Below are 144,179 nucleotides of genomic sequence, written 5' to 3' on the forward strand. Positions count from 1 at the left end.
CGCGTCCTGCAACAATAATCATATTAATTTGAAACAGCAACCCAGAAATTTGTCACAAGCATTGATTAAAACAATGATGACAATAATCACATTAAAAAAACGACTTACATTCTGGACCTTTGGCAGTGAGGGGGGGGGGGGGGGGGGTCGTTCGAACCACCCGAACCCCCCCTGCCTACGGGCTTGGCATGTAATTCAGAGATGGAAAACATTTCCAGCCTTTAGCTTTCTCTAGTGTGCACTAAATCCACAAATGTAGGGACACCAAGAACTGATAACATATTGTAGGCCTACTTGTTCTTATTTCCAAAGACAAATGAAAACGAGACAGAAGCCTACATCCTTAATCGCGATATTATTATGACACGCACAAAACATGGCCATTCTAAATGAGGTATTTTATAAGATTTTGAATCGTCTCTCATCTACGAACAGTAATGTTCACTTCAGCATGCTCGTACACACGCGCTCCGTGCGGTCAGACTGTGGCGCAGTCGGGCGGGCGCAGCCGCGCGTCTGAAGGGAAGCCGGGGGTGCCAAAACAGGCGGAGTCGGAAGCGCGAAAGCCAAGCGCTCATCACACTCCTCCCCCGCCGACCGGAGGAGCAAACGACCGTGCTGGAGCAACTCAGGGGGCCGCCGTGATCGAGTGCCCCAGAAAAGCGCATCGTTATCCGGACGTAGAATCAAGCGCGAGTCGCTCGTTTGATCCCGAGGAGACGTGACATCACCATACTGTCTTCTAGCATATAGGACCACGAGGCGCATCACCCAGGAATATCTCTCTGGATATTTACCTCAGAAATGGACGGTTTCGCCGGTAGTTTAGGTGAGTGCGTCCGTGATATGAGATGTTTACTATTAATAGCGTGCGTCTTCCATACACGTGTCAACGATGTATATTCACGGTGCAAATTCAATTGGTTTTGGGAAGAAGAAAGCCACGGTGCAAACTTCGAAGAGGCCTCATACCACCGTTCACGACAGCCGTATATCTTTACGCCTGTGTTTATTTCCGTTGTTAATGCTCTGCTATGACAGTCCTTTGGAAAATACCGTCAACACATAGTCAACTCGATTAGCTTTTCCTTAAGTGAATGCTAGTGCACGCGCAATAGCACATAAATAGTGTTTAATGTGTGTTAAGCTGGTTGCTAAAGGATTTGGTTCAGGCGAAATGAGAAGGCGCATCAGATCCGCTTTGCCGTTGTCATGGCACTCCGTGTCAGTCAGCCTCCGTTAGCAGCTTCTTGACCTTTAATACAATATATGATTCGGTCTGTTACTAAACGATAAGCCTAAGGAAATGACAAGAGAAAAGACAAGTGCATGTGAACGTGATGCCATCACTGCTGAAACACAACCGAACCCACCTGAAAGAATTGGAAAGGACTGAAATGGAAATTGTGTTTGTTTTATGGGGGGGGAAAGAAATGGAAACTATGACTGTTTACATGTTTACAATGGGAATTGTATTGGTTTTAACGAAAACTAATGATCTGGTCATGTATGTCCCACGAACACCGTTTAATCCTATTAGAACAAGGCTTAAACACACTACACAATGGAATTTTGTACTGGTTTAAATGGTAAACAGCTGATGGTTCATGATGGCTTATACATTTTTTAGCAGGGATTGGTGTGGACTGTGTTGTTTTTTAGTGGTACGAGTTAAATTTGTTGCAGAACAGTGTTCGAAACATACTGCCATGCAAGCATTGTAATGAATATTCTAATCGAATTATTTTGTGGCAGCTTGGGCCGATATACTGCTTTTCATTGGTTTCTAACTTCAGTAAAGCTGATTCGGTAACAGTCTGTGCCAAAGGCATTTCATTTATTTAGCTTTTTATTACTTTGGGTCGTCCTCTCAGTGTGGACCATGCAGATCTATACATGCATATACAGGCTTTACTGGAGGGTTGGGGGTCTCAAGTGTCTCTAGTGACAAGTTGAATTGCTTAATGTATTGAGTGTGTTCAGTCACAGAATCTCATGTATGCGTGTAATGCTTAAATAAGGCTGTGTGGGACTTTGCTCTGTACCTGTTGACTTGAAATATCAAGTCCATTACCGTGGCCGTCTGATCATACATCCGCTGATCATTGAAACTGATTATATAACTCAGTTCTGTTGCTTGGTTACAGAAGAGGTTGACTGCTCAATTTGTCCTGCTCCGAGTTGCCGTGGTGATGTTACGGTGTCTGGCAGGGATGCGATGCAAAGTATGAGAACAGAGGGAGGCAAAAGTGTTGTTTTTCGGGTATTTAGAGTTAAACACGCTATTTGTACTTTCTTTAGAGAAGGCGGAACTGTTTTGTGTAGAAAGCATGCGGTCTAAATTATTGGATATGACTGCTGCTGAAATATAGTGTATGCGTGCATGTGTGTGCATGCCAGTGCTTGCGGTCTCTGTACTGTCCACACCCCCTCACTAATGATTTATTTTGCTTTGCAAGAATTCATCTAAAGCGTGACGTCCAACAACATATTTTAAATCAGATATCAAACCATATAACATTATTCTTATTTAGCACAAATCACTTGTTATTTGGCTGAAAATGAAATCTAATAATTTGTGTGTGCCATCTAGTAAAATAAAACCATATGGTGAGCATTTTGAGACCTGTTAATGAGAAAATTTGATCTTTTAACTGTAAGACGGGACTATAATAGTCACTATATTAACTTCACAATTTATTCCTTTTATGTGGTACATGTCATCACTTCTTCATAGTGATGCACCAAAATGAAAATTGTGGGCCGAAACCGATACTGAAAATTTAGGATGCATTCGGCTGAAAAAAATAACTTGAAAAACATTTTGAAAGTTTTTATTTAATTGTATTAATTACACACTCTAAAACCACAAAACTTCATATTTTAGATCATATTTTAAAACAATACAAAACAAATTATTTTAGTGTGTTGCGTTTAAAGTTTGTCTTTAAAACATGCATGAGACAATGCCGGTATACACTCACCTTAAGGATTATTAGGAACATCTGTTCAATTTCTCATTGATGCAATTATCTAATCAACCAATCACATGGCAGTTGCTTCAATGCAGTTAGGGGTGTGGTCCTGGTCAAGACAATCTCCTGAACTCCAAACTTAATGTCAGAATGGGAAAGAAAGGTGATTTAAGCAATTTTGAGAGTGGCATGGTTGTTGGTGCCAGACGGGCCGTTCTGAGAATTTCACAATCTGCTCAATTACTGGGATTTTCACATACACCCGTTTCTAGGGTTTACAAAGAATGGTGTGAAAAGGGAAAAACATCCAGTATGCGGCAGTCCTGTGGGCGAAAATGCCTTGTTGATGATAGAGGTCAGAGGAGAATGGGCCGACTGATTCAAGCTGATAGAAGAGCAACTTTGACTTAAATATCCACTCGTTACAACCGAGGTATGCAGCAAAGCATTTGTGAAGCCACAACATGCTCAACCTTGAGGAGAATGGCCTACAACAGCCGAAGACCCCACCGGGTACCACTCATCTCCACAACAAATAGGAAAAAGAGGCTACAATTTGCACAAGCTCACCAAAATTGGACAGTTGAAGACTGGAAAAATGTTGCCTGGTCTGATGAGTCTCAATTTCTGTTGAGACATTCAGATGGTAGAGTCAGAATTTGGCGTAAACAGAATGAGAATATGGATCCATCATGCCTTGTTACCACTATGCAGGCTGGTGGTGGTGGTGTAATGGTGTGGGGGATGTTTTCTTGGCACACTTTAGGCCCCTTAGTGCCAATTGGGCATCGTTTAAATGCCACGGCTTACCTGAGCATTGTTTCTGACCATGTACATCCCTTTATGACCACCATATACTCATCCATGTACTCATCCTCTGATGATTACTTCCAGCAGGATAATGCACCATGTCACAAAGCTCAAATCATTTAAAATTGGTTTCTTGAACTTGACAATGAGTTCACTGTACTAAAATGGCCCCCACAGTCACCAGATCTCAACCCAATAGAGCATCTTTGGGATGTGGTGGAATGGGAGCTTCGTGCCCTGGATGTGCATCCCACAAATCTCCATCAACTGCAAGATGCTATCCTATCAATATGGGCCAACATTTCTAAAGAATGCTTTCAGCACCTTGTTGAATCAATGCCATGTAGAATTAAGGCAGTTCTGAAGGCGAAAGGGGGTCAAACACAGTATTAGTATGGTGTTCCTAATAATCCTTTAGGTGAGTGTATAACTAAACTTAAATAAACAACCCTAAAGCCGGTCAGAGTTTGCGTGTCACGTTCTGTCCGCTGGTTGTGAGCTGTTCTTGTTTTATTTAATAGTTTTATTTATTTATTACAACTCTAAAATAAATGGTGCTATATAGCACTAAAAGTGGTTCATTGCTTGTAATCATAGGGAAACCACTTTCAGTGCTATATAGCAACATATCTTGGTGCTTCAGTGTTTTTTCAGCGGTGACCAACACCATTTCTGTATAAAGAACCTGTTAAGCCACTGTATGGTTCTTTGGTTGTTCTATAGCATTTCAGTCATCCCAAAGAACCGCTAAAGAGAACCGCAGAAGAACCACTGAAGCACCAAAATATGGTTCTATATAACACTAAAAGTTCCCCTATGATTACGAGCCCCCTGGCGACCATGCAAATTCGAGTTTTATCCAATGGAAGCACCACACAAAAAACGGCAGATAGAGCTGTCAAGGTCTCAGGGAAGGTGCACTTCCCGACCTCAAGAGGTGCTCTAGCGGCAGACGTGCCTGACAACTCTGTCAAATTCTGTGGATTTTTGCGCTTGTTATTGACATCTAGACAAACACAATGTGGGCGTGTTAATAGTATTGCGGAATGTGCAGTTTGCTGTGACAGATTTTAATGAGCCTGAGTACTAACAATGTGATATTTGAGATGTATAAAACGAAACTAATCGCCGAAAAGACACCGCTGTATCATTTTAAATCTGCAAGAATGAACAAATTCTCTTATTTTATTTGAAGTTATCTTTATGTTGGATTGTGAACATGCAGAAAAGTGTCATTATTAGAAACTAAATTCAACATAATAATGTAACGAGGCCTTTCGTAATAATAATAAAATAAAATACATAGTATTGCCTACTTTTTCTTACAGTATAAAGACTATTTTAACACATTTTCACATATTTATATTTATGTACAAATGTTTAAAACTATCCTGTGGAATTCGGCCGAATTTCCCAAATTTTAAGGTGGAATTAAAAAATGAAGTCTGCATATTCTGTTTGACCCTGCTTATGAGGAAAACTAGTTTAAAAAAAATGAATGTGAGCAAAACCTATGAGAGGGAATATTTAAGCACATTAGGATAACTAAAATGAAGACATCGCTCTTTCTACAGTCTTTCTAATGCCCGCATGATCTCTTTCCTGTGAGAACCGTTGTCGCAGCTGATGACATATTTTTGTACTGTGGTGGAAACCGTCGTGTTTGGACAGAGATATTTGTTGAAAATCTATAATACAACGGTAGTGGCCGCTATAAATCAAAAACTGCGCCTTTAAAATAAAAGTTATAAAGTACAAAACCTTTAAGAATGCCTACATTTTAAGCATTTTGTGTTTTTAAGAGGAATAAAATACATTTTACCCTATATATTTCACCATTTAGGATTTCTTAAAAAAAGTTAAAAAATCTCGTCTCGTTCTCGTGAACAAAGTGTTTTTTTTTAACTGCTTTCAATTTCCCAAAGCAGCTTTTCTAATGCCAAAGGTGAAGGTTTCAGTGTGGTGAAAGAGCTTCAAGCATGCATCAACCCAGATCTCGTATCAGTTTTGCACAAAGAAACAACACAGGTACATCCTGCAGAGACAGACCGCAGCGTAAACATTTGAGGTGTGTTCTGCATCGGTTGTGGAAACTTTAGAACTTTCAGCCTTCTCTTTCAGGGTTTTTTGTATGACGCGAGGACCTATTTCACCCTGTAATTGTTCTTGGAAGTTTGACGGTGTGGTTTTCGTCAATGTAAAATGCGGTTTTGGTCGTGACGCATTACACTAAAAAGAAAATTTTGCACAACCAAAGCTGAAAGATCTTTAGAAAAACGACAGGCCCGTTTCTCTCCAGTTCTGAAGGGCCGATGTCCAACAGATTTTAATTTGAACCCTCAATGAAGCAGCTTTTCTATTTACAACGTTTCATTTTGACTTCAATTAAAAATATGTTTTGCTCTTTATGCAATATGATTGCACTACTATTTGCGTTTAGCATTTCGTCACTCCTTCAACCCCTGAAAAAAAACCTGCAACGTGTTTTTGGGTTGTGAACTACTATTAAACGCCCCGCTGTTTTGGAACATGCTTGTTAGAGTTATGTACCCTTACAAGTGTAGGTCAGTAGGTTGGCCTGTGTGCGGCGTGCTGCCTTTTAAGGCATGTGCATGTGTTAGATGTGTTAAAGCGAGTAGGTGTAGGGTCTAGCTCATGGATCCAGCACTGTAAAAGGTCTTCATGTATAGCTCATGTGTGCACAGCGCTCAGATGGCGTCAGTTTTCCCTCTGTGTCCGATCAACCGCCCAACTGTCAAACTCAACATATAAATAGCATCTCGGCATGCCAAAAAAGCACATCACGATCTTCATAACAAACAATCTCGATCCACGATCTGAATTGAAATACAGGTACATTTAGCTTTTTTGCACATAGCACTTGTCCACATAAATATACTTTAGTACCCTATTCTATAGAATTTACTATGCCTCTGGTAAAGGGCAGTACAATTCCTATATAATAGTGTTTTTCAACCTTACTAAAGTAAATATTAAAGTATAATCAATTTACAACAAGAATACCACAACATGCTATATCAAATACTAGAGTAGGCTACACTTCAGTATTTTTTCATTTGAGCGTTTAGGTTAACGCACGCGTGAGACCTCGCAGCACGGTGAGAGTGATTAGAAAGCATACATATAGAAGGATTTTGCGGACTAAATTTATAAGGAATTGGAAACTGCATTTGCAAATGCATTTTCTATATGTTCGTGTCAAAATTGTGACATAATTCAAATGCAAACCGTTTGCATTTGCATTTACGCGAAAGCAAAGTCACTGCACGGTCCTGAGCCTCTAAGGGGCCTAGTGTGAATTTTCAGCTCTCTGTGTGGTTGTTCAAGTCTAATAGGTAACATAAAGCATAGTGACCTGAGCTATTTAGGAGTTGCGACATACTTGAGGAACTTGAGGCAACAACCAATAGGACTGGATGTTTTGGATTTCATGTGGTCCACTGCTATGGCCAAAAGCATAAGCTGTGGTCAGTTATGCCTGTATTATGTCCATAAATGTTGGGATTGAGCACTAGGAATGCCCACTATGGTCCAACAGTATCGGCAGTCGGCTTTTATGTGCCCTCTTAGGATTAAAATGGTTTTGATCGTTTAGTTTTGGCCGGACTTACATCCCAACATTTTTATATTGTAAGTTGCCCTGGGCTGGTTTTTATGACCAACATTTGCCTGGTTTTGACATTAGCTTTCGTTAATTAAAAGACAACCCCCAAACTCCAAAAGTTAAAGTTGTCTTGTTCTATAACTGAGGGCAGATGATCAGACCCGAATGCATTTGGGTGGCAGCTTTTATTGACTTGGTAATGTGATGTGAAGGCTGTATCATTGTTGAAAAATCTGACTCATGGTTCATTTGCTATGTGTCATACTTTGTTTCATGCAAGAGTTTGCTTTGGAATGAAATAATTGTTTTGACTCTAAATGATCTGTGTTGTGGTCTATTCCAGCATCATGTTTTTTTGCGTTTGTTTGGGATTGCATGTGTCAGCAATTATTCTTGAAGTTTGTGTGCGAGCCGAGTTGAATTTGGAAAGACAGGACGAGGTTCAGATTACTAAATTCCTTAGAAAGACAAGGAGAGGGAAAACAAAAAAGAAAGCTAGAGAGAGAGGGACGCAGAGGGAGAGAGAGATCCGGAAAGGGACACACGTGTGCCCGAGCGCTTCCAGATGCTGGAATGTTTCCTCCCAGCTTTCTGCATTCCTTATTTCCTTCTTTCCTCATAACAATGGATGAGATTACAGCTGGAGCGAGAGGAAAAATTGTGTGAACGTTGGTAGATTCTCAGTTTGATGAAATGCGGAGATGCTGACCGGCTGGTTTCTTTATATGGAAAAGCTGATGTGCACTACCAAAGTCACCAAAACTGTCTGTCTATGATACTTAATTTTCTGTTTGGACCAGCCCATTAATATAAATAATTTTCTTTCTGTCATATTCAATCATGTCTATAAAAATTAATTTTGAGTTTTAAGTCAGTCAAGTGTACTTAAGCTTTTGATCTGGTTAATGTATGCATGTTTATTGGACTGCACGGAATGCATATCTGGCTGAGAGAAGTACGTGTGTTTGTCTGTAAGGGAGACCCTTGGGCCAGTGTCTACTGTACGTAAACATGACCTCAGACAAGGGTCAGAGCTAGGGGTGTGACGAGACAGAGTTCAAATGAACGAGACAAGACAAGATTTTTAGACTTATTTAAAGAAATCCTCAATGATAAAATATATAGGAATTTTTTTGTCTTATATGCCTTAAAAATACAAAATGCAAAAGATTTAGGCATTATAAAACCAACCCTCAAATTAAACTTCTATTTTAATAAATTATATTATGTAGTAAACAATATGTAAACACTGAAAGGTGTGTATTATTTAGGGGCCCTTAACATCTAAAACTTGTGGAAAACGCAGGATGCGCCGCTCTCTCACCATCTCCCGTTGTTCACACTATTTGCGGAAGACAGAGAGACACGACTTCAGAAACGCGGCCAGTATAAAAATGTGTGCATCATCCGCCCTCGCGACGCTTGCTTGTGCATCCAGTGTGCAAGCACATAAACGCGTTAACGACTGAACAAGTAACATTTTTAGTCATAGGAATAATGAACTGCAACATATTATGAGAACAGGAGTCGAAAAGAGGAGTAGCCAGTGGACCACCCACGAGTTATTACAGAAACAAAGGTACGTGTAGTGTTTTTGTCATCTCTGTCCCCACCACTTTTCAAAACAAAGTTACAAAATGTGCACTCACACAAATTTTCCTAAATATACAGTGCTTTGCAAAAGTTCGGGTACCCCTCTGAGATTTTTAATGATAATTTGCTCTTCCTTTATAAAAGAAGATCACAGCAAGAAGATTTGTTTTCCTACAGAGATGTAGACATTTGAGTGTTTTCCAGACCGAAATTCTGAGAGTAGCATTACATAGTTTTATTATAATAAAATAAAATAGATGTGCAAAAGTATGGGCACCATTTTAATCGCATTCATTTCAAGACCTGTAGGGATTTATAGTTGACAGGTTGCAGCACAAAATTGCTTTGATTAGCTCGTGAGACCTTCAATTACAAAGACAGGTGGAACCAATCATGAAAAAGGCTGTTTAACATAGATTATTGCTGGCTGTGCTTGTCCTCTGTTCTTTCTTAGAGTGTGGCAACATGAGGGTCTCTAAACAACTCTCCACTGACCTATTAACTAAGATCCTTCATTATTATGAATTAGGAGAAGGGTACAAGAAATTATCTGGAAGGTTTGGACTGTCCGTCTCCACAGTCAGAAATGTAGTGCCACAAGAACAGTCCTTGTGAAGGAAAGATGTGGTAGGCCGAAAATATACAGGAAAGGCACAGGTGAAGGATGGTTAGAATGGTCACAGATAAGCCACAGACCACCTCCAGAGAACTACAAGAACATCTGGCTGCTGATGGTGTAGTTATTCATCGTTCCACAAATCCAGCGTACTTTGCACCAGGAAAAGCTCATTGGAAGGGTGATGCGCAAAAAGCCTGTCCTGAGTGTTCGTCCCAAGAAGAGTGGTATGAGGTATGCAAAAGCACATCTGGACAAGCCAGAAGCATTTTGGAAAAAATACTGTGGTCAGATGAGACTAAGATGGAGTTATTTGGTCAGAACAAGAGGAGGTATGCATGGCAGATAAAAAACACTGAATTCCATGAGAATAACTTATTGCCTACTGTGAAATGTGGTGAAGGGTCCATCATGTTATGGGGCTGCATGGCTAGCATAGGTACTGGAAACCTTGTTAAAGTTGAGGGCCACATGAATTCCTCTCTTTATCAGCAGATTCTTGACAAGAATGTTCAAGAGTCAGTCAAAAAGTTGAAGCTATGCCGGGGTTGGATTTTTCAGCGGGACAATGATCCTAAGCACTGTTCAAAATCCACCAAGAATTCATGCAGAAGCACAAGTACAATGTTCTGGAATGGCCATCCCAGTCCCCAAACCTTTACATCATTGAAAAGGTAAAGATTGATTTGAAGCAGGCTGTCTATGCACGGAAGCCAAGAAACCTGACTGAACTGGAGGCGTTTTGTATGGAGGAATGGGCCAAAATACCACTTCAGGGACTGGTCTGTCGCTATAGGCGGCGTCTACAGGCTGTTATTGCAGCAAAAGGAGGCTCTACTAAATATTAATGGCATAATTTATTTGGGGTGCCCAAATTTATGCACATTCCTATTTTTGTTTAAATGCACAAAAAACTGATTTCACTACCGATATGTTTCTGTTTCCATAAGGTATAACATATGTTAAAATGAAGTGGTGGCTTCAAAAGCTCAGCAAGTGACAAACTGATGCAGTGATTTTCCTAAGGGGTGCCCAAACTTTTGCATACCACTGTATTTTGAGGTTGCACAGGTTAAATATAGGGAGCATATGCGACTGAAATTGTCGCAATTTAGAGCCCAGCAGCACTCCATCATGTCAATTGCATGAGGATTTTGTGTTCTCGCGAGACCAATCGGCAACGAGATCTCGTCACACCCCTAGTGGGAGCATTTGATTTCTCAGCATGAGACCCCTCATATACTCACCAGATGATGGAGAGAGAGGGAGAGAGTGTCTGGATCTTTTACCAGAAGCCTACTTTGCTTTTCTTTCCCTCTGTCACTCTCTTCATTCATGTTTGTTTAATTTCTCTTGTAATTCCCTCTAAACTTTGTCAAACGCTTGGCCGCCACAAGCCAGTTATCCCTGTGGAAACAAATGACGGAGACAAAAGCTCCCGCACAGAGGAGACGTTATCCTACTGGAACAAAACAGGGCTCCAGACAAAAAAATCAGTTAAGGAGCCATTGGCTTTTGTTTTTTAAGAGACACAAAACATGAATTTACATTTTTAAATCGCATACTTTGTTTTCCTGGTGTATGTACATCTTCCCTCTCATAGGTTTTACTCACATAAAATGCTACCTGTCTTTAAATGCAAATGATAGCAGATTTGGTTCTGCTTATTTTAAAAGAGGCATATAACGTTTTGTTATTGATTGATGCTAAGACTGTTTAAACTCAGACCAAATTATTCTTAATGCATTTGAACTAACAGAAAATGTGCGTTATATATCGGCCTATTGTATGAAAAACCTACATTTTACTGTTTATAGAGTTTAAAGCAAAACGAAAGGGGTAATGACGTTATTATGGTGATTTTAGAGATTGACGCATGTTCACAACACAATGTAACGATAACTTCAAATAAAACTCACAATGCATATTGCGATAAATTGCAATAAAAAAAGACAAAAATAGAGCTGACCGTGTAAACCAATAAATAAGTATTAATTATTTAAATTAATTATTGTTAGTCAATGGTTAGTCAAATATAAACTTTTTGTGTAATGCACCCTAACATAGTAATAAACTGTAAAACCCTATTACATTGTATATGTGAAAATGGTGGTGCGGTGGGAAATATATACTGTATTTTATATATAAATAATATATAAATATTTTACATATAAATAATATTTAGATTATTATATTTGCATGTAGCAACCACACCACGAGTGGAAGAGAAATATAGACCTTATTTAAATAATTACGAAATATGATATCTCAAATAAATGATGAAACATCCGACCATGTTTAATGCGCGATTTGTGAAAACATCATCAGTGAAACTGCACACTACAGCATATACAACATATAAATGCATTTGCACGTATCGCACCGCAAGTAGGTCTATGGCGTCTTTGCATTAACGTAACAAGTAAATCACTCGCGCTTAACGCTTCATTCGCGTCTGGTATGAATGCACTATTACAGTCAGGGGTGTCGCGAGTGGTGGGAAAAGGGTCATTGAGTACATAAGGCCTACAGTTCCTGAAATAATATTTTACAATTGTGCATCCAACTTCTCTGTTCTCGGCTAAATTTGAGAAGCTTCGGCAAACGCCTGTCATGCCTCACAGTGAACTGCACGATAGGCTTTATGAGGAAAGTGGAATGGACTCGCATCCATGCTGAAGGCATTCTGTTATCACTGCGCTAGAGATCTGTGTATTCTGGGTTTTCCATTTCCCGCTCGCAGTTTGTGTTCACTGACTCCACTCCACTCGCTCTGAAATGCGAGGTGTGCTCTGATTGGCCAGTTCACTAGTGCGTGGTGATTGGTCGAATACTGCACGGAAATGTAGCGCCTCTTACCATATTCGGAACATCAGGTTCCAAAACTACTGACAGGTGATAAAATGACATCGATCCTACCTTATCAATTCGAGCCCGAATCTGATCCGGAAAATGAAGATCAAGGCGATACAACTTTGCCAGCACGACTCGAGCAGGATGTAAAGGATTGGTTAAGAGTAATTGACTATAAACAAACAACCATATATATCATAAAGCGTGTGTGTGAGATAGAAACAAGCTTGCATTAAAGCAGGTGATGGTAACATAATAAAGACCGCGATTGCTTCGGCCCATCTTGACCAGTATTACGTCATTTCTCGTTGCGACTTAACAGACAATAAACCCCATTATAAACACAAATTGTTTTGCCTCTAGTTGGAACATAATTACTGATTATTAGGACTTATGTTGTCTTTTTTTCCACGTTGCGCGCATGTTTGCATTTGCAGATCACACAAAGAAACAACAACATCAAACTCAACTCGCGTTAGTACGTAACTGTTTTACAATGAAAATATACTTAAAGGCGCCAGACAGTCCTTGCGGAGTTTTAACTGTTGGAATTGCCCCACTTTTTAACAAAAGCTTCCGTGCATAGCCAGTCTTGATCTCTCCCAGATTTATGAAGCAATCATCTGTGAAATGCGCTACACACACTTGAATATTCGGATTGTACTTTTCTGGAACAGTATTGTACATAAAATGTAACCATTTGTTTTTTGTTGCCTCGTCCTTTGGAAGGGCAAATAAAGAGGATTTCGTCTCGCAATGAAACACACAGCGTCTCAGCGACATGGCTGCGCCGGACATGTACAATGAAATTTACAAGACCGCCCACCTTACTTGCGTTTACATTTGGGCGGTCTTAGTCAAATCATACCACGAGCTGACGTCAATTTGCCAGGTTGTGGTTACACAAGGGGTTTCAGGCAGGTCTGGGTGAGCATTCGCTTCTAGATAAAATACATATTGTGCTCCGACACTAAAATGTTTGCTATTTTACGTGTCTAATACATGCATGGGCAACTTATAACACACCAAAGACAAAGAAAAACACGTATTTCTGGCGAATCACCCCTTTAAATGACGATGTCATTTAAATATCAATTCATGTTAATGGGTATACTGAGGTGATCTATTCATTCATACAGAAATGCTGATTCAGCGCTGTATTATACATAAATAAAACAATTTACTTAAAAATAAGTAAGTAAAGACTGTGGAAAACATGTTGACATTGTCCAGATTAAGATGTGTACGGATTCAGTAGATGTGCACAGGAGGAAGAAGGAGTCTAGTTTTACTCTTCAGGAAGTATAATGCTCATAAAAGACTTTATTAGATTTATGATACTACTAGAAAAGTAATCCCAAATATGAATATTCAATATATCGGCTACCCCGATTAATTCTAGAACGTACAGAAAACAGCATGGCTACTGAAAACATGAGACTTCACTGATTTATGAGTTCAGGCCCAGAGGCCAATGGCCCAGAGTGAACCTGAGAATTAAATCAAGTGACATCAGCTAATTTGAGACCTGTTTTGCTCTCCTCTTGAGTAAGAGGAGGGGGGGTGTACAAGAGGACAGCCATGGAGAACATAAGCGTGTGGATTTTGTTTTGGCTGTACTGTAGCCTTAGGCCATGTTCAAACTTGATTTCATTTTTGAAGCTGCTAGCATCGGATTTACATTATAATCCTATGTACTAAACCTCAAGTCCTGAGTGCTTTTTTTTTCTTTTTTTTCTCACTTTATTTGTAATTTTCCACTTATTGTATACAACAGTTATGCAAATAACAATAGAAAAAAAGCGTAAATAGAAAACCCAACAAGAGAAAGACAAAGACAGACGAGACCCAAAATCGACCTGACAAACTTGTAATAGACAACGGGAAAAAATAAAAAAACACACAAAAAATAAATAATAATAACTAAATAAAAATAAAAATAAAAAAGTTGCACCTAACATTCCTTATCACAGGATTGACCAGGGGTTAATGTAAACATTCAGAGTTCCAGTTCCAGCCCAGGTACATCGTTCACATAAGTTATCAGAGGGTTCCAGGTTTTGTAGAATCTGTTGGTGGACCCGTTGAGGGTACATTTGAATTTTTCCAGTTTGACATTCTGCATAATGTCCCTAATCCAGTGGTGGTGTGATGGAGGAGAAGCAGCCTTCCATTTAAATGAAATTAAACGTCTAGCTAGTAAGGAGGAAAAGGCAATGACCTTCTGTAAATGAACAGGGGGATGGCCCCGTTGTATCTGAAAAACAACCAAAAACGGCAATCAAGGGGCAAGGTGGGATGTTATAGGCATAAGACTTAGAGATTACTTCAAAAAAGGACGACCAGAAAGGAACAAGTTTCGGACAAGACCAAAGCATATGATAGGAAGTAGCTGCCGTCTGTTTACATCTATCACATATTGGGTCTACATTAGGAAATATTCGTGCTAATTTAGCTTTTGAGAAGTGCAACCTGTGTAGCACTTTGAACTGTATTAAAGAATGTCTGGAACATATGGAGGAAGAGTGGACTCTAATAAGAGCCATATCCCATTCCTCATCAGACAGCTGGACCCCCAAGTCGCTTTCCCACTGATCTCGAATATGTGAAATAGAGAGGTTGCAGCTATTCATTATATGAGAATAAATGAACGATATTCTACTTTTATTCAGCATATTGACCCTTAATAGGGAATCCAAACAGGGGGGGGGGGAGTGTAGGAAAGTTAGAAAACTTTTTACGAGTAAAATCTCGAATTTGCGAGTCAGACCAAATTTTCTGGACAGTTGTTCAAAGCTAGCAAAAGTATCATTAACATACAAATACTCAATACTATATGCCCTTGTCATACCAGATTTTGAAGCCATTGTCCATTAAGGATGGTTGAAAAAGATGTGTTATTGGTGAATGAGAGGACATACTCTGAATACCCAGACATCTTTTGAACTGAGTTATGATTCGTAGTGATTGAGTTACTATTATATTGTCCTTAATATTATGAACTAATGATGGCAGGGGTGCAGAGAGCAAATCAGGGAGTGAGTGTGGGCTGCTAGTAGCCGTTTCAATCTGGAGCCATGCAGGGGTCTTGCCATTCCAATCTTTTAGCCACAAAGAGATGGCATTTAAGTTTGCGACCCAATAGTACGTGCGTAAATTTGGAAGTGAAAGTCCACCTACATCCTTTGGCCTTTCCATAAATTATTTTCTTATGCGAGCTGATTTGTTATTCCATATAAAGGAAGAAGTCATTTGATTAAATGCCTTAAAAAATGATTGTGGTATATATACGGGCAGTGCCTGAAATAAATATAGAAGCTTTGGTACAACATTCATCTTTACAGAGTTCGCTCTCCCGATAAGAGAAAGGGGCAAAATTGACCATCTTTTAATATCTTGTTTGCACTATTCCAACAAAGGGGTGATGCTACTTTTAAATAGACTGTAATAGGATTTGGTGACTTTCACACCCAAATATGTAAAGGACTCGGCAGACATCTTAAATGGCAGATCGGGATATACTCTGGCATTATTACTGATGGGGAAGTATTCGCTCTTATTAGGATTTAATTTATACCCAGATATGTTTCCAAATTCCTGCAAGATTTTAAGGATTATAGGGGTGGTTGTGCTGGGTTTGGTGACATATAGTAGCAAGTCGTCTGCATAGAGAGAGACAGTGTGAGTAAGGCCCCCGCGTGAGATACCTTGTATACTATTGTTGCATCTGAGAGCTATGGCAAGTGGCTCTATAGCTAAAATGAAAAGCAACGGACTCACTGGATCCCCTTGCTTTGTCCCTCTGTGAAGAGGAAAATACTTAGAAGAGATACCGTTGGTATAAACTGAGGCAGTAGGATCAGTGTAAATGAGCTTGATAAGGTGAATGAAGTAAGGGCCAAACCCAAACCTTCCAAGTGTATAAAAAAGATAATCCCACTCAACCCGATCAAACGCCTTTTCGGCATCAAGTGATATTACTGCCTCTGGGGTTGGGGTACTAGGTTTAGTGCAGATGATATTAAATAATCGTCTTAGGTTGAAATAGGATTGTCTGCCCTGGATAAACCCAGTCTGGTCCTCCGAAATGACATAAGGAAGAATCGTCTCAAGCCTGAGTGCAATGGCCTTTGAGAACACTTTACCATCACAGTTGGTCAAGCTGATTGGCCTATACGATGAGCAATCTCGAGGGTCCTTATTCTTTTTTAACAACAGTGTAATAGATGCCTGACGGAGCGTAGGCGGAAGGATATTATTCTCCAATGCTTCTGCATAGACTGAGAGAAGAAGAGGGGCAAGTTATTCTTTAAATTGTTTATAAAAATCAGTTGGAAATCCATCTGGGACAGGGGCCTTTCCACTCTGAAGGGACATTATTGCATTGTTGATTTTCTACAGTGTCAGATTTTGTTCCAATCGTTGTTTAGAGTCAGGATCAAATCTAGGAACGTTCAAATTAGAAAAAAAGCGTCGAATTGGTTGTGATCTAGTATTGAATCTGAAGATAGCTCATCAATTTTCTTATATTTCGTACTCCTGATGTAAGCAGAGCGAGAAATTATCTGTCCCCTGAGATACGCTTTAAGTGTCTCCCAGAGGGTTGATGCTGAGATGCCCTCCGTCCTATTTACCTCCAGAAAGAAATCTATTTGTTCCGCAATAATCTTCACAAAATCAGAATCAGCCAGCAGGAGTGTGTCAAGCTGCCATGTCCGTTTGGTCCTCTGAGTTGGAAGAGTTACCTTAATGCTAACCGGGGCGTGATCGGAAATAATTATTGGATCATGTTTACAATCTGTAATAACATTAAGCAAATAGGGGTCAACCAAAAAAAATATATCCTGGAGAAAGATTTATGTACACTGGAGAAATATGAATACTACCTTTTGGTGGGACGTTTAAGTCTCCATGGGTCTATAAGATTATGCATATCTATGAACGACTGGATTGTTTGTGTAGATTTAGACTCTTGGTACAGATTGAGAAGAGCGATCCAAGACCGAATCCATCACCAGGTTGTAACCCCCCGACATAATCAAGTGACAACTATCCAGATTAGGGATAGAGTTTAGCATTTTCTTAAAAAAAGTTTCATCATCAAATATTGACCAATACTAAGCGAAGTTGAAACAGCTCTGCCACAACCATCATGTATCTGCCATTTGGATCCAAGATAGTGTGTGATACAATGAGAGGAATCTTTTTATGAGTGAGTATAGCTACTCCTCTGCCTTTATAGTTGAATTGCGAATGAAACTTTTGCCCAACCCATTCTTTGTGAATTTTAAACTGGTCTCGAAGGGGTGGAGTTTCCTGTAGGAAAGCAATGCCAACCCCAAGGTGTTGTAAGTGAGAAAGAACCTTTTTCCTCTTAATTGCCTGATTCAGACCCTTCACATTAGAGGTCTTCTCGGGTCCAAAGATCTTTACCCGACCCGAAATGACCCGAATCACTTTTTAACCGAACCCGAGACAGACCCGATAACGTTTTTATTTTAAAGCCCCGACCCGAGACAGACCCGATAACGTTAGACCCGAGTCCGACCCATCGTATATATTTTTTAAACCCGACTAGACCTGAATGTAAACCGACGTTTATTAATGAAATTGATATGGCAAATTGCGCAAACTGAGACTAAATGGGTTGTGAATCAAATCTAAATAAGTGACGACATGGCAACCACACGCGCAAACATTCTGTCTCAACAACGTGTCCCAAACCGCGTAGTACTGAAATGTGCGCGTCTTTTAATATCTACTTCTGGTCGCCTGGTGGAAGTATGTTTTTCCTGAATACGATGGTAACTACATCGAGTGCAAACCCCTGCAGCGTTGGAAACTTGGGATTTCCATTCTAAGGTGATTTCAGATCACCGCGACTTTCGGAAGATTTGCGTGGCTTTCAACCGATCGGCTGAGGGTTGGAGGAGAGTTGTTAACTACACGCACACACACAAGTGACGCGCTGTTATTGTACAGGATAGTTCGGGTCTTCCTCGGGTCAATTAAGCAAAACAATTTTTACTTTATATTACCCGAGACCCGAAGACACTAATAATATACCCGACCCGTGTCCGAAGCTCCCGTTCATCTTTTAGACCCGAACCCCCTCGGGTCTCGGGCCGGACCTCGGGTTTTCGGATCTAAGTGGACCCGTGAAGACCTCTACTTCACATTCCAATTTATAATTTTCATGTCATCTTTACCTGGGACAAGATGTGACTTATTCTGTGTCATTAGAACCACTTAGTTCAGAAATTCCTGTGTTTATCCCATTTAGATGATAAGAAAGCCGGAGAGGTGCACAAACTGTATAAAGAACAAAAAACACTTCAAAACTACAACATATAACACATAAACAGGCGTTGAAAAGGCTTTCCCCCCCAGAAAACTTAAAACTACTGCAAACCTGCATTTGTGTACTACCCGCAACGATGCAACCATTAATGAACCTCTCCAAGTGTCTTAAATGACCTGGACATCATTTCACGTTATTGGAACTTTGATATTCATGAACCTTAGATTGTCACTGTAGGGAGATCGGTGGTGATCAAGACAATAACTAATAATGCTAATAAAATTAAAATAAGATAAATAAAAGTAAGCATTTAGGATGGCATGCATCTATAGCGTTATGTGTGAGGTATATACACATCGTAACAAACAAAATATTCACTGTCGCTATGAACAATGCTAGTATATATATATATATACACACACACATAGTGCAATAAAAATAGAAAGTACTGTCAGAAAGTATGACAGAGTTCCTTATCTAATGATACCACCGTCTCTTTTAAATTATTATTGGCGTCATGGACCCGATAAATAACAGTACCTCAGTCACCATTCTCCGCAGCGTGTGAGGCGTTATCGTTGATAACCTTGTTATCAATGTAGAGTCCGCAGAGTCGGTAAACTTCATACGTTTCCCGTTGTGTGTGAACTGCAGAGTGGCTGGATAGTGGAGGCCGAACTGGATCTTCGCGGCGTGGAGCTTCTTTTTGGATTCGGAGAAGGCTGAGCGTTGTTTGTTGACATCAGGGCTGTAATCAGGAAAGATGTGAAATCTTGATCCGTTGAAAGAGAGCGGCCCCTTCTGTCTGGCGAGGCGCAGGATCAACTCTTTGGTTTGAAAGTGATGGAGCTTGACAATGAATGGCTGTGGTTTATTGTCGCCATCCGCTGGTTTTGGGGCCAAACTCTTCTCCCTCAACGCATCGTTCTCTTTAATCAGCGAAGTTTGTGACGTTTCCACGCTGCTCAGCCTCTTGTCAAACTCATTTAGCCCATCCTCCACGTCGGTAATTAGTTGGCCATATGTACTCAAGATCGAATGTAGAGAGGCAATAGATGCCCGGTTCTCCTCCCGAAACGAGTTGATAGATGGCAACTCGTAAGCAGTAACTGCGTTTTCCAGCGCGTCCATATTATTAGCATTAGCACCTGTTTCTGCGCTAACGCTATCCGAGGTGTTCGTATCATCCAGCGTTGTGGTTTTCCCACTTTGTTGTTTGGCCGATTTAGGAGGCATTCATCCAGTCAAGCCGTAGTTAAGTCAATTACTATGTGTTTCCAGCGGAATTTGAACAGTTACGAGGTCCAAAATGTATATATTTGATAAATCTTTGCGGGAGCTATCGAAGACACGTCTACTCGCTACTCATGCTCAAGCGCCCCCGAGTGCTTTTTTAAACACCAGCGTCTTATTCTGCAGCTCAGAGCGGCTGTTGAGGTTGAAAATAGTTCAACTTTTCTGAAAAAAACGCCCTACGTCAAACACCTTCTTCACAGCTAACCAATGACGGAGACCTGTCGTTTCCATGACAACATGCGAGGAACTTGATTGGTCGAGAAGGCTCAAGATCGGATAAATATTTTAAATAAATTTTTTAACTAAAAAAACGCCATTGTCAACTTGTTCTTGTCTAAAAAGAAGCCAAGTGTGAACACGGCCTTAATCAGGATTTCTCGAGATGTGCTAAAAACCCTGACGTGTGTGTGACTAATCTCATTCGTAGTTTCTCATCTGGTTTATGTGTGATGTGTTTAATTAAAGTTACTTCTTCTCATTATTAATACTTTGGTCAGTTAATAATACTACTTTGTGTAGTTTTATATGATTTATTTGAATAAATTAAAAGAGCTGTTTCATGTCTATCCTTGAATCACTTAACTGATCAAGATTGATAAAGGAAAAGGGGAGTAATTCATCATTATTACACTATTGAATATATAACTAGTAACAAGTAATAGCTTTTTCAGAGTAACTTGCCCAACACTGGTTATGACTCCATAAATGATACACACTAGGGCTACCTACTACAAGGTGTACTAGCACACGGTAAACAGAAAACAGTGCATGAAGTTACGCTTGTTTACAGTGTTGTTGATCTCTGTCCACACACCCACATGCATGCAATCACACATTCCAGTCTTGACATTGCTGGAGGCAGGTGTGCGCTCGGCGTAAGCAGGAACACGATCAGATGTACTGCTGTAGACATGCCAGCTTAACTGGTCACAGCACTTCTTCCATTGAACTTTTCTTCACAACTCTTTTTATTTGTGTGTATTGTGGATGTGGTTCATTTAAACATATATAGACCATTCCAAAAAGTTAATAACTATGTGTTTTATGGCAGTTTATTTTGTTACAAAGTATATTTTGTTAACTTGTAACTTGTTTGCTAGCATGTCTTGAATCGGCATATGGTAAAAGCCATTAAAATTCACTCTAGATTTTATGGGTTCTTAATGTTTTCTGCTTGTCCCGGCTGGTGTACAGTGTCTCTTTCGCTGTGTTCTCTGTCGCTTGTTTAAGCCAATTTGTCTCCTGAATGTCATTACCACGCAGCGTCTGTCATTTTCTGTATGTGATGGGCCTCCCATTCTTCTGAAATATTAACCTTTACCACACGCTGGCCACAATCAAACTCCTACGCATGCCAACGGATGCACACACAAAAATACTGATGATGCACAGTGAATATTGTGCCTGAACTATTATAGGTCAGTGGTGGTTCGCATTGTTGTTGACATAGTCAAAATATATTGGAGATGGATCACTATAAGTTTTGCTGCTGGCTCAACTTACCCCAGAAGCCTCTGACAGTTTACCCCACAGCTGTTGTTTTTGGCAAAATACCAAATAACTTTGATTGCTCTGTACAATAACAGTTAACTGTCATGTATGATACATATTTTTAGACCTGAGAATGTTGTCTTTGACTTAAATGTTCGCTTAATGTTCGTAAGTTGAGCCAACGTAAATGTACTTTGTAGAAAATGTACTGTGGCTTCCGATGAATTGAAAGAGGTTTTCAATAAAAATGCATTTTATCTATCACCATTTGCATCTCTCAGTCACAGTCACCTAAATAAATAAATCATAGTTTGCTAGGTTAACGTGATGCATTTGACCTCAATCCCCCCTACAGGGTACCTCACAATAAGACTTGTTTTTCTTTATGGATCACACACATTGCTAATGTCTCTGCATACAGTAGTTACATTTGCTCTACAGTATGAGGTCAGCCAGCGCAGTGACACTGCAGATTTTCTGCTCCGCATAAACGCGCGTCTGTCTGACAGCCAGGTGGCATGGAGAGACGGCCTCATCCCATACCCGCAGTGCAGCAGACGCTACTGATGATTCTGCAGTTGAAGCAGGCCACTGGAGTCCATCCAACTTTCTCTGGTAGTTTTCCATGGCATTCTGCACAATCATGCATAAAAAAATAATTTCCACAGTGACAAGAGTAGCAGTAGATGCTCGGATTTTGTCAGATCAGAGTGAGATTTGTTTATAAATTGTGTGTGTAAACTGCAGACAGGGGGCACTGTAGCCATTTTGGAAAATTTCAACCGTATGAGAGGAGTTTCTTTTGTTGACAGACGTAACACTTTTATACTGTATTTTTTTAAGCAAGCAGTTGAAGTACACTACTTTTAATTAGTATGAAGTTGGACCACTGCCAAATCAGCCAACCATTTCTACGCCGCTTATCCTTTGGAGAGTCGTGTGAAGGGCTGCAGTCTATCCCAGCATCTCAAGCTGAAAGTTGTAGCAGACAACTCTGCCCCAAACGGCGTCATAAGCCCTTGAGGTACTCCTTCATGTGCAAACTATAGTGATGTAATGTAGCAGACTCGTCAAAGTATGCATCATGCAACACAATATAAATGAGTAATGAATAAATTCATGTTGTGGAAAAATGATATTTAACCAATTTTGGGTAAGGTTGAAATGAAACATAAACACCTGCTTGTTGTATAATCGCTTAACAATAATTTAATATTTACAGGAAGTTGTGTTGGCGGTTAAACTTCAGACTGTAATGTTTAACATGAATTTGCGGTTAAGGTGAGTGACACCAGCACATGCGCATATTGGTCAGAGCAGCATCAATGCGATTGAGGTGTTTACATGCCTTCATATCGCGATCCAAACCGGTGTACACCACACATGTTACTTCGATTATGCTTACTGCGATTATGAGCGTATTCACATTATTAAACTCTTTGCCCGCCAGCCTTTTTAAAAGAAGTTGCCAGCCAGAGCAAGCTTTTTGAAACATTTTTCTTTTGTTCTTTTTTTATCACCCCTTAGATATGGGTAGGTTTCTTCAAAAATGCATCACTTTGATTAAACAGCTGAGATAATAAAAATATTTTGGTCAAAGACTCCACCCAGATTAGACTCCGAACAATCATTAAAAACAGAAAAAATATAAAGTTCAGAGATTCTGTACTTTTTCCAAAGGTGTGTAACAGCGCCACCTCCTGTACAACAGTACAAACACCGATTGCCGTAATAACTCGTCTTTGGCTGAGAACGGTTGGTTACATGAGGTTAAGCGTGATCGCAGTGTTGCCAAAATCCTATTATAATCGCATTATGAGTGTGCATGTAAATGTAGTCCATGTTTATTTGAATCGATAGAAAACAGATATGGACTGATATTCATGCAAACTTCGTGAGTAAGGCACTTGGGTGCGATTGATATTCGTCCAATGTTTCAGTAGCAGAAGCTGTAGTTTACAGATTATATTGAATAATTTTTGTAAGAGGGGAATGGATAAAAGGAACAGGCACTATCTCCGAAGGGTTTGAACAAAGAAAATACAGGCAGTCATGATCGGTAATATAACTTTTGATTACTTTATTAGTCGAGATCTCTCTCCTCGTGGCGACTCCGCCACAACGGCCTTGCACATGCACGCCACACGAGTTCAACCCATAATCCCCAAATTCAAAATAAATCTCACATTATTTTAGAGACCAATCAATTCGCTTCATAATACATTAATATGTTGTCAGGGGCCGCGCGGATAACCCCCCCACCCCGTCACCTTTTTCACCTCTTCTGAGTTTGCAGCCTGGATATGGTAATATAATGAATGTTCATCATACCCACCAGTGTTCAAAACTATCACAGATACATCCAAGCATCAAGTCTCTATACCATACTGCAATGTAAATGTATTATTGTTTTTTGTGACAATTATGAGTTTATATATCTCCGATTTGTTGTTTAAATTATTGTTACATCCATTTGGATTTTTTACCCTGATTTACAGGCATTAAGCCATGTTGCTGTCGTAAAAAATCATCCACGTTAAATATATATTTTCAGAGGTGTTGTTGAGACATGACATTAGATGAGCAAATATGTAGCAAACTGGGTGCCAAACTGTACCTTTCTTTTTTATTGGAACGGTTTCATTCTACTACACCCTTATTCCAGTAAATACCACACTGGAATTTAAGTGAATGTTCCTCCCCTTACATTTCATTTTGATCTTTGTTGAATGAATCTGAGTAAATTGAGCTGAGTAACACTTTCAGCTTAATGGCAACAAAGGCCATTTAAAATAAAATAACTAATATTTATCAATCTATATAAAATAACTAATATTTATAAAAATGGTACTTAACATTTTCATTGTTGATTAGGTTAAGCAGTAACATTTATGATGTTATTTGAGTGTACTTACCATCATCACAAGCATCTGCTAGACTACAGTTTTGATTCAGAGCTTTGAATCGATTTCCTGACTCTGATTCACTCTAATAAATTGAATTTACCAAATCGTCATGCATCTGTGCATTTGACGTTTAAACAAGATGCTAAAATGTTTGCTTATACTTTTTACATCAGTAACGCTCCTGAGAAAATAAAGGATTTGAAAACTAGTTTTATGCTGATTTCTTTAAGAAACCTAATGGCCAAATAAACAAACGTTCAAATATAACTGTAATAACAAAGGGAATTTTTTAATGCTATTTTTTTAAAGAACTATTGTTCAATTATATCACCATCTAGTGGTGAGGTTGTGAATTGCAACCAATGGCTCACTCCACCCCTCCCCCTTCCTTTCGAAGCACTACGATGGCTCTCACAGAACTAAGATGTTGTCACGTTTTCGCTTCTTTGCCGAAGGAAATATCATATTAACGAAACACGTCTGTAGAGCCGTTTGTCCGTTTAGGGCTACTTGAAACAACATGATGAATTCCGTGCAAGGGGACCCGCGGTGAATGTAGTTCATAATAAAATAAGAATAAAAACAAAACGCTTCATTATGTAAGGTATTTATACACCTCTGAAGACATAGTTAGGTATATTATATCGCATTTCTGTCAATAGATCCTCCAAAAAAATGACACACGAAATCATCTCACATACATTAAGAATGCATCTCCCCACACTTCCTCTTATGGTAAAGACCGAACCTCAGATAGCATCAGTAAAGAGAAGGTACTGACAGCTGAACAGTGAGACGAGTGTGAGCTTGTCAGTATGTGTCAGGTCGGCTGTACATGTACTTCAGGAGCCCCCCTGCTCTCAGCCTAAGTGCCGCTGTTGACTTCAGAGAACATTAAACACAGAGACTAACAATCATCACGATTTTGGTGGTGCAGAACTGTTGTTGCAGGGGCGCTCCGATAATGCCATTTTGTTTCCTATGATGGTACAGGTAGTTGCCACGGCGTCAGCTACTACAGCCCTCCGCCCGGTTGAGTTCACATATACCCCCATCCATCTACTGTTATTTCACTGATGATATGGCTTTTATCACAGCAGGATATGTGCACCGTGTGCTGTTATACATGGGTGTGCACTAGTCGAACGCAAGTAATGTGCATTTATTTAACTGTGTTAATGTGCATCATGCATGAAGGCAGATGGAGGATCTTATGATTGACAGCTGTTGGCTTGTTTGGCTGAAAGGAAAGAATGGTTCATTTATCAGTGCCCAACCTATTAGTTATAACACAAGATTTGTTTTTATTACCCCCAGTTATAGTAGATGATTAACTCTCTCAGGCACTAGAATAAAGGTTCATTCATAAAGACAGTATGCCATTCCTCAAATAATGTACGTTCATATAGCCTTGCTTTCATTTAATTCACATTTCTTCTGTGGAACACAAAAGATGATATTTAAAAAAAAAAGTCAATGCGGTCCAATTTTGTTTTGATGCCAATGTTGTCCAAAATATCTTCTTTTTTGTTCTGCAAAAGAAAAAAAGTCAAACAGGTTTAAAATGACATGAATTGATGCGATCGTTTTCATTTTTGAGTGTACTGTTCCTTTAAGAAATGATAATAATATTGTGTTGTGACCCAGTTATCTACAGTATAAAGTATCAAATCCATGTCTCTGCAGATTTCCACTCCTTCTCCTGAGGTGGTTTGAGTTATCGAATTACTGACCGTTTATATGCTACTTGGAGAGAATTTATCCGATAAGTAAATGTGTAACTACCCCAAACTAAACGGCAACATTAAAACATCCGTTTGAGACTTTTTTTCTGGCAGCACACCTGTGATTTTGCCCATGTAGGGGTCGGCGAACGTTTAGCTCACCAATCTGTGCGTGCTTAGAAGATGAAGCGTTTGCTGTAGAATCAGCAGAAACCTGTTTAAACACAACTCTGTCAGGTTTATCAGGCTTTTTGCACAAACAAAGTAGGGCTAGAATTACCGAAATTATGATTTCACAGCATGTTCAGTAACGTATTTGTGGGATTTCAAATGTTGTATGGTTTTTACAGTCTGTAAGCAGAGATTGCACCATACAAGCCCACAGGCGGACCACAGAGCTCAATTTATGATGCATGCAGCATGAATTGTTGGATGGCGACACTAAACCCATTGATGTCCTCCTGGCATACACACACAAACGTCTCGGGATATTGTGGATTGAAGTTTATCCTTTCCGGGATTTTTTCGCAACATCGATCCATCAAAGGCTCATGCGCTCTATATGGATGTTTGTCACCGCAGGCATCTATTCTCTGGTGCATTTGATTGAAGGGATCACCTAGTAGCCTTTATAAACGCATCTAGATGCAGGGCTGATGGAAAAATATAAAAATACGAGGAAAAAAATTTCCGCCAAGTTTTTCCGGTCCACAACACATCCAGGTGAAAAGTGAATATTGCGCAGAACACGCTGCATAGTATTTTAGTTTCAACTCGGCTCTTATGGCTCAGTACTGCAGAACTCTTCCAGGCTAATTGAAAACAGGGATGCGAGGAATGCTGCTGAAGGGTGCATGGGGTGGCCGGCCAATTCTGCACCCACACACACATACAAACACATATTCATGGGGCACCACAGGAGGCAGGAATTGTAGCTCTCTGAAGCATTGATTTTTTTTATTAGACAGGTCTACTGTGGCTTTGAGGTACAATTTGTGTGGCTTAAACAAGGCAAAGAGGCATACATAGGTGCGGATTTAGAGTTTCTGCTACCGAGGGGTACTGACATGTCTTGTTTTGTCAGACTCAATTCATTTGTGGTTTCTGTTTTTCTAAGTATCTCTCTGTCATTTAAGGAATGTCTTAATGTCTTTCCCTCAGCTAATGATCGGTCATAGATCCCTCTTTCTCTCTCTCGAGCAATTTGACCCCGTGTGTCCTTTTCACTCCAGGCCAGCTGTGCGTATGCATGTATGTATGCTGGTGTATTGTGGCGGTCTTTCTTGTTCTTAGTTAGCAAGGCTAAACAAACCACTTTCATGGCAAGATCTGAGAAGTCTGAACATTATTGCACAGCCTCTGGTCTTATTTAGGATATTTAATATTCACCTCGGGTCTTTTCTTCGTTATGCCTTTTTGTGGTGCCACATAGAGTATACAAACAAACCACAACTGTTCTTGTATTTGCTTATGTAAATAAAATACGGTATAATCGCATTTACTGCCATGCGTTATTTTGATGCAAGTCAAGAGCTCTTTCCTGTTCTCACTGTATCTAACTGAGGCCATAAAGCTTGGTCCAAAGGTCACCGCAATCTGTTTAGTTGGGATAGGAGTGAGAAAACCCATGATGGACTCAATTAAAGAATAACATTTTATTGCTTGTATGGATTGCATCGAAGAATTTGTGGGAAACAGACACTTCTGTTTGTGAATGTCTGGTCTATTTGTTACTACTTTAAGGTTCTTTAAGCTGCAATCTGTAACTTTTTTTCTCTCTACAGTCATCTCTGTTAAAAATATAAAATGGCAGGTAACTCTTAAATGACGTCAAACTGACATTTTCAGTAAAAGACAATTTATATTACTTTTGGTTACTATTGCGAATGAGTGGCAAGGAGACAGCTTTTCAAGTTTTATGTTCTTAGCTTAATAACTAATTTTATATCTAACACCCCAAAAAAGAGTTGTTTCACTTGGGCCATTTCAGTGAATCCTCAAAGCTATAATTGAAGGTGCTTGTAAGATGTTTCCCAATATCTTCTGGTTTTGTATGGATCAGACCGTAGCTTTTTCTGGCAGATCAGCGTTCATTTACTGGAAGGTTATCAGTCACGGTTCAGTGGTCACTTTGTTTTAAGATGAGGTTTACGGCATTTAGATTCCTCTAATTCAACCTCTTAAAGTCTAATGAACCAGCACAAAGAATCCAACACCTCTTCTTTCCAACAGAAAGCAAAACTGTCACTGGGTAATTCATCACACTGGCACAACAGTGCGTTACTCTTAAATATTGTGAAAGAAACTCTCAGTTCAGACATGCCCTATATGTGTCATGTCAAAAACCATTATCCTCACTGTGAGTTATGCAGGGGAGACATGGCGAGAATTACGAAAGAAATACGAGTTAAGATAAGGAATGATACTATTAATTCATGCATCAATTAATCAAATGTGGAATGGAAGTTTTGGACGTTTAAGAAGAAAAGCTATTTTGTTGTGGGGTTGTGATTTAAACATGCAAATTAGAGTGCTTCATGCATGACAGCATGTCAAAATAAAGATGAGATATGACTGTTCATGTGTATGCATGCTTGAACTGTTCCTTCTCATATAGTATATATACAGTATATATACAGTATATATATATATATATATATATAATTGTGTGTTTGTTTGTTCTCTCTGTTTATGGAAGTTTAGAAGTTGTGTTGTTCATCATGTATTGTTGGATTTGTACAGCACTTTGGTCAGTGTAATGCTGAATTTAAATATGCTTTCATTTACATTTAGTCATTTAGCAGACGCTTTTATCCAAAGCGATGTACAAAGAGTTCGGGGAGCAATAAGCGATATGTCATAAAAGAGCAATGGTATGTTAGGTGCTAATACAACTTACTAGTTTCAACAAAAGATAGACCACTACCTGTTGAGAGAAGAGGGTTAGTGTACTTTTTTTTTCATTTGTCTGTCAAGTGTTCACAAAAGAGGTGTGTTAAGAAGTTTTTTGAAGGTTGTGAGAGATTGGGTTGACCGGACCGTGTTAGGAAGAATGTTCCACCAGGAAGAAGTTGTGAAGGAGAAGATTATTGTACTTATATATATATATATATATATATTCATCATCATTATCATCATTATCATCATCATCATAAACTTATCCGGACTGCACTCTTCATTTTTTCTTTTGTCTGTTCAGTGGCTGTTATGAGTCACCAGTAGTTTTACATGAAACTTAAAATTTGATCACCTTCACACCACATTTTCTCACATCAGATTGGATCAGTTCAAATTATATCTCTCACTTCGCCTATAAATACTATATATAAAGTCCCTCTGAGGCTAATCTTGATTTTGTACTAAAGGTTGTTGCTTCACTGGCTGCCACCAAAGAAGGCCGGTAACCAAAGAAGTTGTAAGTTTAACCCCACCCCAAGCAATTGGTCATAACACTTCCGTGCACTTTCCTGTCTACTAAATCAGTATCTCAATCCTGGTCCTCCATTTCACACAAACTCCCACATTTTCCCACAATGTCTACCCATTGGTGAATTAAATGACCTCCAAAATGTATAGCGTTGGATACGCACTCAAAAGTGCTTCTTTGAGCACTTTTCCACCATTGCGGAGAATCGTTCTCGTTGCTAAATCGTTCCACTCGGTGCCGATCCACGCCAGCCGGTACGTAAATGGTTTCATTTTCCACCGCAGGGCTAATAACTGAAGTTTTTAGAATGTAAACACAAACGCATCAGGCGCTGCCTTGGTAACACAAGAGATTGAGCTATAACGGCTCTGTGCGCATTCATTAGCACGATTCGGCACGTTTAGACAACCGTGACCATAATTCCGAGCTCCGAACATTTTGTAATCATGCCGTGTGGAACCAGTGTAACCGTTTCAGACTGTGCTTAGAACGGTTCTGCGCAATCGTGGAGAGGTGCTCTTTGTCAAGAAAATCTTGTCACTTTTCATCACGACACTGCTCATATAAATGGCTGCAGTGTGTGATATCGCTGCAGCAGCCATCTTGTGATAACAGCGTTTCTGGGAAAGCGTTGGTGTTGGTGCAGATGCTGCTATGAAAGTACGAATAGCTCTTCTGATTTCGCATTGTGCACACTCTCTCTTTCCTGTGTGCCTTCCTGTCATCTCTATTTCATCAGTCTGCGGGCCCCTGTCGAGTCGCACTTTTCTCTTTCGAGTTGAATGTGTCCTGCGGTCAGGACACGCGACACTGGCTTTTTAAGTTGCAAAAGCCACGTGTCTGCAGGCGGATCCGAGTTTTGTTGCAGGCCTGAATAATGTATGTATGTCTGATAAAAAATTTGAAAATGTGATTGAAACTGAAAAGACAAATTACATTGAATCGGTTTAGAGAGAGAGAGAGAGAGAGAGAGAGGTTCATTAAAATGAAATATTGCACCTTTCATCTTTCTTAACACGATGTAATATCTCATCATTCATGTTTCTTGTCAAAGCTTTGAAGCAGACTTTATGCACGCCTATGTACAGCATTTTTAATCATGTTGAACTTGCCTTAGGGTCTGCAACGCACACATAAGCACACCCAGCTTGACCCAACTCGCACAACCAGTTCATCTACTGCTGTAATAATAATTGTTAGTTCAAACGTGTCATGTCAACAAAATTTACCCTTGCGTAACACCCATGCATTTTTCTTTAAAATGAGATTTGCATGAAAGCAACTTTGCACAAATGTTCTCAAATCAGCCAGAAATAACAGTTCATTCTGCACATGGCGACATCTTATTTACCTCACCACTCAGTACACATTTTAACATACAACACTTTTGACAACATTTTTAGACCTAATTAGCGCAGTTACGGCAATGTTTGTATACTTTAGCCACCTCCGAGGATAGTGGGGTTCTCGTGTTATTTTGGGTGCGCAGGCTGAAAAGTTTGGGGACCCCCATGCTAGTGTATAATTTGAACTTCATGCTCATATTTGCTGTCTGTGTAAAACGCTGATGAAGACTAAACGTTTGCCTTTCAGCCAAATGCTTAACGATCCTTATTGGACGTCTTATTTTATTGTTCACACTGGGCACACGCTCTCTGCTCACGGTTCTTCATTTTATTGCAAGCTGACAGAAACGAGGCAGTCGTGGACAATCGTGCGCATGTGTGTGTAACAAGGTTAAAATGGTTGTATTTATTTCACAAGATTTTTTTTGTCTTTATACATTTAAAGCTGTTCTACAATTAAGTGGTTCTATATAAAATTAATTAAAAAGGGTCTGTAAAGAGGTGATGGTTCTTCGCCCCCCCCCCCTCTTACAACAAAGTGGTTCGGGCCAGGTAGCTATTTCCGCTGTATCACACCTTTAGCGGCCCTTTCTGCCCTTCCCCCGAACTGAGAGGTATGCTGTATTACATGCTACAGATTAACTATTAGCATTGGTCTAAAATAAGTCACACACACAAATACCCTGTTTAAGGGGTTAGTATTTATTCACAGATGTAAAATGTGTATACAATATTTGGGGAATGTTATTTTTGTTGGCAGTGTTACTGTGTGAGTTGAAGCTGGCAGAATGACCTGTTCATAAAAATACATTCTCTATGCAGGTATGCATTGACGAACAGTATTGTTTGTTTTCAAGTATATATTGTCGGGTTTCACCTATAAGTGTACGGAATTACTGCGTTTTCTCCGTCTCTGTGATTTTGTTATTTTCCGCTGTATCACACCTTTAGCGGCCCTTTCTGCCCTTCCCCCGAACTGAGAGTGTTACTGTGTGAGCTGAAGCTGGCGGAATGACCTGTTCATAAAAATACATTCTCTATGCAGATCAAATTCGGTGCTTTCTCATTCTTTTACACCAACATCCAACACAACGCAGACTACAAAAAGCAAACGGTTACACGTGCATGTGAAACTAAGAGTGGGAGGTTGAAAGTTCCTACGTTTGGCCTTTGACCTACTTTTCCTTCATTCGTCTGTAATTGTGTCAGTGTGACACTCGGATCCTGGCATGAGATGACGTTCTCCCTCAGCTCGCTTTGTGATTTTGGTTTTGAAACGTCTGGGCGATAAAAGTTGAGACGGACGTGGCTGCGTTATCCTTCCTCTTAACTATTCTCACCGTCTTTGGTTTTCCCTCTGGCATCTCACCAGTCGCTTTCTGTTGTTGTTCTTTCTTCCAACTTGGCAGCTGTCCGCTGGAGGAATGCTCCCTCGCCCTCTCTCGCTCTCTCTTGCTTTTTTATTGTTCTAAAGCTCTCTTCACCGACAGGCTGGCCCCTTCGCAAACGTGGGATAATTAAACGTTTTGCTTTTTCGTATGCCGCTGCCATATTCCACTCCCTCCACTCAGGTTTAAGATTAATAACACATTTTTTTTGTGTTTTATTTTCAAGAAGGGTTCACCAAGACCGCTGTAATTCAGAAGTTAACTCTGAAGGATACTACACACGTGGAACACATACATTTTACACATGCTCAGACACAAAGTCTCTTGCAGATAACGGCTGCGTGTGCTTGTAAACATGCATTCATTTAGTCACTCGCTTTTGGGAACTATGTCAGTCTTGTGGGATTTTATCACATATTCAAGGTTGTGATTGCTTGGAATTCTTTACTGATATGCAGTGTATTGCCTTCCAATAAAACGTTTTTTCATACTAAAACTATGTAGTTACATATGTAACTATGTTGCATTATTATACAATAAGTGAATACTTAAATGTGTTTATATATAGAAAAACTGTGTTTATTCCTACTTAAAGGGACAGTTCCCCCCAAAAATAGAAGCTCTGTAGTGATGCACCGAAATGAAAAATGTGTGCTGAAATCGATAGCGAAAATGCAGGATGCACTCGACCGAAAACCGATACCGAAAAGTGTTTTTAAAAACTTTTCGAAATAGTTTTTATTTAATTCATTATTAACTTAAACCACAAAACTTAAAAAAGAACATATTTTAAAACAATTCAAAAATGTCCTTCATTGCAACCCAATCAAATATAACTTTTTTACCAATCTTCTAGACATTGTAGTTTTATAATTATTCTGGAATTATGTTGTGCATAACAAGTTTTAAGTTTAGTTCACGTTTACAACTGCCACAAGGCTGACCAAAGCGCTTTACAATAAAAGGCAGCATCATAAAATTAGGAATCCAAATATTGTGACCATAAAGAAAAAACTCAGGAATAAAAATACTACAATCACAAAAACAAAGCACTGAAGGGAAATACAATGGGCAAAAATAAAATCCTAATAAGCCAAAGAAAACAAATGAGTTTTTAAAAGAGACTTGAAAATAGGCAGGCTAGGGGCCATTCTGGTCTCTACCTGCAAGTCGTTCCAAAGGCGAGGCCCAATAACTGAGAAGTCACCTCTACGCTCGAGTCTAGTGTGTAGAACTAAAAGAAGGTTCTGATCAGAAGATCTTTGGCTTCTCGAGGGGACATACTGATGCAGCAATTCAGATAAATAGATAGTTGCTTGATTCTGCAGATATTTAAAAACAAATAATATGGGCATGATCCCTTTTTTTGTTTTTTAGAAGGAATCTAGAGGCAGTGTTTGGACCAATTGAAGACGGACGATTTGAGCTTTGGAGATGCCACAGTATAAAGAGTTACTGTGTGTTCACATAGAGCGCGAATGAGGCGTCAAAAACGCGCTATTCGCGAGTAGTTTGACGCTTGAACATTTTGTGTTTACTCGCTTCATTCGCGTCATTCGCTTCATTCGCGTCATTCGCGCTATTCGCGCGTGAAAAACGCGTCATTCGCGCTATTCGCGTCATTCGCGAGTGAAATTCGCTTCACGAAAATGTTTTTACAATTTACCGGATTCTCCGACCTCCTCACTCACTTTCTTCCAAGCAAGATCCTTTTTATTCCTATTTTTATGAACACGTATCATATAGCTCCGGGTGTCCACACACTGAGATGAGCGTGTCCTCCATTTTTTATTTCTGCCTCTGCTCGCTACGTCGTCTACGTCACTACTCAAGCAGGCTCCTGATTGGTTAACGCGGCGCGAATTTCCGCCAAAGTTCAGATTTTTCAACTCGCGCAATTCGCGTCATTCGCGCAATTCGCGTCATTCGCGCCGCCTCATTCGCGCTATTCGCGCCGCAAGCGCGTCTATCGCGTCTTTACATTGACTTAACATGTAAATCACTCGCGCTTGACGCCTCATTCGCGCTCGGTGTGAACACACAGTTACAATAGTCAAGACGAGATGTAATAAAAGCTACAGTAGTCAAGTTATAGTCAAACTGAGCAGTGCTAGCTAATACAAGAAGTTTATATATGGTGCACAATCATTTGAACGAAAACAACACGCAGAACACAGAGGGGCAGTGAGTCTGTTCATGTAAACAGGCTTAAAATGAGCTTCAGTGATATCATCACCTGCCTGATGACGGTCCACGTGAGCTGCATCATCACTTACTGACAGATCGTTCCGCTGATCATTTACAAATCAAGAGTTTGTTTTGTATGTAGTCCCGCATCACACGTTTCTGTCCGCTGGCTGTGAGCTGTTCTTGTTATATTTATTCGTTCAAGCCTTTGTTATGGCGCACTTCATGTCCGTCCTTTGATAAAAGCTAAGAGTGAACGCGAGCACTGAAGGGAGAAATCGGTTCATCACTAGTTCTGTCATCATGTATTAAACCTAATGTCATTTAATCGCTCTATGTGATTCTTTCTTCTGTGGAAAACAAACGAAGATATTATGAGAAATGTGGTTTTGTGTCAATACATGGAAGTCAATGTGGTCCAATGTGGTTCTTTTGTGTTCTGCAGAAAACATACAGGTTTGGAATGACATGATGGTGAATAAATTCAGCATTTTGGGTGAACTTCAAAGATGCTTGTCCGAACAACTGCCTTTGAAATAAATAGGAATGTTAATGGACCATAATATATCATTCTGTTTGAGACAGATAGTATGCAAATTGGAACGCATGAGTGCTAAGACTAGGAACAGAAAGTGAAAAACAGTCTGTTAGCAAGAATAGTATCAGCAGTTATGAAGTATTTGCTTTAACAATAATTTTTTGCTGCATCTATGCTCTTGAAAATGAAGGTTAACCATTTTGGGTTCCACAAAGAACCATTCAGTCAAAGGTTCTTTGAAGAACCATCCCTTTCTTACTTTTTTAAATAATCCCAAGAACCCTTTTTTCGCCCCAAAGAACCTTTTGTGAAACACAACGGTTCTTCGGCTGTTAAAGGTGCTTTATGGGAACCCTCAGAAGCACCTACTATTTAAGAGTGTAGTTTACTTAATCAAGGAAGTGTTTTCTGTTTGAGAACAATTGTGGTTTAAGATGTGTGTGTGCAGTTTTTTGAAGCTATGACACCTCCACGTGGTCTCCACCCCCTTCCATTCTACCCTCCCCCTCCAGTGCACACTTAAACAACACAGACGTGTGTGTGTGTGTCTGCTTCTCTCTATGCGCGCAGAAAGGCAGAGGTTAAAGACGTGCTAGCCGAGAAGCTCTGGCCACTCCCTCAGCCAACCAAGATTTTCTTTTTTTATCCCTTTATCTCCTCCTACTCTAGTTTCCCTTGTTCTCTCTCAGCCTCGCGCTCACTCGCTCGCCCTGGCTCTTGTGTGAGCGCCGCCGAGAAAGAATGCGCGTGTAAAACAGGAGAGACAGACGGGACGGCGCAGCAGGTTCTCCGAGACTCGGCTAGTCGGATCTAATACATTGGAAACGCGAGGTGCTGGACAGGCAGCCGTGAAGAAACTCAGACGTACATGCTCGAGGACAGAATGGAAGACAGCCCGACAGGTTTAGCTACTGTCTGTAACTCCGCGGCCATGCTGAACCACCACTGCGCTGGTAGGAGTGAGCGATTGTGGGCAGACGCGTGTGTGATAGAGTGTGAAAGAGGTCTATTGACATGCATGCATATGTCCGGTTGTGTGTGTGAGCTGTTAATGTATTAGCACAAGCCTTCTTCCTTTTTCATTCGGAGGTTCCCTTCTGCAAACCACATGGTGAGGAAGTAGTGTGTAACACTCTGACCTCTGTTCAACAAACCTGAATGCACATCAGCTCTGTCTCTGTGTCTGTGTGTGTTTAGTGAGAGAAAAACAGTTTGGATATTCTTGTGATCGTGAATGGTGACCGCACCAGTGAAGAGTTTTGCGTGTGGTTAGTTTTACTTTGTTCAAATAAGCCAGCTTCATTTATGATGGACAAAGAGGTCCTGTCTATCTTTGCATCTAGTCTTTTTGTCTTTATGTTGGTCTGTGAGGTCCAGTAGTCAAATACACAAAATATGCACAAATATAGTTTCTAGTGATCTATGTTTGAATGTACTGTATGTGCATGTGTTTTGTGGCTTTCTTGAAATGCCACGTCTGTACCCAGTCTGTTTGTGGCGTCTCATTACTTGCGAGGTGGCCTGGGGGTGCACACACGAGTCTCTTTGTAAATGTGTGTAATTGTGAATGTGGGTTAGACTGTTAACACTGCAGGCGCAAAACATAAATCCACACACAGGGAATTTAATGCCTGATGTGGACTGTATTCTTCCCCTGGTTAGGGTGTTACTTCCCTTCTTAGTAATAAACGTTTGTTAAGGAAGAAGAAAATATGGTTAACAATTAACCTTTGTGTGAGTGTGTGTGTTTATTAGTGCGTTCTACTAACGTAAATTTTTTTCCGCATATTTTGTTGTAGGCGATGCATAAACTAAACCTGTAAAAGGCATTAAGTGTATCGCTGCTGTCCTTCTGAAACCTTGTATCTCCATATTTTGTGATTTCAATTTTTGGCCATCAATCATTATTATTAGTCAACGTTTATGTTTCGCAAATACTTTACCGATAAAAAGTATTAAAAGAGCTTTTCAACTTTGACAACACATTATATAATCATTTAAAAAGTACAGTGTTTTTTCCATTTCCTGGAAAAATATATATAAATTGTATATAGTAGATATTTAATGTGAAAATACTTTATTTCCACTTCACGTGCATAAAACTCTGTAAGTGTTGGCAGGCTGATTTACACAAAACGTTATCAGATATCTCGCGATATATTGTTCCATCAAACGTTATCAAAACATGACGGTTGACGTCCTGACCCTTATGATAGCAATATTGGCTTAACATGTACTACAGATTGGGGGCGTGGTTATCTGTTTGGCTGACCAATGAGAGATGGGTTGACTGTTCAGTACTGCCAATTAAACACCAATTTGATTAAACACCAATTTTTATTGGTTCCGCGAGTGGTGCCATATTAACATGGTTTACCTTTAACAACAAACAATAAAAACTAGTGTTGCGTGACAGCGAGTTGTAGAGGTGTAGTGAATAACAATTATAATACCAAAGTCCAGTTTTTCTTTTGATCTTTTAAGCATATCTGTCAGACACACACACACACACACACACAGGTTGGTTTCACTACATTAGTGAGTACATCCCCCTTTTTCACTGAAGAGGACCACCTATAAAATGTCTTCACTGGTTGGTTTTTGGCGTGTTCATACTCTTGTGCCACGTTTGTATTTTTAAGCATTTGGCACGCATAAGCATAGCTAAACCTACACACACACACACACACACACACACACACACACACACACACACACACACACACACACACAGGTGCTGTTTTAACAGTCTGCTTGTATTTGGCACTGTTGATGTGTGTTAAGCTAGATTCCAGGGAGAACCCCCATTCTCAGACAACTTTCACAGATGGACAGCTGCTGTCTGTTGTGTTTGTTGGATGTATTTGTGTGTTTAAGTTTTATCTAACACAGAGAGATTAGTTTACGATTGTGCAATAGATATCTAAAACGTGTGCACGCAAGAGTAGGAAACAAGTAGCTTTGCACAATAAAAACATAGCAATCATACATGTTTTAAACACTGGAGAAATTCCCTTTTAGATGCTGTATATACTATAGACAAAGGGTTCTCAAAGTTTACAAAGGTCCGAATCTGAATCCTAGTCAACGTCAAAGGTCCGGTACAATTGTTATTACAAAACTTGCTTTTAAAAAACACTCAAAACAACTTTAAATAACAAATCAACTCTGTGTTTTTTTTGTGTCAGTTAGCTGTATTTTAAAAGAACCCAACTTCAGTTTCATTGATAATAATTTGAATGCACAATAAAAACGTTGATTTTGAAAATCAACTCTTCATATGCTAATCATCATAGTCATGGTCCTAACTGTTACATACAGTGCTTTTTATACGGCAAAATTAAACATCCGGTGTCTGGAACTTCCCAAATATGGCCATTGACAAATTGGGCCAATGAAGTAATTTCGGAGCCAGGTTAAGACCTGGGTGGAGTTTAGGTATCAAGTCCCACCCATATTCCCAGATGTCTCAATCGCGAATGGACGAGCTCGACACGTGCAGAATGTCATACAGTGGACAGTCTGACATCTATCGGCCCAACCCTAGCATACGCCCTGTTCGTTTATATGGAAAGATGGGGTTTATGACCTATACTGCAGGGGACAATCCAATTGCTATGGCTTCACTTCTCAGGATGTGTGTGGCACGCTTGGGTTTTCACCAACAAAAAATTACCAAAAGTACCTAGTGATTAACTTTCCTTATTTGCATTTACTGAGGTAATACCATGGTTTTGGTGTACAATACCCTGGGAAACTATATACTTATCATGGTAGTTATCCAAATCCCTGTAAATTTGCCATCTTTGAACATGGGCACAGAATTTAAAATCTGGACTTATTTTTGAGACCAATTACCTGATTCATGAATGTCATTTTACGATTAACCCCAAGCTGCCTGAAAGAGATTTCCCAACACGTGATTGATCAATGCCACCCTGGGAACATGCACAGTCTCAAACCCTTAACTGTCCGCAATGCTGAATCATTGCCATTTGCTCTGGAGTCCAAAAAGATGTCACGGTTGTGTCTCGGCACGCTCAAGAACACCTCTGTATTTGGTTATGTTAAACTATTAAGTTAAGTAGCTGATCAGAATGGGGTTGTGCAGAACAGATATGATTCCGCATGTGGGTCTCTGGGTGTTAATCCTGCACATCCATCACCAAGAGGACACTATGTTACCCCGTCTCTTTCTGCCTCTGCATACATAGTTGGCTCAGCCTAATGTCTTTAAACAAACATGTCACAACACATGCTTAACACTTCGAAGCTGCAGCGGGCGACGGCACAATAATTTGCGTTTTTGTGGAGATGCATTTTTTCAATTCCACATGTAGGCCCTCATTACAAAACTGCATTGCAATGTTTGATAAACCGTACAATTCAAAGAAGTTGAATCGTAATTCCTTTTGTCTGCTGTTACAGACACTGCCGAGGTCTTGGCAGTCCGATCAAATCAAAAGTATGAAATTAAGAATCATGGCTACTGTTACTTTGAGTTCTTTACTCAGATGGAAATGAAAGGTTTAGTTGAGTACATTGCATTGGGTGATACAGTATACCACACAGAATATTGGCCACTTGTTTGGGCAACTGGGTTTGATTCCCAGGGAACATATTGATAAAAATGTATACTTTGAAAGCTCAAACGCGAATGTAATCTTGGTTCATGATTCTCGCCGCAGGGGTTACATTTGCTGTGTTTGTGCACAGTGGATTATAGTGTTTGCAAATATACAATTATATAGGCTTGAAGGCTTGTGTTAAGTAACACAGCACAATCCGTCCGTAAGTATAGGTGGTGAAAACGCATGTCACAGCATTGCTCTTCTCATTATCTTATCTCAGACCCAGACCCCACAGATGTGAGACTGTGTGTGTGGTTTTGTGTCAGGGGGACTGTGTGTCAGACTCCAGGCTATAACAATGAATCATTAAACTGCTATGTGGTTAATCATGTCTGAATTACATGCCTGCTAGTATGCTGACGGCGGAGAAATCACATTTATGACGCCAATTTGAGCGGCTCTCACAGCATTCATGGAATTAAATGGAGATCTGAATGAGTACCACTGACTGAGATGTGTAAGTCCAGGATTGTAAAACGTTGGACATTGCCGGACAATGTGTTGGTCTTGTTTGTTTTATGTGCTTTAGAGGTCAGTAAACTGCACAATATGGAACTTAAACATAATAAAATATTTCATTCATTTTACAGAAAGGGATACATTATTAAAGGTTCATCTCTGACCACACTGGTTTTGTGGAAATGATAAAGTTGGGTAAATATGTGTATCATGATTTTATAAATGAGACACAAAGCAAAATAATGAAACCTGAAACGTGCCCTTTCCATGAAGGCCACTTGCTCAACGCTGTGTGCGTCCAGTTTGAACATGGGGTCCCGTATGCAGGTGTATCCTAGATTCACATTTAGAGAAAGACCAAAGGAGGTCCTGGAAATCAGCTTGCACTGTAACGTGATGGTGACGCCTTTTCCAAAACTCTCACACCTTCGGTGTGATTTGTGTTTAGTTGTGTAATGATCATTTGTCACATGAAAACATGAGATATTACTTGCAGGCTCAGCGGAGACATGCCGCTGCTAGTCATTTAGAGAAAAGCATCAATGTATTTCTGTCCTTTCATTCTTTTTTGCACCATCTCTGAGGTCACTTCCTATGAGCTCATCTCTGGAAATGACTCAAAGCCGTCACTGGCCTTGCTCAAATTTGGTTTACCCGCTTTTATCAGTCGCATGATGAGCATTTGAGGTTTCATAAGGGAAGTCTTTGCAGTACTGCTCTGAAGCACCAGAAGTCTTTATGTGGACGTCATCTATAGTTATATACTGTACACTGAAAAGACTGTTTGATAAACATAAAATATAAGTGGCAAATATTAATATTAGAGGGAAAGTTCACCCAAAAATTCCGTCTTCATTTACTCACCTTCAAGTTGTTCAAATCTGTATTTTTTTTATCTGTAAATGTTTTTGTTCTGATGAACACAGGAGAAAGAAATTTGGAAGAACGCTTATAACCAAACCGTTCAAGGACCCCATTGGCTACCAAAGTAGGAAACCCCTACTCTACTATTTTTTTGTTTGTTCTGTTGAACACAAAAGAAGATATTTTGAAGAATGTAGCAAACAGTTCTGGGGCACTTTTGACTACCATTGTCATTTTTCCTACTACGGTAGTCAATGGTGGCCAAGAACTGTTCGATTACAAGCATTCATACAAACTTATAAAGGTTTACAACAACTCGAATGTGAATAAACGATGACAGAATTTTAGTTTTTTGCTGAACTATCCCTTTAAAGTTATGTTTAGCATTGATTATCTGTGTTCATGTTGCCAAATGTGTTAAACTAACATGATTTTTATTTGTAGAACTTTCAGTTTAAAGTTTTCGCCCTTTCCATCATTCAATCTTAAATGGTATAGAGACTACATGTATGATAGAAGATACATTATAAAAATAAAATAAAGATGTTAGAATCATGAAATGTCACCAGAATGCATGTGGTACCATGCCATGAACCTTGGTATGGAAAGGGAAACCATATTAAAACAAACATTGAATTGCCATTGTACTTGTCTAAGAAACCATATTATTACCATGGTTCTTTTTCAAAGTGTTCACTAAACCCTTAATTATATGTCTATGATGTGTATGATACGTAAATGTTTGTCTGTGCTCTAACCATATAACGCAGACACAGACACCAAACCAGTTTAGGCATGTGCTGTACTCCAGTTTACAAGTGTGCCGAGTCTTTTAATGATCGCCAAACCCTGACAGAGTGACTTGATTATTTATCTTGTTAAGATGGCAGGAAACATAAGTCTCCAGTGTTTCATCCAGCCCAGTTCTTATTGCAGCCCTTATCTCACGGTCAGGAAGTGTGCAAGATTGGAACCGTTCTCAGATCTGCGGCGCTATCAGCACTGTTTGGACTTTTTGTTTGAAGTGTTGCAAATAGCTTACATTAACAAGCAGCGTCAATCAACGCTCAGCGGGCTGTGTTTGCACGGCTGGGCATCTGAATAAGGCTGATTGCGCCACTGAGTCGTATCTCCGCTGTAAATCTGCTATCCAACCCCGAGGACTTCCTCCATAGACCTCCAGTCAAAATGAAGAACGGCAAAAACAAGTCTTACATGCATGCTATCTGGCCTTGTGCCTAGGGATGGTCTTGCATCAAGTCTAGGATCTCGCTGGGGTTGCACGTTTGAGCTTTTGAGTTGTCGTATCTGTGCATGGGAGGTTCTCGTGGCATCGGGAATTGAAATCAGCTTTATTTTAAAGTTGAGTGGGTTATGTTGAAGGCGTGTTTGTGCGTTTAGCTGTACGTGCAAGAGGGCTGGGGGTCGAAAACTGAGGAATTTGACGAGCTATTGTGAAATATGACATGTGCAGAGGCCTTCCTTCCTCTTAGCCTGCAAGGAATCATGGGTAGAAATGTGAAGGGAGGTGGGTCTGGTGGGTTAGGGACTTTTCTGAGGGGGCACCAATGAAAACAGGAAAGTGTTTTCACGTACATAACTGTAAAGTGATAGGCCAGCAGTTTAGTTTTCCTTTCCAGTGTAGTAATACCCTTCAAATAATTTTATGTGAACACAATCTGATTTATTCCTTTAAGGTTACCTGGGATTACCGCACCCTGCCTCCAATCCTTTATTTCTCTTTTTACCTCCTGTTAGGATTTTTTTGTATTTCTATTTCACTGCCCATGTTATTTTCCGTACGCACTGCCAATATCGGACAATCTCCCGAACCAATTTCCTCTCAAAGAAAGGCATTGTGTTATAGACGATTGTGTTATGTCCGCTGAGATAAGACGTTTCAAACGGAAGGACCTGCAGACAGAAAGGAAACTGAGGGCAGAGAAAGTAAATTAACTATTGTAGGATTTTACAGCTTTCCAGACTTTGAATCTTACTGGCTCCCAAGCATCTGAAATGTTTGCTTATGGGTTCTAGGTAGATAAGTTCAAACTACTTTTAACCGACAGTAACATTTCTTGCAGCTCGAATGAAAAGACTCTTTGTATTTGTTACATTGAATAAATAATCCCTTTGACTAGGCCGGTCTTACATTTTTACGTTGCGGTTTTTGATGAAGCTTTTATTACAGTAGACAGTATTATCACGGTGATAAAATGCATTACTGAATAGGTTTAAAAATATTTCAAATATAAACCAATTATAAGAAATACATGGAAATTAAAGCTTTGTGTTTAATTAAATATTATAAATAAATATATATTTTATTCCATATAGATTTTAGTAATGGATGAACACATGTAATAGTGATGATTTAGCAAAAGATGCCCACTTGTTCTCACGTTTGCTCTACAAAACTGTATTCAACATACATAGTCAAATACATATGTAACAAAATGGGCGTTTTTACTGACACATTACTTCATTATAATTAATTACCTGTCAATGTCAGTACGACAATAGTGCTAATTCATGTTTTTTTCCAGACAGCAAGCAGTAGGATAGCTAATATAGCTTAATGGGATATTTCACTACCAAATAAAAAAATTCCTCATGTTTTACTCACCCTCAATGTATCCTTGCTGGATATGGTTTTCTTCCGAAAGAATAATTTAGTCAGAGTTATAATACCACGTATAATTTAGCTTTCAACCGATAGAATGGGAGTGAATGGGTGTTGTTTTTTGAAGCTCAAAAAGTGCATCCATCGATCAAAGAACGGCTCGACACGGCCCCCTGGGCAAAGACCTTCTGAAGCGAATTGATGCGTTTGTTTAAGAGAAATATCCATATTGATTATTGCTATTAACGTTGATGTCTAGTTTCCGTCATGTCTCGAATGCACATGAACCAGAGGCTTTTCATAAATTCTGGTGAATGCTGCATTTCTCATTTTAAGCCGATAGGATAGCGTCTACTCTGGCCGGAGATTTCGTCACCGCCATTTGCCATTTTGCCAAGCTTACTCTTCAACTGTCAGGAATACAAATGGCAATAGTCCATGCAATTTTGCCACTTTAGTTCGGCTATTTGTTTTAATGTGGTGTTCATATTTCACCTAAGGTGGGACCTGGCAGTACTCCGCCTTCCGGCATTCTTCTTCATGTAAGGCTGTTTACATCAGTGTGCGCGTGCATATGATGCCAACGCAGCATAAACGCAGTGTTATTTTAAACAGTCAAATGAAAATCTAAACTTTTGAAGGCATAAACGATCAGTAGTTTTGCGCTCTCTTTCGGTTTCTGATTCGAGACAGGCGATGTATGGACGGCTCCCGGAAGTTCATTGTGGCTGATGTTGAATCGATCTTGACTGCATCCATGACTGCAGTTGCCAGATTAGACTGATTGATCTTTGAGCAGTTAGCTGTAGAATGTTTGCTCAGCTGTTGGTGTATAACCGGCTAACGTGCTTGACCATATGTCTAATAATGTACATTGGGTTAGGGTGCACAGAAAGACTCTTTGTTAGGACGTTGATGTGTTTTGTTTGGGTATTTACCGACTTCCTAAAAAGGCTGTGGTGTGTGTTTCATGTGTGAGTGAATTAATGTGTGCCAAGGCATTCCCGACACAACCCCCTGTGCTCTGCCATGACCTTAATACCCAAGCTCATTTGAACTATTTGGGGAACTTGCTGACTTTCAGTATCAGAATGTGCGGTGCGGTAATAGGCTTCTTCTCGCATTTGCACCCATTGAAGTGAACAAGAGACAGTCAGTACTTTCAATGATTAATAAGCTGTGTAAAAATGGTTAAGATTTAATCTTGGATCAGAGATGTGCTGGTGTGTATGAGAGTGTGCTATTTTATGCGCCTTAAACTAGCTAACCACAGTTCAGAATGCAGGGCCCCTCGCTCAGAGAACCGCTCCAGCGATCAAAACCCCAACCACAGTTACTCCTGGCACCCGACCGGCTGCAGTACTCTATAGTGCCCCCATCCACACGTCCACGCTTGTGTTACAGCAGCAACAATTTTTACAGTCCCTCAAAAACACTTTAACATAAGCATCAGCGTGGATTCTAATGTGATTTTCGTGTGATTTTAGATGCAGGTAATATACATGAGTTAACTTCATGCCATCCCAGATGTATGTGACCATAGCTTGTATTCCTTGTTTGTTAGTTGTGAAGGGACAGTTTACCCACCAATGACTATTACCATCACTTATTCACCCTGATGTTGTTTAAAGCCCCTATATGACTCTTTTCCTCTGTGGAACACAAAAGAAGATATTTTGAAAAAGGACTCGGTGGTACAATTAAAGTCAATGGGGAGCAGTTTCGTTTGGTTACCAACATTCTTCTTTTCTGTTCTGAAGAAGAAAGACTTCAATTTTGGGTAAATTATCAACTTAAGTCTATCTACTGTACTAAAGGCTTGTTTACTTTCAGAAAATATTTTATACACATTAAACTAAATGGACCTGAAGCATTCATAAGCTTTTCTTCCCACGTCTCCTTGTACAGTTTTATTCCTCCATGTTTGTTGACCTGAGTTGTTGCTGGCGCAAAGAGAAGGAAAGCTCAGATGTCATTTTTCAATAGAGTATGTCTCTATGGCCTCCATTGATTTCTATGGACTTTTTCATGTAGACTTTCAAGAATTCATGGAGACTTTCAAGAATCAAGCGTATGGCTCTATGGTGTAATGATAAACCTTTTCTTTTCACTTAAATATTAAAAAGCACGAAGACTGATAAATATGTATATAAATATCTGCGTGTCATTTTGATAAAGCTGTGCGTCCATTGACATTAAACATTGTTGAAACAAACAGACCAAAAGGAAAATTCATTTGTTGGCAATAAGAAGAAAATATACGATGTGTAAGTGAACTGTATCTCTCTCTCTCTGATCTCAGATGACAGTATTTCGGCAGCGAGCACATCAGATGTGCAGGATCGCCTTTCGTCTCTGGAGCTGCGGGTTCAGCAGCAGGACGATGAGCTGACGGTGATGAAGGCCGCGTTGGCCGACGTGCTCAGGCGTCTTGCTCTGTCCGAGGACACGGCCGCCGCTGCCAAGAAACAGCAGAGCAGCAAAGGTAACCGAACGCTGTGTGTGTGTTTGCCTCCAGTGATCCTAACACTGTTTACATGCAGGAAGTGTAGGAGCCATGCCAGGGCAGGATCTGTTAACAGTGTCAATCCAACCTTGACCCAAGGCGCACAACATTTCCATTTGAAGAGCAGCTGCGTGTGTGTGAACGCTCGTGTGTGAGATCTGCTGCTCCCGGGAAAAGCTTTTAATGTTCGACTATTAAATCGACTTCACTTTGTTCTCTGTTTAACACAGTGTGTGTAAAACACACTGGCTCCTTTCCTCCTGTCACACACACACACACATAGACATTTATGCATGATGGAATACGTTACATGCACACAACTCAAAGGTAAAGAATGTTTTGTCATGTTTTTTGGCATTTCTGAAAGGTCTTGCCACTTATAGTCCATAGTGGTTAATACACACTAGGGTTGTCACGGTACAAAAAACATGTCTTACGATACTATACCAGCTGAAGTATCTCGATACCAAGTAGTATCACGATGCTGTGCCATGTTTATAATTCAAATCTATACAAAAACACAGATTTAGATGAAACATTTTGTATATACTATAGTGAACTGTTTTGCACTAGAATATGTTGTTGTATTAACTGTAGTAATTGGATAAATTGTAGTGAATACTGTAGCATACTTAAACATTTACTATGGCAAGACTCAAAAACACAAGTGTCTATGAGTTTTAGTGGTTTACTGTTGTAAATACTAAAGTACACTTGATAATTTTTCGCAGAGGACAAATTTCTTTGATACAGCAGTCTTTAAAAGTGGAATATTAGGCTTTCTTTAAATGCGGAACTAATACGGCCAGTAGGTGGCATACATTTTAGTGAATCATTTAACCAACTCGTTCAAAATGCTAATTTGAATCATTATCTCGTCCAAGTAATTCAAAACACACATTCATTTAGGAGATAAACACAGCAAAAAGGCAGATGTAAGTGTTCCAATGAATATTGATGCGCATATGCAACATTAACAACGGTACTACGATACTACCGTTTCAAAAATAGAGAGGCATCTCGGGTATTTCGAGGCTTTAGCATCGCAATGCTACCGTAGCACCGGTACACCGTGCAACCCTTATATACAATGCACACGAAATCTGCATTATTTGTACTCTTTCCTGTAGCGAAGTGGTAAGAGCCAAGGTCGTGGGTTCAATCTAAGGGGATTGCACAAAGTCACTTTGGATAAAAGCGTCTGCCAAATGCATAAATGTTATGTAAATGTACTACACTACAGTATATTGTTTGGTGCCGATGGTAGCTCAGAAATGACATGTGACATGCATGTGAACTCTCAACTCTTTACAATCTGAGTAACACCCTTCTGTCTATATCCTGCTTTCCATATATCAAAAGAAACATAAATGTCAAGCATGAAAAGAAGAATTATAGTTTAGCATAAACCGGGAGAGATTGAAGACCTAGAAAATCTGACACCATGTTATCCTGTGTCCACTCTGCCTACTTCTTTCCCTTTCTATGTGGGATTTGTATTAATGGCAGTGGAGGACGTGTGTATGTGTGAAAGCAGCAGGGGAAGGTGTGGTCACACAGAACCTATTTACTTTCATTCATAAGCACACATATGCAGAGAGCCGGGGGGATTATTTGAAGCAGGGTTTTATCTTTGTGAACAAAAATTCAAGTCTGGTCAACTATGACCCACAGTATTACATAGCGAAAGGTAGATAATATTCATATTTACTTACTTTAATTAAGTTTATTAGAATTTTATTTTAATCATTTATTATTTATGAAATTATCCTGTGGCTCATATCCATTTTCTTAGGTATATTTAGATGGATAAAGTTTAACCTCACCTGAACAACAGTGTTTGTGTAGTGTTACGGTGTGCAGTGTGTAATGAATCTTGAATTTGTAATAGAAGTCAAGAACGTTCAAATAAATATGACATGATAACTTCATCTTTATATCTGGCCGCATGTTCATTCCAAAGTTTGTTTTTGTGTGTTGAAATGCAGCGGTTAAACATGACTCTGGGACAGCCGGTCTGTGGATAAATGCTCAGGATCTGTCTCTTTCCAAATGATCAGTTGCTATGGTTACAAGCATTTTTCAGTTTCTGAATTTACGCTGTAATTTCCCATGACCCCCCCATATTTCCACACACGTGCTCTTCTGAAATGCCCTTTTTATAATGATGTGGCTATCAGGAAAGTTTAAAAATTCACTGAGGAATAAGGAAGTGCTTGTTATTTTGTATGAGCAGTTACACTGTGTCTACACCGGATGCGGCGCGGTGTGACGGGACACGACACACGGGTTGTTCTAATGGGAATGGCGCGCCGCATAAAATTATAATGGGTTCTAATGCGTTTTAATTTCTTTTGTCGTGTCGCATCGTGCCGGCGCCATGTCCGGTGCAGACATGAGTGTTACTCTAAATAAAGATACAGTCAATAACAGACATCTTTACATGTGAGCAATGTAGCTTCTGGTGTATTTTGAGTGTGAATTGATGATCTATGCCTGTGGGTTGGGAGCTGTGTAGCCAGTGACAGTCTGTGGATAGAAAGCAGATATTTTCTTGGTTTCCTGTGGGAGTGCCTCACACAAGGTCTTCCTGTGAGCCTCTGCAGACACACACACAAAGATACAGTACACAGCAGGGATGTCATGAACTGTTTTTGGACATTTAGTTTCTTAAAGATTGTGTCATCAGACTAGCTTTCGATTCTCCCTATGTATTACAAGTATGAGATCATGAAGACGTTATCGTCAGAGAAACATAGAAGGTGTCAGAGTTGGTAAACATGAGTCTTGCCATAAGTTTAATGTGAATTTTAAACATGCACATCTGCATAAAACTCAAATATGTTCACAAGGTTGGTAAACATTAAATGAAATATTTATATATTTATAAAAGTTTTATCCTATAATAAGTGCCATAAGTGAATATTCAGCTTCCATCTGTACTTGTAATAATAAATACAAAAGGTAACAGTATCATTTTAGTCGACTTTTGTTATGGGCATTAAATACACAATAAATATAAAAATGGAAATACAGACGGAGGGGGTTATAGGGATAGTTCACCCTCCCCAAAAAAAATTTCACATCATTTACTCACCTTCAAGATGTTCCAAACCTTTATAGATGTCAAAGAAAGGTATTTTGAAGAATGTTGGCAATTGTCAGTTCTGGAGCATCATTGCTGGATACCATAGTAGAATTTCTTTGTTTTTTATTTGTTCTGTTGAACATAAAATTAGATATTTTGAAGAATTTAGGAAAGCACACAGTTCTGGTGCACATTTGACTACCATTTCAATTTTTCCTACTATGGTAGTCAATGATTCTCCAAAACTGAAAATTGCTAACATTCTTCAAAAATATCTCTAAGAACTAAGAAATTAATGCACACTGAAAAAGATTACTTGTAGAATTTACTCAAAAAAAATTCTTTACAAGGATCTAAAAACTTTAACTAACATTTAATTGATATTTTAACAAAAACAAAGTAAACGCTGAACAAAAACATCGAACTTGACGGATCGCTTAATTTCATATTGAAATAATATAAAAAAATTAACAGCATAGATAGTCAAGTAAGAAGAGACTGGTGGTCTCTGTACTAGCATTAGCACAGTTACTGCTCAATAAGTCAAATAACACACTTCATACTAATATCGTGTCTCCCTCGGCCTAGGCACAAGCATCGCTCTTCAACTTACACAACCCAAACAAAAAAAGAATACCAAAACTCTCCTAAATCTCACAGATAAATAAAAACACGAACAAGTCTTTCTTTTTACCCTTAAATGAATCTCCTAATGCAATCAGATACAAAGGATGCTGTGAACTACAGATATAATGCCAACGTAGTTATATCCACAAAAAGCATTTATGTAGTCTCAACACAAAGTTATTAAGTAAACTTAATTTTACCAATTTATGAGTTGGATTTTATCACTTAAAATTACTCAAACAAAAAATGTATTTTAACAACCAAAATTAGGAATTTTAATCACAAAATGTTTACGTTATTTTCGCACAAGTTGTTTGTTAACAACAGGAACATTATTATGTTAAGTATATTTTAATTATTTATTTTCATAAAATCTACTAAGGCACATCATATTTTTTTCAGTGCAGGTTTGGAACAACTTGAATTATAGCAGAATCTTCATTTTGGGATGAACTATCCCTTTAAAGTTTGTTAGAATAAACACACACACACAAAGGCTCTCCACAGTCGGATGGTCTCAGCCACACACAGCTTGTGTGTTTTGTTGTGGGCTAATGGAGCGTGAAACACAGCCATGTGGCACAGACATGGTTTCACCGCCCCGCTGAGATAACACACACAGACACGTGCCCTGGGGAGAAACAATTAATACAATCCAGCAAGCAAGAGCTACAGGGAAAGTAAGACAATAGCTACACAGACCCTGATCGCTTTCAGGCAGCGCACGGGTCGAGGAAATGACCAGCGGGAAACCAGGCACCTAATCCAGCCATTTCCACATGCAGGACATTCAGAGAGAGTTTTAAATAGCATGGCTGATGCAAACCATTGCAATCGTGACACTGAGGTTTAGCGTGAGAATAGACACATTTCCCTTTAGATAAATCATTTGCTAATACATTCCTCAACAGTAACGGGTGGACAGTTCAACTGAAAAAACTTACAGGGGTTTTAGTATTAGATTTGCTCCACTTTTGGTAATGTAAGCATGCACTGAGCTGGCATGAAATCCACATGTTTGTGCAAATCTGATGATCCGTGTTATCCCAGCATGACTTGGGAATGTTCCACAGATCTCGTGTGCGTCAATGGAGGCAAAGACATCTGACTTTATGTGCAAAGTTATCATGCCATGGATTTTCTTGCATTTGACTAGTGACCTGGAAAGGACTTATTTTACATTATAACATTTACTTTTTAAAAACGCTTAAAGGAACAGTTCACCCAAAAATTAAAATGGTCATAATTTTGTTGATGAACACAGAGAAAGATATCCGGATGAATGCTTATAACCAAACAGTTCTTCGTCCCCATTGAGTAGTAGTTGTAGTATAGTATTCCTTTGTTCTATTGAACAGAAAAGAAGATGTTTTTAAGAACGTAAGAAAGCAAACAGTTCTCAGGCACTTTGAATACCATTGTCATTTTTCCTGCACCAGATCTGTTTGGTTACAAGCATTAGGTTAAAGACATTTTTACACTTATTTTGATAAAAATGTTTTTTCTTTACATTAAACACAAATATTAGCTGGTTTAAACAAAATCACACATTTTCAGTGTGGTCAAAGACTTTAAAACCTGACTTATTTTTAGAAGATTGATGTAAATAAAGGGACCTCTTTCATGTTTCATGTTATTAAATTATATTGGACTAAGTTTGAAGTATTTAAATTCACATTAAATTATTGCTTTCATTTAGTCAGATAACTGAAAATGAAACTTGTGAAACTCATGAAATTGTTCTGTTTGGTTACAAACATTCTTCTAAATATCTTTCCTAGGGTTTAGCAGAACGAAATGTACACAGGTTTGGAACAACTTGAGGGTGAGGAAATTTCCAGGATTGCAAAAGTCATTGAGATTTTTGTTCTGTCGAAAATTCCTTACATGGGTCAAAAATTTTTATTGGCTGTTTCAGTTACTCTTTGAGGATTCATCGCAATCCCTCATAAATAGTTTTATAATGAAAATGTATCGGTCAAACATAGGTGTGGATACCCTGATAGAGAGTCTATACTGTACAGTCATTGGTCACGCAAAATCACCGAAGCTGCAGAGCAGCGATAAACCGCTCTATTCATTTCAGTGGCTCTATTTTAACTGAGAGGAGAGAGATTTAAATCGATCTGTTTCTCATCTCCCGCAGGTCAGGCTCCGATGCGTGAGGCTTACTCTATGTCCTGTATTGCCAACGGCAGTTCCGGCGGCCGCAAATCTCACAGAGACAGCTCAACAGTGTCAATAGCCAAGAAGGAGACGCTGTCTTCCGCAGCCAAGAGGTAGTATGCTCACACGAGCACAATATCCAAATAGATGAGACAAATCGAACCCGCAAATATCTGAATACATGCATTAGTATGCAAAGCTACACCAACACAGTGAGGTGCAAACCACACTAATAACCTTAAACTGTTATCTGTGGCTTCCTAAAAATACATTTGGTTTAGAACTGATGCATCTCAATATGATGTGTTTGCTGAATTTGAAAACCACATCATTACACTGAAGGCTAGTAAAGAAAATGATTTTTATTGCGTGACATTCAGTAATTGATCTTGCTCAAGTCAAAGCTACACATGGACCTTCAAACTGTTTATGCCAAAGTTTTGTATACCAAAAATGTGGTTTTCATGCTTGTTTAATGTTTTTTAGCCTTAATATTATTTTCATTTCAAGTCTGCCTCCAAATGTCTGTGTAATACGACTGTCATGTTTTTCACCCCAGAGTTGATCTCCAGTCTTCTCATCCCTTCATGTGTATAAAAATCGTCCTCTGTTGACCTGCGTGTTTTTTTCGCAGTGGTATCGGCGAGAGGAAAAAAGACAAGCCTCAGATGGAGGAAATCAAGGAGAAAGAGGAGCCGGCACAGGCTAATGATAAAGCCCCCTCAGCACCCAGCACCCCTCAGGCACCGTCCCCTTCTAGCAACCCCCCCTCCCCTCACCCCCCACAACCCCAAAGACAAGCCTCGGAGAACAAGGGGTCAACCCCGGCCAAAAGGTTCCTCCTGACAGCCATAGACATTTTTGGCAACGTTCGAGCAACGTTTTGGCAATCTGCTTGCTGTTGTTTCGCAACACGTTGACTTGAGAGCCAAAGGGGCAGGGCTGACACACTTCTTAAGTCGATATTAGGATCAATAGAGCGCAGTAGTGATTGTTTCATTGTCATGTAGCGGTAGTTTTCCCCGTTCGTTGTCTCGAGAGAAATTAAAAATCAAAATCTGCGATAAAACGTTTTTGGGTGACAAACGATTGCTGTCAAATGATTAAACGCATCCGAATAAGCTTATGTTTACATAATATACTGTATGTTTGGGTAGTATACATATTAATTTTGCATTCATAAACACATACACATACATGCATATATTTAAAAAAGATATACAAATGAATAAACATTTATGTATCATTTCAACTATTGGTAATTATATGGAAATATTTCCTAAATATGTATACACGTAAAGTATGTGTATGTATTTGTTTATAAACAGACATATGTTAACACAAACTGTAATTCTGGATACAATTAATAGCGATTAATCTTGTGACAGCCCTTCAAATCATTTTTGAAAACAGATGCACATTAAACGTATCAAATTGTTTTTTATTTAATATGTCTTAAAAGGTAAAATCGCTTAAATAATCTGTTAAATCAGTAAAACCGATCCTACATTACCACTAACCTTGTCACTTGTGAGCCTGAAAGGTTTATATGTCCTTGCTTAAAATGTAGTTCTAAATCATATTGAAAATCATGGTAATTTAAACATCTGAAAATATTTAGGTCTGTCGAACGATTAATCCAGAATAAAAGTTTATGTTGACATAATATCTGTCTGTGTACTGTGCATATTAATTTTGGATTTATAAACACAACCACTTACATGTATAAATCATTAAGAAATATTTAAATGTATTTATTTATTTGTTATTATATTGTTATTAAATGATATACATGTTTATACATTTTTATAGTTACATTATGGAAACACTAACTTTTATTCTGGACGCGATTGTTTGACAGCCCTAAAAATATTTAATTACATTAAAATAAATGAATGAAAACATTACAATAACACTCTGTCTATGCCAACACATTTACAGGAAATGAGAAGTCGTCTCCATTAAAATAATATTAATAAAGTACATTTAATCTTTAGGGATCAATGTTCTAGAAGGAACAATTTGAGCAGTGCTTTGGAAAGATGACCTTAACAAATACTTAAACCCATACAGTACAATACAGTGTTTCTCTTCCTGAACTAAGTTTGAGATCAATTGGCTCGGACTCATTCTTCATTCTGTGCTGTTAGCATCAGGCCAGCAGTAGTGATGAGAATGTGTCAGTAATGCTTTGGATAGCACCGAGCGGTCCACCCACTAGAGAGATTAATGTAAAGCAGATGTATCTTCTGTGCTCAGACCCTTGGCCTCTGCTTAATAAGACATTTATGCTTCAGAATAATCGTGCTAGGCCAGCCGTGCATCAACACTATTAGTCTGTACTTACTAACACAAATCATATTAGACGTGCAAGCTGTCCCTTCCCATTAGCTTAGGGGAAGTGGAAAACCAATTAGTTCTCGTAATGTCGTTTCATGGTCGCGTCCATGCCTGTTAGATGCCACAAGGATCAGATTATTAGACGGGTTCTGGCTGCAGTCAAGTCAGTTTCCTTTAAGAACGCATTGTAGAGGTGACGGTTCTGGTTACAAAAAAATATTGCGGTATTACCGGTATACATATCTATTACCAGTATGCATATCTTAAAATGCAGTAGTGTGACATACTTTTTTTCACACAAATGGACGGGATTGACTTCATTTAGGGTCCTAGTGGAGCATTTTTTGCATTTGGAAGTGTGTCGCTCTGCCCCGGACTACCATTCACTGCCCCTCTACCATTCTCACTCCTCTGTTTTGCAAGGATGGAGATACTGCGCTACAGCTCTGACCTGTATAACAACTGTTGTGTGTTGAAATGTACATTTTTGGATCACTCCTACTGTGGGAAATCTTAAAATATATCAATTATCTTCTAAATCTGAGGGCATTAAAGCACTTGTACGAAGTTTTAAACCCCAAGATAAATATAACTTTTTTTAAAGATGTAGCAGAGGGGTAAACAAACTGTAAATATAAGTGAAGTAGGGGTGGTCCTGAAAATCACATGTTTGTTTTTGTACCGGTAAGGTTTTCTTCTTGCAACCAGCTGCGCGTGAGGATTACACTCCTCTTTTCTCTCTTTCTAAATCTCAAATGTTTCTTTCTTCGCATCGGTTGTTTCTTGCTGGCCAATGGACTGGGTTTCAAACTCTCACCTGCCTTATCTGTACTAACCGTTGAGTGGTTTATGCTTTATCTGATGTGCCTGGTGTGTGCATGTTTTACCCGCGGGATCGCATACCCACAATTCGCCTTTGACGTTGAAGATGCGGCGTTGCTTGTTTTTCTGATTCCCGGTTTAAAATTAACCAAAGGAAAGGAGTGGTCATTTGTGATTGGAGGAACCGAATCGAAATACACTAGCATCTAAGTTGTCTAAGCCAAAGTAAACAAGAGAAGTTATTTTGAAGGTGAGAGTTGATCAGTTCAGGTGATTTGGTTAAATCGGATGATAAAACCTTTGTCACACACTGAGTGCTTACTCATTGTGATTTTGTCATATTTCTGCATGCAAACTTTCTGCAGTGATTTTTACTTTACAAATACAAAAGACTCAATGTCTTTTAGTGAATAAAGAGAAAACCGCACAGGTTTCGAAAGACATAAGGTTTAGTGAATAGTGACATTACTTTTGCTTTGATAAATGTTCACCTCCAAGGTCATAATGCCACTCCTACCCTTGACTTCTTTTTCAGCCTCTCGCTATTGCTTCCTTTTGCAAGAACAGAATATGTTTTGTACATGTCTTGGGTCTAATATTTGGGGTCTCCATCAGGGGTAGCAGTGCGAAGCGGGGAGGGATGGAGCGTTCTCAGAGCAGCACGTGGGACAGCGGAGAGGACAACAGGAATAAGCTGGTGAAAGCCGCCTCCACTTCTAAACTGCTGGCCAAAGTTGCGAAGAACGCAGACAAGTAAGTTACAGCTACAGAGTGTGACTATAGCCCTGTTCACAAATGCTGTCTTTAAAGTACACTTTAGAGATCATGTGTGAACACGTTTTAGTAATACTTGTAAATCAGTACTGACACTTAGGCGGTATGAGAAGGTGTAACATTAGAGTGAATGACGTCAGAATGATGTGTTTGCTCTGACGGTTCAGTTTGTCTCATAGGGCACAAAAATGAAAATGTAAAAAATGAACCTTATAAATAACCTTATTAGAATGCAGTATTTGTTTTGATATTTTGGTGTTTCTTTGTTTTCTCTTTAGACACAGAGATCCAGTCATCAGTCAAGGTAAAGCCATCGTCTTAAATGTTTCAATTTATTTTGGTTCCTCACGTGTTTTCCTTGTTTGTGACTCAGTGGTGCGAGAAAAACAGATATTCTTGGCTGTATATACAGTAGTTAACCTTTTCTCTTTTACATGTGATTTGCAAAGTGAAATCATTCAAATTAACCGCAAGAGCTGAATTTCACTTCATAAGTTTTAAACACAAAACAGGAACTAGCATGACTCAAATCTAAGTAGTCGAGATTAGCATGATCTGAAATGACCTCATCTTGAGGGGCTTCATGGATGCGAGCAACCCCCCTTTCTCTCTTTCTCTGCGTATGTTAAAAGGAAATATACACAGAACTACATTCCTGTCTCCTGGTTCCCCATTGCTCATCCAGACCTTTCTGATATCACAACTACCTTGACATGTCTGTTATCAATGTGAATTCAGTAGAGCTCTGTTTTGTCTGCCATTTTCGTGTTGATGTTGAGAGATTATTATTTCTGTCCCCATACCCAGCTAAAATGTCAACGCGTGAAAAAAACAGCCAAGGTAAGGCCATCCTCGCTTACGGACCAAAAGCGCTTACCCTCCAGAAACCGCTTTACACTGGACTCTCGCACTAACTCCACTTGAATGATTTTAACACTGTTGATCAGTCTGACGGATCAAGAATCAACCAATCACGTTTCTGCTTCACTTCTCTCTCTGCTGCTCTGCTTATTCCTTGAGAGATTTCTGAAAAGTCCTAATGAGAAACACATATCTCGCACATCATTTTCTGCTTGGCATAATTCAGTTGTTTGATATAAAGGATTATAGTCACCACTAGTATGTTCTAAGCCAAGAAATGTTAAATAATAAAGTAGTGATGCTGTGTCAGTGCAACTTTACATCCGTCTCATGAAACCTATTTTTGGGGGGCCCCCCCCCCGTCCCCCCAAAAATAAATGAAATGTCTTTTGCTTAGAGAAAATGTCCATCAATGTGAAATAAATCTCAAGCTGTTTGTTTGTCCATCTTTCCCTCTCTCTGTACATGTCTCTGTACCTTTTCTTTATTGAATCACAGCTGAATTGTTGCCCTACCGCACTTGCTCAAAGCTTCCGGTTCTCATATTTTGCTTGCGTTGTGAATGTGTTCAGAGCATGTAAACTTCACTAACTCATTCATGAGCTTCATTTGTAGACTACATTAAGAGAAAGGAATGTCCTTGGTTCAGTATGAGTTAAAGCTCTGGAAAGCATTTGTGGCATTATTTTGAATGAGAGGGTTACTTTAAAAATGTATTCTGGTACAGTTACAAATGACTTAATAAAAATGTTATCAGTGACGTAATCCAAGTATCACGATATAAATGTAATGTAGTCCGATTGCTTTTGGACTACTTTAGGGTCACATATGTCAATAAAACAGAAAGTTAAATTATTTGAAAAATTATTTTCATTTACACAGAAGCAAAGCACCATCAGAATAGTCTTGATGTGGCTATTTTTATATACAGTAAAAAACAGGAACTTATTCCAGAGAGCTGAGAGATTAAAATGAAGTCATTATTATGATTATTGACTTTGATATTGTTATCATGATTCTTAATGTCAGTAAACACAAACACAGTAGACAAAACAAGCTGAGAAGCATGAAGTGGAGTTTTTATTTTCTGTTTTATGCATTACAAAACATTAAATCGTATATAAAAAGTGGTCACATAGCTCAAAAGCACCTAGTTTTCATTTTCTTATTAATTGTAATGCTAATCAGATTTTTTAGTTTTTTTCATGTAACTGTAACGGATTACAGTTAACCAATTTGTGTATCCATATAACCGTATTCCCAGTTTCTCCCCAACCCTGATTATATTAATACTGAAGAAATCACATGACTTTGACATTGAATGGCCCTGTGTACTTACTGTTAGCACAACTTTAAAACGTATTTAAAGTTCTTAACTTGTATTGAACCTGGAGCATTTACTTGAATTATTTATTATTTAAAACATAATAAACATTGATCAGATTTCCAGGAGAATGTATTTTGCACAAATAAATGCAGGTTTGGTTTTAGATAAATTCTACAGTTTCATATAGGGGATTTAGTACATGAAGTGGTTCATTTTTTATTTCTCTACATTAAAAAGGAACAACTTATCTTTCTCCACAGAGGGAGACTATATCAAAATGTTCATGAGAGGACGTCCGATCACCATGTTCATCCCGTCAGACGTGGAGAATTACGACGATGTCCGCACAGAGCTTCCCCAAGAGAGACTCAAGCTCGAGTGGGTGTATCCTTTCCGCAGTCATTTGGATTACAGTTAAAGTATTTATGCATTTGGCCTTTAGGCAAGTGAACCTTCATTTACATTTCACGCACAACGGCATATCAATGAGATTTAAATGGGCGTAATAAAGAAGAAGACAGTAAATAAAAAGACATTGCATAAATGTATCACAAAAGCAGTGTATTTACAGTATAAATGAGAAAAAATTGTATTGTATTTACTGTTCAATGGAAGGTATTCAGTCTGTTCAAGATCATATAGCTTTGTACTGTCGTGTTGAGTATCTTGACTCAGTTGGTTAGATATGGCTACAGGGGGCGTGACTGCCGCGCAAACGTCTATTTGCTTCCAACCGGTGAGATTGTTTACTTCATCGCCTCGGTGGTCGTGCTTTTCAACTATGAGGAAAGAACACAGCGCCACTATTTGGGACACACTGACTGTGTTAAATGGTGAGAGATATCAGATGGACACACCGAGTTGCAGTTTGTTAGTTGGAGAGTAATTTTTTTATTGTAATATGATGGATAAACTGTCCCTGATGTGAGACTCTAGAAAATGTAAAAATAGAACAAATTGCTTTTAATTGTGCTAAAAAGATTAAATGTCACTAGTTGGTTCATAAAGATTTGTAAAAAAGATGTTTAAGGATTTATAATACAGAGATGAATATAAAAGGTGTATTCTCACATCATGCTTTGTGACTGTGTCTTGTAGCTTGGCTATTCACCCGGATAAGATTCGCATCGCCACAGGACAGATTGCAGGTGTGGATAAGGATGGCAGGGTAAGATTTACTCATATGCTTGTTAGATAACCCGCATGTAATAAGGTACAAACCATGAATACATGTAAATGAACACATACAACACCTGATTTGTTTTCGGATGATGAGGATGCAACATTTCCATTTATACATGAGTGTCTTGATATTGATATTCAAATTATTCAATTAAACATTATTTGTTGCAGTAAATTGCAATCGATTTGAAGGTAATTCATGAATTATGTCAGACGAGTCTCATCCCTTCATAATCGCTCTCCCTATTTTTGTTCTTTCAAGTTCATTTTTCACACACTCAAATATTAGTACTCAAATAGTTTTATTTTCAAACACCAGGCTCCATCTTTGGCTAGTATTTAAACATTTAATTAGTTTTGTAGCAATTATAGAAGGGCTGATGCAGCCAGCCGCACATTATTACCCACGATACTCTGGAATGCTTGATTCTGATTGGATAGTCGTGACATTCTAAGGTCTGTTATTCCCAGACAACAACCACCCAAACTAAACTAAAACCGATTGGCTGTATATTATCCCTTACATAACAATACAATGGAATGTTGCAAGTAATCATAATTATTGCTATAATAAATATAACAACAAGAAATATCTTTAACACAAACACTTTGTAAGTTTGTACACAGTTTAGCAATAACATAATGCGTCACAAGGAATGTTACGCATCGCTTTTATCATATACTGCTTTTATGTTTTGTAAAAACTGAGACTTGAAAATGTTTTTGTTAAACGTTTTGAGTTCTTGGAAAAGTTTGTTTCGTGTTTCGTTTTGTATGGAAACTAGCAGTACAATCTTACCTTTCTCTCTTTCTGTTGTTTGTGTGATCTCCGCAGCCGCTTCAGCCTCACGTGAGAGTGTGGGACTCTGTGAGTTTGTCCACACTTCAGATCATTGGTCTCGGTACCTTCGAGAGAGGAGTGGGATCCCTCGCTTTTTCAAAAGCTGTGAGTCCTCCGTCTGTGCCCTTTAGCTAGCTCTGAAAAGTATAGCATGCGTTGTCCTCACATTTGTTATGTATGAAGTGCGTACATGCAAGTTTTGTGCAAAAGCATTTAAACTTTGAAACATTCTTTTTGGAGAACTCAAGTCGGTCGATCTTGTTGTTCATTCATAATTTCTAAAGTATAAGGTCACATGCATTGCATTGTGCGATACACACATTGTTCTCTGATTGTATAACATTGTAAAACTGTGTAGTCCATGCATACTGCAAATCTTTACTCACCGTACGGTAAATGCAGAGTAGAAACATTTTATAGAGAGTAGAACTGATGCCATTCTGAACGACACACACGGATCATAACTTCTATATGAGTATGTGCCAGCACAGTAAGTACACTAGTAAAATTAGGTTTGTGGATCATAGTGCTACTGTTTCATTTAGGTGCAAAATGTCCCACAGACCCTCTAATAAGTCATAAATTACAATTTTTCATTTCTTACCCATTCGCTTTACATGCACATTGATATTGACATACTGAAAACAGTCTATCTAGTCTACTCTTGCTCACTTGTATCATAGTCATAGTTGCTGTAACTGAAACATACCATCATCATAGCACACAGCAGTTATTGCTAGTGAAAAAATTAAATTAAAAGCTAATTCAATTATTAGGGACTCACACGCTGAGCTTAAAGGAACAGGTCACACAAAAATGGAAATGTTGTCTTTGTTTACTCACGCTGTGTACATTTCTTTGTTCTGATGAAGACAGAGAGATATTTGGAAGAATGCTTGTAACCAAACAGTTCTTGGCCACCATTGACTACTGTAGGAGGGAAACCTGCTTTGTGAATTTCTTTGTTTTGTCGAACACAAAAGAAGATGTTTTGAAGAATGTGGGAGAGCAAACCGTTCTGGAGCACATTTAATTTTTTCCTACTATGGTTTGCAAAAGCGGCCAAGAACTGTTTGGTTACAATTATTCTTCCAAGTATTTTTCTCTGGGTTTATCAGAACAAGGACATTTTTACAGACAGAATGTTTATTTTTGGGTGAACTGTCCCTTTAATGGATTAAGGTCAATGTGTTAACTCCTGCTAAAGGACCAGTACATGACGGTTGTTTATGTCGAGCGATTCAGTGATTTAGCAACTAACAAGTCATATATCCCTTTTGATGCACAGTCACAGAAAAAGACTCGTAAAGCTGAAATGATGTTTTCTAATCATGTCATTCGGTTTGGTCATTATTATGGTATGAAAACAATGAAAGCCTTTGAGATGTCTTTACAGTATATAGTAAAGCAAAGCTCTGTATGTGTGTGTATGTGCACAGGACTCAGGCGTTCACCTCAGTGTGATTGATGACTCAAATGAACACATGTTAACTGTGTGGGACTGGCAGAAAAAATCTAAAATTGCTGAACTTAAGGTTTGTGGACACTTGTTTTCTCTTTTCTCATTGGTCAGTCCCTCTTTTTATTATTTTAGTTTTTTTATCCTGTTTCCGTTTGAGTCTTCCTCGTTTTTTTCATGTGTTGTCGTACTGTATCTTTGATGCATTCATTATTTCTCTTTTGCTGCTTGTTTTGTATTTACTTGTTTTGTCAATGGGATGTTGTTGTAGACGACCAATGATGTGGTTTTAGTTGTGGAGTTTCATCCCACTGATGCCAACACCATAGTCACCTGTGGCAAGTCTCACATCTTCTTCTGGACCTGGAGCGGATCCTCACTTGCCCGCAAACAAGGCATATTCGGTGTAAGGACGCGCACAAAAAATTGTACAATGAAAAGTTATATGAAGCAACATACAAGCAACAGTACATTGTGGTCGTATGGCAGCACAACTATCTATGAGGTCACATACAACATTGAAACCTTGTATGTCCAAATTATTCTTTTGAACAAAACACCGTATTTAATCATTCAAAAAGGTTTTATTTAGTTTTAATACTTTTATTGGTTAGATATTTGAAAAATCCAAACAATAAGGGTGAGTGATAAAAATTATTTTGATAAATTATGGAGACACAAGGTTTCAGAAGGACAGCAGTGATATACAACATTACATTCAAAGTCTGTATGATAAGTAAAACCAAACTGCTTAACCAGTAATGTTTACCAGTAGCAGCACAAAAATTTAACTATTTAAACGTTTACAGTGTTGTGAATTTATATCTAAGTGGGGCAAGGCATCCAACACCGGACCCTTGCTTTCGTCAAATAATCACAACCAGCATTCATAACAAATCGATCTTTTTTTGTCTTGCTGTCGGTCATTATAGACAAAATAAAACATGAAAGGTATAATAGTGTTAAAACAGAGACCTTTTTATTTAAACTTCAACCTCACATTAGAGTTAAAGAGAAGTTTGTTCATTGACACAATCAGTTTAAGCTGTTTTCGTTGTACTATTCAAACCACTGAAGTAGAAAAGGAGTCAACCTGATTTTTAATCTTGTTTATTCTTATGACAGAAATATGAAAAGCCAAAGTTTGTGCAGTGTTTGGCTTTCCTCAATAACGGTGACATTTTGACGGGAGATTCCGGAGGAATAATGTTGATATGGACCCGTAGCACAGCCGAACCAGCACCAGGAAAAGGACCTAAAGGTACACACGCACACACACACACATGTACTGAAGCCACTATTTGCATTGGCATCAAGTTGGAAACACGTACCTTCACATTATCATTCCTCTCATCATTTCCATCATTTTCCAATATTTTCTGCCTAGATGCTAATACCATTGTCAATGTCAGGAAAAATGACTTTTTTGTTTGGTGATACCAATACTGATTAAATATTATGATTTTTGATACTTGTCACAGCAAAAGCAGATGCGCTTCAAACAAAGACAAACCTGTCTGTGTTTACATTCATACCTCACAGGCATTTTAAGCCCACATATGCGCGTGAATGCGTGACAGCCGCCTTCTGTCAGTAAGATACTTACTTGTTAATACTTGCTTATAATAATACTGTGGAACGACTGGTATCATTACTGGTATCGTTACTCTTATTTGTTTTGTTGTCAGAGAAGCACAGTAATGATAAAGTGATTAAATGAATTCCAGGAAGTGGAAACTCAGGTTCTAGAAACTCAAATGATGCGATAAACCAGGAGTAGAAAATGACTGTGAAGGGTTTGTATCTTAAACTGTGTGTTTGCATGCCAGTGTGCGTGCGTGCGTGTGTGTGTGCATAAGTTGACAGATTGTTTTCTCTGGGCTGATTCTGGAGTGGTAATGGTTTTCACTGGCATGCCGTGGAACTGGATTGGCTGTATCACAGCCTGAAACGCTGCCAGCTCCTCCTCATTTATCACTCCTTTATTTATCCCTACACGGTTTTGTTCTTCAGCGCCCTCTGGAGGACACAATAATAGCTACAATGTTTAGTCAAAGAGCCCAAAGGAGCACTTAAAGATTTGAAGGGGTCAAACATTCGCCCGTCGTTTAGTTTTTCATGTGGATGGATCTGCTTACAGTTGACTGGCAAGATCGACTTCACCGGCCGCTGAAATTCATGTCTTTCTCTTCTCTTTAAATCATTTGGCATATGTGTCCTGAACTGGCCCTGTCTAGCTCATTTCCCGTCTCGACATCTGCGCTAGAGACGTGTGCAACAGTAGACATGCAGAGGTGCAGATGTGTTCCCCTGAAATTCAGCATGTCATGTCAGAATGTGGAACGGCACACACTCCCAAACATCTCTGTTTCTGAAATGTGAGAGCGCGTGTGCGAGTATGTGTCCCACGGTCTATTTTTCTCTGGGTTTGGCTCTCTTTGCAGGCAGCAGAGCCATCAGTATTATTGCAGAGGGAAGTGATAATCTACAGGAATTCCCAGAATGCATCATGACACACACGTAAACCCTGGCCTCGCTGACAAATATATCTAAAAGCTTGTCTTTTACAAACACGCGCGCACACACACACACCTTAAAGGCCTATCACGTCCTCAATGGCAAAACAGTCTGCCATATAAACCACATTAGCCGAGAGAGACATTTGTGGTATTCTGTTCCCAGAAATGGTGTGCGAGTTAGTCTCCATCTGTCTGACGCCCTCCCTCTCCCCCACAGGAGCGTTTCAGATCACTCGTCAGATTAAAGCTCATGACGGAAGCGTGTTTACACTGTGTCAGATGAGGAACGGCACTCTGCTAACAGGGGGCGGCAAAGACCACAAGATCATTCTGTGGGACCATGACCTGCATCCAGAGAGAGAAATAGAGGTAGGAAAAACATCTGAGCAAAGCTCAAACACACAACACACACACACATGCGTGACTTAAAGCGACAGTTCACACGAAATGAACAATAGAAGTGAATGGGGGCCAGTGCTGTTCGGTTAACAACGTCCTTCAAAATATCTTCTTTTATGTTTCGCGGAAGAAAGAAACTCATACAGGCTTGAAATGACAAGTAAATGATGACAGAATTTTTGTTGACTTTCGAACTCTTTAAATAGCACATAAAACTTTTATGCACTAAAACGAAAAAATCATTGATCAACAGCTAGTATAGCTGTAATTAAATAGTTAATTTGATAGTAAAATTGTAATTAATAATTTAATTGTGATTAAACAATCATAAAAAAATATATATTTAATATACTATATTGTAGTACAGAATTTAGTATAATATATCGTCGCTTTCCTTCCAAAACCTCAGATGTCCCAATAATTTGTTTAGTATAGTAAAAGCCTAATACTTATGAAATATGAAAGTAAAACAAACCAGCTCTTGTAACAGCATAAGATATTAAAACACGTTTCTACAATGTATTTATCAACAGGTCCCAGATCAGTATGGAACTATTCGTGCTGTAGCTGAGGGTAAGGGGGAGCAGTTTTTGGTGGGCACATCACGCAACTTTATTCTTAGAGGCACATTCAACGATGGATTTCAGGTGGAGGTGCAGGTACGACAGAACTGTACAGATGGAAACAAACATACTTTACACAACACCAGAGCTATTGAACATGTTTTCAGATGTGCTCCTTTGGTCCGAGCTGGAGTTTCATGATTTTCTGTATTCATAGGGACACACAGATGAACTGTGGGGTCTGGCCACCCACCCCTTCAAAGACCTGTTCCTCACCTGTGCTCAGGACAGACAGGTGTGTCTGTGGAGTTCAGTGGACCACACACTGGAATGGACCAGACTGCTGGACGTAAGTTAAGACAGACATGTTCTGTTCTTCTAAGTTGGTCTGGGTCAAAGACGGCATTCACAACACATTTTAACAATGGTTTCTACAAACCCTTCAGAAAATGTCTAACTAAATAAGGAAGGTGAAAGAAGAAACTCTTCGCTTTGTGATCATGTGACATTTGCATTTCATACATGTAATGAAATTGACAAAATGGATTTCCGTTGACTCACAGTTGACACACAAATGGGATCGGATCAGTTTTGCATAATGATGGCATTATTTATTGTGTTTTAGGAGCACGGTCACTGTGCAGACTTCCATCCTAGTGGTTCTGTTGTTGCCATTGGTACTCACTCAGGAAAGTAAGTGATCTCTGCGTCTGCTCTTAAGAATCAATTGACATACGTTTCCATCCATACCTTTACGTTAAAGTTGTTATCTTTGGTTAAGACGTAATTTGCTTGTGTTTCAGGTGGTATGCTCTGGATGCAGAGACGAGAGACCTTGTGGCCATTCACACAGATGGCAATGAGCAGCTGTCACTCCTGCGCTACTCTTTCGGTGAGCGGTGTGTGTGTGTGTGTGTGTCTACCTTTCTTCTGCTTAACACAAAGTTTTAAAGTTTCTTAAAAGGCATCTGCCTAATAGACTCAATAGGTTTTGGCATCTTTATGTGGACACTTCTGCTAAATCACTTCTCTCTGTTTCTCTGTGTGTTCCTCTCTCAGATGGAACCCTGTTGGCAGTGGGATCACATGATAACTTCATTTACCTCTACACGGTGTCGGATAAGGGACGCAAATACAGCAGATATGGAAAATGCACTGTAAGTGACCCTTTGATAAGCTCCGCCCCCTTAGTTAACATCACAAGCTATCTCAAGCTTTCTTATTGTCTGTCAGTAACCAAAGGTTATGACGCGTCTACTCTTCTGCCAGTTTTGTGATTATAGTACATTTTTGTGAATTTTCTTATACTGAAAGAGAGCGTCGGGATTGTCCTAGGATAATTTTTCAAAGGAATACAGATGCTTGAATGCATCAGAAAGTGATGAGCTATTTTTGGCCACTAAACACATGGAGAAAGTCAGAGGAGCTCATGACTTTATAAAACAATTATTCAGTCTGTCTGTCTGCCACGTGCAAACTGCCTTTCCAGTAAACTGTGAGCTGCAGTGTGTGATGTGTTGAGGTTTGGAGGGATTTGTGTGCGTGTCAGTGAGATTAAGATCCTCTGACCACACTGTGAATATGCCAGTAATACTGTACTTCAGTGTGTGTTAATCCAACTATTTGCAGGGGATGATGAGACAGAGATAATATCTGCATCAATATTACTTAAATTTTAATGTTAATGTCTGCAGGTTATAAAAACCACAGAACGTTTTATTAAAGGAAATGCTTGGGAAAATAATGCAAGTTACAAAGTTATAATTAATAAATAATAAAACGTTTAGCATCAATTATTTCAAGTAGTTAAGAAGTAAAATTTTTATATCAATATTTATTAATTTAATATTTTTATATATATATATATACATACTTTGCTATACATTAGAATTTCTAGCTAATGTATCTTTCTTGTTATTTCTTTTGCTAATTTTCATTATACATTTTTTGGGGATGTGTACTTGAAGTTAAGTTTGGGCCACTTTAGACCTCACTACGATGCCCTGAATCACACCACTGTTCTCAATTCAATTCAATTTTATTTATATTGCGCACACTGTTTATTTAGCATAGTTTGCATTAAGTGAATGCTTGGCTAAAAAGATTCGTCTTTAATCTAGATTTAAATTGGGCGAGTGTGTCTGATCCTCGAATAGTGTCAGGAAGGCTATTCCAGAGTTTAGGTGCTACGTATGAGAAAGCTCTACCCCCTTTGGTGGATTTAGTTATTCTAGGTGAAAAAAGTCTGGAGTTTTGAGATCTTCGAGAGCGTGATGGGTTGTAGTGTGATAGAAGCTCTGTTATGTAGGTAGGGGCTAAACCATTTAAGGCTTTATAAGTGATTAAAATAACCTTCAATACGATAGTTAATGGGTAGCCAGTGAAGGGTTGATAACATTGGGGTTATGTGATCATATTTTCTGGACCTGGTTAGAACTCTGGCAGCTGCATTCTGAACTAACTGTAGTTTGTTTATTGATAATGCAGGACAACCACTAAGTAGCGCATTACAGTAGTCAAGTCTTGAGGTCATAAATGCATGAATAAGCTTCTCTGCGTCAGCAACACATGGAATATTTCGTAACTTGGCAACATTTCTAAGGTGGAAGAAAGCTATTGTGACATTTGATTTCGAAATATAATGCCTAGATCTTTTACTGTATTTGTTGGAGTAACAGTAGGTTATCAATTTGCAGGTTATAATCCGAAATATTCGTTTTAAGTGTCTTTGGTCCGATTATTAATATTTCTGTTTTATTCTAATTTAAAAGAAGGAAATTACAAGTCATCCAATGTTTTATATCTTCGATGCACTCTGCCAATTTGGATAGCTGGGAGGAATCATCTGGTCTTGATGAGATATATAGCTGAGTATCATCTGCATAGCAGTGGAAGCTAATTCCATGTATTTAAATAATGTTTCCAAGGGGCAGCATGTATATGGAGAATAGCAAGGGTCCTAAAACCGATCCCTGAGGTAATCCATAATTTACTTGCGTTAGATTTGATGATTCCCCGTTTAAATGGACAAATCGATGTCTGTCTTATAAGTAAGATCTGAACCATTGCAGTGCCTGTCCCTCAATACCGGTATAATTGTGTAAGCGATCTAGAAGTTTGTTATGGTCTACAGTATCAAAGGCAGTTCCAGTACTATGATGCGGTCTAAAGCCTGACAAAAATTTCATGTATGTCATTATTTTGTAAGAAAGAGCATAACTTTAGTGGACACTACTTTTTCTAGTATTTTTGACTGGTAAGGAAGATTTGAAATCGGTCTATAGTTTCCAAGTTCATTGGGGTCCAAGTTTGGTTTCTTGATAAGAGGCTTAATGATGGCCATTTTAAAGGGTCCTGCGACATCATCAACGTCAAGATGCCTGAAGACGCTTTATTGTAGCGGACTGCAATCCTGACAGGGTCCAGTGGGAGTACAGACATTGTGGGAAGTCTGGGCTGTGATGTTATTGATGCTGGCAGACTGCTCGCACATGTGTCTGTTAACACAGTTCCACCCTGTTACTCACGGACATGCAGTCAGACAGGGTTGTTACGTGATTAATCGCGATTCATCACGTCCAGAATAAAAGTTTGTGTTTAATTAATATATGTCTGTGCACTGTGCATATTTATGTTGTATTTATACACACATATAGATGTATAAATGAAAGAAAAATATAAAATATACAAATAAATAAATGTTGATATATAATTTAAGTGATATTATATATAAAATTAAACATGCAAATATGTCCTAAATATGTAACTGTATGTGTATGTGTTTACAAGTAAAAAATACATTTGCACAGAACACAGACATACTGTTTATTATGTGAACACAAACTTTGAGATTAATCGTGATAAATCGTTTAACAGCCCTAAAAATGTAACACAAGTGTACACAACATTCCAAAATAATTGAATAAAAGTATTTTACCTATTTTTTTATGCTGACATATTAAGATGATTTGTAAAGAAAATAAAAGTAATGATAATAATAAATAAAACAGAATAAAAAACAAAATCAGCTTGTATGCGCATCTTCACGGCTAAAATTGTGCATTTCCGTGCAGATGTGGGAGGATTAGTTTGTCATCTAAGGACAAACCCAGAATCTCATCCTAACTAAAAAATCTGAGGATAATCGCTTTGTGTCAAACTGAATAGGTAGAGGCATCAATGTCATTGGTTCTCCATTTCTCTCCTCAGGGACATTCCAGCTACATTACGCATCTTGACTGGTCCCCCGACAACAAGTTCATCATGTCCAACTCAGGAGACTATGAAATCCTTTACTGTAAGTGGCCGACCGCAGTAACACAGTTTCATGAGAAGTGGGAATAGAGATCAGCGTACACTTCCAGCTTACTCGCACAGTAGTTGCTCTCTGCCACATTCTCTATGGCTTGCTATCCTCCTGAAACATTCAAATAAAGTATTATTTGGGTTGAGAGCTAAATAATATGTGTGTTTTATTTAGCATTTTCTGCTCTCTTATTATGGCTCTTTTTCAGGGGACATTCCAAATGGTTGTAAGTTGATTCGTAACCGCTCTGAGTGTAAGGACATCGACTGGGCCACCTACACCTGTGTGCTGGGATTCCACGTCTTTGGTCAGTAACTGCACATTAATGCATTCTTCAAAGGATTACTGTACATTTATTTGTGTGTATTAGTGTGTGTGTACATACCACGACTACATATGTTTGTATGCTTAGACAACAGATGAAAAAGCAATTAACTACATAGACAAGTTTTGCATGTGTCGTTTTGACGTTTTTCCAAATGTGTTGCTGGTAACTCTACGCTCATTTCCTGTCAGTGGTCAAATCTTGAGGGGGTCTTATTCACTATCTCTCTTCCACAATCATAATGGATGCTCGCCTCCCTTATTATAAAGTCTAAATGTCAGTCAATTTCTTCTGGTTGGTTCTGCTCAAGTGTGTAGGTGTGTAATTTTGTTCTGTTCTGAGTGAAACTTTTGATAACAGAAACTAGATCATACCACACAAATGTCGCTCTATCGTGAGCACTGCGAGCCGTCGTGTCTGTAATACTGCAGACATCAGCATTCACACTGTTACACACACAGGCAGGCACAGGGCGCCTTTCAGAAATGCCAGCAAAGTCTTGACCACAACTCGACATATTTGAGCACTTTATTGGCCTGGAAAATATTTTGTAGTAATGTTTAAACTCGCAGCACTGTGCCAAAAGATTTGAGGCAGTGCTATTTTGTGATAAATATAGGCTTGTTACTACAGACTGTGAATGTCTGTCTGTCAAAAAATTGCATTGTTGAAAAGCAGCTTAAGAGAATACATTGAGCACAAATCAGTAGAGATAGTAAGAACAAAGCTTTAGAAATGCATGAAAATGTTTTGTAATTTCATAGGATGTTGATTTTATATGTCAATCTGTAAAAACAAATAAGTGTCTATAGGATTGAAATTGAACCACCAATATTTCAGTATCCCGTCTATTTATATCTGTCATAATTTAGCAACCATTCCTAGGCACGTGTTTAATTCTGTGATTTAGGGACAACCTTTCTCCCAAATTCTCCACAATATTTTTTTTTCATTTGTTTGGATGCAATGTTTCAGATCTTGTTTACATCAAAACAAAACAATCTCCTATTCATGTTTAAACTAATGGTTTATGCATGGATTTTAGGTTCAGTTCAAGCCTGAACATATGGGCTATGTATTTGTTACTAATATACTGAACCATTTGTTTCTATTTCACTTAAACCTTGTTTATAGATTTTAAACGTCAGAATAATATCAGTCTATGCACATGTTTACTATTTAGAAAAGGGACAACAAACTTTCTACACATCAGAAGCGATAATACCCAACATGGAGAAGGGATGCCTCTTCATAGAACATCAAATTGTTGCTTTATTAAATGTTTTATGTGCCCATTCGTGAGGAATATGTATCGTTATGCTGTTGTAAATGGCACTTACCTGAATGTGAAGATCATGCACTTAAAATAGAACAAATGCTTTAAACTTAAAGAGAGACCTGGCATGGGTATTTGAACCACCAAATGTTGACATCTGTGCTACCTTTGGTAAAAACATTTTTTTTTCATGATAAGGTTGACATTTTCACAGAATTACCCTTACTTTCATTAGTCTTTGCATTCTCTCAATCTTTCACATTAATGTTGGGTAACTTTATTTCCTTCCTTAGGTTTCTGTTTAAATTCAATAAACACTGAACCGGAATAGCCACAATACATCTCGAAATGATGATTAAACAAATGTGGAAAAATATTTGTCCATCTTTGTCTGTCTCTTTGTGTGTGTCTGTTTGTCTATCTTTGTGTGTGTTTTTCTATGACTGTGCATTTTTGCATGTGCCAGTCCTTTACTGTAGATGGTGTTCTTCTGCCTCCTGCTGGTGATTTTATAACTGATCCATTTACAATCAGTTTTTTGATAGAACATTCAATAGTCTCTTGAGCTACTTTAATGGATTCTCTTTATGATGCTATTAAAGTATGTCATAAAATGAAAATATTTTTTCAGTGAAATTTTTTTTTTTATCTAAACCCACATCAAAACTACTAATAAACAACTGTATTTAATGACTTTTTACTTCGAATTGAATCCCTGAACATTGAGCAAGGTATCAAAAAGATCAGTAAGTTTGACTTTGAAACCCGCTTGTTGACCTGTGACCGTTAGATGATATAAGAGTGAGTCTAAGAGGATATTCTAGTGAGGTGTTCGTTTGTGAATGTGTTTTGGTGTCTGCTGTGTAACAGGTGTTTGGCCAGAGGGCTCAGATGGGACGGATATCAATGCTTTGATGCGATCCCACAACAGGAAGGTGATCGCTCTGGCTGATGATTTCTGCAAAGTGCACCTTTTCCACTACCCCTGCTCCAGACCCAAGGTCAGTCACCACATGTAATATTCACTGTCATCATTTTGAAAAATGATGTGATCAGATGACAGCGATACAATAAGATGCATGATGCTTTGGTTTTCAATCTACATTTATGGAATTAGCAGAGACTTTTATCCAAATTGGCTTACAAATGAGAGAGCTTTTTGTCAATGTTTTAACATTCGTGTAACCGTTTTTTTTGACCATTTTTAATCCACACACGCAGGCCCCAAGCCTCAAGTACAGCGCCCACAGCAGTCACGTGACAAACGTGAGCTTCATGCACAATGACGCTCACCTGATTTCAACGGGCGGCAAGGACACAAGCATCATGCAGTGGCGTCTAGTGGAGAAGACCTCGTCCCTGGTGCATAGCGACTCCAGCTTGGGCCTGAGCGATTCTCTGATGCACAACTCTACCCCTCGCAGCCTGCCGTCAATACCCAGCACACCCCTGACTCCTACTGAGCCTGTCCCCGTGCCCATGTCGCTGCCCATCAGCACCCAACCCGATACCAGCCCGCCCCCTCCCACGTCCACCGAATCATTAGACATGGCCACTTCTAACGGCTCCCCAGAAACCCCACCTCTTTCTGACGAGGTCACGCCCCCTTCCGACAGCACCCTGAGCCCGAAGGACAGCCTAGAGCCTAGCGATGATACGGCCACGCCGAGCGATGAGGGCACACCCTTTAATCCACCTTTATAAGAGGGTGATGTTATTGCAACGGTGGTCCGGCTCCTCTCTTGCCTGCTCGACACCCTGCCAACGGCACCAGCATGTCACTGTAACCATTCTGTTGGAGTACAAAAGCAGGGTCTCCTCGTTTTTTTATCCGCTCTAGTTTTTCGTTTTGTGTCTTAGTTTTGTTGACGTTATGTTGGATGTGGTTGGGGAGGCAGTGGTTTGGGTCAAATGGTGAGCGGTTTGGGACGATTTGGAAAGATTTAGCGGACTCACACTGACACAAACACTAATACACATGAACATACACGCACCACAAACTGTGATTTTTTTTTAATAGTACAATTAAAAAGAAGAATTTTAGATCAGGATTCGTAATGTTTTATGATTTACCACTTTTAGATCCAAAGACGTGTCATGAAGGTGATTTCACCTTCAGTTTCAATACAATTTAAAAGGGAAAGTTGACCCAAAAAAGTATATTCTGTCATCATTTACTCATCCTGTTGTCATTACAAACATGTATGGCTTTCTTTCTTCTGCAGAACACAAAAGAAGATGTTTTGAAGACTTGCATTCGTTTTTTTTTTGTCCATGCAGTAGAACCGAATGAATGCCGCTGTTGTTCGGTAGGTTTGAAATAACCAGATGGTGAGTTAATGATGACAGAATTTCTAATTTTTTGGGTGAACCATCCCTTTAATTTACTAGAAGGTTATCAAAATTATGCCATGTAAATGTATCAATTCCAATACCCATTTGTATAGCTTAAATTCAGGGTGAGTGATAGAAATTGGGTGACCTTTTAAGAATCAGTTTTTCTTATTCTCGAACTTACTTCATAAACATTGGTGGTAGATTGGGTTTAAATTGGTCTGAATCTAATGAAATAGCCCTCTGAGCCCAAAACAACAAGATCAGGATATTTGCACGGACATTAATGACCCTGCCAACTTTGGTCAGGACCTCTTTCATCCCATTAGCTGCTTCAGCACATCGAAATAGTCACCTTGAATTTCAACTTGGCCTGAAAAGTCCACAAAACGGCCGCTTAACAGGACAACAACACACTCCATTCAACACGACCACAGCTTAACCCAAACAAGCTCAAAAACGTATGCATGGCGACAGCCTGCCCTTATTTACAAAGCTCTCAAGTTTCTGTCTCAAATGATACAAAAAATATCAGGAAAGCCTCACCTTTCTGTCTGAAGACATCATGCCACCCTCACACCTCCTGAAGTTTTCACTGTTGGACTGGAGATCTCCTTTTTCACGCCATCAGTTTTAACTCTCGATTTCGATGATTCTGTCCTTTCACTGAGACTGAATTGTTTTTAGCTTTTATTGTGGGACTGTGTTTCTTGTCATTTTGTTCATGGACTGAGATGTTCTTTTTTTTATCCATTGAGAGAGAACGATTAAACAAGTCTTACATGTGCGCGTGAGTATGAGTGTGTGTGTGTATGTCGCGCAAGTTGGCACATTTTTCATTTTGCAGAAAACTTCTCAGGATCAGAGCAACCGAAATAATAAAGCATGTTTTGCCCACTTCTTTCTTTAACGCTTACAAAAGTATTACCGAAAAGTAAAATTGACATCTTTTATCTTTTAACACCTTAAAATGTTCTCCGGTGACTTGACATTGAGAGTACCTGAATTTGCGACAATTTAAATCCCATATTTTCTGTCTTGTAACTTTCTCAGATCATATCATATCTTAGAAATTATGAATGCACCGATACCGGTATCGGGCCAGATACTAAGCTCATGTACTAGTAAAAATGCACCGATACCTCATGTGGCATAATTGACAGAAATTTGCTTTGAAAGTTTGTGAAAAGCACATAAAATTTTTCTTTTTCATAATGTGTTTAAAGTGGAGTTGTTTGTAATCATAGAGTTGTTTTATTTTTATTAGTCTCGCTGTTTGTGAAAAGGTACAGGCATCGGTATCGGCGAGTACCAGAAAAAGATATCTGTACTCTATGCCTCTAAAAATGGTATTGGTGCATCCCTAATATATATGCTACATTACCATGGTTTGACCATGTGATACCGCCACAGTCATTCGGTTAAGGATTGCTCTCCTTTTTTGTTGTCATTTCCCTCAAAATCGCGTGACGAGATGGATGTTCGACTGCCACCCATTGAAGATCATCAGATTTTCTCCTCCGCTGCCCTCTACAGTACAGATTGTCTTATGCCTCGGCATCATCATGAGCTGCATTAACAGCAAACATTTTTGATCAATATCTAATTTGCAAAGTCTTTTTCTGTAATAAAAGTGAATAATGTGGTTTTCAGATGAATATGATTTCATTGTAGCTGAGGCTTCCCAGTCCAACGGCTTATTGTATGAATGCAGATCTCAGATCAGCCGCTGGAGGCAACCACTAATGTTAATCCAGCATTACAGGCCACTAAAACACATTGAGGCAGTAGGTGTACAAAGGAATGAGGCATCGAAAGCATGTTTTTTTGGGATAAGATGGTGTTGGTTTCGAGAATTCTGACTTATACTTAAAATTACAATTCTGACGGATATTTAAAGTATACGTTTTGTTGATTATAATGAATGAAAGAATAAATGACAATCTTTTGTAATGTGTTTACATAGCTGCATACCAGCATTCATATGGTTTCAGTATTGAAGGAAATGTGTCTGATGCAGATGTGATTTGTTTTTGTTCAAGTGCATGAGATGACCAGATGGCTTTGGATGTGTTTAGACAGAGAGCAGATAGCAGAATGAGAGATAATGGACCGTTTGTGTGACTAGATTCACTCAACTTCTTTGGCTGTTTTATTGCATCACTAACCACCATGAATCAAGTTTAAATCAAGGCACCATATGTGTTGTAGTTATTGTATTTTTTTTAGAACAGGCATGCCTACTTTCTATGTAAATGACATTACTTACTGTAGATTACACCTCAATCCAATGATCACGTGCAGTCGAGCGTTTGTGATGGGGAATTGCATTCAGTGCAGATATGTTGACTGTTATATCGCAATAAAACTAAGTGCAGAAGAATATCATGCAAAGCAGGAAGTATTTTTGCGATTTTCCACTGTTTTGCAGCCATGCTTGAGTTCTCATAGACGATGTGCCCTTCTGCTGGTCAGCAGTTTTTTGGCTTTTTGGACTAATCCTGGTTTCACCGCAATTATTTTTGACACCCTCAAAAGATTTACAGGATTGCGCGGCGTCACTTTTCCCAAGACTTTTTTCATCTTTGTTGTTGCATTCAGGGCTGTTTTTGTGTATATATTGGTGTGCCTGTATGTATATAACTATTTTGGGTGAAGGAGGTACTCTTTTCATTATTTCGCTATTTATCCATGACAAATCTAAGGGATTGTTTCATCTGCAGTTGGTAGGTGCAGTAGTTACAGTGGCCTCCTGGGATGGGAATGTGTTGCACCGTTGCCTGACGTTTGGCGAAATGGTCACTGACGTCAAGTATGACTCTGGGGTTCTGTGTACCTTGTGTCTCGTCAAAGTATGATCATACTAGTGATTTCTCGACTTGTTTAGTTGAGAAACTGGTTAGTTGAATAAAGTGCTATACAGAAATGTTTCATGAATGTCACAGATTATTTGTCTCATTATTTAGAAAGAAGGATAAGTGAGTTGGAAGGTGAAAGGTACTGATGGTGAAAACACATGAAGTGATATAGGTATTGATCTTATTGTTTAGTGATCACCATTGTGGAGAGAGAGAGACAGAGAGAGAGAGAAAATACACAGTCCGTGGTTGTATCTACACTTCAATGAAACATTGGGGTTGAATACATCTTTGGACTTTCAAATGCTTTCGCATCAGCCAGGTGTTTAATCCAAAAATCATGGAATAAAGAAGCCGTACGTTTTATGATAAACTTTGTCAAGAGAAAATGGGTTCCCTTTTCTCCACTAATTACATTTTACTATTTGCATCAGGTTCATTATAATTGTTGTTTCATATCATTTTGTTTAAGCCAATCTGTCTCTTAAGCATTCTGGTCAATGGGCAGAACGGTCCTGAAGATTTAGAAAATGGAGAAACATTGTAAACGCATCCTTGTGATTCTTACAGAGATGCTTTATTTATTTGATGTTTATTTCCTCACTGACAACGTTTCACAGTAAATAAAATAAAAATATACAATAAAACCGAAAAGGTAAGCAGAAGCCTTTGCTTATTATGCCTGCCCTTTATCTGAAAAGCATCACTTTGACACTGAATATTGATAAAACAAGATAAAGAAAATCAATTACATAAAAAAATTCCCAAAATATACTTACATTTAACCTTACATACATAATTACAAAAGGAAACATTCCAGTCGTTACTTAAATAGTTTAGTATTACAAACAGTACACAACATATTCATATTGAGTCGTGATAAGTGTGATAATGTTCTATTGACAGAAATATTAGAAATATACTATATGTCTTCAGATGTGTATAAAGACCTGACATATTGAAGCGTTATGTTATTATTATCTTCTACATACACCGTAGATGGAATTCAACATGTTGTTTCTACAGTAGCCCTAAACGGACAAACTGCTCTATAGAATGCATTTCTTAAATATGTTACCTCGCAAAAACTCAGTTGTCAGCCACCATAGTGCTTCGAAAGGGGTCCATACACTGGACCTTTAAAGGTTATTGATTTACATCATTTTAGTTCCATGTCACAGTTATGGCGTAGAATAACCCTTTTGACCGACCTGTTTTTTATATTTGTACCTTATTTACTTTAAACACTGTATGTGGACTTTCTCTTGTTTTTAAAAGCCTCTGGATACAGTTTGAAAGTAGATGATTATAAACTTTATACATTAACTGCACGTTAAAAAAACGTAATAAACAATTTGTAACTTAATAAACAATTTGTTTGTTGGTTCGAAGTAATCGACACGTTTTACAGTTTAATGACCCCTCACAAGTGATGTATAGAACTATGAGTGCACAATACAAATATATGTTTTTCTTTTAATATTTTGTCCTATTTAGTATTGCAATGGGTTTGGATTTGGTATGTTGTCTTATAGACGTTTGGTCAGAAATGTTTGTGTCGTAGACTCCAATTTGTCCTTGAATAATGTTTATGTTCTTTATCGGTTTAGTGTGTGTGTGGTTTGAGAGAGATTCAGAGAGGCAATGAACTCTGTACAGTACACCTCATAGAGAGAGAGAGAGAGAAACTGAAACTGTCTGTTCTTTCATTGTTCAAATAAATAAATCACCAGGCCAAAGTCTTTCTGCACAAATATCTTCATATCTGCACCTGTGTGTGTGCGCGCGTGTTGGCTGTGAAAACACGTCAAAAGTTCAACATATCCCTTTCTGGCATCACGGGCTGCCTCATTTATAAAACACTGCATAGAAAGCATCCTAAATTTGATTTTACAATCATTTCTCTAAGTGTGTACGTGTGATTCATAGAGCAAACGTATACGCACAGAAAACACGTGTACGCCTCTCTATCAGATGTGAAATCTATAAATCACAAATGATCATAAAATTGCGCGGTGTCTAAATAATGTCATTGATATATGAAAGAGCACCTGTCAACGTCCAAATCCTGTACGAGCGGAATGAATGGCTTATATTTCCAAAAACCAGCAGGTCTCAGACAAGTGCTTACGTCTGCTCAGACCCTGACGTGGCGCTAAGCACTTTTCCAAGTCGATGAATCTGTGCGTACGCACGTTTTATAAATGAGGCCCCAGAACTCAGTTCTTCACACATCATTGTGGACACAATTGTATTGAAGATAACAGACACCTTTTAAACCTTAAGCAGAAAATCACAAGCTTGGTAGGAAAATTAAGATTTTTTATTCATTATGACTTTAAGATTGCAGTATATAAGCAGCACAATACTGTCCAAACCTTTAAACTGAATGAATTCATTAATCCTGTGTCGTTTACACAAGTAGACATCTTCTACTTTTTTATAACCATTTTATTACAATGACTTTTTTTATTTATATATATTTAAAAAGAATGAAAAAGTGTAATTAAGGCTTAAAAATTGGTGTTCAGCAGCATCCTCTGTTGTAAACATCATTCATTGCACAAGCTTTCATAACAACATTTCCAGCCTTTCCTCTGACAGAATTCCAGGCTTACACACCCTTTCTCTCCAGTTCCTGTGGAAGAGATATCATGTCAGATATATGCCGACAATAATTCATATTTTAAATGTTTTCTTTCTTGTGAGATTGAAAGGGTCGAGACGGCATTGGTAGGTAAATCTCAATCGAGCTGGACTGACAGTTGTGCTCTGTGAAGTTCTCACTCTTCATTAGGAAAAGGTAACTGAATTGTAGTTCACTTGAACAACAAAACATTTTAATGTCCAGTAGCTTTCTATTGTCCGAAATGTTACATTAAATGTACTATTTTTTTCTGCGTTGTTGACAGGTATACTCACTACTGTCACTGCTAGCTACTGCGGAAGAAAATGTTCACTTTTAGATTGTAACACTAGTTACAATATGAAACAATCATTGCATGATTGAATTGTTAATTTTTAAAAGAATACTTCTTGATTCGTAACCTAACGAATATATTTTTGTAAAAAAACTATTTGTAATGTTTATTTAAAATGATGTTTTATATAGTAGTTATTATAAAATTGTACGATTGTCCCTGCATGATCTCTTGTACTCATGGGTCAATATGTGCATTTATTTTGAAATCATTCCTCAGTTCAAGCATGAAGATGGATTTCCTGGTTTTATCGGATTCTTTGTTTGAACTGATTGTGTAATGTACTGTATAAACATGAACCGGTTATGTGAACTGGATCTGCACTTGATTTAGTGCCTGTGTGGACTCGCTTACCTCTGGTGTAACAGGCTTGAGGAACTTTACTTCTGCATTGAAGAACCATGTTCCTCACCATTAGGAAGTCCTCGCCATAGCACTCAATATAATCGTCAGCTGAACCACACACACAAAAAAGAAACTTTTAGTTTTTGGACTGCAAACATGGTATTATTAACATGGTATTTGTTAAATCTCGTTTTGACTACCATGTTAATACCATAATATATGATTGGTTTATCTTTGAAGTATATTATATCTTAAAGTAACTAGATATGTTCACTATATCATACACTGTTAGATGTCGCTGTAGATTAGCAGCACATTACTGTAAAAATCAACAGTACAATACTGCATCTGTATATTACAGTAAAATACTGCAGCTCATAATGCATTCTGGGTAATTTTCATTGAGCGGGAAACTTTTACAGTAAATTTTGGTCTCGCTGTAACTTTGCTGTAGCTTTGCTGTAACGTGTAACGAAAGTGCGCCACAACGTCATCACGTCAAATCACACAGAGCCCATCCTGGCTGCAGCTGGAGGAGGATAATCGATTTCTGGCAGTTTGGTAAGTTTTTAGTTTGGTTTATTTTATGTGTTTCATACAAAAAAAATATTTTGTTTTTGTATTTTGCACAACAGTTTGTCACAGTGTTGTTTTAAACGTGGAATGAGAGATATATGGTCGCCAACAAACGTTGCTTCTACCTCAGAAATTAAACTAAGTCAGCCCACTGCTTAAACCCGTTTTACACATCTCACTTAATGAATATAGGATTATTTCAACCATTTATGAGGGTTTTGGTGAGTTTATTTTCTGTCGAATAGTTGAAGTTCGTTTATAATGGCAAGCTAGGTAAACCGACTTGTATTTGGTAATAGATAAACTCGCGTTTGTGTTCAAATAAAATAATCTTTGACCAATTCAACTAAGATTCCTCCTAAATAAATCTCATACGAAATAACAAAGTCACTGTAAAGTAGCCCACACAGCTACCAAACTGCTTCACACAAAATGAAACGTCATATTTAACTGCGATGAGTGCGATCCATACAGATTTCATTACTAACAGATTTATAAATGTGTTTGCGGCGCTTATTTCTGTATTTACGGTATATCCGCAGAAGCAGATATGATGTTCTTTAGAGTGTTTTACATTCAGTTGGCCAAAAAGTTTTGTATGACAATATATTTGTAGCGATATTGCTTCCAACACCTCAAATCAATGCTCGTACTTTGCTAAAGAGCGCTGCTGACTCCGCCTTTACGTAATGACGCTGTACGGAAAGAGGAGCGCGATCAGCTTTAAATGCATTTCCAAAAACACATTGACTTTCGCTACACCAACGGTATAGAAAATGCAATCCCAAATATTTGAACTCTTAATGTTAATGTATACAGGGGAAAACATTTAAATGATCATTTTGCTACATTTTTGATTGACTATCTTAAGCGTATATAATAAACAGAATGGTTTCTAAATTTCAGCAAGTAACATATCATTATATATTTCTTCTTACAGCTCTAACGTCACAGTTTGGTCCACTTTTGCACTCTGGGCTTATGAGTTTCTGTAAGTATTGACCATGTATTTATAATACAACTTTTATTCAAATTTGTTTCTGGTTTTACTTCGGACTTTTTAGTAACACTTACAATAAGGTTCTATTTGTTAACATAGGATGTTAATACATTTTAACATTTGGCAATACATTTTTAAATCAATCAATTTATCTCTGTTCACATTAGTTAATTCATAATGAATTCTCAAATATTATTAATATTAAGAAAATATATTGTTCATTGTTAGATCATATTATCTAAACCATTAATAAATGTTATGGAATAAAACCTTATAGTATAAAGTGTTACTTAATTTTCTTTCACCATTTACTTCACAATTTGTACTTAATTCAATGGCTAACAGATTTTGTTATTTTTGGCTTTTTGTGTTACAGTCTCACCATTGATATTTTGGCTGGATTTGGTCATTTTTAAACCAAGCAAGTCATCCCAGGATGTCCAGTTACAACTGCAAGTCATGTAGTTTCTCGACAAAAATACCCACACACACACAAGACTCTCACACACACACACACAACACTCTCACACACCCGCACACAACACTCTCACACAACACTCTCACACACCCGCACACAACCCTCTCACACAGCCCCACACAACCCTCTCACACAGCCCCACACAACACTCTCACACACCCGCACACAACACTGTCACTCTCACACAGCCACACACAACACTCTCACACAGCCACACACAACACTCTCACACAGCACCACACAACACTCTCACACAACACTCTCACACACCCGCACACAACACTCTCATACACACACAACCCTCTCACACAGCCCCACACAACACTCTCACATACCCGCACACAACACTGTCACTCTCACACAGCCACACACAACACTCTCACACAGCCACACACAACACTCTCACACAGCACCACACAACACTCTCACACAACACTCTCACACACCCGCACACAACACTCTCATACACACACAACCCTCTCACACAGCCCCACACAACACTCTCACATACCCGCACACAACACTGTCACTCTCACACAGCCACACACAACACTCTCACACAGCCACACACAACACTCTCACACAGCCACACACAACACTCTCACACAGCCACACACAACACTCTCACACAGCCCCACACAACACTCTCACACAGCACCACACAACACTCTCACACAGCCACACACAACACTCTCACACAGCCCCACACAACACTCTCACACACAACACTCACACACAACACTCTCACACAGCACCACACAACACTCTAACACACGACACTCTCACACACAACACTCTCACACACAACACTCTCACACAGCCACACACAACACTCTCACACAGCCACACACAACACTCTCACACACAACACTCACACACAACACTCTCACACAGCACCACACAACACTCTAACACACGACACTCAGTTTGAATGGAACATTTTAACTACAGACCAGTGTTTTCTGTCACTTTGTTGCTATTGTTTGTTTTGATATGTAATGTATGAATATTTTTGCTCACTTAAATGTTGTAATATATATAGTAGTCAACATTTGAAGTAAGTCAAAAAAGTTACAAGAATAGGTATTGTTCTCGCCTTTTTGATCCACTTTAAATGTTGACTACTGTACATAGTCATTATATGTTGTTAATGTAATACATCATTCTTCAATACTGTTTTAAATGTTTTAATACTTTTTGTTTCAATGAAATGATTCAATAAAAAATTTGCCTGGATTGCCTTTTGATTCATAATGTCAAGTATAGCAGTTTTATAATATTAATAACTACAGATTTATATCCAAACTAGCTAAAATATATAATAATATTTGTAATTATTGCCAATACGAAATAAAGAGTAATTTGTCAATATAGGTATTACAGTAAATTGCAGTAAAAATATAGTAAAAATACAGTAAAGTACTGTGTTGTATCTATACAGCAATATTTTTTGTACTGTAGTAATCTATTACAGTACAGCACTGTAAATCAAAATACAGTAACTTACTGGCAACCGTGCTGCCAGTAACGTACTGTAAAAATACAAGCAAATCGTTAACAGTGTACTAAATGTTACATATATTACATTTTACAATATAAAATTCACGCTGCTTATTCAAGTACTGAATAAAGTATTAGGCAACTAATAAAAACCACAGACCTATGTCAATATTTTGAAAGCTGCCTATATAAATACAATGTAAATAAAAAATACATAATACATATAATAATGGCCCGTTTTCGTTGTTGTGCCCATAAAAGAAAGACAGTTAAAATCTCATTTTTGTCTTAATCCTACATCCTAGACATCAACGAGATTAAAAAAAATTTCAGAAGAGATCTCAACTGTGTTGAACTAAGGTTTGTCTGCCATCAAAAGTAAATATTATTGACATTTTTTATATTTTTATTATTATTTAATATAAAGAGCGATTTAAGGAGACATGTGAGACTTTAAGTTAATATTACATGAAACACAACTGAGCACTCAATTAAATGTCCTGAGAGATAAAAGAGCAACGTCTTAGCAATTCCTAGTTTAGTGAGCTTTTTAGTTAAATCTGTAGTAACATGCAATATGTACAATTATTTATATTCATTAAGCAGATGCTCAAGCAGAAGTTCAAAACAACTTACAATTGAGAAACATTGAAAGCAATTGTATAAAAGTGCACTCTTATGTAAACGCTACAAAAACATCAGAAACATAATAGATAATAGATAAACACTAATTATATAATATATTTCTGATAATGATTGAAAATAGTGTTGTTGAAAATAGTGTCTATTCTGAGCAAATGACACCTTGGTTACCTCAAAAAATTTGGTAAGTTACTCACCTGTGCAGAGAGGCAGCAGCAGAAGCAGAACGAGCCAAGCTTTCATCATCTTTCTGATGTTGATTCACTCTTGTTTGGCCAGTTTGTCCGTTGGAGTCTGGAGTTACAGAGTCTTATATAGCGTTACAGACACAGGTCACATGCTCAAGGCACTCGCAGACACATACACACATGATGAAGTGTTCTTTGAAGGGCTGGAGTCATGACACAAACCGTGTCTGCTGGCACCAGATAATGTTCGAATGAGTCAGGGTCTTATCAAACTGTCATTATTTATATTTTTGAACTTCGTGATGGTGGTGTAAACAACATTTCACACATTTAAATGCTTTAACAGTGTTTTGAGATTTGGCAAATGTGGAAGAAAAACTCACTCTTCATGTTCCAAAGTGAGATGGCGCAACATTATCTATTTCGCAACTATTAAATATCTTTTGACAGAAATGCAATATAATATTTGTTCAGACGTGTATAAAGACCTTACGTAATGAATGTGATATGTTTTTTATCTCAGAATGAGCTATTTCTATCTACATACACCAGGGGTCCCTACATGGAATGCTCTGTGTTGTGAATACATCATCTCCCTCAACTTTTTCAAATTGAACTGTCATTTTTATTAGTTATACTCTGTGAAAATGTTGTCCCCATAACAGAACGGGTAGAAAGAATATGCCCTTGTGTTTGTTCTTGAAAGTGATTTTTTACTTTTCAATAATGATTATATAAATGTGACAACAGTGTTTCTTAATTACTTTTAGGTATAATAAATATTTTTATTAAATGTAATAAACAACAGTAAATAAAATGACAGCAGTTGTTTTTGTTCTCAAAAAACATGACAAATATACAGTTACACAATGGAATGTGGCTGTATTACAACATAATCCCTAAAGTTTCACAAACGTTAAGGTAAACCCAATGTCACTTTCAATCTGGGAAGTGGGTTTCTTCATGAGACTATGAGAACTTCACATTCAGGTAATTCCCGTGTGAAGCACTGGGAAGTGTGATCCATAAGGAGGATAATTGGTGTGACTAAATGGCCTTAATATCCTAACTACTCACGTTGCTGAGATTATCAACACTTCAGTGATAGAACAATTTGTTTATCTGTGTTTTGTCTCAACACTGTTCATGCAGTGTCATTTGGAGACATGTGAGTGAGCACTGTACATGTTGTTATGTGTGCACTATCCATGCCTGGTTTTCATTAAATGCATCAGTACATGATCAGAAAATCTAATTGCTGTCATTGTTGAGAGATACCGTTTTTCTCGTAAGGGTGTTATTTACATCATTCATTTGGAACCACACATTACGTGTTTAACACGGAGGAGCCGCGGGCTTTAACAACAGCACAGACTGTGTGCATTCGCAAACTTTACCTGGCGCTCAAGCAGTTTTTAGGGGTTTTTGTGTTATTTCTAAGCCACTTAAGACCACAGGATTTTTTAGCTATTCCAAGTACATTTATAATTGTTAATGACATGCAATCATGACCATACCAATAAGTATGAAGTTTGTGTCCTTCAGGCTTCCCTAACGTGATTGGTGCCATAGACAGCACATATGTCCCCATCGAGGCCCCCCCAGGCAAAATATAATTTTATAATTATAAAATATCAATATAATGAGGGGGATTTTGTGAAGCGAAAGGGCGTTCATAGTGTAAATGTGCAGGTAAATTACTATTACAATTTATAATAATCCAGATTATTTCATGGAAAAAAAGTAATGAAATCAAAAAGTATGCAGTTGACTGACTAAAATCTCTTCAATGGTGTGTAACTCTATGCTCCACGTCACCAATGTGGAAGCAAAATGGCCAGGATCAGTGCATGACTCAAGAATTTTCAGAGAGTCACATTTATGCACATTTGAACGTGGTAAGCATAGACCGCGGAACCGGGGGGGCCAGGGGGGCCACGGCCCGGGCAACTTTTGTACTCTGACAAACTATCTTATATGAATAAAAGCCTAAGTTTTGTTTTTACGAGCCAAACAATACTAGTCACCACACAGCTTCACTCACTCTCACCAACTGCTGCCGATAAAAAAACTCACACTGACTGCTGCATTTTGATTTGAAATTAGTTTGCATTGTTTATCAACTACGACGTTACGTCGACGTAGTTACTAGGTGTGTGAGCGTCGTCGCGAGCTAACGGCGGGCACCTGTTTAACCGCTGGCGGCATTACCAGGCTGCGACAATGAAGGGACAGAAGTCAATATCAGATTTTTAACAAATAAACTGGCGAAACAAAATTAGCAAACTACTCCAGCTTCCACTGTCGCCTCAACAACAGACCCGGAGCGTCCATCTCCACCACGGACTGCGACGAGCCCTCGCTAGCGGCTCTCCTCCGGCTTCAAGCAAAGCTACCGACATCCACTGTACAAGTGAGTGCTGCGGGGGGATCTCACAAAACCCAATCAACATCAAGACCCTGCTGTGCTGATGAAGACCAAAAAGGTACAGGGGACTGGGTCTTCACAACGAGCAAGATCAGTTCAATATCAGTGGTTCAAAGATTTTAACTGGCTGACATTGTGTGACACGAGCGGGAAACTTTACTTGTTTTGTTATTGTGTGTGTGTGTGTGTGCGGCTCTGCACATCAATCTGATAATGAGTCTTGACTTGATGATAATGACTATGATGTTGATTTAGATTCAAGGCAGCAAGATGAGTTTTCGTTGTGGACTGGACTGGATGTACTTTATGTGTTTGCTATAGTTTCATCTGTGCGTTTATGTGTAAATAGGCTTGGCCTGTTATGTGTGAATGTTAGAGTGGGATCAGAGGGGTTAATCTGAGGAAGCATGTGTGCGCGTGTTCATGTACGTGTACTGTAGATGTGACTGTGTGGTAGAGCCCTGCGCGGGACTGTTTTCTTCATCCCGCTCCCGCCGAATTTCTGACCATTACCGCCCGCTCCCGCAACGTATGTGTTACACTCCCGCCCGCTCCCGCAATATGCATGTCCACTCCCGCCCGCACCCGCAAAACTCTGAGAATCTATTCCCGCACAATAATAGAGATGCATTGATTTTGTGTGTTCTCACGTCCCGCAGGAAAAAAACACGTATCTGTATTGCTTTTATTAGAGATTCATGCGGTTGTTTGTTTGGTTTCCCTGGCCTGCATGCATTCTGACGCACTGGTCAGGAAGACGAATAGTAGCCTGGCTAGGCTATCGGGGACATCTAAAATGCTTTGGCTACCGCGCGTTTCTTTAGACTTCAAGTAGCCTACTTTGATTTTGGCTATTGAAGTTTAAATCTAATTAAAAACAAAAAGACAAAACACACAACACAATGAAATATAATTTCGTTTTTATCAAAAACTTTTCACCATCACACGGCACATAAAAATAGACTGCTTTAAAAAAAATAGAATATGATAAACTAGGCTACATGAAAAACAGCAGTTTTACAATTATTAGCCAAAGCCAGATCCCTCCCTATCCCGCGGTGTTTTTTTTAGCCGCCCGTTCCCGCCCGCAGCAAAGTTCAAACCGCCCGCTCCCGCGAGATTTGCGTTGGGTCCCGCGGGACCCAGCGGGACTCAATCCCAATGCAGCCCTCTACTGTGTGGTGTCGGAATATAATAAAGTGCTCCGCAACGTTGTTTAATATATCAGTAATATTGTCTGTTTCGATGCATTTGCGCCCCACCCCCTCCGCGTGACTTGAAATTATGGCCCCCCCTTGTTCAGATGCGTTCCGCGGTCTATGGTGGTAAGGGAACATACATTTCAAGCTCACAGTATTATGCTGAGCCTAACAGAACTGCATCTTTCCATTATACAGGCGATTGTGACGGGATCCTGCTTGGAGACAGGGGCTATGCCTGCAGGCAGTATTTTATGACGCCCTTCCCTGAGCCAAACCCTGGACCACAAACCCGTTACAATGCAGCTCTAGCCAGGACAAGGGCACGCATTGAAATGACCTTTGGGCAACTAAAGGGAAGATTTCAGTGTCTGAAAAGTCTGAGGGTTGCACCTGACAGGGCCTGTGACATAATTGTTGCATGTGCCATATTGCATAACATTGCCACCATCAGAAAGGAGAGGAACCCTGTGGTGGGGGTGCAGCCTGATGATGACCTACAGCCAGTGCACTTGAACCAACCTAGTGGCAGAGCTGCACAGGACATAATTGTGGAACACCATTTTTTTACTGAATAAAAGACAAGACAAATATGCTTAGTTTCTTGAGTTTTATTTAAAAGATTATTTATAAAGAAAAGCCAGCAAGTCATATTTTGCCTGCAATAAGAGATAGTTATGGAAAGTCAGCAATACTACTATGTGTGAAATAGTGTATTAGCACTTACTCTGAAGCAACTCTATCTCCAGTGAAATTTTTCTCTCTTTCAAGTTGTCGAGTTCAATTTCTCCTCTAATTTATCTTTTTTCACCTCAAAATACTCTATTTTTGGTTAAAGATGCCGCTTATATAGGGAACGGATGTCACCCGGTGTAATTTTGTGAAAAAAAGGGTCAAAACATGCCTCATGCAACAAAAGACAAAAGTAAAAGTACAACACTGCCCACCTCTGTATCAGTTCTTTGTGCAGACTGTTCTGTGAGCCTTTCTGTAGACCTTTCTGTAGGTGTGGACTCCTGCAACTCATGTTGCAGACAGAAAGAATAGGTACACAAGTATATACAAATTATAGTTAAGTTATTTATGCACTTACAGGTTCTTCCTCCAAAGGACAGTCATCTGAGAGGATTTCTTCACAGGACGTGCAATGGAAATAAATGGGTATTACAATGTGTTGCACTCTTGGGGGGGGGGAATAATGTCATTACAATTAACTATACACTGTAAAAAAATAATGTGATCAATAACTCATGGCAACATATTTTATATGAACAAAGTTTATTAGTTTTCACTTTCACAAACATTTGAAATGACTGTACCAAATTCATTTAATGCAGCAACAAACCATTTTACAGTATACTCAGAGAAATAAAAGCTAATTTAGCCTAACAGTAATGTAGGTGTTGCTGCTACTGGTCCCTGGCTTTGGGTATAAGGAAGAGCTGCCCCCAGGGATGCCCTCCACACTGATTCGGCTTGAATTCAACCCAAGGGCCAGCTCTTCTGCTGGGGTATATTGTGGGGGTGCAGGACCACCACCTGTAATCTTTCAGCCTTTTTCTTTGTGGCTGTCATAAATAGACACATCATTTAACTGTGGCTTTTTACATAAGGACTGTATAAGAAGTGAAGGCTTCCATTTTGTAGAATATTCTTGTGCTTCACATTTACTTGTTCCCATGTTCTAGTGGGTCCCGTGGTGGCTCTGACATATGTAAATATGAAATAAATAAAAAATACATACTGTAGAAAGTGATTGATAGAAACATCTGACATGGACACCATTTATGCATTTAATTTGTTTGAATTAAATGTTCAAATGGGGCATAACCTTCCATTAAAAGCTCTTGTTCTGCTTGAGAGGAAAACTGGGCGTGTTCTTTAGCCATGCTGAACAGCCAATCACAGCGTTGCTGATCATTGTTTCTACTATCGATACATATCCCCTTTTAAACCAACGCAAGAACGCGCAATGATCTCAGATAACTCAATCCAGCGATACTAATCATAAACAACAGGTGTGTTCGAAGAACCCAATTAGCCGGATCATGATTAGCACGATGATGTCATCTTGGATGTGTCTTTTGATCTCGGATGTAATAAGCGACGTACGAAGAACGGGCCCCTGGTATGTTTCTAGTTTGCGATTTTCTACAAAATCGCAAACAGACCAAGTGGGAAACCCCCGGACACCCCTACGAACCACCCGTCGGGGACTGTAATGCATTCCCGAATGGAATTTTGCTTTCACCTTTTTAGTCGTGGCAGATTTTAAGATGGACTTTATTTTTGTTCATCCTTTGCAAGTGCCACTTGAATACTTGTACACATTTAACAAGGGGGAAGATAGGTTCCAGCGGTTTACCCGCCATTCTCCCGCTGTGTCTGCACACTGTTTGTGACTGCGCTGATGACGTATGGTGTCTGTGTGAACAGGCAAGTTCTGTAGTGAACTTCCTGATTCCTGCCCGCTCTGGTAACCTTGGACTGCGTCCTGCCCGCTCTGGTAACCTTGGACTGCGTCCTGCCCGCTCTGGTAACCTTGGACTGCGTCCTGCCCGCTCTGGTAACCTTGGACTGCGTCCTGCCCGCTCTGGTAACCTTGGACTGCGTCCTGCCCGCTCTGGTAACCTTGGAACAATGAGACAAGACTGGCTGAGAGTAGAGTACTGCACATAACACAACTGCCTCTGTTTTTATTAGACACAGCGAGTGTTTGGTGTCAAATTGCAAGTATTTTTGCAATCATTTTCTTTCAATGGCAAGTATATTTAATTATGCAAGCATTGTCCCCATAAAATGTCCTTCCATTTTTCAAAACACAGAAGAAAACAGAGATGCTTCATTGTGGGTGTTGTGGATTATCATAAGCGTTTAGCCAAGTCCTTAGGCTTTAATGTTCAAAACAGAAAAATTTTCAGAAACAGACATCATGGCAACGCAAACAAAAATACAATCTAACATAAGAAATACAATACATTCTCTACAAAGTACAGAAAAAACAAGTGTCCACCACCTCTATCTTCTAGAAAATCAAGTGTGTCCGTCTGTAAATCTGCATACTGCACGCTGGTCAAATCCTGCGTGCAGTTAAGCCATGGAGCCGCTGTGTTTGGATCCATTATTACGGAGCCTGTATGAGAAACATTAAAAAAGTTATCTTAAATGTGTATAATACATTAAGGTTATGAGGTTTTTGTATAACAGCTTAAACACCAAACATCAAAGTAAATGTTAAAAACATACTTTCAGTTTAGATCCAAACCCCTTTCATCTCAATATTAAAGACCATTAACAAAGGCTGTTTAAGACTGAGTAGTATGGCAAGCCAAAATAGCTTTAAATCATTCTCAAGATATTCAATTTTCACTAGTAAAGCAATTCTTGATATCAACAATGAAGTCATTATCAACTATCTTTGCCATTCTTTGTTATATATGCATCTTAAATAATATGATGCGGGAGCTACAATAACTTTTCCCATTCAATGTAAAAAGTTGTTTCTATGTTCTCCCCTCATCACACTGTTAACAAGTTGTTTACGTTGCCTCCAGCAAAATGTGCACATGCTGTTACACCCCAACTATTTAAATATATACAGTATATATCCTCATTGAAGGCTCAGCCCCCCCCTAATATGTAATAAAGAATTGCCCCTGTCAACTAGTAAGTTACATTTCTGATATCTGAAATTAAATTTGAATGGTAGCTTATTGTGATATTTAACTAGAAAAAATTTAATTACACATATCTAGAAATCAGTTTTTTTGCTAAATTATCTTTTATATGAAGAATGCATATTTCTTTCATTTTTTACTAGTGAAAATGTAATTACTGATATCAAACTAGCAGTTGTTACTAGTAGAAATTATATTCCTGATATCAAGAATTCAAATTTTTACTAGTAATTAATTATAAAAATTTGATATATGCTTTCCTGTAGCTCAGTGGTAAGAGTATTGCGTTAACAACGCAAGGTTGTGAAATCGATCCCAGGGGATTGCAGATACCTGTAATGAGGATGCGGAGGTGGCTTTAGAATCCATACGCGGAAGTTTGTCAACATCCAACAACACACAACTTGAGATCAGTCCACACAAGCAAACAATCCAGAAAGGGAAATCCGTTAATCAATGGTCGGAGAACTAGGCAGAATCATACACTTGCAGACAAACAGAAAATCAGGAACAACGCTTGTTAAGGCAGGGTTAAACTGGCAATACTTCGCAATGCAAAAGCACATGGTCACAACTTAAGTAGTCCCAAACAGGAAGTGAATGTAGAAGCAGCAGAGAGAGCGTTCAGTCATTACTCGGGTGATGACTCCCTCTGCTGGCTTGGAATTACAGAACTCCTCCCTCTAGGAGAGACTCCTGGAGCTCGACGAGGACGTCCCCGTGGTCGGGGTGCTGGACGTTCAGGTCTGGCTAGATGGAATTCCTCCGTGAGCGATGGATCCAGAATGTTGTTGGCGGCCACCCATGACCTCCCCTCCGGTCCATAGCCCTCCCAGTCCACCAGATATTGGAGCTGACCTCCTCTACGTCGAGAGTCCAGTAACTCCTTTACCTGGTAGGCGGGCGTACCCCCCTACATCCAGGGGTGGCGGTGGTTCTTGGGTCATCTGACCGGGGTCAGCCTCCGGGTGGACCGGTTTGAGAAGGGACACATGGAAAGAGGGAGAGATACGGTAGTTAGTAGGACGCTCCAGCTGGTACGTTACCTCATTAATTCATCGTACAATTTTGAAAGGGCCTACGTACCTTGGGCTGAGCTTCCTGCTGGGCAGCCGCAGCTTGATGTCCCTCGTAGAGAGCCAGACCTGTGTCCAGGTTCGTAGGGAGGGTGTGGACGTCGGCGTCTGTTGGCCTGGATCTCCTGATTCCTTACAGCCTGTTGAAGACGCACATGAGCACTGTGCCACACTCTCTCACTACGTTTAATCCAGTCGTCAACTGCTGGAACCGAGGACGGTTCACATGACCACGGGAACATAGGGGGCTGATACCCCAAGACACACTGGAAAGGGGTGAGGCCTGTAGATGCATGAGTAAGTGAGTTCTGGGCATATTCGGCCCAGGGAAGAAACTCGACCATCTATGTTGTTCCCTACTACAATAGGTTTGCAGATAACGGCCAATCTCCTGGTTGAGTCTTTCCACCTGGCCGTTACTCTGAGGATGGTATCCAGACGTGAGGCTAACGTTAATGTCCAAGTGTTTGCAGAACGTTCTCCAAACTTGTGAGGTGAAATGTGTTCCACTGTCGCTGACAATGTCCTCATGTAAGCCATAGATACGGAATACATGGTTGAAGAGAGCTAAAGCTGTTTCCATGGCTGTAGGTGATTTCTTTAATGGAATTAACCGGTATGATTTTGAGAACCTGTCGATGATGGCCAGAATGGTTGTGAACCCGACGGATGATGGCAGGTCAGTGATGAAGTCAATAGAGAGATGAGACCATGGTCGTTGTGGGATGGGTAATGGTTGAAGTAGGCCTGAGGGTAATTCCTTGGGGGTCTTGGATTGAGCTCAGACCTGACAGGATTTGATGAAAAGAGTTACGTCCTTGGTCATTGAAGGCCACCAGAATGAGTGATTTAACAGATGTAGGGTACGTGATATACCTGGATGTCCCGAGCTGATGGAAGTATGAACCCATTGGAGTACTTTATGACGCATGTCCTGGGGTACATATTGTTTGTTTGGTGGGCATTGTGGTGGTGGCGGATCTTGTTCTTGTCTGTGTTGAATCTCTTCCATGATATCCCATGAGACTGGAGCCAGAATAACAGTGGGTGGTAGAATGGTTTCGGGTTTGAAATTCACTAAAGGAGGGTCATGCTTACGGGAGAGTGCATCTGCTTTACTGTTCTTGCTGCCTGGTCGATAAGTAACGGTGAAATCAAAACGAGTGAAGAAGAGGGCCCGTCGAGCTTGGCGAGGATTAAGTCTTTTTGCTCCTTTTATATACTCGATATTCTTGTGGTCGTAGATGACTTGGAACGGATAGCGAGCGCCCTCCAGCCAATGTCTCCACTCCTCAATGGCTGCTTTCATGGATAATAATTCCTTGTTACCAACATCATAGTTCCTTTCCGCACTCGTGAGTTTTCTGGAGTAGAATGCACATGGATGAAGCTTGCCTGGTTGTCCCTGACGTTGGGAGAGAATGGCTCCTATTCCACAGTCTGATGCATCCACCTCCAAGACAAACAGCAGATCAGGATTAGGATGTTTCAGCATAGGAGCTGAGGTGAACCTTGATTTGAGGGTGGCAAAAGCATGACTTGCTTCTTCATTCCAGCCGAGTTTTTTGGGTTTGTCTTTAAAGAGTGAGGTGAGCGGAGATGCAATAGTACTGTAATCTCTGATGAAACAGCATTAGAAATTGGCAAAGCCTAGAAATCTCTGAAGTTCCTTAATGGTAGTGGGTTGCGGCCAACCCGTGACTGCTTGAACCTTGATTGTATCCATCCTTACTCCCTGGTGACTTACCTGATAGCCGAGGAAAGATGTCTGATGGACATGGAACTCACATTTCTCAGATTTGACAGAGTTGATTTTCCAGTAGATGGGATAATGCTGCATGCACATGAGTAATATGTTCTGTCTCTGTCTTGGAATAAACCAAAATATCGATGTAGGCAATCACAAACTTGTTTATGAAGTCCTTGAAAATTTCATTGATAAAGGACTGAAAGATAGCTGGGGAGTTGGCTAACCCATAGGGCATTACCTGGTACTCGAAGTGCCCTCTAGTGGTGAGAAATGCGGTCTTCCATTCATCACCCTCTTCGATCCTGATAAGATTATATGCGCTTCGTAGATCTAGTTTGGTGTAAATGGTGACCTCTCGTAGTTGTTCCAGAGCCGAAGGTACCAATGGCAAGGGATAGCGGAATTTTACGGTGACATTGTTAAGTCCACGGTAATCTATGCAAGGTCTTAAGCCAACATCCTTTTTACTCACAAAAAAAGAATCCGGCAGCTGCAGGAGCCAGACCTGTGTCCAGGTTCGTAGGGAGGGTGTGGACGTCGGCGTCTGTTGGCCTGGATCTCCTGATTCCTTACAGCCTGTTGAAGACGCACATGAGCACTGTGCCACACTCTCTCACTACGTTTAATCCAGTCGTCAACTGCTGGAACCGAGGACGGTTCACACGACCACGGGAACATAGGGGGCTGATACCCCAAGACACACTGGAAAGGGGTGAGGCCTGTAGATGCATGAGTAAGTGAGTTCTGGGCATATTCGGCCCAGGGAAGAAACTCGACCATCTATGTTGTTCCCTACTACAATAGGTTTGCAGATAACGGCCAATCTCCTGGTTGAGTCTTTCCACCTGGCCGTTACTCTGAGGATGGTATCCAGACGTGAGGCTAACGTTAATGTCCAAGTGTTTGCAGAACGTTCTCCAAACTTGTGAGGTGAAATGTGTTCCACTGTCGCTGACAATGTCCTCATGTAAGCCATAGATACGGAATACATGGTTGAAGAGAGCTAAAGCTGTTTCCATGGCTGTAGGTGATTTCTTTAATGGAATTAACCGGTATGATTTTGAGGACCTCTCGTAGTTGTTCCAGAGCCGAAGGTACCAATGGCAAGGGATAGCGGAATTTTACGGTGACATTGTTAAGTCCACGGTTATCTATGCAAGGTCTTAAGCCAACATCCTTTTTACTCACAAAAAAAGAATCCGGCAGCTGCAGGAGATGTGGATGGACGAATGAACCCAGAGTCTAAAGCCTCCTCAATGTACTCCTCCATAGCCTGATCTTCAACCCTGGACAATGGGTAAACTCTGCTTTTGGGCGGCATGGCATTGGGAAGCAAGTCAACGGCGCAATCCCATGGACGATGTGGAAGAAATTGTCTGGCCTTAGTCTTGCTGAAAACTTCAGATAAATCCTGATATTGACTAGGGATGGATACTTTTACCTGGGTTTCGGGACTCTCAATGCTTGTGTTGAGACATGGTTGTGGCTGAATTGAAAGGCAGTTCATTAAACATAATGGAGACCAGTGAGTTAATTCCCCTTGGAACCAGGAAACGGAGGGATCGTGGATGGCGAGCCAAGGAAATCCTAAAATGACCTCGTATTTGGGTGAATCAACGACATACAAGGTGATGTTTTCTTGATGGAACAAACCGGTTTGAAGTTAAGGTTTTTGTTTGACATTGGATACCTTGATTGATGAGAGTGTCGTCGATTGCCTTGATCTGAATGGGTGGAATGCATGGTTGGGTAGGAATATTATACTTCTGAATTATGTCTTTATTGATGATATTCAGAGCTGCTCCAGAGTCAATCAGCGCTGTGAGATCAAGTGACAAAGTATTAGTTCTTATAGTGACGGGTAGTGCAAGCGCCTGATTCTTAAGGATCGAGAAATTGTGAATATTTACCCCTGTTGAGGGCTTGGCTTTGAGTGGGCAACTGGCACTGCGATGGCCTGGTTCACCGCAGTAGAAGCACAGATGATTTTTTCGACGTCTTGCTCGTTCCTCTTCAGTTAATCGAGAAACGTTACGCTGCATGGGTTCAACAGATGATTTTTCAACTGTGAGATGACTGATAGGGGAATTATTATAAACTGTTTTGTTAGCACGTTGCTTGGGGTTCTGTCTCATGAGATTGTCGATCTTGATGGTGAGATTAACAAGTTCTGAAAATGATAAATCCTCTCTACGCCAGGGGAGTTCAGTTTGAAGATCAGCGTTGAGACTGTGGTAAAAGGTAGGTTTGAGAGAAACATCATTCCATCCACTCTGAGCTGCCAGTGTGCGAAACTCAATAGCATAATCAGCTGCGGTGCGGTTACCTTGTTTTGCATTAATCAGTTGTGTGGAGACATCCCTGCCCCCTGCAGGATATTCAAAAACTTCTCCAAGTTGATGGAAAAAATACTCAGTGGAATTCTTGAGTTGTGCATCGCTATCCCACACCGCTGAAGCCCAATCGAGGGCTTTTCCTGTCAGCAAAGTCATGAGAAATGCACATCTCCTTCTCTCAGATTCAAATCAATCTTGTTGAAACTCAAAATATAGCTTTACTTGTTGAATGAATCCCTTGCATTGTTCAGCAGAACTATCAAACTTATTAGGAAGAGCAAAGCTTACAGTTGAAGGCGTGGGAGGAGGAAGAGATTGCACATAGTGCGTCAGGTGTTCGTTGACTGATTGTAGCTTTGTAAGTTGTTCTTGATATTTATTCAGAACCTCGCTTTGATAAGCAAATGCAGCTTGCAAGTTGGAAACCTCCGCTGGATTCATGCTAGGCAAAGTATTCTGTAATGAGGATGCGGAGGTGGCTTTAGAATCCATATGCGGAAGTTTATTGTCAACATCCAACAACACACAACTTGAGATCAGTCCACACAAGCAAACAATCCAGAAAGGGAAATCCGTAAATCAATGGTCGGAGAACTAGGCATAATCATACACTTGCAGACAAACAGAAAATTAGGAACAACGCTTGGTAAGGCAGGGTTAAACTGGCAATACTTTGCGATGCAAAAGCACATGGTCACAACTTAAGTAGTCCCAAACAGGAAGTGAATGTAGAAGCAGCAGAGGGAGCGTTCAGTCAGTACTCGGGTGATGACTCCCTCTGCTGGCTTGGCATTACAATACCTATGTAAATTGTACAGGATAATGCAATGTAAGTCGCTTTGGAAAAAAGCGTCTGCCAAATGCCTAAATGTAAATGTGTATCCTGAGAATGATTTAAAGCTAATTTAGCTTGCCATAGGAGCAAATGTTTTAGAACTGTTCTACACTTGTCCCAGCATGTTCTCCCATTACATTATATATTTAGAGCATCTGGCCCTCACATTGGATCCTGCAGATTGCAGGGAGCACTGAAACAAAAGTTGTTTATGCAGTTTTCAAATACTGTAACTTACCCAGCTAGAAAATGTGAGCTTCAAAACATGGTCACTGACCTGTCACTGTAGCTTTTAAAAGCCTAAATAGACAAAAGCACACCTAATTGAACAGGTAAGTGATACAAGATAAACTATATTTTGTTTCTGCTTTCTTCTCATTGAAAGCTTTTAAACACCAGAATAGACAAAGGCACGCCTGTTGATTTAACAGGGAAGTGATAAAAGATTAAATATATTATGTTTCTGTTTTCTGTTTTTACCTGAACTGGATATCTTCTCATTGTAAGCCAGTCTGTTCGGTTTGAAATGTACGGAAGTTCGAAGAGGCCGTGCATTATAATATTCTTTTTATTTCTTCTTGTCTTGTGATCACGCAATATCCTTTTGTTTTCTTGTGATCACAACTTTCTTTTTTGTGATCTCAACATATCATGAGTTGTTTTCTTGTGATCACTTCATAGGGGTTGTGAAGCTCAGGGGCGAAGAAATCCATGAGCTCATGGGAGCAGTGAAGTGCTGGCTCGGGACTGGATCGTCGGGTTATGGAGGAATCTGGAGTGGATTCAAGGGGAGCTGGAGCTGAGGCGGCCCCCAAGGGGTTGCAAGATGGAACAGGATGGACAGGTGCGGGATTGCAGATGAGTTACAGGTGAGGAAGAGTGGAGGATCGTGGGAAGTGAAGTCAGAGGGGAACCGTGACAAATGGATGATTGCATTTGCTTTTACTTTTTTCAGGGACTCACCCAAACTGAAATAGCTCTTTGTCTGTCAGTGATTGACAACGTAAACATAAGTGTCCGACACTTAAGAAGGAGTCTGTCTGGGCTGTAACTTTATCGTCAAAGAAAATATAGCGACCCTGAGCATGTAGTTAATTTCATTGCCAGCCAATTTGCGGGACCGGGACGTTTGCATGGGTACCGAAAGATGCATAAAAGATGCCATTTGAGAGGTTTGCGGCTGACCAGAGCAATGGTCTGGATACAGTTACAGCAATACAGTTAAGTCTGGATCCATTAGGTGTGGAGGAAAGAAGAGGGAGAAGGGAGGCGACGTTACCTATGGCACATGGATTCTTATGACAAACTGAGGCTGCATGGAGCGGTTAATGGCTGCATTGATGGTTTCTCGAGGCACATCATCTGGATGCAAGTTTATTGCAATTATAACAATCCCAGAGTAGTTGCTCTGTATTATTTCCATGCAGTTGCTGAAAGAATGGGTTGTCCTTGAATAATCTGATAACAAAAATGTCAACAGGTGTCATGAACGGCTCCGGGACAGGCAGGTTAGATCCAAATGCAGCTTTATTCAAAGAGAATGGTCAAACAGGCAGCGATCAACAACAGCGTCAGGGGTGTCAAGGGATATCCAAAATCATAAACAGGAACAGGCAGAGGTCGAGGCAGGCAGCAGAGAATCACGGTCAAATCAACAGTCCAAGATAATGCACAGAAGGAATAAACACAGGGAAATCGCTCAGAAATGTCAGACAGGCTAAACAAGACTTCGCAAAGATTGAGAGTCCAAACACAGTATATATAGGGGAGTGGTAGTGGGAATCTATGTGTATGTGAATGATCTGCAGGTGTGTGTGCAATCAGTGCTGATGAGTCCGGGTAGTGAGTTATGGGAAATGTAGTGTGTGAATGAATGATAAGTTTGATGTGGAGTGCCCTCTAGTGGTCCTCAAGGGCACTCCAGCTGGTGACCGTTACAACAGGCTACAATAGTTTCTTTGTGAAGACTCGACGGGAACTCTGCATGGACCGTGCGTCTTTCAAGGAACAAGCCGAGCAAACAATAGAATAGAAAGTTGGTGAGGTATCTATAGATAACAAAATGCAGATAACTGAATGGATATGTTCAAGGAAACGGCAGTCAGCTGGTCATTTCTCAGGCAATGCAACTTATAAAGGCCTTATACGGTTCTGTTTTCTCACATTAATTCAGGTAACTTACGTTGTTTATCCTGCTTTTAAACGATCTTTATCCAAAACACTTTATTATGGGGCGTGTCTCTTTTGGCAATTTTATAAATTTTGCCTAAATTAAATCCATTAGACTAATGTAGCCCAACTGTCCATTTGACATTAATATAAAATATTTACTTGCTTAAACTTATGAGAGGTTGCAAGAGTTAATCATGCATAAGGTTATTTGTTCAAAAAGTGTAATATTTGTAATGTGTTTGTTTAACATTTTTAAGTTAATTAATCTCCCAGCCATTCACAATTTGTTTAATCAGTCGCTGTTCATTTTATGTGGTGCTGAAATGCGTGACAATTAGCAAAACACGGCAGTGCAGGGATTCATCACGATATAATATTGCAACTTGGTCACATGAGCAATAAACTCATCATAAAACTACTGTGACTGACGAAATAACAACACGTACAGGAGAGTGCAATTGCTCACCTTCCTTCTCGTGTCAGCGGCTTTTGTTGCAAGAATTAGCTGCAGGTGGTAAGGATCGGCTGGTGTGCCGCTCTGATTTCCTCCGTCTCCATGGCTGATTGGACCAGAGGTGACTCGTCACACTCCCCCCCCCAAGTGTCGCCTTATTCCGGTCGGACGTCCTGTGGGGAGACGGAGAGAGGTTTTGGGAGGGAGGGGGGTTGTTACTTGGCCGAGATGTCCAACCTGACCACTCTGCGTTGTCGTGGGAGATCCCGGCCCGATGTATCACAGTGAAGTGGTAGTCCTGGAGTGCTAGAAACCATCTTGTGACCCTGGCATTGTTGTCCTTGGCTTTGGCCATCCATTGTAGAGGTGCGTGATTGGTCACCAGGGAGAAACTCCATCCTAAGGGATAATAACTGAGCTCCTGGACTTCCCACTTTATGGCCAGGGCCACCCTTTCCACCGTGGCATACCGGCTTTCCGCTGGGGTGAGCTAGCGGCTAATAAACACCACGGGATGTTCGTCTGGGACAACACTGCTCCCGGCCCGGTGTCTCATGCATCTGTCTGAAGGATGAACCACGGTGTAAGGTTTTTTTCAATGAGGCTAATAATTTCGACGTGGTTGTGGGGATCAAGACCAACACTCGGTCACCTGGCTGGAACTCTCTAGGTTGGGTGGGGCGGTCATACCATCGTTGCTGGGCGCGCTGGGCCTTGATTAGGTGTTCATTTAGCATCACTCGGTTTATTCGGGTGTGCATTTGCTGGATGTGTTCTATCCTGCTGCAGTGTGGTGCTGGCTGTTGTTCCCAGGCATCCCGGGCGACATCCAGGAGCCCGCAGGGTTGCCGGCCAAAAGGAGCACCAAAGGTGTAAAGCCTCTGGACGCCTGGGGCACTTGCCGAACACCGAAGAGCACATAGAGCAGCAGTAGGTCCCAGTCATGCCCATCCTCGGCCACCACTCTGAGAAGCATCCTCTTCAAGGTCTGATTGAAGCGTTCCATCAGTCCGTCAGTCTGGGGGTGGTACACGAATGTCCTGTCCTGAGCTGTTTTACTTTGAGTAGGTGGCAGAGGTCCGCCATCAGCCGGGACATGAATGGGGTTCCCTGGTCAGTCAGGACTTCCGTTGGAATGCCTACTCGGCTGAACATTAGGAAGAGCTCCTTTGCAATCGGCTTGGTCGTGGCCTTGCATGGGGTAGGGCTTCTGGGTATTGCATAATCCACGATGACCAACATATATTAGTGTCCCCGGGCAGACTTCGGCAGTGGTCCTACCAAGTCCATCCCTATGTGCTCGAAAGGTACCTCAATCACTGGAAGTGGAATGAGCGCGCTGGGGGGAGGATACTGGGGCGATTTCTGTTGGCAGGTAGGGCAGCTCTGACAGAACCTTTTTACCTCTGCCTTGAGACCGGGCTAGTGGAAACGGTCGCGGATGCGTTGTGTCGTGTTTATACCAATAAAGTTTCTTTTAATACAACTTTGTGAAATTAAAACATCACTATAACATTTTCAGAAAATGAACATTCAGGACACAATTGTTTAGAAAATATTAATCGGTTGATGCAAATAAAACAATTAAAGTGCAAATGTATTATAAAAGTTCAAGTGCAGCAAATGTGCATAAATGGAAAAAACACATCTGATAGAAAAACAAAAAAACATTCAATGGTCTTTGTCAAATCTGGCAAACAATCTTAAATTGTATTACCCCTATAGAAAAATACTATTCTACTCTAGTGTTATGTGGTGGAATGTTACGACATACAGAACCAGGGGCACTAAGTATGCAATTAACGGTGCCATTGGGGCTAGAACAGCCTATGCCAACGGGGTGGCACATATGGTTTGCGACTAGGTTATGGTATTGTAATGTTTTGTAATGTTATGCCATACGGGATGGGGCACTGAGCATGCATTAACGGTGCCAGTGGGGCTATAACAGCCTTAGCCAACGGGTTGTGCGTATGGTTGCATTGATTTTGGTAATGTGTTGTAATATTATACCATATGGGACCGGGCGCACTGAGCATGCTGTGGGCAGCTGTGGCCTAATGGTTAGAGAGTCTGACTCATGACCAGAAGGTTGCCGATCTGATTCTCGGGGCCAGCAAGGGAGGAAGGCGCCTTACCCCCACCTACGCTGCAACGATAGCTGCCCACTTCTCTAGGTGTATGTGTGTTGAGGCGGATGGACACAGCAGATGCCAGGTGACCTTGTAATAATGCAACAACACAACCTATGGGGTGCCTTCCTTGGCCCAATGAGGACAACTTATGATGAGAAAGCAACATAAGAAAAAGGAACGAACCAAGAACACTTTCCACAAAGATCCTTACAAGTTCGTCAGTTGCATCTTTAGCAAGAAGAAAACTGGGACCCTTAAAGTACGTATAACAGATCTTGAGGAACACCTAAGGAAACAAATTCTGAAAATCAGAGGCTTGAGCCAATTTACATTCCAGAGGACATGCCACCAATTAATCTCCCAGAACACCAGATGGACACAAGGACCCCTAAATAGAGCGAAATTGAGAGTGCAGTAAAACAGGCAAGATCAGCTTCAGTTCCTGGACCCAATGGTATACCAAACAGACTCTCTGAGAAAGCATCTGGGGTGTTGAGGTACCTTTGGAGATTAATTGCTAAGGCATGGAAAATGCAGAAAATACCTAAGGTCTGGAGAAGTGCAGAACGCATACTGATCCTAAGGAGAAAAACTCCTAAACTATTGACCAATTTCGCCAAATTAGCCTCCTGAATGTGAAAGGTAAATTGATTTCTGAAGAGTAACAACTTCATTGACACTTTATTGCAAAAGGTAGGCATAGGGTTTTTTTCTGGATGTTTGGAACATGCTAACATCACCTGGCACCAATTGCAAAAAATGAGAAGAAAGACCTGCATCTGTTTTTTCTAGATCTTGCCAATGCATTTAGATCAGTGCCACATGAGCGGCTGTGGACAGCCTTTGACTTCTTCCATGTTCCAGAGCAAACAACAAAGCTGATTAAGGCATATTTTCTCGGTCTCCAGTTCTGTATTGCCACACAAAATAGTATCACCATGTGGCAACATCTGGAGGTTGGCATAATGGCAGTTTGCACAATTTCAACTATGGTTTTCACAATGGCAATGGAAATAATAATCCGGGCATCACGTTGGGTGGTTGGAGGAGAACGTTTGAAAAATGGGTTTGCGCCTACCTCCAATCAGGGCTTACATGGATGACATAACAACCATCACAACAACCAAAGCATGTACAAAAAGGGGCATAATCCAGCAAATCCCGCAACATTTCAACAAAACAAGGGTAGAGAAGTTCAATTCTGCATGCATGCAACACGCCAATTTTAGCGTGCGTGCATATTAAACGGCAATTTGTCTTATTAACCTGTCCCCAAACCCTTAACCTAACACTATTATTTTAACAATTTCAGTGTTTCCTTTTCATATACGTTTCAAAATGGTGCTCTCCTCCGAGGTGCACGCAATTGGCGAATCATATGCACGCAAATTATAACTTTGGCGTAAGTAATACACAATATTGCAACAGCATGTTATTTATTTCCTGTTGCATGCCATTTGTAGTTCTTTGTTGTTCTTGTTAATTAGTTTCCCCGGGTGTTTCTTGCTTCCTTTGTTACCCCAGTGTATTTAAACCCTAGTGTTCATTTTGTCTGGTGTCAGTCTTTGTTCAATGTTTGGATGACCTTGGTTTGTTTTTTAGTTTTTCCTGCATGGTTACAATTTGTTTCAGAAAATAACAGGGGAACACAGACTGGGATCGTGACATTATGTGATAGTCCTTGTGATGATGTCCTCAAACAATACCAATTTATTGCTTTTCATGTTTTACCAACAGCATGTTTTGTCACAGAACACTGTTTCTGACTTTATCTTCACATCACTTATTACCACTAGAGGGTGCACATGCCATAAAAGTGATATTTTGTGTGAATACATGTGGAATTAAGTCATTTCAGAGATCAGTGTTAAAGACAGTAAAAAGAGTATACAAAACAAATGAACAATGCTGTTTCAGTGAACACGACAAGACCAATCGCAACAAAATCTGCTCCTCCAAATATAAACTCTTTGGAATTAATGCAGACCTCACAGTCACTGATGTTGGATGCAAAATCCATTTGGCTGTGAGACAGAAGGATGTTATATGAGACTGTTGTGTTCTTTGGTGTCAATTGCTCAACTAGCAAAACTATTAAAATACATCTTTCCAAAAAATCAAGGTTTTGAAAATTACACGAGATTTAACATTTTAGGAGAGTAAAAGCCATTGAACAGACTGAACATCTGTCTCTCACAGCCTTGTTTTAATTTGCAACAAATTAAATACAGCATGCACCCAGACTAAGATCAATACAGAGGGTCGGCAGGGTTTGACTGCTTAGTACAGCAGGCTGGTAGATTACTATTATTAGAGAAAGCACACTTTTCCATTGACAGCCATTCAACCATTTTTAACATATTCATTAAAAAAAGTTATTGTTACAAAATACTATTATATATCATACAGCAAATATTTAGCAGCTAAATGAATGGGAATGCATCATATTAATAGATAATTGTCATTGGACTTGGGTATATGAGAGTGTATAAATGGGTCAAGCTTTGACAGTGAAGTTAAGGTCAGTCCTGTCTTATCCTGCTCTCTTGTTCTCTGTCTAGTCAGGCATGTAGCCCATGTGTTTAACAGGATTTCTCAATTCAATTCAATTTTATTTATAAAAAGCTTTTTCAAAGCAGCTTTCCATATTTCTGATAGCCAGCAACTGTTTGAGGGATGATTGTGTAGTGGGAAGTGTCTGATGAGGAGATGAATGTTGCAATCAGTAAAACGCAGATTTTAGGGAACTAAACAAGTTTGTGCCAAGCTGCCTGTCATTCATCTCTGAGTTCCAATGTAGGATTTCACCAAAGGACAGGCTGAGTTTGCCTGGTGCACACTACCTCATTTTATCTGTAACATCGGGCAGAATAACCAGGCAAGAAGCAGATCCACATACAGTTGAAGATTTAATAAAAAACTAAACAAGGTACGCAATATGGCCGCCAGCCCAAAGCCTGTCCGCAAGAGTAGTTCGCAAGTAGAATTTATGTGATGGTTTCTATCGCTTTTCAGCAGTGTATGCATTTAGAAATGCTCAAAATATAGTTTATTGCTGCTCATTGTACATCCAGTGGAGGGTGATGTGTTATGTAAGGGATACTGTACAGGCAGCCGGATGTTATGGCAGAAATAAGTCCCGACAGTGTGATCACTGGGTTGTTCCTATGAGGTGCAAGGACATCATTGTAATGAGAGTACTAGTCATTCAGCAACGTCAGAAATTAGTGAATTAAGAGAGTTGCTTCAAAAACAGCAACAACAATTAAATCAGTTAACTCAACGTACGGCTCGACTTCCTCAGTTGCGTTCGCGATCATCAAAAGCTCATATTATTTGTAGAAGGTGTCAACAACCTGGCCATTTTGCCAGGGATTGTGAAGGGGAGCAGGGAAGTTCTCATCTTTCACATGCTCGCATAGACTCTGCTTTGAGGGGCGCTTGGTCATTGCCTGCACAGCCGTCGGAAAACTAGAACTCACCGAGTTGCAGGGCAACCGCTTGGTTGGGTCTGAGAGGATGGGCTCCTGTTCTATGTCTCTCTTCATGTCTATCTGTCCGCAGCTTGAAGTACTTATAGATGGAGTCTCAGTGTCTTGTTTGGTGGACAATGGCTCTATGGAGAGTTGTTTCTTGACAAAATTTGAACATGAACAGCTTAGATCGTGTCACTGGTTACAGCTTCAGGCAGCTAACCGACTTTTAATTGCTTATATTGGTTATTTGGAATTGGATGAAGAGCTTTGTGGGCGAGGGGTTTTAGGTTGTGGAGTGCTGGTGGTTAGAGACCCCCGGTGATGAGTGTGCACAAGTTCCTGGGGTGTTGGGGATGAACGTCCTGAGCCGCTGTTGCAGGGATCTCTTTGGCCAGCATGGCACGGGTCTTTTTACATTGCCGGCAGTATCGCAGTCCCCTAGTTTTGTTTTTCAGGCATTACGATATTGCCACCAAGTTGATGCCCAGCCACTCATAGAGGGTGGGGGGCAAGTCAAGGTGCGTGGATGACGGGCATGTCGCATTATAGGTATGCGCATGTGCGTAGACTACTGGCGTTGGAATTTCAAGGCTAGGAAGGATGCGTTCCCTCTACCACGTATCGAGGACACTTTGGACTCACTGTCGGGGCATGTTGGATTTCTACCATGGACCTGGCTAATGGGTATGATCAGGTGCCCGTAACTGAGAGGGACAAGTCTAAAACAGCTTTTTGCACCCCGTTTGGTTTATTCGAGTGGAATCGAAGCCATTCGGGTTTTGCAATGCGATTGTTTGGGGATCAGCAGTGCCAGTCACTTCTCCTGTATATTGGTGATATTATTGTCTTCTCTTCCTCTGTAGACCAACATCTTGCCCGGATGGAGGTTGTCCTGAGCCGGTTGCAGACCGAGGGGTTGAAGGTCAAACTATCGAAATGTGCCTTTTTAAGAAAGGAGGTACATTACTTGAGGCATGTCATTTCTTCGGATTCGGTTTCTACAGACCCAGGGAAAGTGGACTGTAAAAAGATCTATAAAAGGGAAGGAAGGAGGCAGGAACCGGTGAACATTCAACAAACTTTAATAAAATAAAACAAACAATAAACACGTAAGTAAAAGACCGGCAGCCACCTCACCTTTGACTACCGGCCCCCAAACATAAACACCTTTTCGGGCCCTGTCCTCTTTCACTGACAGTCCGATCGCTCGTCCTTTTATGCTCCACAATCTCCTCCGTGATACGAGACCGATGCGCATACAGCTGACGCTCGTTATCACTCATGCACCGGCCTCGAATCCCGGCTCTTGTTCCGCCTAACTCGCTACATGGACGCTGTTGTGCAATTGCCTCGTCCAACTAGTGTTGGTGAATTGCATTTGTTTTTGGGGTTTTTGTGCCTTACATGGTTTAAAGCCCAAACTGGTACTGCTCTGTCACACAGTATGTGTAGTATGTGGGGGAAGGGATTCTCCACTGAAATGAATACATTTGATATTGTGGCACACAGAAACAGGAGTGGATGCCCATTTGGAGCTCTCGTTGGGCCGGAGCTAATGTGGACCAGTACAGCTCGGAATTCAAACAGACGGAATGCAATGTCAAACAATCGGTTGGTTTTAGATCGCCCATCTCCCATGCTGGTCCGATCAAGGTTTGATGCCCGCTCGTCATGGATGTAAGGCCGAAACAGTAGCAAACTGTTTTACTTTGAAAAGCTTTTAGAAATGAAGATAGGTGGACTTTTGGACTCGCTCATTAAGGCATGCAGTGTGTGTCAGAAATACCGTACCATGACCTGAGGACTTTTCCATCTCTTCAAAGAGGCAACTGTCATATTTTAACTAGAACAGATACTTGCATTTTGTTAAATAAATACTCATATTACATTAGTGGTTTCTGTAATACCGGTGTGGCTTGAAAGTATGATTCATGTTTAAAACAGGTAATGACTAATATATTTTAAGATATGGAATCGGATCACTTTCTCTCGGGCCCCGACCACTCCATTTTAGTTGCATTTTTCAAAACACCAGTGAGGTAGACTGTAGCTGAAAAGGTGGGGGTTTCACGACCCTTTAAATACTCAAGTGAAATGTATTTAGCCTCAAATATAATAGGCACAGAAGGCTCTATTTAACTAACAATCACAAAGGTAGACAAACAGCCATCTGGTGAATCATGGTAGAGCCCACTATAATGCAACTTATAGCCAAATGACAGGGCAAAACGCAGAACCTCTTCCTACTTACTTTCGTTTTGTTTCTATTATTTGGTAGAATCTGTTGCATACATGTCCACCATTGGATTTCATTAGCTATATTAGTTATATTACTGCAAAAAATTAATTTATAGTGTATCTGTGTTGTCTTATTTGTAATGCTTCACACCCAACACTGGCTGTATGTCTCCGCCTCTGCTCCACGGGCCCAGGCCTCTGCTCCATGGCCCTTGCCCTGTTCCCCTTCATGTGCCTGGAACCCTCAATCCTGCCCCCTGTTCCGCCTCCGCTACACCTCCCTCATGGACCTTTTTTTAGCGCCTGGAAGCCACTCTTAAGAGGTGGGCTACAAAGGACTACAAAATCAAACAGGAAACAGCGAGACAGAAAGGTCCACAACATACTGGGGAAACACAGAACAGATCATGACATTTTCACACCTCTTTTGGCAGGACATTTCAGAAATACGGTATACTTTTGTGTCTTGACTTTACAGTGTGTACTTACTATGTTGTTTACTATGTTGACGTGATCACAGATTTGGGTTACAAAATTCCACCAATTTTAAGCGTTTCAATCCCCACAGAGAAACAATTTCCCTTCCTTAAAGAACCATTTACTCAAAGGTTCTTATAAGAACATTTTCTTTCTTTCTTAAAGAACCATTAATTCCATTGAGGTATACTGTTGCAACCTAATACAATTTCAACAGATTTTTCTATTACAAGTATACTGTGGTATGGTAATAAGTGGGTGTGGCTCACTCACATGCTACACTAATGTACAAGTGTGATGAAAGAACATAAGAATGATTAACACACAATCCAGGAGGACCCAAAACATATCCCGAGCAGGAGTAGGAGTCTATTATTAAAAGAGATGTTGTGGTGTGGACATGGTTGGTGTTTCTATATATAAAACCACAATGGGATATGATATCATTCCTGTCGTGATCCTGCCTCTCCTGGTCTTAGTTTCCCAATCTTGTGGCACGATCATGTCAGACTCATGCATTTTATGTGGAGAAAGTGCATGGCATTATTTTGGTTTTGCCATGCCATGCTCCCTCTCCGGTAGCTCGACCCCCTTGTTTCTCCTTTAGCGCCCCCTTAGTGCTTGTCACCTGCCCTGTGTAATCTTACCGTTAGGTTCCTTAGTGTTTTATTCCCGTCACCTGCCAGTCACCCTGAAAAGTATCAAAATACTCAGTTGCACACGAGAGTTCTTATGCAGGCAATGGCTGCATTTCCTGTTTATGAAAGTATTTGATTTAATTATTTACTGTAGAGTATTCTATTAGAGAGAGTATATATATATATATATATATATATATATATATATATATATATATTGTATAATAGGTTTTTAGAGTCTCTCTATAGTTTGTGATTATTCAATTTGGCAATGAGTCTGTTAATGGGATGTTTTGGTCCACTGAACAAACTCAAGCTCAATTCATCCTTTTAATGATCATGGTTTTCACACTATGACCAACAGAGATCTATCTCTTTCAAAAGAAGATGTATTCATATAATATGAGTCAGTTCCTTGCTTTGACGCTCATCAGACCCAATGTGATGCCTGTAAACAATGCGACGCCTGAATTGAATGGAGAGTTTCAATTCAAGTGAAATGGGGCATCTGAATATAAAGATACAATCCCATTATAGTTTTTCTTTGCATGTTTGTTTCAGATATATGACTCACGGAAATTGAATGGCAGGCTTTCATCTGTATGAAGCACTTCCGTTCACCACAGGGAAGATATTTGCAATACTTTGTGTCTGGGCAATACAATTATAATAAACTTGATTTGCCATCATCAATGTGCAAATCTTGAAAGTTTGCTTGATCAAAATATACCCTTTTTTGTGGAAAAGGACATTCTGTTTATCTTTGACTTGAAATTTCCTGCGAAGTAAACCACAATAAAATCTTTAAATAACTTAGTGTATGATTGGACATGCTGTGTATCTCCCGTGGACTCAGATAAAATAAAAGAGAGGTATACGTGAGGGCAAACTGGGAAAAATCTAAACCAAGCACACAAGCTTATTAATGTTAAATTATTAAATTAACTTCTATTTGACCTTGAAATGTATATTTGAGCAGTACCAGAATATCATTTTAAATGTCAGGGATATAAAATAAAAAGTCAAAAAATAACCTTTTCAAATAATTCAAATTCTTTGAATGAATGCATAAGTATAGGTTACTTGGCAATGATAAGGACTTCTGAATTTCGGTACTGGAACGTTTTTCATGTTTCAATAAATGCCCCAGGAACAGCATGTTGGTGTAGAATGTTCTACATCTCTATTAACGAAATAATTTCCATAAAAAGTGCTAAAACACTTTTGCCATGGCTGGAACTAAGTGAAAATGTCCCTCCCTATTCTGCTACTGAATAAATACTGTAGATTCACTGAAAACTAGCCCCAGAATGCATGTCTACCATATATAGTACAAACTAACGTTGTTTTAAACTTATGGTCATTTTCGTGCTTAAATACAATACAGTTTTGTCAGTTTATAATACAGTTTTGTCAGTTTATCAGACGTTTTTCTCCTTTCTGTACTGTAGTAGTATAGGTCTAACTCCTGTTCATGGCCAGATTAAGATGCAATGTGGTCAAGATTTTATGCTGATGTGTATGCAAAACTCTATTAGACTGTGTCCTATAGTATCTAGGATACCCCAGAAATAAATCTCTTCTCCGGCTGATAAACCCAAGGACTGACATGTGGCCACATCAATCAGAAAACAAATTGATTTGGAGATTACATGATTACTATAAAAAATAACTCACCGCATGAGGGATGAAAATATCACAAGTATGAAAAGTGACTATCCAGATTGACATGGTAGCCTTCTTTTGCTTTCCACTTTACCAGACAGAAACGTTGTTGTTGGTTGTTTTCAGTTTGGATCTGACTGGTGGAAGTCATTAGCTCCTGCTGTGTTCGGTTGATAACTAAATGATGAATGAAGGGAAGAGTGTGGCATGTTTTCCTGACACTGTATCAGACAGATGCAGGACTGTTGGTGCAAGACTGACTGGATTCCACATTCAGTGTTCTTTATCTAACCTGAGAATCCTTAATCTGACTGGTTTGTGGCTACATGAACACCATTATTACAAAACATTGGTCATATTTTACATGGAATAACAATAGTGTGTTTAATACATTTAGAAGGACGCAGAAGAACTCTTTGGTATGATATACATTTTTTATTTTGCTTTGATTTACTTTAAGAATTTTACACTTGAGCAACCTTGTATTGCTGCATGCACTCTTAAGCAACTGTTTGGAAGACCCCCAGTGCCAAGTAAAGTATAAGTCTACTGCAAATCTGAAAAATATGAATACTATTTAATTATTCCAATTGTGTTCAGGTAACAGACTTTATTCAGCCAGACACACACACAGAGCATAAGTCAGAAAACCGTCTCTCTAATGGGCAGACCACGGAACGTGGAAACCCTGCTTTACTGTGGGCACCGCAGCTTTACTGTGTTTGTCTGACTTCACTTGGCCTACAGAAGGACACACAGTATCTTCGATCAGCCTTCGCCAGGCATGTCAGGATTTTACGGCTAGTTGCGATTTATCTTCTTGGGCTTGCCACCTTTTTAGTTACCAGGCAGCCTGTCTATCTCTATCGCTAACCCAGGTTCTCTGAAACATTGAGTGGAGAGATCCACCAAGTTTGCCCTACTTGCTCCACGAGAGGCGAATATGCTCACTGAGGTAAGGTGCACGTACAGGTGCCTTTATGCATTAGGCGAGGGGCCCTCACCTGGCATAGGGCACGTGCTCCTCTCTGTCTAGCCAGACTTGGTGCAATTGGATGCTTCTATAGAGGTCTGGTATGGATGTCCTTCCCATAGATGGATCTCTCCACTTAAAGTTTCAGAGAACTGGAGTTACAAACAGTAAGCTATTGTTTTCTCACTCTGTCTGTGTATCTCTTATCTTCTTCCTCTGTTTCTCCTCCAGTGGTGTGGAGTTTGTCACTTGAATGATTAATAGAGATTAGTAGAGACAGGCCGCTGCTTTGTCACTGGGCAGGTGCTTGAGAAAGAATCTGACTCGGCACGAGTGAATTTGCATTTAGATAGAACACTCAGAGTGTCCTATAAACACATACATGTGAAGACCTTTTTCCTGTGTCAGCTGCTTGTGTTTATTGATAAGCTGTGGTTTCAGATCAGAAACTTTCTGTGAAAGACAGGAAGGACAATGTCCATTCAACCACATGGAAAATATATATATTAAAACAGACCTTACACGCTTGACAAAATAAGGGCACTGCTTTTTCACTAAACATAAGCTACATGATTTTATTCAAAAGTGCTTCATTAAAAACTGAATCTATTTATTTTGATATGTGATTGACTGATGTTTCTTTTCTACTTTTGTAAAGTCAATAAATATGTGGGACAAGAGGCAGTAAATTAGTTTCTTTGAAATGAGTCTCAAGCTCAAAAACTCTTAAGAGAAAAGCTTACCATCAAATTTTCACTTACTCAATAAGCAAGTAACAGACCGGATGCCCACTACAAAGTATGAAGGCCATAGAACACGTGGCATTTATCACTGCAGAGCATAATTGCCATTACTCATACATCAGAGGTTCCTGTGAGCTAAGGAATTGATATTTACTGAAAGCTGAGGTATTGTTCCAACAGAACTCCTGTTACTCTCTCATTCTTTCAGTTTAGTGACAAATGAAGAGTTGACGGTTTTAAAGATAATGTTTTTTTCTTGTGCATTACAAATAATATCAATCAAACTGCAGTTGGTTCGTTTTGATTTAAGCCATAATAACAAAAAAAATACAGCTAACTAACGCAATAACATGATAACATAATTGTAACAAGATACATAAAAGGGAAGGAAGGAGACGGGAACCGGCGAACATTTAACGTACTTTAATTAAATAAAAATACAGAAGTAAGAGACCGGCAGCCACCTCACGGTCAACAGTCCTGCCAGTCGTCGTCTTAAGCTCCCGATCTCCTCCATGAGATTCCAACTATCACTCATGCCACTGGCCCCACCTCACGGCTCTCGTCCCGCCTTCCTCACCACAATAATAAAAACATATATATTTTTTTAAATAGCGTTATCTCATTTTGGATCCAAACTCTTCAAATCTAATTTGACAGCTAAATTAAATTGTCAAAGCTAAATTAAATTGACAAAAGAATATATGAAAAAAATATTCAACAATTTTCTCTCTTCTGTGTCAATCTTCAACTGACGTTCACGAGAGTACAAGACACATGCATTTGAAGCTGACGTAGGAGCCAGCGTTCATTGTGCATAGAACATGGTTGCTGTCATGAATGTGCGTTGGTGACTAACACAGAAGATAGAAAATTGTCACATCAAGTCATTATTTTTGCTTTTGCATGCAAAAAGTTTTTACCCCACATTACCACTACGGGTAACAAATTGCATGCATTTTGCACATATTAGAACACTGGCTTGGCATTTTATTTGGCTTGGTAAAAAAGGACTTGGCAGTGTCAGCTAAGGAACCGTGGGTAATCGGTCTTGTTTAGAATGGAAGAAAAATTGATGACTGCTGGACTGCTGGCTGTGCAACATTCTGTAGGGAAACTGAGATAAACTCAGAGCAACTGGACTACGACAACTCCCAAAAGCCTTAAATCACTATTTCATCTAAAATTTCTCATTTCTGAAAAGAAACCTGACTGCCCCCACACACATACACTCACAATGTAATTATTATTCACAATTTAGCTGTAAAGCTTAGCAAGGTAATCTTAATGGAATTATCCCAGAGGGAACTGAAAATATTTACAGTTAGCCTTTATGACAATGTTCTAAAGTAAAGAACCCTAAAAAGTATGTTTCTTAATACACTAATAAAAACTCACCCTTGCAATAATGTTCTGTGAAATTAAATTACAGATGGCACTTACTTTTGGAAACATTCTGGATGTCCTCCAGTGGCGTCAATTCACTTAAACACACTTTGCATAATCTATTGATGAAAACACCATATAGTTAAAACAAATGGAAGCAGATCGAATATGTGATGTGAAAATTTAAAAGAGTGAGTTTGGCAGATTTGAACTTGCTTCATGTCTAAACTAAATGGCACACGTCTCTCACACTACACTGCTGATGCTGCTGGTGAAGCAGTGCTGTTTTTACACTCTTTTCTGGGGTAGGAGCCACCTAAATTTTTCGTGCTTCTGTCATGAAATGGCTTGGACAGAACCCAGATGCAGGCAGACGAAGGGTTAACGAAAAACTTTTTTTTTAATGAAAAACCTACAATGGGGAAAGCATGAACAAAACACTAGCAAAACAAACACTTCCCACGAGGGGGGAAACAACAAGGGTCTAAAAATTAAATAATATGTGTACAAACTGAAACACGGGTACTCCAAGAATGCGAGGAAGCGTTTAAAGGGGAAACTACAATGCGAACAAAATATCCACCAGTTAACAGTAATGATAAACATACATTAGACATTACACCAAACTTGGGCTATATAAAGGGAGACACTAACGAGGAGTGATTACATGGGGAGAGTGGCGACAGGTGATAAGAATGAAACCTAATGAGATGGAATAACAGAGCAGGTGATGGGAATAAAACCCTAATGAAACAATTACGGGAGAAAGGAGGGCGGGGCTGAGCGACATCACAGGAGGACACGTGGTGCCAAGTAACAACATAAAGCCACGTGTCTCCACACATAACACAACAGAAAGCAGACGTGGCAATGTCATGACTCTGCCCAGTGAGCTAGAGAACTCGAGACAGGAAGGACAGAGACTCCTGCAATAAAAACTGCAATCAAATATTATTTTGAATTGAATTGACCTGACCCGACCCTGCCATACCCAAAGGTTACCCCTGATGTCTCAGTTTATCTATCTGTATCTGTATCTATATCTCTTACACACAGGCAACTATTATGGTCATGCTGGTTTTAATACACAAAAACGTTTCACTCTGTTGTTTCAAAAACAAATAACTTAACAGTTGTGCCAACGCATTATTTCATTTTAAATATGAGTCTTGAGATTTTATTAATTCCCTTGAGATTTATTGCTATCTTATGTCATATCGCATCATGCAATGAGAACTCATACCTTGGCTGGCTCTATCTAGTTTGAGGTACTCACAGGCTATGATCAGAAAAATGCCAAAAGAAATGAACAGAAGGGGGGATATTTCATGACATTTAGGAGGCTTACTGCATCTTTCATGGAGATGTTATTTGGCCAGGTGTCAAAGCACCAATCGCTTCTGAATTTTTTTTATTGTAAACTGTTGCCGATTAAAACTCAACAAAGCGAATGTGCTGCTGTTAAGTGGAAGGAGAGGTGCTTGAATTAAATGAGTTATGTCTGGCTTAAAACAGATATTTTGGCTTAAAACAGATGGGGCCTGCAGTGTGTATCAGGAGAAAAGAGATTGATGGGACTTGAAAAAGATGAAGGACTGCTAACAGCCTTTTGTTATAAATGGAGCCGTTTATAAGTGGAGACATGTTGTAATTTCGGTAATTCTTTAAATAATATAAATGTTGAATTTGACTATAGTCTGTGTATGCCAATGCCATACAATGAATATTAATTTAATTTAAACAATGCACAAATCAAACATCAAGTCCCCATGGAATACATTTTTGTCTAAGGATATCTACAAATGAGTGTGACAAAATTCACATTTAAAAGCTTTAAGCTTTCAAAACCTGCAGTCACATCTGCTTATACAGAACGTTTTTATGATATCATTCTGCACTTAAATGTGACAGCTAAAGTATTAGCATATTAGCCCCGTTCTGTCAACCTTGCACTGGTTACGTATAAAGCATCACATTAACTTATTGCCTATAAAGCCCTGCATGGTTTACCTCCTCACTACCTGAGTGAACATCTCTTTTATTACAGTCCTTCGCGTGCACTATGCTCTCAGGGGTCCGGTCAGTTTGTAATACCTAGAATTTCAAAATCAAGTGCAGGCGGCAGATCCTATCTTCCCTGCACTGTCAGGTAGGCAGACACACACTGTCAGTTTAAATCGAGACTAAAGACGCATACTTTTAGTCTTGCATACACTACACTATCATAAGATATATATATATTCCGAAGGTTTAGGCTGCACTAGTTAGATCATCCGGAACCAGGAACACTTCCAATAACAACTGATGCACTTGTTGCTTCAAAGATTGTAGAACAGTCCTCTACTCTCAGCCAGTCTTGTCTCATTGTTCCAAGGTTACTAGAGCGGGCAGGACGCAGTCCATGCCCAGACCTGACAAATGCTGTGATGATAATTATTTTTTTATTTTGCCTTGTTGTGCAAGCACAGAGGCTGCAGCTTTTGCCAGAGGGGAACTGGCATCCCCTGGTTAGGCCTGGTTTCCTTCTGAGTTTTTTTTCTCCTCCAATGGAGTTTTGGGTTCCTCGCCACCGTTTGCATACTGTTTTGCACTGTTTGTCTGGCCGGGGGGGCTGCTAGAATTTAATAGTTTTATTTAAATAATAGGAATTTATAGTCTGTCTGATTGTTTTGACTTGCATAACCTTATATGTTTTGCTTATAGTCCATTTTTCCTTGTAAAGCTGCTTTGTAATAATGAAAATTGAAAAAAGCGCTATATAAATAAAGCTGACTTGACTTGACTTAAACTTTTTATCAGATTGCTGGTTGTGAACTAACTATGTACTCTATTTTAAAAGACACAATTTGTCACACCCCTAGTGTCCTATTTCAGTGGACATGAATTTAACACGGAGCAAAGCATGTAAATTTCAATGCACTTTAAGTATTTAAAGGAATAGTTCTCCAAAAAATGTCACTGTTACTCACCCTCTAGTTGTACCAAACCTGTATACATTTTGTTGTTTGGTTGAACACAGAAAAGATATTTGGATGAATGCTTGTGACCAAGCAATTCTTGGACCCCATTAACTACCATAGTAGGACAAATTACGATGGTAGTCAAAAGTGCCTCAGAACTGTTTGCTATCCTACATTCTTTAATATATCTTCTTTATATGTAAAGTACATTTTCCTACTAGGGTAGTCAATGGTAGCCAAGAACTTTTGGCTCATAAGCATTCTTACAAATACATTTATACAGATTTGAAACAACAAAGGGTGAGTATTGTTAGGTTGGACAAAGATTGCAAAAAGCATATGCCAAAAATTACTTGATTGTTTAAGCGGAAGATTGTCATAAAAAAACCTAGGAAAACTTTATTATATTTAGATTTGCATTAACAGGTTGAATAAAAAACATTGCTTGCATACATAGAAATGTTAAAGTTGGGTCAGGTGTTAAAGGTTTTAAAGTTGTAAGCAGGGTTGCCAGGTCTGCAAAACCCACCCAATGCAGCCCAAATATCAAACCTTTAAAAGAGCCACTGCTAGACCTCAAATATATGTATAACAGTCACTGTTATGCATTACACACACATTCTTCATTGGAATCACTGTATAGGATAATGTAAAGGGATACATTGTGTAACAAATTCTATGTAGAACTATGTAACATTAACATGTGTAATTCATTATGCAAACATTAAAACATGAACATTCTCAATTTGATTTTGATGTTAAAGTGTACAAAAGCCACCAACTGATGTAATTTATACCCCAAACTAAAATTAACCAGAAAAACAGTCATGTAGGCTGACCTTATTGCAGGAGCTTAATGCATGTAAGGTTTATGGTTTAAAACAACACTTATCTATATGTTTGAGGATTACAGTATCAATACAATGCTGCTTTGCCAGCTGTGTATTTAATATGGTCCTTAAAAATGGCATGGACTCTTGCAAAATACATTCAGTTGATGGGCTTGGTGCACACACTTCTTCACCAATCTCTTTCTTCTAATCCAGAATTCACTGTCCCATACCCTCTGCCATTAAACCAGTGCACTCATTAATATTTCCATATAAATATGCGAATAGGCTCAGAGGAAATAAGGTTTGGTCCACATCCTACCATAACACGACTCAATCAGCCATGGACCGGATTAACTTTGCTATGTCCTCATTAACGTATCCCTCTGCAAATTAGCTTCTGGTAGGCAGAACACAGGAAGCTTTTTGATAAGGAACATTGCGTCCGACTTTTCCTCTAGTTGGCAGAGAGAGGATGGAAGGGAAGGCATTTACTATCGTTGGTTGATGAAGCCCATTAGATTAAGGCTGCTTTTGGAGATTATCTGCAAATGAGGCTGGACCACTGGGGTTATTGACTCATTTGAATAACAGGAGGCAACGTGATATTTACCTCAGATTGGCATATAGAAAGAAGAGGGTCAGAGGTCACGGATGTGAGGGGAACTGAAAGAAAAAGGGACGGCGGTAAAAAAAGGAGAAGAGGTTTCTGGGTTTTTCCCATGGGTAGACCAGATCTAGAAGGTCAGGTAGCATTGATAAATTCTTACCATCAATCAATTAGCTGATCCTTAGCGTGTCGAAACGCATTCTTATCAACTTAATTGAATTTTTGCGCCATAAATCTTTTATGTAAAACAACAAGAGCACTTTATTTTCCTACTAACTTGCCATTTCATTCAGAATGATTGCTACAGTACTTCATCAAATGCCAGACAGAAGACAGATGCTCAGGAGGTTCGATGAATTCGTAACAAACAGTGTGTTCAGCTTAACTCAATAGGTAACCTCTGATATCTTATTATCTAGATTAATTGCTTTGTTTCAGCCATCAAGAATCATGTCATCATCTGATAAGATGTCATTTGGTTTCCTGTTCAAGTTTGTAGTGTGTGTAACAGTATATAAAATGGATTGGCAATATTTTTCCCACTTGTGAATGATTAAACTGGTATTTACAGACACGAGCACCTGGGACCCTGGCACCTGATCGAACCTCTTATCTTGTTCATCTATCAATGTGTTCATTCACATCTTGCCTGGCTACATCAGAGCGCTGATAGCTCCAACATCACGGCTGTATCTCTCTCTACTCCTGTGTTTCTTAGCTCCCCACACTCTTAAAAATAAATGAAGGAGTGACACGATGCCATTGATTTTTTTCCATATGGTTCCACAAAGAACCTTTTACATCCACAGAATCTTTTTCTTCAACAAAATTGTTTTTATCGTGCAAAAGGACGATACAGAATTAAATTGTTCTTTTAAGGTTATTTGAGGAACCAATAATGTCAATTTTTTTGGGCCTCAAACGACAAAATATATAGAATGTGATTTAGGGTTGGGCCGATAGATGCTGATCCGGCATCATGATTTCAACAGCTCAGCAGTATATATATGTGTTAATCATTGTTGGAATAAAACTATGGTATCATTTTGTATCAATAACAAGATGTTATTGGCATGATGGACACAACGTCTCGTTCCCTCCATCAGAGAACCGAGGGTACTTCCATAACAAAGATGTTCCCTATCTGAGAAAAGTCTCTACGTTGTGTCGAGACTGACAGAATGGGTTTCCTGTCGAAAACTCCATGGTGCTGCGCCGCGTCACAATTTCCAGCGGAACAACACTGACCGGCCTCGGTGAGTCACGAGTGAACGTCCTCGCGAATCGTAACCATCTAGTGGTGTACTAAGGCATCAATTCATGTGACCACGATGAGAGATTCTTACTACCGGCCGTACAGGCCGTGGCCTTACTACACTAGAGGCGATTAGGCCGCCCGACACCAAAAGGAGCACTGGGAAGCGCTATCCCCTCACCTGAGGGGGAGACGCTACGGAGACCACATCTGCTGAAGGGAGATAATATGTGGAATACCTACACTATCTCACCAGTGGGGAGAACTAATGGGAGTAGTAGTGCGGGGCCCCAACCAGGGGTGCACAGAAGTGGTGGAGTCCACCGAGGGGAGGTCACAGGTTCACCGACAGGAGAACCAAGAGTGAGAAAGCGTCAGACGGGACTACCCAAGGAGGGTAGTCACTACGTATGGAGCACTAGCCCAGATTCATGGGTTCACCTCGTGAGGGGAAACTCACATATACTGGGCTTGAATATGAGCTGCTCTGCCGGGCTCGTAACCCTGAAGTGCTTATTGATGGATGGAATGCCTATACTTTGTCGAGTGGAGGAAATAGGGAGGCTGGAATAGCAAGCTTACTCGTCTGAAGAGGGGAGAATCTGATATGGGCTTCAACCGGTAGCCAGTGGAGAGAGATGAAAAGGGGGGGGTCACATGAGCCCTTTTGGAGCTTCGAAGTCAAGGCAAGCTGCTGCATTCTAATCCAGCTGGAGTGATTTGATAGCCTTTGCAGGAAGACCACCAAGAAGAGCATTGCAATTCTATTTATTTTGGTGTATCGAAGTCCCAAATTTCACCCTTACAGGTTGTTCAAAATGCGGCATGATGAACATTAAAACAATGTTCTGCGCGTTCAAAAATTGGAGAAAGGCCAGTGATATGATCATGCCACCCCTATACTGAGATCCCTTCACTTGGTCCCTTAACATTTTAGAATGGAGTACAAAATTGTATTATTAGTATTTAAATCACTTAATGATCTAGCCCCTGCTTATCTGTCCTACTTTTTAAATTTATATTATCCCGCTAGATGCCTCAGATCTGAATCTAAATTCCTCCTTTTGATACCAAGAAGTCAAGGGGTGACCGTTCATTCGAAGTGGCTGGCCCTACATTATGGAATAAGCTCCCTCTCTAAATTAGATCGGCTTCTTCTTTGTATGAAGTCACATCTTAAAACTGATTTATTCTCTCTTGCTTTTTAGCCTATAATGATTGTCCTTGATTTTTATTCTTGGCTTTTGTTTTTATTGTTTTATTTTCTATTGTGTTTCAAATATTATTTGTGTTTATTATCTCTTAGTATTATTTGCACATGTACAGCACTTTGGTCGGCGTGAGGCCATTTTTAAATATGCTCTATAAATAAACGAACTTGAACTCGAATTTGAGACCTGATTGCACAATAAATGGTCACAGTCAAAGTCTACAACAGTAAATGTATATAGGATAAAACAATTGGCACATAAACAAATTCCTAAGCAAATTGGTGTTTATTTATTAAGTCAGCTTCATAGTAAATGCCAAGCGATCAAGCACTTAGTACATTACATTCAAAGCTTACCCACCACTTCCACCAGTAGTGGGCACTCGTGCAACATAAGCAATGTTCACAGCCGAGTCAATGAGACTGAGGGAAGTTAGCAAGGGATGGGCATAAAAAGGTGTAAGAACATAATATGAATACGATGCTAAAAAACACTGGCATATAACGTTCATGGATTTTATAACTCCTAAAACATTTGTAATAGAACAAAAAAGAGGTTGTTTCTTACTGAAACTTTCTGGTTAAATTATGAAAAAGGTTAAATGACAGGACAGTCTGGCCTGAGATCCTACTAGCTTTTTGTATGTGTTTCTGAGATCTCAGACACATTAGATTCTGAGGGACAGAAGTCTCACGCCCCAGTCTCCTGCTGATTCACTCCTCACAGCCTCTCCAACACTGATTCACACTGATTCTCCAGCCAGGGCCAGGAATAGCCTTCATCGAGGAGGAGATACGCTTATCAGCAGCAAACCCAGAAAGAGCTCTTTTCCATGTACCCCTCGCTGACTAAATTAAACGGCCCTTGTTCTGCTGCTGTAGTGTAGCGAAGTGCCTGCAATTCTAGTTGAGTGGAATTAAACAAGTGAGCACTATACAAACTTCTAAATCTTTATGAAAAAACGAGTTTGTATTGACTTTATAACCATGTTTGCTTAACATTCACCTTTGTCATGTATTATTGTATATTTTCAAATATATCTTAAATGATTTTAAATAGTGACACTAAATATATAGAAAGTATATTTTCTTTGCACAAAGGTTACTTAAGTTTAGCTTGTGAAAAGCCAGCGCCGCCGCCCTGTGCGTAGGGCACCAAGTGCTGAGGGGGCACCAAAAATAGCCAGATGAAAAAAAAATTTTTAATCTAATATTATTTCATTAGGCTATAGAAAAATAAATAGGCAGACATATTTTAGCCATGTATATGTTAAAAAAAAACGGCCGAACAATCCCATGTACGGTCCGTGCGGCAGTGCCTGTTGATCGCGCGTGCGCCTGACGCAGTTTGACAGACGGTAGCCTAGGCAACTTATTTGGAAATGGCCCCGAAAAGACAGCAGGAGTCAGGATCAGAGAAAAAAAAGAAGAAACTGCGAGATGATGCCCGTGCATCACTTGCAGGTAAGTCCATGTTTAATCAAATTAAATTCGGGAAATGTGCATGATGTGCTGCTACTGATCGTAATGCGCGTCGAACTTGTGTAACGGAGGCCAGCTAGTGAAGAGCTATGCAGTGTGTAAACCTCACTATCTAACTAACAAAGACGCTTTAGCCTCCTCGTTAGAGCGCTCGTCTCCCATTCGGACCGATGTAGGTTCGAAAGCCCGTGTCGAGCGGGGCAAGTAACTTTAATTTCGGTGCAGCTTGCAATCTGAATTGAGATTTTTCTGTTAAACATTGATAGTTTTTTGTTTTGCTATTCTGTTTACTGAAGAAAAGTTTGCACCTTTAAGAGGGGGGGGGGGGGGGCATCATAATGGAATTATGCTTAGGGCACCAAAATGGCTAGCAGCGGCCCTATGAAAAGCATTACTCGGCACAAGGAAATTAAATGCCATTTTAAGCCGGTCTTTTCAACAGATATGTGTCCTCCTTAACTTATTGGCAGTCTGGAAGTTTGGTTCAATTTAAAGCAATTTGTTACCACCGAAGATAATGTTTAGCTGTGAATATTGTGTATGTTAATAGAAGTGTTGCATGTGTGAAATTAACACCATATGTTCCAGATCAACTTGCTCTTGGCACCTTATAGATGAAACCAAGCCCGTGTCTATAGAAAGCTCCCCCAGAAATGGTGGGAGATGTTAAAAGGTGTGTTCACTAATACTGGTTGGCAGATTCATTCAGACTCGTCGTGCCTGTGGTCATGGTCTGCTGTGATTTTGTAATCGGCTTAGACAATGTTGATCTATTTGTCCTTGATCTTTGGGGATTTAATGAGGATGTGGTTTTGGTGTGAGAGCAACTCAGATTTAATTTGCTCCTTTAAACAGACCAAACTTATGGTTATTCTACATCACCTATGTTTTTCCTGGTCATGTGAGAATTGAAGATAGCAAAGTTTGACAAACATAATTATTACTGATGTAATGGTTAAATTGAATTTTTGCATTAAATAATAGTAGCCCCAAAATAAAAATACCACTATTTATTTACACCATTTGCTCATTTAGTATTTTCTTCAAAGTGATACAGTATTTCACCCAAAAATTTAAATTCTGTCATCATTTACTCACCCTCTTGTTATTTCAAACTCAAAAGGAAAATATTTTTGAAGAATGTTGGTAACAAACAACGAGGGTCTTGCATTGGTATTGTGTCCATACAATAGAAGTGAATAGGTACCACCATTGTTTTGTTACCAACATTCTTATTGGTCTATATTTCTTCAATGAATATCTGAACATACAATATATCATATGAAAATAAACGCAGTCTCTGCCTAAAAATATTTTCTTTCTATTAATATGTTCCTTTATTATCGAAACATTTTGTGGGTTTCTACAAAAATACAACCTTTAAAAAAACATTTAGATAATTGTGTTTTTATCGACATTTTTACAAAAGGATTGCAGGAAATTGTCATCAATGGCAATAAATGAAAATGTTGTTAATGGCAGGGAAAGAGTTAACTGCAACTATGCAACAGTTACCCTCGCTCTATATGAAGTTCTTTCAACTAAGTTTGGAGGGAAGCAAAGTCATGTAATACAACCACTCAGCGCCGTCCCTCACCTTGGTTCCCTGACAGTTTTGGAGCATCTCTCTCCCACCTCATCCCTTCACTCTTGACTAGTATCTATATAAGTTAATAGTGAGGGAGTGCTCTGGGTTCATGCTAAAATTTCGAGCTTGCAGGAAAGAAACTTTGACAATCTAGGCCACTTTTCCCACTCTGTCAGACTTCTGAGTTGCCACTGTGTATTTGGGCAGGCAGCACTTTTCTTGCCAGATCCCCAAATCGAATTTGACCATTGACCGCCAGATGGTGAAGCGTGAAGCATCAAACCATCAATTATTTCTCTGAGTTTCATAGTGCAATGATGCTGAGATGTACACCACTCCATCCTTGCTTGTTGATTCCAAGTGTGTGTGCTTCTGCACGACCACAGAAACCCTTTTCCCCAGGTGGGTAAACCTCATTTGTTGAAGAATTACAGATGGGAACAACCAAAGCCAACTCCTTACAAATGCCACTGATTGAGTTACATGCTACTGAGACATTTTCCTCACAAAATAAATCACTTAGTTTTGTCCAAGTGGCTTATTAAATATTATAAATATTTGCTAGCTTGATAAACTGCTAAATCACGTCACACAGAGGCGTGTCTTTCTTTTTCCCCTCTCTTATGCTCTCTCTCTCTTATTCTGTTTTTTCAGGTCATGTCAGTACATTGACCTAAATAGCAGACATAGTGTCCGTCATTCTATTAAGTAAAAGATTTGTTTTGAAATGTGAGAAGAATTCCAGAAAGATAAATAAAGGAGAGTGGCCATGGTGCACTCACAACAACAATAGGTCTCCTCCTAGCTTATCATTTAGACATGTGGGATGCTTTGGGGAGTCAAATATCAGATAAGAGGTTGACTGGTCTTAACACTGTCCCACTTTCTGAAGAATGCTCGCAACATTCACCTGGCATCAATTCAGACAGGATTGAGAGTTTGATGTTGTCTGTAGTGATGCCAATAATAAAGAGCCCAGATGGTTGGCCTATTGCTGTCCTCAATAAACATGTCCAGTGGATGATGTAAATAACTTGATATTAACCTTTAGATGCAAACCATCCCTATGGTGGACCGACCTTTACATAGCATTTTATCCAATAAATCCAAACTAAATATGATATCAAATATCAACGGAGTGACCATTTTAAACGTGCACAAAACAAGGTCCAAACTTGAGTCCAGAAATAAACCTCTTTGAACATCTTTTGGTCTAATTGGAGCGCTGACAGCAAAACAGACCCCATCACTCAACATCAGTGCTTGACCTCATTGAGTCTCTTGTGTCTGAATGAAAGTTCTGCAGATGTGCCAACATATACACTTTACAAGTTAAAGCTGTTAATACTTTAAAACAAGCACATATGGGTTCTGTTTGTTTACATCACGTGTCTGTTCACTCTGTGAACTTAATACATTACAAGGGCTAAACAGCACAGTAAAAGATAAAGAAGCACATGTTTTTGTCTTGGCAGTGATCTACCACTGATTGGCTGATTCAACATGCTTCAAAACATCATGTGGGTGTGTATGTGTGTGTCTAACACAGAGACAAAGCCAAATCGGCAGGGAGATGCTTCACTCAAAGCAAGGCATGCTGAAGATATCCCGTTTTTCAACAGTTCAGCCCCCTCATAGCCTCATCCAAATGTCAAACTGCTTCTTTGCGCTCTGTGATGTGTTTTCTCTGCACTGTAAGGCAAGTTTCTCATCTGTTGCTCTAGTTGTATTTTATTGAAATTCAGGTACTGAATACAGGCACTGAATTTCAATTGGATCTAATGAGTTTACGAGTTTTATTTTGTACATCGGATGCAGAATTTAAATTTCTGTTGCTTAACATCGTCTGTATGTCTCCAATTATAGGAACACTGCTAATTCTCAAATGAACAAGGTTGAAATACTTCTCTGCCATCCTCTCTCAGTCTATGAGCTTCTGATTTTGGTACTTAATGAGCTCCAGTGATTATGAATACATGCTTGAAGAAATTCATTAATTCATTGTATTAGCAGACAACCGGGCTGGCGTGCAAAAATATCTGTGTAATTGGACCCTACCTCTTTGTGTATGTATGATAAATGCCAATTGAATGTTAGTTCATTAAAAAGAGGTCACTCAGATGAGCATATCGTGTAGAATGACATTTTAATGACTGTCAATCACATGGTAGGCTGGAAAAACTTGAGGGGGCAAGCTGTTCATCTGTAAAGTACTTCATGTGCCAGTTTTATGAACTGTCCGCTTCACAATGAAAGAGAACTGTGAGAAAAGAAATTAATATGTTTTATGTTGGAGCCATGGCACTGCAGATGTATACCGTATGCACGGTCAGAAAAAAAGGTATTGTACCTACAGTATTAGATTTGCTGGGGTCAGATTTAAAGGTTTCTTTTTGTGCCTACATGTAAACAAAACATAAAATGTTGTGACTTTTTGAGGATTTAATTTCACCCTAAGCACCTAATGTGTACCTTTAAAGGTACAGTTAAATGTTTTGCACCACTAACATGTAACTGCACCTTTAAAGGTACACAATTGGTGACAGTGTAGGTGAGCAAAAGACTAGTGTGCAAAAGACCCACGCTTAGGAGATAACCCACCGGAAGGTAATAGGGATATTCGCTACCCCCTAGAGGAGCTTTATTATGAAGGCGAGTATCGCTCGTCCGGAGGTAAATAAAAGGTTTCAGTGGATTCAACGCTCCCTGTTGTGTTCTGACCGACACCGGTTCACTGCTATATTCATCCAAACTAGCCCCTCCCCTCTCAGAGTAGTTTTTCGCTACATTTGTGGTCCTTCGAGCCGGATAGCAGCTGTGCCGGGAGTATGCAGCTGAGCGATGGAGCAACGTGGGCCACGCCTGCCCGGCCTAAGCACCAAACAAGACAACCAGAGTATTTACAAGATTATGTGGTCGGAGCAGCGCCACCAAGGAGGTCTAGCCCAACACGTTACAGTACGCCCTCCTTCACATCCGGAGCCGCTGAGTGGATCCCACAGTCTCATGTTACATGGAATAAGACCCCTTACATGAGGGATGAGTCCTTCAACGACTCAGGGGAGCACCCCCTAGACACGGACCTAGCATGGTCACACGCCATACCTACCTTTACCCGAGAGCCGAGAGTAGAATGCCGCACGGTCCGCAGAACCGTGGCCGATGTCTCCGCCCTTCAGGTCCGATGACTTCCAATTGAGGGAAGAAGAGGAGCTTGAAGAATTACCGCCACGGCCATGGTCACCATCTGAGTACCCTTCTGTGCCCTCAAGGGTGGAGGAGAACAGAGTGATTAACATGATAGATAGGATGATGAACGAGCTGCAGCTCATGAGAGACAAAGCAGTGCCCGGCACATCAGCTCCTGATCTCCAGCACTCTCACCAACGCGAAACTTCCTCATACAGATTACGTAAGGAACACTGTGATGCACAGCCTCGAACACAGAGGTCAGGATCCTTCTTGCCTATGTCTCACGCAGAGCAATTCCCAACTAGAGTCAGTAGCTATCCGCACCACGCTCGAGGCTTACCTCAGTCGCCAGGAGCAATGTCACTGGGAAGAAGAGAATACCAGGGACCAGCACCAAGAATCCCCCTATTCATTCATAAAGACCGATGGAGTTCTCCAGGCTGAAGCTAGCCCTAACCAACCTTCTACCTGTTGATGCCCCTGAGCTCTTCAAGTACCAGATCCTTGTGGACCATGTGAAGCTCGAGGAAGCCTTCCTAATAGCTGATTCCTTTATAAACTCACTCCAGCCTTACACAGACACAATGGCAGCCCTGACAGAGAAGTTCGGCCAGCTGCATCATGTAGAAGAAAACCAAAATAACCCTAGGTTTTTATTTGATACAGTGGCTAAATTAACCAAAAATAAATCGTCTGCGACTTCTGATGCTGTATACCAGCATAGCAGTGATGAATTTATGAACTATTTCACAAATAAAATCCAAGATATTCGAGAGAAAATTATAACTATGCAACCAGATGCGAAACCCGCTGAACAAACGACTTACTACAGCACCCCTAAGGAGAAACTATGTTTATTTTCTACTATAGATCACGATGAACTATCGAAAATCATTAGATCATCTAAATCGACTACATGCATGCTAGACCCTATACCTACAAATCTTCTGAAAGAGATGCTCCCAGAAATTATAGATCCTCTACTTAGCATTATTAACTCATCTCTGACATTAGGACATGTGCCTAAAGCATATAAAGTGGCTGTTATAAGGCCCCTTGTCAAAAAACCCCATCTGGACCCTGGAGAACTAGTTAACTATAGACCTATTTCGAATCTACCTTTCTTATCTAAGGTTCTGGAAAAAGTAGTTTTAACTCAAATATGTTCCTTCCTCCAAAGGAATGAGATTAATGAAGATTTCCAGTCTGGATTTAGAGCACATCACAGTACAGAGACTGCTCTGATTAGAGTTACAAATGATCTGTTTATGGCGTCCGACCGAGGTTGTATCTCCTTATTGGTGCTGCTAGATCTTAGTGCTGCATTCGACACCATTGACCACAGCATGCTCCTACATAGACTTGAAAATGATGTCGGTATTAAGGAAATAGCTTTGAAATGGCTTAGATCTTATTTATGCGACCGTTTCCAATATGTAAAAATAAACAATGAGGTATCACGCAAATCGCAAGTCCAGTACGGTGTACCACAGGGCTCAGTACTAGGGCCTATGCTCTTCGCATTATACATGTTACCCCTAGGAGATATAATAAAGCGACACGGAATAAGCTTTCACTGCTATGCTGATGATACGCAACTTTATATTTCCTCGAAGCCTCACGAAACACAGCAATTCCATCGAATAGTGGAATGCATTGTCGATATAAAAAAGTGGATGAGTAGCAATTTTTTATTACTGAACTCGGACAAAACTGAAGTGTTACTTATCGGACCGAAAACCGCCCTACGTAACAACCAAGAATACTGCTTAACTATTGATGGATGTTCCATAAAACCCTCATCTTCAGCTAAGAATCTTGGCTTTATATTCGATAGTACTCTGTCATTTGAGAACCAGGTCGCCAACACCTGTAAGATTGCGTTTTTCCATCTTAAAAATATATCTAAATTACGTCATATGCTGTCATCATCAGATGCGGAGAAGCTTATACATGCCTTTATGACATCAAGACTAGATTACTGTAATGCACTATTAGGTGGTTGCCCTGCAGGCCTATTACAAAAACTCCAACTGGTCCAAAATGCGGCAGCTCGAGTTCTTACACGTACAAAAAAGTATGAGCATATTAGCCCGGTTCTGTCAACCTTGCACTGGTTACCTATAAAGCATCGCATAAATTTTAAAATCTTGCTTATTACCTATAAAGCCTTGCATGGTTTAGCTCCTCACTACTTGAGAGAACTTCTTACGTATTATAGTCCATCACGTGCACTACGCTCTCAGGCGTCAGGTCAGTTGGTAATACCTAGAATTTCAAAATCAAGTGCAGGCGGCAGATCCTTTTCTTATCTAGCGCCTAAACTTTGGAACAGTCTTCCCTGCAATGTCCGGGAGGCGGACACACTCTGTCAATTTAAATCTAGACTAAAGACGCATCTTTTTAATCTTGCATACACTAGATTATCATAATACATGTATTTCAAAGATCTAGGCTGCACTAGTTAGATCAACCGGAACCAGGGACACTTCCAATAACAACTGATGCATTTGTTGCATCAAAGAGTGCAGAACAGTACTCTACTCTCAGCCAGTCTTGTCTCATTGTTCCAAGGTTACAAGAGCGGAGCGGGCAGGGCGCAATCCATTCCTAGACCTGACAAATGCTGGACGAAGGAAGTGACGTCCCTACAAAACTTCAGCCACTATTAGATTATTAATGATAATTTTAAATCTAATTTTTTTTATTTTAGCCTTGTTGTGCAAGCACTGTTGAGCTTGTGCAGAGGCTGCAGTTTTTGCCAGAGGGGAACTGGAATCCCCTGGTTAGGCCTGGTTTCCCTCCGAGGTTTTTTTTCTCCTCCAATGGAGTTTTGGGTTCCTCGCCACCGTTTGCATACTGTTTTGCACTGTTTTGCCTGGCCGGGGGGGCTGCTAGAATTTGGTTGTCTTATTTAATTAACACTGCATATAGGAATTTATTGTGTGTCTGATATTTGACCTGTGTTTTGAATTCCATAACCTTTTATGTTTTACTTATAGTCATTTTTTTCTTGTACAGCTGCTTTGTAACAATGAAAATTGTAAAAAGCGCTATATAAATAAAGCTGACTTGACTTGACTAGCCCTAAAGAGGATTGCGACCATCATGGACTCACCTGAGATCAGATGTGGAGATTTAGCAGCCTTTGAAAGATTCTCACTGCATGTACAGTCACTGGTGGGCATGTTAAAGACATTGGGTCCAGATGGAGATGTGGAGCTAAGATGTGGTTCTCATGTAGCTCAGCTCCTCTCCAAGCTTGAAGCAGAGATGAGAGCGAACTTCCGGCGTCAGATGTTCCACGGTCATGGGCATACCCACAAGTTACGTGATCTGGCAGAATGGCTCAGATACGAGTCTTGGTGTCAAGGCTACGACAACCTCTCAGACGTCCACACTCAAGGGTCAACAGGATACAGATCGGACAAGCGACGCAGCCGACCTGCAGCTACAGTGCTCCATGGAGGTGAAGGCCTTATACCCAGTCAAGCAGGGAAGCAGGAGAGTCACCGATCGTTTAATCCGACCAAAAGAGGCAATGTGAAACCGTACTGCCCTTATTGTGAGAACAACGACCACTTCCTGAAGTGCCCCGATATTCCGAAACTCACCAAAGAGGAGGTCAGAGAGTAAATACGAGCAAACAAGAGATGCTGGAAATGTGGACGGGCACATCAAGCCGCACAATGTGACCTCAAGAAGCTCTGCGATTTGTGCAACAAAAGGGACCTTAGGATCCTGCATGATGCCAATGCTTACTCCAAGAGCGAACCACCAAAAACCGAAAGTTGCCTACTGAGCTCTGCAACGGAAATACTCTACTTAGACAGACCAACGGTGCATTACCGTGTCTTACTGAAAGTCGTCAGGGTACTTCTGCGCAACAGAGATAAGACACTCGAAACATACGCTGTCCTCGATGATGGGTCTTAGCGTAAGATGCTCCTCGCAGAGGCTGCCGACAAACTGGGCCTACAGAAGAAGCCTGAGGACCTGGCCCTCCGCACAATCCGACAGGAGGTTCAAACGCTGAAAGGATCCTCTGTCTCGTTGAGCATATCCTCCCCCTCTCATCCCAAGAGGACTTTTCAAAAAACAGAAGCTGTCACTTCTCGGTGCTTGTCTTTGGCAGATCACACCTACCCCATTGCCCGACTTACGAGGAAGAACAGGAATCTGGCAGACATTCACTTTAAACCCTTCGAGCATGTGAAACTACTTGTGCTGATCGGGGCTGACTATCCCCATCTACTCACCCCGGTTGAGCCGGTGAGATTGGGACCACCAGGAGGACCGGCAGCTGTCCGCACTAGGTTGTGGTGGGCCCTCCAAGGACCTGCGTGTCTCATACAGTGGACAATGGGCACAAGGCAGTGTCTCTTCACCAATGTTTCTCCCCAGACCGATTTAGCACAGGATATAGAGAGGCTCTGTGGATGGATGTGCTGCCCTACCAGACCAGCAAACTGGTGGAACGATCAAAGCAAGATCCTCCTTGAGACAAAGACAAGGCGAATAGATGTTGCCGGTGTACTCCGGTACTCCACTGCTGCGTAAACGAGGGGTTCCCACCCTCAGTGCACCTAAAGAGGCAGTCCTACCAAGTCTCAGAGGTCTGGAGAGGCGCCTAGAGAAAGACCCCCAAAGGGCTAACGAGTACTGTTCCGCAATCCACAAGCTGGTGGAAGCAGGTGCTGTCAGGAAGATTGATCCCCAGGAAGCCTCACTCACGGATAAATCTTGGTACATACCCCACCACCTAGTGAGCCACAATGTGAAGAACCGCCTAGTCTTCAACTGTTCATACTAGTTCCAGGGTAGGAGCCTTAATGATGCCCTCCTTCCCGGTCCTACGCTGGGACCATCCCTGCTTGGGGTTCTCTTGCGCTTCAGAGAGCGGGCTGTAGCCATCAGTGGAGACATCCGCAGCATGTTTCATCAAGTTCCACTCCCTCCTGAAGATCGAGCACTCCTCAGGTTTCTTTGGAGGGACATGAGGCGTAACGAACCCCCAGACATCTTTGAGTGGCAAGTTCTGCCGTTTGGTACTGCATGCTCACCGTGCTGCGTTACTTTTGCTCTCCAGAAGCATGTGAGAGACCATGGAGGACCAGACGGAAAAGTCAGGCAATCGGTGGAGCAGTGTTTTTATGTGGACAACTGTCTCCAGAGTGTGCCCACAGCTGAGGAGGCCAAGGGCCTGGTGGACCGACTCCGAGAAGTCTTAGCCGCGGGCGGGTTCGAGATTCGTCAATGGGCCTGCACCGTGCCTGATGTCCTTAAGCCCCTACCCGGAGAAGCAAGGTCTGATGGTATGGACAGGTGGCTGTCGCACAACGAGTCTGGCCTGGCAGAGACAACCCTCGGACTCAGCTGGCACTGGGAAACTGACACCTTTGGCTACAAGAGCCGACCATTGGACTATGGATCATTGACTATGAGGAACGTGTACAAGGTGGTAGTCCGGCAGTACGATCCCCTGGGGTTCATCTCACCCTACACGACTCTAGCTAAACTGATCGTCCAGCGCATGTGGGACAAACCCCATGATTGGGACGACCCGATTCTTCCCTCTGACCTGCAGAAGGCATGGGAGGAATGGGAATCAGAGTTGCCTTTGCTGTCCCGCATCTCCTTACCTCGTGCATATGTTCCTGTAGATGCAGATCAGAATGTTGTATCCAGACATATTCACGTATTCAGTTACGCCTCCGAAAGGGCTTACGGGGCGGTATCTTACTTGAGAACCGAAGATACAAAAGGTGAAGTCTACCTGGCATTCCTTGCAGCTAGATCCAGAGTGGCCCCCCGCCGCCAACACTCGATTCCCCTGCCTCGAACTCTGCGGTGCATTGTCAGCCGCCCAGCCTGCCCAGACTATAAAGAAGGAGCTGAGCATCAGGACAGATGGGACAATCCTCTGGAGTGACTCAACTACGGTGCGCACATGGCTAAAGTTGGAGTCTTGCCACTTCAAGGTCTTGGTCGGTACGCGCATAGCCGAAATCCAAGAGCTTACAGAGCAAAGTTCATGGTGTTATGTGAACTCCGCACAGAACCCAGCTGATGACGTCACGTGAGGCAAGACCTTAGCAGAGTTAGCCAGGCCTAATCGTTGGATCCAAGGGCCAACTTTTCTCCTCAAAGGACCTGACGACAAGCATTACATGGCAGAATATAAGAAGCTGACGACAGCTGGGTGATTAACCGATTGGATGGAACAGAGACCCTGCCAGTGCACTCACTGTCATGGAAGGATATGGTGAAGTCCGTAGCTCAGGAGCTGCATGGGGTGGCAGGACAGGAGCCGTTGAGTGCAGCCGACTATCAGAAAGCAGAGATGATGATTTTCAAGAGAGTCCAATCTGAGTGCTTCGTAGAGGAGTTGCGCCACCTGAGGGCAGGGAAGGCACTGCTCAGGAGCAGTCGCATACTTAGCCTCTCACCGGAGTTAGATCCTGAGGAGGATATTATACGAGTGGGAGGACGACTCTGACGTTCTGAGTGGTTAGATTCGGCTGTCAAGCACCCCATTGTGTTGGACCCCTCTCATTCAGCCACAAAGCTTCTTATCCGGGATTACAATGCCCGCCTCTATCATCCAGGCCCTGAGCGAGTATTTGCAGAGTTGCGCCGTACCTTCTGGGTTCTTCGTGGCAGAGAGGCCGTCCGGAAGGTGCAACATCAATGCGAGGAGTGCCGAAGATGGAAGTCCAAGCCATTGATCCCAAAAATGTCCGACCTACCTGAAGCCCGTCTGCGTCTATACAAGCCCCCGTTCTTCTCTACAGGTGTCGACTGCTTTGGACCTTTCCATGTCAAGATGGGACGGCGTTCAGAGAAGAGATGGGGAATCATCTATAAGTGCCTTACCACCCGAGCGGTGCATTTGGATCTCTTGCACAGTATGGATGTGGATTCCTTCCTGATGAGCCTCAGACGCTTTATTGCTCGCCGGGGAGCTCCTGTAGAGCTCTATTCAGACCGGGGGATGAACTTCACGGCTGGTGAGAAGGAGCTCCGTGAGTCCTTCAATAGCATGTCCTCAGATCTACAACAACTATTGGCTGAACAGAAAATTGATTTCCGCTTCAACCCCCCTGCAGCTCCTCACTTCGAGGGGACATGGGAAAGAGAGATCAAGTCTGTGAAGTCTGCCCTGTGTACCGTCATAGGGGCTCTACCTATCTCTGAAGAGGTGCTCCATACTACTTTGCTGGAGGTAGAGGCCATCCTCAACGCAAAACCTCTGGGCTATACCTCATCTGATGTGGCCGACCTGGATGCAGTAACCCCAAACGTCCTTCTGATGGGGCGGCAAAATGGATCACTGCCGCAGGTGGTGTACCAGAAGAGCGAGGGACTAAGCAAGCGAAGGTGGAGACACTGTCAAGTGATGGCGGATCATTTCTGGGGAAGATTCATTAGAGAATACTTGCCAGCCCTTCAACGCAGAGAAAAGTGGCATGACACCCTTACAGATCAGACAGTCAATTCAGTGGTGCTGCAAATGGACCCTCAGTTTCCCAGTGCCCTCTGGCCGGTTGGCAGAGTGGTCAAAGTGCATCAGAGTGCAGATGGTCATGTTAGATCTGCGGACGTGAAAATCAAAGACAAGATCTACACTCGGCCAGTGGCCAAACTCATTCCTCTTCCTGCTATCCCAGATCACAGTGATGATGTGCACGGAAACCCGGTCCCTTCAGATTAAGATGTGAGTCTTTGCAGGGGCAAATTGCAAGCAATTTGGGGGCGGCTGTGCAAAAGACCCACGCTTAGGAGATAACCCACCGGAAGGTAATAGGGATATTCGCTACCACCTAGAGGAGCTTTATTATGAAGGCGAGTATCGCTCGTCCGGAGGGATAGCGGAAGAGCGCGAGGTGTGTGTGAACAGCACGTATGACAGGTCTGCGGCATACACAGGCTCGTGAATCAGGTTGTAACGGAATCATCCGTGCCATGTTAAAAACAGTGTGCTCATGTGCGTCTAATAAGAGTGAGTACAGACGGAGTTACGTGTGTTCGTTAGAATGTGTTCGTTATTGTCAATACTAACTGGCTATTAGCTACACGGCCGTTAATAGCTGTGCGAAATCATTTGTGTTACTGTTTATCAGCATGTTGCTTTGAGAGTGTTGTTTCATTGTTTATTGTGTATACTCTGTTAACTGTGAAGAGATTGTTCCAATACATATTATTGTGATGATGTATGAGGGGAGAAGTCATAGTTATCTGTTAATGCGTTAACCGCATGCATGTTATGCACAATAGCTTTGACTCTGTTGTTCTGTTGCAGGGAAACCACATCTGCACACATCTGCACACAGCTACATTCCTCAAGAATCTTGTGAACGCTGGCTCTCCCCTCTGGTGATTTGTTATTGTGGGAAGAATAAAAGGTTTGAGTTGATTCAACGCTCCCTGTTGTGTTCTGACCGACACCCTATATAGTGGATCTCACTGCTATATTCATCCAAACTAGCCCCTCCCCTCTCAGAGTAGCTCTTCGCTACAACTAGTATGATAACTTTGCAAAGGACTCAACATGGTCAAATGTCACAAAATCTTATAGAATCTTATATGTGACCCTGGATCACAAAACCAGTCTTAAGTAGCACGTGAACATTTTTAGTAAAAGCCAAAAATACATTGTGTGGGTCAAAATTATAGATTTTTCTTTTATGCCAAAAATCATTAGGATATTAAGTAAAGATCATGTTCCATAAAGATATTTTATAAATTTTCAACCCAAAATATATAAAAACTTTATTTTTGTGAGTGGATGGCCTTCTACAGTCCCTCGGATTAACAACTTCAAAGGCGATTTTCTCAATATTTAGATTTTTTGCACCCTTTAGTTCCAGAGTTTTACACTCTTGTATCTCCACCAGATATTTTCCCATCTTTACAACCCATATATCAATAAAAAGCTTAACTATTCAGCTTTCAGTTGATGTAAAAATCTCAATTTCGAAAAATTGACCCATAAGACTGGTTTTGTCTATGTCTATTTAATCGTTCTTTTTTTTACTTTTTTCTTAAAGTGATCATTTGACGAGGCTTAAACTAATATTTCTTTTTTGCTTTAGATGTAATACAATGTGCAAACATGATTTAAGGTTTAAAAACGCTGTATTTTCCGTGCATGTTTGAGTCTCCTCTTTGCTCCGCCCCTCTGAAATGTGCTGATATTTTACATATCTCATCGCTCTGAAAAGCGAAGTCTGGTATGATTGGCCAGTTCACTAGTGCTAAATGATTGATTAAATGAGATAGAAACAAGCATTACAGCAGGGGATGGTAACATAATAAATACGGCAAGCTTTCTTGATACTTCGACCCTTCTTGATGAACGAGTGTTACGCCATGTCTCGTCGCGACAAAGACAATAAACCCCATTATAAACACGACATTTGTTGTCTCTAGTTAGAACATAATTACTGATTATTAGGATTTTTCCACGTTGCATGTGTGTCTGCATTTGCAGATCACACAAGGAAACAACAACATCAAACTCAACTTTTGGATTGTACTTCTCTCGAACAGTGTTGAAAATAAAATGTAATCATTTGTTTTTTGTTGTATCGACTTTTGGCAGGGCAAACATAGAGGATTTATTTTCACAACCAAACACACATCGTCCACCCGACATGGCTGCGCCGGCGACGGTACATTCTCATTTACAAAACCGCCCACATTACTTGCGTCCAGATTTGGACAAATCGTGTTAGGAACTGACGTAGATTCGCCGGGCTGTGGTTAAACGAGGCGTTTCAGGCAGGTCTGGGTGAGCCTTCGCTTCTAGATTAAATGTATTTATACAGAACTATTTTCCAAACTGTTGCCTCAAGTCCCTTCAACCCTGGTGTGTGCACAACGTGATGGGAGTGGCGGACAGCGGCACTCTTTTTCGAGTGCAAATGGAGGCCCCTACTGTCTTGAGGCCCGTTTAAAGTGAAACATAGCAAAGGCCACTACTGGGTCCAGTGTGTAATTTTTTTGACGATTTATTGATCCATAATGTTTCTACAGTAGCCCTATACGAAAAAACTGCTCTACAGAGCGTGTTTTGTAAGTATGTTATCTTCTTCGGCAAAGAAGTGAAAGCATGACAACATCTTAGTCCTATGTCAGCCGCCGTAGAGCTTCGAAGGGGAGGTTGTGGAGTGAACCGTTAGTTGCAGTTCGCAACTTCACTGCTAGATGCAACTAAATTTCATACACTGGATCTTAAATATTATATAAGAATATAGATTTTTCTATTTTGTCACCAGGTGTTTTTTGTTTTATCTGTATAAGAACAAATACAAATGAATTTTTCAAGGTTTTTTTTGTTTTTGTTTTATTTAACTTGAATGCACTTTCAAAATTGTGCATGTATCTAGAAGAGGAATTTTTCATCACTATGGTCTCTCCTCCACTGCCTCATCCCATGAGTCGATGGTTCAGTTTTCAGAGAGTGCGACAGCTATGGCCTATACAAACTTGAAGAAAGTAAGTTCACCCTACGGTCGTCAGCTAGGGCTCGAACAGCCAACTCACTCTTTGTTTGTGAAAATGGTGTGTGAAACAGGAACTGTGGACATACTTTACGATTGCCTAGTGGATGGTGAAAATTTATCCTGCTATTGGTGCCTAACTTCACCCGGTTCATCGATCCACCTGTCAGAGAAAATGTACTGAGTGCCATTAAATAGAGCAGAAGACATCTAACTATTCCAAAAGTTTGAGACCCACATATGAGATTGTGGCACTAAACGCAAGTCCAAATGAGACCTCAGTGGAGACAAAGTGGGTGGCAGTGTGTAATCTAACCAACAGTTACTGGAAAGGTAAGAGTTGTTTAGAGTTGCACTCTGAAACGATTCCAATAACTATTTTTCATCTGCTCCAGTGGTGGGGAATAGCTCTTTAAATGCAATGACTTTGCATTTTTCAGTAGCCTGACAATAGCGCTGTTGTTTTAAGAGTAGTATTTGCACGGTTTTTAAAGATGAAATAATTTTTCCAAAGAATATAGAATGACAACATACAATATTTTTACTTTTAAACAATATAATGTAATATTTAGTTGCTGCCACCCTAGATTTTATTTAAAAGGCATGAATACATCAAGAAAAGTTTAACGTGAACCCCCCCCACACACAGTACTTCAAAGATACAATAGTAAGCCACTTGTAACAAGTAACTTGCAGTTTAGCTAAAAAATACTTCAAAAGGACGTTTGACTTTCTTTAAGCTCTTTACATCTTGATCTGATGATCTAATCTATTGTTTTTATCATTTATAGAGAATACAAAGTAAGGAAAGTGACAATACAGCTGAATCTCTTTTGGTGTCCATGAAATGTAAAATGAAAGCAACTGAAAGACAGATGTCAGATGGTTACATTATGAAAGCATGTTCATTTCAATGATGGCTTGATTCTACTGACCCTTTCCATAGCAACAAGAAACTCAAAAGCTCAAAATAATCAGTGAAGATGTTTTTCATGTTGCTCTGGAATGATTTGTGTTCTGTGCCTCTATTCTTACTGAAGCGATGTGAAGCGACTTGTTTCCTGCAATGTGGCTTAAATATGACAATAATGAATGCATCCAAGGCTATGGAACCTGGAGTGGACGTACATTGAATAGACAAATTCTGAATAGACCGTTTGAATGGAAAATGGAAAGATTTTGTGAAAATGAAAGACATTTTCAATTAAACAAATAATACAAGATGCATAAGATAGCTGGAAAAGCTATCTGAAAATATTCATGTATTTGTCATGATTCTGCCGCATCATGTCATGTTTCTCTTGGTTTAGTGGCAGGATCATGACAGAATCTCCTATTTCGTGTGGAGAGAGGCAGTTATGGCCTTCCAAAGACTCTCTTCGGTCTCTGTTCCCATCCTCTCGTTTCCTCGTTATTGCTTGTTAATTAGTTCATGCCCCTCACCTGTCCCCATCTTAAATATTCCCTTACTTAATGCCCTTATGTCTTCTGTCCTGTGCTGGTTCATTGTGATTTGGTTGTTGAGTTCATGTTTTGTTAGTGTAGTTATTTGTAGTTCATATTTTGTTAGTGTAGTTATTTGTAGTTCATGTCAAGAGTTTATTTAAGTCTTGTTTAAGTGTAGTTAGATTTAGTCCTGTCTTGTCATGTTATTATATTCTCATGTTTTGTTCTTTTACCCCCTCGTGGGTTTTGTTTTGTCTTTGTTATTTATTAAATCTGTTAACCCCTCACCCGCTGTCTGTGCCTGGGTCCTCTGTCCTTATCTCACCACACGATCGTGACAGTATTCAAAATTATTGTTGATTTATCTATCATGGTTCATCAATCATTAATTTGTCTGATGCTATTTTTAAGAATTTAATTGAGCCCCAACAAAAACCATATGTTTAAAATACTTAATGCTTTAGAGCAAAACTTAGTTTATTGACCATGCACTCGTTTTTGAAGAAAGACGGGCAGTGAGCTAAATCTCAGTTTGAGGTAGAATCATCATCAAATACTGTACCTACTGATGATTAAGAGCGCAAGGTCATAAAGCTTTCATGTACATTTATTTTGAAAGCGTTACAGGGGCCTTTGACCAAGCGATATCTCAGCAGAGCCACATGAGAACACTTTTATTGAGTTTGTGGGTCGAACAGCTCCAAGGTATTTGCTGCTCCAGAAATTGCTATACCTGTACGGGCTGATGCAACAACCAAAACATTTTAGCTTTACAAAGTTGAAGCGCTCCCATAACCAAGGGAATTGGTTCTGAGTAAACCGGAAAACTGAGTCAGATTCGTTCATCGATCTGGATGTGTCAAGATCTGAGCAGCTGTTGACGAGATTGGCATCCAGGTGCTTATTCAGTCTCATCATCTGTGAGATGTCTGGTATTGTAAGCATGAGCAACTTTGGATGATTAGTTCAACACATTCACACTCCGACTCGTCACTGTTACACCCTGTTGCTCGCATCTCTGTCCTTTTTCTGCCTGTGTCTTGTTAGGACTCCATTTCCCATGTTGCCTTGTAATCGTTAACTGGTTTCATCTGTAGGGACCTACCTCATTTCCTGTTTGTCTCTTCATCTGTGTATATACAGTATAGTCCTTGTGTTCTGTTGTCAACCATTGTTGTATTTTACGTCCTAGGTTTGCCTGTGCTTTCTTGGATTTAATGTTTCTCTTAGTGTCTTTGTAACTCTGGACTATATTTAAAAGGGGATTTACTGCACTTGGATCCGCTCCTTGTTCTCCTGTTTGCCCGGAAAGTAACATAATGCCAAGACACACATGGATCCAGCAGTTCAACTCATCCGCCTAAGCCAAGGTAATCGCAGGACCAGTGCCGGCCCATCCAACAGGCAATTGCCTGGGGCACCACGACCACGCGAGGGGCTTCAAAGCTTAAATTAATTGTGCTATTGCACCAACCGCTCTGTCGTGAAATAAGTGCAACGTGCACAGGGACCGTGTTGATTTATCAAAGGAGTCACAGAACCAGTAAGTGAAAAATCCAGCAGGAATTGAATAACAGAATAAACTCTCCACACAACAATCAGTATATGACAATCAATACAAAACATCAGTATAAATAAAGACATAATACATTAGAAAAAAGGAGTGGCAATCTACATAACGCAGACAAGCAGGGAAATCCAACTTGCTGGAGCATGCACACCCACCACCAGGCCACAATTCTGACTTCTTACACCTTTTCTAAAGCGACATATACTTTCAATTGACAAGACAATTGGTGTTTTTGCAAAACTACTGGACTGCCAACTAAAAAAAATGTATGTGTAATATACAGTTTTTTCAAGGTTCTTTGTGATTGATGTAGTAAAGGGTGGAGCTACTCAGCATGAAACGAGTTTGACACAAACTTTTTTATTGTCATTTTAATAAGTTTCATTGGGTAAATGGTATCTCTAATAATAATGAATAAGAAATGATATTACTACCCATAATACAAATATTCATGTGTAATTGGATGTGAAGGAATGTGTTGTTTCATCTTTCAGCTGCACTCAGTGGTGACTCAAACAATCACACCACACGACTATACAAACTCATTGTGTCCCCTTATGTAAGATGTGAATGCTCACATTTACACTTTGAACAACGTTTGCTGCAGATGGTGCGGAGATGCTTTATAAAAGTACTTTGTCCATGATGATCCCAGCTGCGAAAATTAAGATGAGGTTATTTCCATAAATGTCCATGCAATGGAAGTCAATCGGAGCCAATGTTGTTCGGATACCAACATTCTCCAAGATATCTTCTCTTGTGTTCTGCTGAAGAAAGAAAGTCATACAGATTAGAAGTGACATGAGGATGAGTAAATCTTGACAGAATTTTCATTTTTTGATGAACTATCCCCGGGTGTGTTTTGAAACATTGCCCTAGGAGCTTGTCATCAGCTTGTACAAGCCAGTAGACCATCCTGGACGAGTTACAAACCATCTACCATGTTCTGAAAACCCACATACCAGTACAAGTTTATGCATGGTTCAGGCAACTCTGCAAAATCATCTGAATGCAGATCTATGTTCATTGCGTACCTTTAGATGAAAGGGTAAAAATGTGATCAGAAAAGACTTCGAAATAAGCAGAGGCAGCCGATAAAGAGAAGAAAGAGCTGAGGTCCCACAAGGTTAAACCTCGGTCCACACTAATCACAAACCTGTCAATTCTCTTTGGTGCTGCTTTTTATGACCCTGCACCCTTTGATGTGTTACTCAGAGAGATGAGGAGAGGAAGGATAGAGCGACAGAACGACAGGTGCGCCTGGTCGCATCCATCTGTCTTTCCTACACCTCTCCTCAGCACACACTGGTTCTCACTCTCTGTTTGTTCCTGTGCTAAAATCTCGCAGCCCTCGTTTGTGTTGCTTTGGTGAATAATTTACACCACATGAGGTGTGAGAGAGGTGTTGGGTAGAGTGGGCTTGCATGTGTGAGCGAGTGTGTATATGTCGCTGTTGAACAAGCACTTGTCACCGTGTGTGTCTTTGTGTGTGCATCATGGGTGATTCTTTCATTAGGGGCACTTTTGGTTGGATGAGGTCTTGAAATTCTTCTTTAAACCTTGTTTCATCTGAATTGAAAACATCTATTCAATGAGCTGGAAAGGCCTTGATCTACCTATAATTGGATTCTTGTATGTGTAATGAGTGGCTTTTTTATACTTTGGAGAAAAATGTGGATAAGCCTTGTAATTACTAACTCAACACGATAATAAACCTTTTGGAAACCTTTTGGTTACTTTGATGTCATTTGAGATTTTTATCACAACCTAATATAAAGTATTTGAAAGTGTTTAATGACAATAACAGCAGCACCGGCACAATTCAAAAGAAATTACAAACAATACAAACTTAACTTAAATATAGATTATTATCAGTTCTCAATCGTTATATCTCTCAAAGTCATGAGAGACACAAAACTTAAAAACTTAAAGTGATGGTTCACCCAAAAATCTAAATTTCGTCATCATGTACTCACCTTCTCGTCATTTCAAACCTTTGACTTTCTTTCTTCTGCTGAACACAAGAAGAAGATATTTTGAAGAATATTGGTAACAGTTCCCGCAATTATTCAATTCTATTTTATGGACACAAAACCAGTGCAAGATAATGGGTGCCAGTTACCAACATTGTTAAAAATATCTTCTTTTGTGTTCTGTGGAAGAAAGAAAGTCAAACACGTTTGAAATGACAAAATGGTGAGGACATTTTTAGGTGAACTATCATGTTAAAGCTGCTGTTTGAAACATAAACACATTTCACACAAAACCTGACCTGAATGCAAAATCTTAGGGTGAGGTGACAGTTATGAATACAATTTTTAAATATATTTTGTCTATAAACAATTTTTGTTTATTGTTAACCAAAAAAGGCATGGATTGCCACCTTAAATGTTGTCAGCACACACAAGACATAGATTCAATCTTTGATTATATACCAGATCGTAATTTGTATTTCGGAGCTTTGACAGCTCTTTTCCACACTGAAGAGTGACCTTTGCAGGGATCTCTCATCTTCAGGATGCTTTAATGAACGATATTCTTCTTGAGAAATGTGTCAGAGTTCTCTGACGTGACATTTCATTGATAATGATAAAGTGATAAAAATAATCATCTGAAGAGAGTGTAAAGTCTTCATCCATTCATGTTGTATTAGTTTATAAACGGGCTCTGTGGTGCAGGTGTTAGCTGATGGATTTTGCAACATCAAGATCATGGGTTTGATTCTATTCTGAATCAAATCTATAATACATTGCAAATATATATTACAATATTACAACAAATTGAACAGTACATAAGGAATTCATAGTATATTTAAAAGTATATCTCTTGATTACAATAGACTGCATGAAAATGTTTTATTTAATACATTGCATTATATTTTTCAATATATTTCTATACATTTTAGTTTTTAAGGGTCTTTTCTCAGCAAACCGTCTGTTTTAAGCAGGAATACTGAAAATCATTTAGATTCAATGCACTTTAAATTACTTTTGTTGAACTTTTGTGACTCTGAACCAGGAAGCATATTAATCAGAGTCAGTCGGGCTCAACTGCATCAGATGAGCAGCAATTTACTTCATGACTGCTGTTTATCGAGGTATTGTGTGAGAAAATATTACGCTGCTACCTGTATGTTTGTTGCTTGGAATCACAGATTTCTGGTCGCTGTTGTTTTCCTCATACATTTAAGGACCGGAGCTAAAAAATCCACGTCCTTGTGTAATGCACGAGTCAAATCATTGTGAATTTCATGCCCTTTACTTTGCCAGGAGCACTGCAAATGGCTCTTTTATGAACGCTTGGCCCCGCGTTAACTGCTGGTTATTAGGTTGTGGCAACACCAGGCTTTGATATTGCACATAAACAGTTGTCTGAACTTTTAACCTTTCCATAACTCTTTATTCCTACTACCTCATTGTTTCCCTCACATGTACAGACAAGCACACACTCATCTGATCCAATTAGCACTTACATACCAGCTTCAAACATAGAGGAGAAAGATGCCTTGAAGTAAAGATTATTTATGAATGAAGGACTGCTACACTATTATACAGCAAATATCAACTACGGCTCTTTTATCAGTAGGAAGTATTGCTCAATCTAAACGTTAAATTTCATACACTGGACCTTTAAGTATACTCATCATAAGACTTAAAATTTACTATTTATATTTTATTTTGTGCTGTAAGTATACTTACTATATTACTATATCTTTAACTGCACTTTAAGATGATTTGGAGTATATCTTGATCAAAAGACCAAAAGTACATGACTTGCTAGAATTTTATAGTTTTATTTAATTGACACTGAATATAGGAATTTATAGTCTGTCTGATATTTGACTTGCATAACCTTATATGTTTTGCTTATAGTCAATGTTTTCTTGTACAGCGGCTTTGTAACAATGACAATTGTAAAAAGCGCTATATAAATAAAG

The 144,179-nt window shown here is 40.0% G+C and overlaps 2 protein-coding genes across 4 annotated transcripts; one reads left to right on the top strand and one right to left on the bottom strand.

Moving 5' to 3' along the window:
* The first annotated feature begins 467 nt into the window (after window positions 1-467).
* eml4 (EMAP like 4) lies at window positions 468-74,155 on the top strand. 3 transcript variants are annotated; one of them, XM_079472700.1, is made up of 24 exons: window positions 548-829; window positions 45,956-46,138; window positions 52,021-52,153; window positions 52,675-52,875; window positions 55,818-55,955; window positions 56,255-56,280; window positions 56,784-56,816; window positions 58,425-58,548; window positions 58,848-58,997; window positions 59,263-59,332; window positions 60,182-60,292; window positions 61,627-61,722; window positions 61,918-62,052; window positions 62,772-62,907; window positions 64,383-64,534; window positions 65,098-65,223; window positions 65,345-65,476; window positions 65,753-65,820; window positions 65,931-66,019; window positions 66,187-66,284; window positions 69,337-69,424; window positions 69,642-69,740; window positions 71,905-72,035; window positions 72,256-74,155. In XM_079472700.1, exons 1-24 carry the CDS (start codon window positions 805-807, stop codon window positions 72,736-72,738), a joined length of 3,027 nt encoding a protein of 1,008 aa, XP_079328826.1. In that variant the 5' UTR covers window positions 548-804; the 3' UTR covers window positions 72,739-74,155. The 3 variants fall into 3 exon arrangements, with proteins under 3 accessions (XP_079328827.1, XP_079328826.1, XP_079328825.1); XM_079472699.1 differs by lacking the exon at window positions 548-829 and adding an exon at window positions 35,587-36,029; XM_079472701.1 differs by lacking the exon at window positions 52,675-52,875 and having other exon boundaries at window positions 468-829.
* A 4,379-nt stretch (window positions 74,156-78,534) lies between these two features.
* On the bottom strand, window positions 78,535-84,052 carry LOC306903491 (uncharacterized protein). Its single transcript, XM_079472702.1, has 3 exons — window positions 83,946-84,052; window positions 79,562-79,660; window positions 78,535-78,864 (listed from the first exon to the last, which is right to left on the bottom strand). Exons 1-3 carry the CDS (start codon window positions 83,992-83,994, stop codon window positions 78,779-78,781), a joined length of 234 nt encoding a protein of 77 aa, XP_079328828.1. The 5' UTR covers window positions 83,995-84,052; the 3' UTR covers window positions 78,535-78,778.
* Window positions 84,053-144,179: the final 60,127 nt, after the last annotated feature.

Source organism: Barbatula barbatula, assembly GCF_947034865.1.
Source record: "Barbatula barbatula genome assembly, chromosome: 14".
NCBI classification, from domain to species: Eukaryota; Metazoa; Chordata; class Actinopteri; order Cypriniformes; family Nemacheilidae; genus Barbatula; species Barbatula barbatula.

Excerpts from the sequence above, each read along its gene's own strand:
- eml4 (XM_079472699.1), top strand. The coding sequence starts at position 35,945 with ATGCTCGAGGACAGAATGGAAGACAGCCCGACAGGTTTAGCTACTGTC. Across the intron at positions 60,293-61,626 it reads CCCTCGCTTTTTCAAAAGCT|GACTCAGGCGTTCACCTCAG; the intron begins GTGAGTCCTCCG and ends GTATGTGCACAG. Across the intron at positions 62,908-64,382 it reads ACCAGGAAAAGGACCTAAAG|GAGCGTTTCAGATCACTCGT; the intron begins GTACACACGCAC and ends TCTCCCCCACAG.
- LOC306903491 (XM_079472702.1), bottom strand. The coding sequence starts at position 83,994 with ATGATGAAAGCTTGGCTCGTTCTGCTTCTGCTGCTGCCTCTCTGCACA. Across the intron at positions 79,661-83,945 it reads GCTGCTGCCTCTCTGCACAG|CTGACGATTATATTGAGTGC; the intron begins GTGAGTAACTTA and ends TGTGTGGTTCAG. Across the intron at positions 78,865-79,561 it reads TCAAGCCTGTTACACCAGAG|GAACTGGAGAGAAAGGGTGT; the intron begins GTAAGCGAGTCC and ends TCTCTTCCACAG.